General features: G+C 38.8%; 3 protein-coding genes across 6 annotated transcripts; 1 reads left to right on the forward strand and 2 right to left on the reverse strand.

The window, feature by feature from the left end:
• Positions 1–30,733: 30,733 nt before the first annotated feature.
• On the forward strand, positions 30,734–64,019 carry ylpm1 (YLP motif containing 1). Of its 3 annotated transcripts, none has more exons than XM_057823497.1 (22): positions 30,734–31,511; positions 38,730–38,936; positions 39,037–39,225; positions 39,319–39,875; positions 42,401–45,562; positions 45,640–45,760; positions 45,843–45,951; positions 46,026–46,106; positions 47,593–47,767; positions 47,857–47,880; positions 47,954–48,132; positions 48,208–48,374; positions 48,444–48,506; positions 48,585–48,704; positions 50,419–50,595; positions 50,672–50,755; positions 50,830–50,913; positions 50,976–51,050; positions 56,636–56,687; positions 59,667–59,794; positions 59,907–60,095; positions 60,301–64,019. In XM_057823497.1, exons 1-21 carry the CDS (start codon positions 31,026–31,028, stop codon positions 60,051–60,053), a joined length of 6,387 nt encoding a protein of 2,128 aa, XP_057679480.1. In that variant the 5' UTR covers positions 30,734–31,025; the 3' UTR covers positions 60,054–60,095; positions 60,301–64,019. The 3 variants fall into 3 exon arrangements, with proteins under 3 accessions (XP_057679480.1, XP_057679482.1, XP_057679483.1); XM_057823500.1 differs by lacking the exon at positions 30,734–31,511 and adding an exon at positions 34,016–34,087 and having other exon boundaries at positions 60,301–64,018; XM_057823499.1 differs by lacking the exon at positions 47,857–47,880 and having other exon boundaries at positions 60,301–64,018.
• On the reverse strand, positions 62,998–71,245 carry LOC130907945 (uncharacterized). The gene is made up of 5 exons (XM_057823501.1): positions 71,173–71,245; positions 70,058–71,003; positions 69,839–69,940; positions 69,520–69,714; positions 62,998–63,694 (listed from the first exon to the last, which is right to left on the reverse strand). Exons 2-5 carry the CDS (start codon positions 71,000–71,002, stop codon positions 63,533–63,535), a joined length of 1,404 nt encoding a protein of 467 aa, XP_057679484.1. The 5' UTR covers position 71,003; positions 71,173–71,245; the 3' UTR covers positions 62,998–63,532.
• Positions 71,246–79,123: 7,878 nt separating this feature from the next.
• LOC130907948 (jun dimerization protein 2-like) lies at positions 79,124–108,373 on the reverse strand. 2 transcript variants are annotated; one of them, XM_057823504.1, is made up of 5 exons: positions 108,167–108,372; positions 101,673–101,716; positions 81,647–81,846; positions 81,379–81,483; positions 79,124–79,458 (listed from the first exon to the last, which is right to left on the reverse strand). In XM_057823504.1, exons 3-5 carry the CDS (start codon positions 81,821–81,823, stop codon positions 79,267–79,269), a joined length of 474 nt encoding a protein of 157 aa, XP_057679487.1. In that variant the 5' UTR covers positions 81,824–81,846; positions 101,673–101,716; positions 108,167–108,372; the 3' UTR covers positions 79,124–79,266. The 2 variants fall into 2 exon arrangements, with proteins under 2 accessions (XP_057679487.1, XP_057679488.1); XM_057823505.1 differs by lacking the exon at positions 101,673–101,716 and having other exon boundaries at positions 108,167–108,373.
• Positions 108,374–112,695: the final 4,322 nt, after the last annotated feature.

Genomic DNA, 112,695 nt, shown 5'->3' on the forward strand with positions numbered 1-112,695 from the left:
TCAAGATAACACTGAAAAAAGTGACTTGTTTTGAAAATTCAGCCCCCAAAGCTGGTTTCAATTAGCAAGCTGAAATTTGGTAAGTACATCTAGCATGAGTAGACCGACAAAAAAGTCTCAAGAAGGTATGCCCAAAGACACAAAGCTTGGGATTTAAGCGGCAATTTCTGATTCATGTTGCCAATTTCAGCTCCTTCAAAGACAAATTTGTCCTCGTTTTAAAAGTCCAGCCCCGGAAGCCAGTTTCATTTAGGATTTCGGAATTTGGTAGGTCCATCCAAAATGTGTAGATGTACAGAAAAGTCAAGAACCCTTAACCCAAAAAACAAAACTTGGGTATAAAACGAATTAACATTGATGAAGGCTTGTAACATTAAGATAACACTGGGAAAAAATGTTACTTGTTTTGAAAATTCAGCCCCCGAAGCTGGTTGTCAGTTAGCAAGTTGAAATTTGGTAGGTAAGTCTAGCATGACTAGACCGACAAAAAAGTCGCAATAAGGTATGCCAGAAAACTCAATGCTTTGGATTGAAGCAGCAATTTCTGATTCCCTTTGCCTATTTCAGCTCCTTCAAAGACAAATTTGTCCTTGTTTTAAAAATTCAGCCCCTGAAGCCCGTTTCATTTAGGACTACGAAATTTGGTAGGCCCATCGGTCATGTGTAAACGTACAAAAAAGTCTCAAAAACCCATACTCCAAAACACAAAATTTAGGTATAAAACTTCATTAATATTGATTAATGTTGGTAATTTCAAGATATAACTGAAAAAGTGACTGGCGTGGTGTAACAGTTTGTAATATTGATCAATGTTGCTATTTCAAGATAACACTGAAATAAGTGTGTCTTGTTTTAAAAATTCAGCCCCCAAAACTGGGTTCTATTGGCAAAGTGAAATTTGGTAGGCACATCTATCATGATAAGACCCACAAAAAAGCCTCATAAAGGCTCCCCAAAAACACAAAGCTTTGAATTTAAGCAGCAATTTCTGATTCATGTAGCCAATTTTGACTCCTTCAAGGACAAATTTGGCATTGTTTTATAAATCCAGCCTCTAAAGCCTGTTTTATTTAGGATTACAAAATTTGGTAGGTCCATCCGTCATGTGTAGACTCACAAAAAAGTCTCAAGAACCTATACACAAAAACACAACAATTTGGTATAAAACAATAATATTGAGTAACGTTAATTTGCAGTTAACATTGAGAGAAACATGTCTTTTTTTTAAAAATTCAGCTCCCGAAGCTGGTTTCACTTAGAAAAATGAAATTTGGTAAGCACATCTATCATGAGAAGACCCACAAAAAAGCCTTAAAAAAGCATGACCGAAAACAAAAATCTTTGGTTTTACGCAAAAAAAATGATGATTCCTGTTACCAATATCAGCTCTTTCAAAGAAAAATTTGTCCTCCTTTTTAAAATCCAGCCCTGGAAGCCAGTTACATTTAGGATTACGAAATTTGGTAGGACGATCTGACATGTGTAGACGTACAAAAAAAAGTCTCAAGAACTGATACCCCAAAACAAAAAACGTAGGTATAAAACTACCAACATTAGTCAATATTAATTAATTTCATGATAACACTGAGAAAAACGTGACTTGTTTTGAAAATTCAGCCCCCGAAGATGGTTTCACTTAGCAAGATGAAATTTGGTAGGTAAGTCAAGTATGAGTAGACCGACAAAAAAGTCTCAACAAGGTATGCCCGAAAACTCAACGCTTTGAATTCAAGCAGCAATTTCTGATTCGTGTTGCCAATTTCAGCTCCATCAAAGACAAATTTGGCCTGGCTTTAAAATTCAGCCCCTGGAGCCCGTTTAATTTAGGACTATGAAATTTGGTACGCCCATCGGTCATGTATAGACCCACAAAAAAGTCTCAAGAACTTATACCCAAAAACACAAAACTTTGGTATAAAACTAATTAATATTGATTAATGTTTACATTTTTAAAATAACACTGAAAAAACCGTGACTTGTTTTGAAAATTCAGCCCCCGAAACTGGTTTTACGTAGCAAGTTGAAATTTGGTAAGTGCATCTATCATGAGTAGACCCACAAAAAAACCTCCAGAAGGCATGCCCGAAAACTCAATGCTTTGGACTGAAGCAGCAATTTCTGATTCACTTTGCCTATTTCAGCTCCTTCAAATACAAGTGTGTCCACGTTTTAAAAATCCAGCCCCTGAAGCACATTTTATTTAGGACTACAAAATTTGGTAGGCCCATCCGACATGCATGGACGCACAAAAAAGGCTCAGAAGCCATACGCAAAAACACAAAACTTTAGTATAAAAGTGAATAACATTGATTAATGTTGGTAATTTCAAGATAACATTGAAAAAAAAACGTGACTTGTTTTGAAAATTCAGCCCCCGAAGCTTGTTTAACTTAGCAAGTTGAAATTTGGTAGGTAAGTCAAGCATGAGTAGACCAACAAAAAAGTCTCTATATGGTATGCCCGAAAACTCAACGCTTTGGATTTAAGCAGCAATTTCTGATTCAAGCTGCCAATTTCAGCTCCTTCAAAGACAAATTTATCCTCGTTTTAAAAATCCAGCCCTTGAATCCCGTTTAATTTAGGACTACGAAATTCGGTAGGTCTATCCGAGATGTGTAGATGTACAAAAAAGTCTCAGGAACCCATATCCCAAAACACAAAACTCTGGTACAAAACTAATTAACATTGATTAATGTTGGTCATTTCAAAATAAGACTGAAAAAAACGTGACTTGCCTTTAAAATTCAGCCCCCGAAGCTGGTTTAATATAGCAAGTTGCAATTTGGTAGGTATGTCTAGCATGACTAGACCAACAAAAAAGTCTCAATAAGGTATGCCCGAAAACTCAATGCTTTGGATTGAAGCAGCAATTTCTGATTCACTTTGCCTATTTCAGCTCCTTCAAAGACAATTTTTTCCTTATTTTAAAAATTCAGCCCCTGAAGCCGGTTTCATTTAGGACTACGAAATTTGGTAGGCCCATCGGTCATGTGTGAACGTACAAAAAAGTGTCAAAAACCCATACCCAAAAACGCAAAACTTTGGTATAAAACTAATTAATATTGATTAATGTTTGCAATTTCAAGATAACACTGGAAAAAAACGTGACTTGTTTTGAAAATTCTGCCCCCGAAGCTGGTTTAACTCAGCAAGTTGAAATTTGGTAGGTAAGTCAAGCATGAGTAGACCAACAAAAAAGTCTCTATGAGGTATGCCCGAAAACTCAACTCTTTGAATTCAAGCAGGAATTTCTGATTCAAGCTGCCAATTTCAGCTCCTTCAAAGACAAATTTATCCTGGTTTTAAAAATCCAGCCCCTGAAGCCCGTTTCATTTAGGACTACGAAATTTGGTAGGCCCATCCGTCTTGTGTAGACGCACAAAAAAGTCTCAGAACCTATACCCAAAAACACATAGGCAGTGGACCATTACAGTTTAAAACAGGAACTTCAGGCTCAATCCGGCCATTCGCAAACTATTGAAAAGCCAGACATATCAATAGAAGGCCAAGTACAGCAGAGGTGGCCTCACGTATCCCCAGCGATCATTCACTTCCGAACTATTCAAGACACCCGTGAAATTGCTTTTTCTGTGGTTTTAGACAAAGCCTTAAAACGTCGCCCCGCCGTCCCCGAGGTGGAGCCCGAGCCGACTTTAATTGCTCTATTTCTACCGAGGATTTCAGCGCGGGCGACAATTAGAATTAATTGGATGTAGAAGAAGAAGAAGCGTGTTTTTATTTGCGTTATCTGGCACGAGGGGTCGCTTTGCCTTGTTTATTAGCGGAATAAAATCTCTTGCCAACATTGTGGGGGAAAGAACCGCTTTTAAAAAGGGGGATGTTACACGAGAAAACAGAATTAACAAGAAAATGGTCTCGTAAAGACAATTCGGTGCCTGGATTGATATTTTTAAAAATGACAAAGGGAGGTGTGCGTCTGGGGGGCGGGGCTTTGGAAGCGGGCCACGGGGGTCCCCTTGGGAACGGCTGGCACAGAAATAAAGTGACATCATGGGGGCTGCTGTTAAAAAAAAAAAAAAGTACATGAACTGAGTGGTACATTTTCTCACAGGGGAGAAAGCCGCGTGTTCCATTTGTGGCGTTTTCTTCCGCATTGATTTGCATAAAACATGGGGGAGGAACCACCTCAGTTAAAGGAGGTGGAACGGAATTTTTATGTTTTATTTTTTTGTTTTGTTTTTTAACTCACTCGTCCGCTCCATTTTGACTGAGAGTCCCAGTCAAAATGGAGTGGACGTCTATAACCGCCAATGGCAGGAAATGATAAATATTGACAGCCACCTATCCTAGTTGAAACCTTAGACTTCATTATTGTATTGACATGTCACTTCCCACGGACCCTGCGCAACGCCTTCCCATAAGGGGCTGGACTAAACTCCGCTTCCTTTAGTAGTAGTCAGACAGCACATGCAGCGATCTAACGCCGGATTTAGGTTGAAAAAGTCGGAAAGCTGTACCGCATACAAACAGGAAATATTGTCTCAGGAGTGATTTGTTAAGAGGATTCAAGGTAATTAGAGGTGTGCATCGGCACTGCCCTCACGATTCGATTCGATTATGATTCGGAGGGCCACGATTCGATTCAGAGGGTCACGATTCGGTTCGATTCGGCAATGCATCGCGATGCATTAAAGCCTGGGATGCATTAAAATTCTAAAGCAAAGCATATTTTTCGTGAATCATGAGGCAACACAAGCGGTCAGACATTAAACAACTTTTTATTGGCTCTTGTGTCACTCCTGGTTGAAGTCAAATGAAAATACTTTCAGATATATATATTTTAAAAAAAAAAGATCACAGCATTCAATTAGTGCTTTGAATGAGACCAGGGCTTTATCTTTTTTTTTTTTTTTTTTTTTTTAACACACAGCAGCCTTTCACAGAGTGCAACATCTGAACTCTGTGCAAAATCAGTAATAACAGTCACTGTATTTTAGTCACGACGACCCATCAATAAAAATATTCAAGTAAATATTAAAGAAAACAACAAAGAAAATACTGTAGTGCAGCAACGTCTTTATCGCAATATCAATCCAGGGATCAGTTCAGTTGCAAACACAACATCAGCTAAATTGCAATGTAGAACAAAAGTAAAATGTAGGCCTAGCCCACTATATATGTGCAATAGAGGTTAGATCGGGCCTAAAAAAATCCAGCCCGACCCGACACGGCCCGCTGGTATTGAAGCCTGACCCGGCCCGAGTCTGATCAATTAACTAGATTTGCAGGCCCAGCCCGAAAACCCGAATTTTTTAAATTTTTATATTTGTTGGAGTGACACGAGAAAAAAAGAAACAGCAGCAGCAAAAGTTTTCTTACTGTTAAACAGTCTACATATTTTTATGATCATTATAAAAGCATTTACACAACGAAATAACGCCGGGAAAGTTTAATATTAAAAAAAAAAAAAAAACATGCGGTTTTGCAGACACACAGAGGAGAAGATTCAAAAGATCACATTTGTGTTGCCTTTGTGTGCATAAATAAAACTGTCTTTCGTAACAAATTGTCAGTTGGCAGAAAAAAAAACGCAAGTTTTCTTAATGTTTAAATAGTCTACATATTTTTATGATCATAATAAAAGCATTTACACAACGAAATAACGCTGGGAAAGTTTAATATAAAAAAAAAAAAAACATGCGATTTTGCAGACACAGGAGAAGATTCAAAAGGATCACATTTGTGTTGCCTTTGTGTGCAGAAAAAAAACGCAAGTTTTCTTAATGTTAAATAGTCTGCATATTTTTATGATCATTGTAAAAGCATTTACACAAAGAAATAATGCCGGGAAAGTTTAATATAAAAAAAAAAAAAAATGCGGTTTTGCAGACACACAGAGGAGAAGATTCAAAAGATCACATTTGTGTTGCCTTTGTGTGCATAAAAAAAAAGTGTCTTTCGTAACGAATTGTCAGTTGGCAGAAAAAAAAACGCAAGTTTTCTTAATGTTTAAATAGTCTACATATTTTTATGATCATAATAAAAGCATTTACACAATGAAATAACTCTGGGAAAGTTTAATATAAAAAAAAAAAAAAACATGCGATTTTGCAGACACACACAGGAGAAGATTCAAAAGGATCACATTTGTGTTGCCTTTGTGTGCAGAAAAAAACGCAAGTTTTCTTAATGTTAAATAGTCTGCATATTTTTATGATCATTATAAAAGCATTTACACAAAGAAATAATGCCGGGAAAGTTTAATATAAAAAAAAAAAAAATGCGGTTTTGCAGACACACAGAGGAGAAGATTCAAAAGGATCACATTTGTGTTGCCTTTGTGTGCATAAATAAAAGTGTCTTTCGTAACGAATCGCAAGCACCACAGCGGGAGGAGGAGAAGAAAAAGCGGGCGGCGCCACCGCATTCATGTGCATGCACAAGCAAATGCACAATAGAGAGAGCCTGCTCTCAGATATATCCCATTTTTTAAAAATAATTTATTACTCCGGCGCGGCAGCCCGACCCGACCCGAACGTGAATGCTTAACATTATGGGCCCGACCCGACCCATTTGGGTTTGGGCACAAGATCTAATCTCTAAGAGATAGGACATAACATAACAATAGCTGAAGCGGAGAAAGAGGGAGCGAGAAAGATTATTGATGCACCTAAGACATTGAAAGCAGACATCTGGAGACATTTTGGCTTCTACGAGGTTGGTGGGAAACTTGACCAGAGTTATGCGGTGTGTAAAAATATGAAACATGAGAATAATAATGCAAATGTGGAAACCAAATCCGTTGCATCACCGGAATTGCAGGGAAGATTTTTGAACGTACAGTACTTATATATTTTAAAATCCGCTGAATCGATTCGGCTTGTTGCCCGCATCGAATCGAATCGTCCATGCCCCGCATCGGGATGCATCGCCGCATCGATTATTGTTGACACCACTAAAGGTAATTACTATATTTTTCGTACCATGCATGCATTTTTGAAACGTTGTGAAAAAAATCAATGGGGGAAATTAGCCGCGACATCATTGGCTTCCTACTTCGCAATATTTACGTAAAGTAAATGCTAACTGCTCGGTTTTTTGCTTTTAACCAAGAATCGAAACTGTTTTACGTCCATATCTATAAAGAATTCAGGGATTTAAGCACTTATTCACAAGAATTTTCATCGGAAAAGCTCTGTTTACATCAGGCGGCCGCTCGCTGCATTCACTAACAGACTAGCATCAATACGACATATTTACGTAAAATAAATGCTAACTGCACGGATTTTTGCTTTCAACCAAGAATCGAGACTGTTTTACGTCCATATCGATAAAGAATTCAGGGATTTAAGCATTTATTCATGAGAATTCTCATCGTAAAAAATTTGTTGTGATAAGGCGGCGCCACATTGGCTAAAAGACCAGCATCACATTTGACATATTTACGTGAAATACATGCTAACTGCCCGTTTTTTTTTGGTTTTTTTTTCAACCAAGAATTGAGAATGTTTTACATCCATATCTATAAGGAATTCGGGGATTTAATCATTTATTCACAAGTATTTAGCATCTTGAAAAGTTCTTAGTGGTGATAAGGCGGTGCCACATTGGCTAAAAGACCAGCATTACATTCGACATATTTACGTAAAATAAATGCTAACTACCCGTTTTTTGTTTTTTTTTTAAAAATTTTATTTTAACCAAGAATTGAGAATGTTTTACATCCATATCTATAAAGAATTCAGGGATTTAAGCATTTATTCACAAGTATTTTCATCGTGAAAAGCTCTTAGTGGTGATAAGGCGGTGCCACATTGAATAAAAGACTCGCATCAATTTGACATATTTATGTCAAATAAATGCTAACGGCCAGATTTTTTTGCTTTCCACCAAGAATTGAAACTGTTTTATGTCTATATAAAGAACTCAGGGATTTAAGCATTTATTTAGAAGAATTTTCATAGTTAAAAGCTCTTTGTTGTGATAAGGCGGCGCCACATTGGCTAAAAGACTAGCATCACAATCGACATGTTTACGTAAAATAGATGCTAACTGCCCTTTTTTTAATAATAATTCAATAATTTTCAACAGGAAAAGCTCTTTGTTTACATATGGCGGCCGCTACTTTCCTTATTGACTAGCCTCATAGTTCGGAATAATTACGTATAATAAATTCTACCTGCACGTTTTTTTTTTTTTTTTTTTGCTTTTATCCAAGAATCGAGACTGTTTTACGTCCATATCTGCAAATAAATCAGGGATTTAAGCATTTATTCACAAGAATTTTTATCATAAAAAAATCTTTGTGTATCCACTCGGTTAGTTTTGACGGAGATAGGCCCCCTATGAATCGGCCCTGCGCCCCGTGTCCCGTAAATACATTATGACGTCTGTGACTATGCCCAGAATTTCACAAAAAGTCCGCCATTTTAGTTTGAAGTAGCCATTTGACCTTTGGTCCTGATAATCCAGCCAGCAATTCAACTCGCCATCATGAAATTTGGTTGAAATGTAAGTAGACTCACAAAGATTAAAACAGAAACTAACTCCAAAGGATGCAGAATTTTTATGTGCGATGTCACTGAAAGTTGAATGAAAGGCAGTGTTTTAGTTGTCCGTACATTGACCCACTCAAAAAAAAAAATCCATGATCACACAACAACCTTGCGCTGTCAAGAGGGAGTCGAGCCGGGCTGTCGCGCACTCCCCCCTTTTGTCCGCGGCGGACATTATTCAGCGGCCCCATCCGAGACTCCGTTGGGACCGGGTTGTAAAGTGTCAGTCACGCTTACCCAGAGTGGCGTTGTCGCCCACAATGCGACCAGGTGGACGTGAGCGGAGGAGATAGGTAACCATCAATATGCCTCCAGTGGAAATTGAAGGAGCTCATGATTTATAGCTTCTGCATTCACACTACATACATGCTGATTCTACTCTTTTTTTTGCTTTCCAGGCTCAAGGGCAGGTAAGGGTGGCTTTTCCCTGACGTGTGATGGACAGATGGTGGTGCCAACGTTTTTATCCAAGGAAGGGAGCGCCCTCTGTAGGTGATGAGAGGGAGTGGCGGCGCAAGTGAGCGCAGGAATGAGAAGAAATACCTTTTGAAATTGGTAAATGTTAACCTAAATGAGTATATGAGCTGTGGTGTTCCCCAGGGGTCAATCTTGGCACTCCTACTGTTGCCCAAATCAAAAGAATTGTTATTATTTGAATGTTTAATGGACTTTAATGGACTGGATTTCTTTTTAACTGCTTTTGATTGAGAAATTCATTCACTGGCAATGAACAGTTGGAATATTTTTTTCGTTTTATTTAGAGTAGGCCACGCCCCACAAATGTCCCCAAATGACCTGATATGACCAGGCCACAACCCCCAAATTTTCCCAAATGACCTGATATGACCAGGCCACGCCCACTAAATGTCCCCAAATGACCTTATATGACCAGGCCACGCCCCCTAATGTCCTGAAATGGCCTGTTATGACCAGGCCACACCCTCCATATGTCCCCAGATTACCTGATATGAACAGGCCACGCCCCCCATATGCCCCCAAATGACCTGATAGGACCAGGCCACGCCCACCAAATGTCCCCAAATCAAAAGGAAGTGACGTGATATTGTGAAATGTCCCCAGACCAACTTGGTATAGAGGATAAAGGTAGGGTGAAAATAAAATGACAAAAAAATAATAATAATAAATGAGTAAATATTAAGCTTTAAAGCAACACTAGGTAACTTTTCAGCCTTTATCAAATATTTTCATAACATTTGTGATATGTCAACTAACAGTTGAATGACACCTTTTATATCTTGAGGGGGTCTGTATCGCTTTCACCGCACTAATTAATTTTGAGGAGGGTGGCAGGAACCCTGTCACACCCAAAAAAAAAAAAAAAAACTACAAATGTGCTGACTTCTGTACAGCATACATCACTTTTCCCTTTCCCCATTATTATAGAGACGGAGGTGGATGCTAACGCTTTTGCGTGAATTCTGTAAAGATGGCAGAGCAAAAGAAGAGACAAAAAGTTTTGTCCGAGGAGGGGAAAAAAGGGAGGCTGCCAGTATAGACCCTAACCACGTGACGTCACAACTCCTTCCTCCTGACTGGTGCCGCCCAATTGTCCGTCAACACATCATGTTTCCCTGTTACGGCTACGTACATTCCTCCTATTTACGACGTGTTTTTCTGCTCGTTAACATTAATAATCAAAATGGTGAAGGCGTGTGTGGCGGTCGGTTGCAATAACAGAGAAGACGGAGAGACTTGAAGTTCTACCGGATTCCAAGAGACCCGGAGAGAAGAGAGCGAGATGGGCTGCTGCAATTCGACGAGAAAACTGGGCTCCAAACGATTACCACAGATTATGTAGTAGTCATTTTATATCTGGTAAGATGCATTTAATATATATTTAGAGGGTTTTGGGCTGACAACCACAATTAAGATCATTGCTAGGCTAATCGCCGACAACATACACGTATGTTTGTAGTGAGAGTGCTATCGCTAAACCATATAAACATTAAAAGCCCTAACTCCATTGACAAACGACATGAAATACATTAGACTTGACAGTGGATGTTAGCAATAACAAAAGATTTTGAATTGAAAATTTCGTAACTCACCTTTCCAAGCACAAGATAGATTCCTGCCGAATTTTCGTGGACGAGGACCTGTTTCACCCAACCAGCAACGAAGTATTTATAAGCCTCCAAGCTCTTAAAGTTTTTCAAACTTTCGTGAGAATAGGCTGATTTTGTGTGGACAAGATAGTTGTACAGTTCAGGGTAGCTAGCAGATGTCAGGCAAATACGGCGGAGACAGCGGGTCGAAAAACATCGATTTAGGCATCAAATATGGATCTGGCGAATGGATAAACTGAAGCTTTTCCACATAACGCCTTTTATGCAACGCATCAAGTGAGTTTACGGCATCCGAAAGCACCGGGTCTTCCATGAAATGCATTATAAATTGCTCGATCAATTGAGACCATTGATAATACAGACACAAAATGACGGACAAGTGGGCGGAACCATACAGCGAGCACGTGATTTTGTGACGTCGGTGGGTAGGGTCTATATACAGAATTAGGGTTAGGGTTAGCCACACTAAGCCACACGGTTGCTAATCATATGCTATTGTTTGCCACAGCTGGATTCATTACCTTATTCCCATTCATCTTTCACAGAGCCGCTGGAGACAAAAATGTTGTTTATCTGTAGGCGACCCGGAGATTGATTTCTTATTGACTGATGATTTTACGACACTGTTCGGGTGTGCACTGGTCCTCATAGGAAACGCAGTCTTCCTTAAGGCAAAGCACTACCGCTTTTGTCCTCCAGCGTCACTAAAATCGACCAGAACTAAAAAGTTACCAAGTGTTGCTTTAATATTAAACATTAAAAAAAAATTGTTACAATAAAAAAGATGAAGATAAATTAAAAAATCGAACGGTCACTGCCAACCGTCCCAGTCAAATTGGATTTGATCGGCCCTTTTAATTTTCATCTTCGTCTAGTTTTAGTCAACGTTTACTAATAATGTTTTTGTCTGTAAATTGTTGTTTAAATGACTCCAAAAATAAATAAAGGTTTCAATGACAGACGAGCACATATTGTAACGTGTACGAGGACAGCACCAACTTGGTGATAATACACAATCAGAAGGAAAACAGTACATTGTTTTCAACGAATTATACCCACCTGCTTGCCACAAACAGTATGTATAACGTTGTCCGACAGTTTCAGAGGACATTTGCCGTTAGCATTAGCCTAATGCTAACATGAATTCTATGTTAATGCTTTGAGTTACATTTAGTGTGTGATGGTCACCCAGCACAGAAGGCTAGTCTCTCTGGCCAAGATAAGAAAACAAATATTTCCATGTGTGCAAGCTTGGAGACTGGAGAATGCACACGTGTGAGCTAACTACATATAAAACGTCACACATTGTGAACATGTGACGGAAACTATTATGCATTTTCATCTCGTTCTCCTCTCGTTAAACGAAAACTAGCATTTGTATCAATATGTTTTAGTCTCCCAAAAAAACTTTTTTAGCTTGTTAGTATCTCGTCATCATCATGAACAAAGTGTTTGTTCATGAAATATTTTCGTTATGGTTGTCCTTGACGAAAACAACACTAGCTGCCGTGATTTGCATTGTAATACACGGGCGCTTTTATTTCCAATACAAAAACCCTTAACACACACTGTAGTTGAAATAGAATGCTGTCTTTGTAGTAGCCTAGTAGTAGTAGTACGTACACTATCCAGTATGCGTAATGTACTGCCATTTGGACTGGAACAGCTGTTTTTGGATAGGAAAAACTAAACATCCTCAGCACCCCCTGCTATGAGTGACTTCCAGCGCCCCCTGCCCATACTTTGGATTTTTGTTATCGAACAACTCATGAGGTAATTGTACATTTACTTTTGTTATTTAGCACAGCTGCGGCATTTGTGGACGCCGTACAAACAGCTACAAAACCCTCGTAAGTAACGTCCCTTCACGAACTGAATAATTCGGCAAATTAGCTAACACATGGATTCCTCGCAACAAGCAGATTGAAGTCTTGTCTTGTGCGTTTCTGATTTATTTGGATGATTTATGACGTCTGTCCGCCCAATTTAGTTACTTTAGGCTCCAGACATAACAACCGCAGCCTTCATTAGCATTTGACCTCCACGCCGTGCTTTGTTTACCTAATTGTGTCTCACTTTACAGGGAAATCGGCTAAAACCGGAGCGTGACACGGATTTGAAGACTGAACAGGGGGGAAAAAGGTGAGTGTCATATTTGCGGTGGAGGGTTTGGAAATCGTGGAGATTGGGGGTGGGGTTACCACGAGGGATGGGGGCTGGGTCCTCGGGGATAAAGCTCGTCTCGGCTCAGATCTGGAGTCCAGACAGCTGCTTAAAGCCCAGGAGACGATGGAAACCAGGAATATTTTGGGGTGTTAAGGCAGACATGAAGATACAAAAATATGTCAGGCGTGGATAAAAGAATAAAAAATGAGCGCATTTGTAGTGGTAGAATTGTTGATGCAGATCTTATATTGTGGGTCCAAACTATGGCCCACTGCCCAGTTTTTATTGGGCCGTAGCAAATTATGACAATATCATTGAACATGGCCGTCACAAGAAGCTAAAGTTCAACCTACATTCTGTTGCACTTTTCAGATTCAAAACTAGATAGAGCTAGTTTTTCTCAATTTGAGGGTCAAGGGTCAAAATCTGATGTTAAATAGTGTTGCACTGACACAATTTTTTTCGCCTCCCGATACCGATTGCGATACCTGGCTGTGTCTTATTGTACTGATACTAGGTGTTGTTGTTTTTTTTATTAATATATATATATATATATATATATATATATATATATTTATTGGTAGTCGCCATGTTACCGCTTACCCGACTTAAGTGATTTCGACTTTAGGACACTAGAGTCTCTAGTCTTTTTTTTTTTAATTTATTTTTAAACGATACTGATTTTGCCATGTGGCATTTTTTTGGTATGTTGCAAAATGTATTTTGACATGTGGCATTTTTTTGGTATGTTGCAAAAAGTATTTTGATATGTGGCATTTTTTTGGTACGTGGCAAAATGGATTTTGGTTTGTGGCATTTTTGGGGGTAGAAAATCACAGCCATTTAATATGAATGGAAAATTTGGACACGCATAGCTGTCAATGGCATGGACGTGCATGGCCTGCAAAACGGCCATACACTCCAAAAAAATGCCACATACCAAAAAAAAAAAAAAAAAATGCCACAGACCAAAATCTCATTTTACCACATACCAAAAAATAAAGGACACTTGGCAAAATCAACAATGCCACATGCCCAAAAAATGCCACGTGGCAAAATCCATTTTGCCATTTGGCAAAGAACAAAAATGCCACATGGCAAAATCCATTTTTCCACATGGCAAAAAAAATGCCACAAGGCAAAATCCATTTTGCCACATGGCAAAAAAAATGCCACATGGCAAAATCCATTTTGACACATGGCAATCTCCATTTTGTCACGTGGCAAAATCAATATTGCCACTGGGCAAAAAAATGCCACATGGCAAAATCCATTTTGCCACTGGGCAAAAAAATGCCACATGGCAAAATCCATTTTTCCACATGGCAAAAAAAATGCCACAAGGCAAAATCCATTTTGCCACACGGCAAAAACAATGCCACATGGCAAAAAAAATGCCACGTGGCAAAATCCATTTTGCCACATGACAAAAAAAATGCCACAAGGCAAAATCCATTTTGCCACGTGGCAAAAAAATGCCACATGGCAAAAAAAATGCCACATGGCAAAATCAATATTGCCACTTGTCAAAAAAATGCCAAATGGCAACATCCATTGCCACACGGCAAAAAAAATGCCACATGGCAAAATCCATTTTGCCACGTGGCAAAAAAAATGACACATGGCAAAATCCATTTTGCCACTTGGCAAATACCAATTTTCGTTCTCGCTGTCTCTGAAAAATTGACCACCACAGACGTCCAATTCGTTTAAAGTGGGGAGGATGGCAGCTTTCATAAACCCAAAATCAACAGGAAGTGATCCGTAAATGACCCAAAATCAACAGGAAGTGACCCGTAAATGACCCAAAATCAACAGGAAGTGACCCAGAAAAACCCCTAAAATAAACAGGAAGTGACTGAAAATCAACAGCGAATGACCTGAAACGCCCCAAAATTAAACTTATCGGTTGCCAGTGACCGCCATAGATGTCCAACCCGTTTGAAGTGGGAGTGATGGCAGCGAATGAACTTCTCACTGCCACCCTCCCGGCTCAAATGGATTGGACGTCTACTAGTGATAAACTCCTTTCAAATTACGCCAGAAGGTTGAAAAGACTTTTTAAGACCCTACCGACACGTCCTCAGGGCGGCCATGTTGGTTGGGGCGACATTCTCATCCATGTTAATGGCATTGATATTAAAATTATAATCATAACAATCTTATTTTGAAAAGATTATTTCATCAATGTCAAAGCATCTGCTATTTACTAAGTAGCTGCCATTGACAGCGCGAGATGTCCAATCCGTTTGCAGTTTATACATATGTTTAGGGTATCGGGGTTAAGTGTTCGCAATGGTGTAAACGGTGCAGTCCTTGTTAAACCACCATTGAAAAATGTACAGTAGCTGCAGGAAGAAAGGCAATTTTATGCATTCCCACGTTTCACGGGCGAACGGGTCAGCCCTAATAAAAAAAAGCCGGCAAGTGATAACAAACAAACAAACGTGCATGGGAAGGAAGCTGGCGTGCACTTAATTGCACCGGTGCAAACGGCCCCCTAATTTATTTCCCGCCTGCCCATACAAGGGGGATCATGGAAAGCCATTCATTTCGGCAGCGCACAATTTTCATATTTAATGAGCATGACTCCCATACAATTACTGTAATTAGTCAAAGCTCACTCACGGAGCCGGCCGCCATTATTAGGAGCTCTTATTAATGATGTTGCACATGTGGAGCCGCAGGGGTAATTGGGGGCATGTGTGGGTGTGGGAACAGCCTGGGGGGTGCATACATATTTTTATACAATGCCAACAATGCAGTCATAATACTAGGTTCTGCTTTTATGAATAGTATGAACTCAAATGATTGTTTTAATAGTCACCGATTATTTTTTGGGATTAGTGGACTGATTCGCTGATGCAAAATTAAGTGTTATTTATTGTTTTATTACTATCGGATTTGCATTTTAGCTGTAAATGCAAAACTGTGCTGAGAACGATGAGAATTTGTACCAATGTAACTCAATCATTATTTTTTTGTCAAATAAATATAATATTTTTTGATTAATGACTTTAAATGCTTTATAAGTAAGGAGAACAGAAATCACAGTTTGTTTGTTTTTTACCCTTTTTTTAAATAAATAAATAAAATTGGGAAAAATAAACATATTTTAGGGGTCCCCCCTTTTTTTTAAATCCAGTTTTAATAAAATTTTCAATATAAATATACATCAGAAAATATTTTTGTTTCTCCTTTTTTTGTGTGTTTTTATTTGAAAATAATTGTTTCAAAGAAATGTAAAATAATGTAACTGATTTCGTTTCTTCAAACCCAAAAGCAGATATTGAAAACATTTTTTAAATTAATTACAAAGATGATCAACACAACAGAAACCAGAATATTTACATATCTTCCCCCTTTTTGAAATAAAAAAATAAAAATATTTTTTTTCTTTTTGTTTTCTATTTTAAAAATACATTTATAGAGAAATAAAATTGTAAAAGTAAATAACTAAGAAAATATCTAGTTTTTTTCCTATTTCGTGTTTTGTAAAATAACAACACAAAAACTTTTCCTTATTGATTTAGTCATATTTTTATGTATTTGTATATTTATTATATTGCTAATTAATTTATTATTTATTATTTATAAAAATTAAAAACATTGAGAATTTATTTGTTTTTGAGAATCTTCATTGTTTTTCAATAAAGTATCGAATAAATCAGTGTTTTTTTTTTAAAATCCAAATTGGGTTTTTTTGCAAAAAACATACATTTGAAAATACTACTACTAATAATAATATTAATACATTTAAAAATAAAAAATTGATAAACTAATAGAATATTTACGATTGAGAAGCTCAAAGTAGGATTAAAAAACATAGCATAGCATAACAAAACATAGCATAGCATAGCATAGTATAACACAACGACAGCATGGAGCAAAACGTTGCAAAACGAATGCCCAACCTCACCCTATCCAACAAAACAAAGCAAAAAGTAGCATAGCGTAACAAAACAAAACGTAGCGTAGGATAGTGTAGCGTAGCACAGCAAAACAAAACGGAACTGAACAAAATGTAGCGTAACAAGACAAGACAAAACAAAACGTTGTATAGCGTACCATGACAAAACAAAATGTAGCGTAGCGTAACAAACACAACAGAGCGTAGCGTAACAAAACAAAGTGTAGCATAGCATATCATGGTATGTATGCATATAAAACCAAACAAAACAAAACACGGTGTAGCAAAAACAAAACAAAACAAAACGCGGCGTAACAAAACATAGCCTAGCTTAACAAAACAAAACGTAGTGTGACGTAACAAAACATAGCATAGCCTAACAAAACAAAATGTAGCGTGGCGTAGCCTAGCGTAACAAAACAAAACATAGCGTAGCCTAACAAAACAAAATGTAGCGTAGCGTAGCAAAACAAAAAATGTAGCGTAGGATAGTGTAGCGTAGCATAGCAAAACAAAACAGAACGTAGCGTAACAAGACAAGACAAAACAAAACAAAACGTTGTATAGCGTACCATGACAAAACAAAATGTAGTGTAGCAAAACAAACACAACAGAGGGTAGCGTAACAAAACAAAGCGTAGCGTAGCATATCATGGCAAAACAAAACCAAACAAAACACAGTGTAGCAAAACAAAACGCGGCGTAACAAAACAAAACATAACGTAGCTTAACAAAACAAAACGTAGTGTGACGTAACAAAACATAACAAAATATAGCATAGCCTAACAAAACAAAATGTTGCGTAGCGTAACAAAACAAAACGTAGCATAACAAAACAAAACGTAGCGTAGGATAGTGTAGTGTAGCATAGCAAAACAAAACAAAACGAAGCGTAACAAGACAAAACAAAACATAGCATACAATAACAAAACGTAGCGTAGCGTAACAAACACAACAGAGCGTAACGTAACAAAACAAAGTGTAGCAAAGCATATCATGGCAAAACAAAACCAAACAAAACAAAACGCGGCGTAACAAAACATAGCTTAGTGTAACAAAACAAAAGGTAGTGTAATGTAACAAAATACAACAAAACATAGCGTAGCCTAACAAAACAAAATATAGCGTAGATTAACAAAACAAAACATAGCGTAGCCTAACAAAACAAGTGTAGCGTAGCCTAACAAAACAAAACGTAGTGTAACAAGACAAAAGGTAGTGTAGCAAAACGTACAATACAAAACGTAGCATAGCAAAATAAAACAAAACATAGCGTATCAAAGCGTACTGTAGCAAAAGAAAACGCAGCGTAGCAAAGCGTATTATAGCAAAGCGTAGCAAACCATAGCATAGCATAACATAAAAATCAAAAAATAAAATTGTATGAAAATTAATTAATGTCATTTAACAATCAATTTTTTTGTAATCATGGTAGCCCTAATCAACTCATTAGCTGCCTTTGACAACAATAGATGTCCATTCCATTTTGACTGGCCTCCCAGATGAGCGTCTGTCACCGTCAAAGATGCCAGCACATAATCATTCCCTCCCAATATCTCAACTTTCTTCTCCGCAGCCACAAAACAAATGCCAATTTCGTTGCGGAACATCCCGTCTGGCGTTGAACGATGACGCCGCAGCGCTTGACATTTGCGCGATTCTTCCGATCCTTATTAAAAGCCGCTCTTAAAGAGCAACGCGTAAAAGTGGCAAAGAGTTGAAAAGAAAGCAACAAATGTGACCTCAAATCTTTGATCCAATTAGTAGCGGAGACGACGGCTAAGAGTTAATGAGTTGAAAACGTATTAGCAGCAGCTAATTAGCGGAACTGAGCGCAATTACGGCGCAAAGCGCTTTTATTAAAGACGCGGAAAAGACAACAATTGCCGGAGCTTTGTCTTTCGGGGGGGGGCTCTTGAGAGACGACGAACTTTGGAGTTTGGAAGGATGAGCTGAAAGTAACGCAAGGTCACGACGGATCGGGTCGCGTTTAGGAGGCTCGAGAGACACGTGACTAATTTTAGCAGCTTGAAAACAATGAGAAAAGTAAGAAAGTGTTTACAATTACTAGAGTTGGGAATCTCTGCATGGGTACATCACGATACGATTTGCTCATGATGACGATGGCAACACAACACTCATCGTTACACGGGTCTGAAATGAATCTACGATATTCTACGATGCAACTAATAATCACGAAAAATGTTTATCCTTTTGCCTTGAGTTTCAGATTATCACTAGTACATGTCCAATCTGTTTGAACTGGGTGGGTGGCAGCGAATGAACGGATTGGACATCGATGGCCGTCAATGGCAGCAAATGAGTAAATTTGGGGTCATTTCTACTTGGGTTTTGGTCACATCCTTTGAATTTTGGGGTGTTTAAGAGTCATTTCCTGATCATTTTAGGTCACTTCCTATTGATTTTAGCTTACTGAAAAGGACCTTTATGTGAGCATTGCAGCTCAATAAATGACAACGAATGCCCAGTATGCCTCAGAGTGCCACATTTTGGGCAAAAAAAGCCAAAATTGCCTAACAAGAAATTTTTACATCCAAACATGCTCGAAAACAACCATATTGGGTCATGCCAAGTGACCATGTGGCAACTACACGCTCCTCCAAGGTCGGCCGGTTTGTCCGGCGGTACTCTCCATCTGCTTTCCCGCCAAGCTCTTCTGTCCGTAACGGGGGAACGAGCTGTAACTTGCTCGCCGCCGGGCATGGTTGCCAATCGGCGAAAACAATCGACAATCCCGCCGCCGTGTGACATGGTCCGGGCTAGTTTTGTGTGATTTTTCGCTTCGAAAAGCGAAAATAAGACTTTGAAACGTCACTCTGTTTGGGTTAGCATGTCGGCTAGCTGTCACGCCTCTTGGTTTGTTTACATTCTCCGAAGCCGGGGCAGGAAAATGACAAACGCGTGACTAACTACAGTGGCATAAAATATCGTTCGGGAGGTGCGTAATAGTCCGCTGAAAGTTGCTCGCCGCAGAAGGCTGGCCGATCGGTGATGGTGATCTCTCCCGCCACCGTATATGACATCAGTCGGGGTAGTTATGTGTGATTTTTCATGTTCGAAAGGCAAGGAAGAGACTCGGAAGAGCCATTCGGTTCGGGTTAGCATGTAGCCTAGGTCCCACGCCTCCTGTTTTGTTTACAGCGGAAAACACTCAGGTGACTTGAAGTTCCGCTCTGAGAGTCCCAATTTCAGAATTGTCCAATATGCATGTGTGATACATCATTGGAAAGCTTAAAATCTCCATTTTCTGGGGGAAGAAAAATTTTGAACAGGATGGCATTTTTTTAAAAAAAATGTAAACAGCAAAACCCTAACTGGAGGCGAGAGCAAGCGAGAGCAAAATTAAAGACGCCATGACTTTAACGAGATATTATCGCGTACTTACCTTGTTTCGATCCAAAAACTCCGTGTAGCATGTATCACCGAGTGTCAAGATACAGCTGTGAATGGCCACAGCTGCATTTGGGGGGATTTTATGGTTGAAACATGGTAAGATAACAAGGGTCGCGATGCAGACATCGCAGACATTTTTTTTTTTTTTCATAAATTTGCCCTCTTAAACGTTTTTTTTTCTTTCTGTTTGGGTCGATTATTTATCATCTAGCATACCGGAGAAAATGTGACAGTAACAAAAAAAAAAAATACAATTAAGCGATCGTTATGAGGTAGATATCTGTGACTTTTTTACAGACACCATTTTTTTCATTGTGACATGATTTGTTTAAAAGTTTAAAATATGTGAGTGAATAATTTTTTTAAGTCTTTTTTTTTTTTTTAACGAAAAATGAGACATCAATGATTCTAAGCTAACAACGACAGACTTTTTGAATAATAAATATAATTGATTACCTTTGTTTTATGACTGGGTTGAAACAAAAGCAGTTGCGCGACGTCTGTAAACGGGGGTTTTCAGGGTAAAAGGGACAAATTAAAAATAGTTTGGGGGCTTCATGCGCCATGAATCTGCTATTGCAGCATATAGACATACTGTTCTATCAAACACAACAGTTGTTTTGGCTTAAAATACAGCAGTTTCTTTTAAAGAGGAGTGCAAGAGCAGAAACTGCTTTTTTAGTCTTGTCTGTGTTTTCCGCCTTACGCTCTTTCCTCTGTCGCTGGCAGTGAAATGACAAGAGCTGGAATATCTCCGGTGGCATACAATACAGTTTGGGAGGTTTAAGAAGTCGACAGCTTTACCAATTTTGCAGTAATTTAGCCCTGTCGTACTGAATAAACTTCTTCTGGATCGACAATATCGTTGGAAAACATCCACACTTGAACCAGGATAGCTAAAAAAACGCTTCCTCCTCCATTGGGCTCAATGCTAAATCCGCTGAAATCGCTCATTGTCTGATGTCAATGTCATTACCAAGATGGAGGCGCCAGAGTGCTATGATGACATGAGGAGCTAAACGGCAGATTTAAAGACGCATTTCCTGTCATGTGCGCTTTGCTAAATTGTTGTATATAGTTGAATCATCTCAAAATATGATTTCAATTCCAATAATAATGCTATTTAAGAATGGAGTTAGTTATTTGTTTTGTTATTTGTATTTATTTGTTTCAGGGCTCTGGAGTGGCTAAGCTAGCATGAGTCAATGGTGCCTGCTCTCAAGGTACCACTGTAAATTATAGTATTTGTTAAGAAAAAAAAATCCAGAGTTCCGCCCATTTCCCCAATGCCATCCTCTCATTCGCCTTTGAAAAACTCCAATTGTACGAGTCGACGGGGCCCGATTGATTAATCATACTAATTTGTACTTATTAGCTTGACGCTGACAATTAGATTAATGAAATGAGTCCGACTGCAAAAACTCGGAGAAAAAAGAAGAATGCATTGAAAGGGAGCGCGTTATGACAAAACTGGCAATCAAGATTTGGCTGCTAATTGAATGTCTGCTTTTATTAATGACGAGCTTTGTAAAAAAAAAAAAGACCTTGAGCGAGGAGGGACAGAGAGGAATATTAATTGATTAATCAAAGCGCTCCAAATTAAAAAGGGGAGCCCCCGACGCCACGCGGAGGTCTCCGCTTTCAAATTGTTAGTCTTGTGATGAGCGACAGAACTTTCTTTTGAGGCTTTTTTATGATGTCGAAATGGAATTACCTGTTTTGTATTGAGCGCCTTGATGCCTGACTTGATTGTTCGTAAATATTCATCAAAAAGCATTGGGGGAATAAATAGGTACATGAAAATAATCATATCTTAAATATTTTTTTAAAACCAAATAAAGAAGTGGTTGTTTTTAATCACTTTTTTTCAAATTTTATATTTGTGGTGAAATGTTTAGTTTTTCTTTTTCTAATTTTTATGTATTTTTTTATTTCGGATTTTCATATTTTTAGTTGTATTTTTCCATATCATTTTTTATTTTCATTTTTTTTTAAATATAATTATTTTCATGTGCTTATGTATTCACCCAATACATCGCAAAATTTTAATTGAAAGCACAGCTGAAAATTGGAAAATTCGAAATAAACAAAATAAAAACAAAAATTAATTACAAATACAAAATTTAAAATTTATATTTTAAAAACTAAAATTATTAAAAGATATATTAAAGAGGAATTTATTCATTCATTTCTCCTTTTTTAAAATATGATTTTTTAATTGAATTTTTCTTTAAATTAATTTTCCATTTTTCCATTTTTTTTCCTTTTACGATTTTTTTTAAGATTAGGATTCTCACTTTTTTAGCTGTTTTTTTATTTATTTATTTATTAAATTTTCTCAATATATTTGGGAATACATAAATACATGATAACAATCATATTTTATGTATATATTTTAATCTGAATACAGAACATGGGATTGAAAAATGCAACTAAAAATTGGAAAAATCCTAAATTAAAATATCGATCATAAATAAAGAAAATTCCAAATTAATTGCAAATACAACATTTTAAATAAGGTAATTTTTTTTTAATTCCCCCCCCAAAAAAAAAAAAATAAAAAAGAAGGAATTTATTTTTTAATTTTTTGTTTATAGTTTTTATTTTATTATATTACTTATTATTAAGTTTAGTATTTTCTATTATTCATTAGTTTTGTATACAAGTATTTCTTGAATAATTTTAAAATATTTTTATGTTTTTTTTTTTTTTAATCTCTTTATGATTTTTTTAATTTTCAGATTTTACATTTTTAGCTATATTTTTCGATTAAATTCTCCCCCAGAAATATTTTCATCGATATTATTTTTTTATTACATACAGTATGTATTCATCCACTATTTTATGTCCATTTGTTAACACTTTGTTAACACTCCATTGGCGGTGCGACATGTCCAATCAATTTAAAGTGGGAGAGGTGGCATTTCGCTTATTTGCTTCAAATGGATTGGACGTCTACTCGTGATAAACTCCCAGCATAAGGATTATTGGACGCCAAGTGATTGGACGTCTAGCATCATCAGTGGCGCTGAAAGACCTCAATGTAAATTCAGGCCTCATTCATAGAAGTCGGACAATAATAAAATGATTTCTAAAAAGGGATATTTTTAAAACAAAAATAGTGACATAGAAACAACAGTTGTATTCGTCATTCGTTACAGAGGATAAAGAATATACTATTGTTATATCAATTAATGTGAACACAACAAGGTGCAACTTCACACTAGGAGTCCCCAATCGAGCATCCGGACAATCTCTGACCGTGACTCCGAATCCCGAGTTGACCCCAAAAGCGGCGCCCGGGTGGCGGAACGTCCTGACAGCTTTCAAGTTGCTGACGCACCCCCGACGTATCTTGATCAAATGGTGTTGCCGATCGAGAGATGGTCATTGGTGGGATCTATCGGCTCTATTTACACACGACGTCCGCTTTAAACCGAGCTATTGATCTTGGCCTAGGTCACGGAGGTTTGGCTTTGAGCTAAGGGAGGATGGCGGAGGAGTCAGGATGAGGGAGGACGTTAAGGACAACAACATTTGTTTGTCACTAGTTTACAGAGGTGGTTAGTGGGAAGATGCTTGCTGCTGGATTGGACGTTTAGCGGCTTTAATGGCAGCCAGTGAGCTCAAAAGTAAAATTTGTACTTGATCGGCAGGCACGTTATTTCTTAGTATTCCCTGATGTCATTTTAGTGCCTTATCAGTACCAACACTAACTGGTATCGGTGCAACACTAGCATTAAAGTGCCTGTGACAGCATAAAAAACTCTTAAATAGCATTATTTTGTGAATTAGAATCATATTTTGAGACGATTCAACTATATACAATAATTTGGCAAAGCGCAGATGATCAGAAATTAGTCTTTTAACCTGACTGTCATTATAACGCTCTAGCGTCCCCAGCTGGAGTATGACGTCGGCAGGGTCATGATTTCATCTGATTTAGAATTCAGCCCATTGAGGGGGAAGATTGAGAAATGCGACAGAAAGCAGCAAAATGTCTTCACTGTTTCAATCTTTCTACTCCAATATTTTTGCAGGATGTTCTATTTATCTTAGTATTTTTCCCCAATTGCTAGAAAAATGGTATGGTCATGACAAATAACTGTCTTATGCTAAATGGAACATGAAATATTAAAAATGCATTTATTCAGTACGACAGGGCAAAATTACTGCACAATGGTCAAAAGTGCCAACTTTTTCCCCTCCCGACGGTATTTTATGCCACCGGAGTTAGTCCGGCTTTTGTCATTTCCCTGCCGGACTCGGTGACGAGCGTAAACAAGACAGGAGGCGTGAGAGCTAAGCTACATGCTAACCTGAACTGAACGGCTTTTCCAAGTCTATTCCTTGCTTTTCAAACACAAAACTACCCCGACGATGTCACACATGGCGGTGCGAGGGATTGCCTTCACCGATCGGCCATCTCCCAGTGGCGAGCAAGTTTCAGCTTGTCGTTCCCCTGCTGCAGCCCAGGCAGGCAGGCAATGCTCATTGCCGGGGACGCAGCAAGGTAATGAATAGTGCTGCAACGATTAATTGATTAACTCGAGTATTTGATTAAAAAAAAAAAAATTCAAATTAAATTTTATTGCTTCAAGTATTAGTTTAATTAAAGTGCCGTTGTAATGGTTTATTTTGAAAGTGTTTGCATTTAGTTGTATTGATTAGGGTGGATACACTGCCCTCTGGTCTGCCTCAGTTCACATGGCTGAATCCAACTGCTCCCTGTTAAGACCAACGTAAGTTTTTGTTTGAGCTAATGTTTTTTATGCATTCATAATTTGTTTATAGGCATATTTAGATGTTTTTTGTGGGAATATGTGTCCGAACCATTTGTTAAGAGTATTGTTAAAAAAAAGTTAGCATTTTATAGCATTTAAGCTAGCTGACTTTTGCAATATACTATGTTAGCCAACTGTTCTTTTGTTTTACATAGATCTTCATTTTTTTGTTTTTTTTTTATGCTGTTTGATGCTCAGCTCAGGTATTTTGATTTTTCATGCTCCTGATCCGATGATTCGATTATTATACTAACTAGTTCATCGATTAACCGACTACTAAAATAATCAATAGCTGCAGCCCTAGTAATGAAGACCGAAAATGGCACATTCTCGTTAAACAAAACTGACGACATTAGAGCACGTGGCTCCCTCAAAGAAATCAAAGAAAACTTTTTCAATGAAAAATTAAGTGTCCATATGAAAATTTTTCAATCTCAAAAATTTTTTCGCATTCAAAAACTTGTTTCTATGATTGAAATTTTTCTTTTTTTTTTTTTTTTTTATGCAATTTATTTTTTGATTGAATAATAAAGAGAAAAATGTCCAAGCCAAAATGTGGCCCAAACACAAATCAACATTGGTTCAATGGAAAAGTTGCTTCAATCAAAAAAAAAACAAAAAAAATCAAAGAAAAATAGCTTTCACATGCATTTTTTTGTGTTTAAAGTTTCAAATTTATTTTTGCATTTAAACACTTTTTTTTAATTGAAGCGACTTTTTTTGGTTGAAAATATATTTTGATTGAAGCAAGTTTTTTTTTTTTTTGATTGAATAATAAAGACACAAATCTACCTCCATATGGCTCCGCCCAGGGGATACAATTTTTGACAGAGGTAACTACATTGGCACGAAACCGGCGGGCGTACCAAATTCAAAGGATGACGATCTTGGCGAAAAGTATTGCCAAAACAGCTTGATTTAGAATTCCCCTCAAGAATGATGGAAAACAAAAAACGCTCATTGTCAACTTACTATTTTAAATATTCTTGTAAGTTAAGTTTAGTGCGTTTTGGAGTCATCAACATGTTGTGCCCCCCCCCACCCCAAAAGTCAAACTCTGCCTATGTCAAATGTCCGTGTGATTTGTGTATTCGCCAGCGCGCTAACGTGCTAGCGCAGCACTTTTCCGCGGTGCCCTTTAATGCACTCTATCTTATCAGGCCGGCATCACCTCTGTTCCAAACAAAGTCCGATTTAGCGCCCTGATTCCGTTTCTGGTCTTTAACTGGCAGCGCTTGATAGCGGCTTTTTTTTCTTTTTAATACAACGCGGACAATTAAGGCTGTTTTGCGCGGACGCACGCGTCGACCGCCAAGAAGAGGCTTTCAAATGTCACGCCAATTAATCCATCTGGCCATCAAACAATATTGTGGAACCAAAGTCAAGGGAAGCGGGGCGGAGGGGGGGCGAGGTGCCGATCAATCCGCATCACTTTTCTCCTCGCCGGGTTATGGGAAAATTGATTTGCCAAACAAAGCATTTTGGAAGCGGCGCATGGACTTGTTGGGGATCCATTAGCTTCCATTGAGCATTTTGTTTAACAACGGATTTTCATCACAGAGAAAATGCAGTGTCCTCAATACTGTGAGCCGGGGCTTTACGATTTCCTCATTTCTTTGTTCTTGCTTGGAAAGCTTGGCCAAAAGTGCTGAGCAACGTTACGGGGGAAACGGTTACTTTTAATCCTGTGGTAAATATGTTTAAAAGAATTTAGTCACAAGTCGTTGTTCGCTACACTCAAACGCTGCACTCCGGGAGTCATGAGGGTTGAACGACCGTATCTTTCGGAGTATAAGTCGCACTTTTCTCAAAGTTTTGCTGGGCGGATTTGTGTTTTTTTTTTTTTCCTCCCCAGGCTGGCTGGGTGGGGGCCGTGGCCCTGGTTTGGCGCCCACGTGGCGTCTCCGCTCGTTTGCGTGGCTGTCGCGCGCTTGGTGGGGTTGCGTGCGACTGGATGTGCTAGGGCGCGCTCGGGTAAGGGGGTCCCGGTGCCGGGATTGGCGATGGGGCGTTGTAGGGTCGGTCGCCAAGGGGCTTACACTCACAAGGGATTCACACAATTACTGGGTTCTAGATCACAGAGCTGATTTGTGTACACTCTACCCCTTTCAATAATTTAGCTTATAGACTCCACCACCCCCGTCCCCCTCTTTCCCTGGTCAACAGACCCCCCACATGCTGTCAACCGGAAAATACATCTAGCTGACGATAGCACCAACATATTAGTAGTTAGTGTAGAGGTTCAATGTATTTCTTGTTGTTGTTTGTGTTTCTTTTCTTTCTTGTGTTTCTTTTCTTTTTTTCTGTTCCCCCATAACCCCTTCCTGTCCGCTGCTTTGTCATAATAAACGAAGTATGTTGAATGATCACAATGGGAGTATGTCATATTCTCAATGTGAAACATTAATACTGGGCACTCAGACTTCCATTCCCCGTGTCAAACAGCTGAACAGGACAGGTTTAAAAAAAAAATTTTTTAAATAAATTAATTAATTTAAAAAATCAAATGAATTGGTTCTGGAAGTAGTTTCTTAACTTAAAAATTCTGTAAGTAGAGACGCATTTTCCAGCACAAATGAAGCTCAAACAATTGACACCATTTTTATATAAGTTTGTATCTGATGGGTGGCCAACTTCACGGAGGTCGATTCCACCTCTCACTATCATAGTCCTCGCAATGCTGGTCTCTTCCCAGCCTCCGGCTGCATCACGAGCGCCGCCGCGTATTGTTCTTAAGCACAACTGTATCACATTCTGCCCGTCATGCTGTTTTAGAGCGGATCCCGCTTCCTCTATGGGATTTCCTCCACACTCGCTGATAATGTATCATCTCTTCCCCCAAGGCCGGGCCTCCGTGACCTTGTCTTCTTCGGCGAGGGCGTCTTAAACCAAAGAAGCCCCATCCTGAATAGGCCGCCCCTTTAATGTCATCGGTGAAATATGAAGTCATTAGGCGATATTAAAACACTGCTGACAAACTAATTAACGGGGGACATTAAACAGGGCGGCCTTGATTAATCCGCTTTAACGATTTCTTTTTTAAAGTGGCGACGCTCAAAAATTAATACACATTTACCGGTGATCTTAAGTTAGAAAAATAGACTCCGGTGTGTATCGGGCCTCAAGGGCGCGCTAAAGTCGCCGTTGCTCTTTTACCTTCCAAATGTTCTCCCGCGGGTTCTTTTTTTGCACTTGAGCAAAAGTCAAACGCTTGATGTACGATGTTTTGACAACTGCTTTCAATGTTTTCCATTACGCGACGCAGCATTATATATACGTGACTTTCAAAGTCATCATTAGTGTTGCTATCATCAGTACCGTTACAGCTCTAAGATATGTTATCGGTATTAGGGAGTGGGAAGAAATAGTGTACCGGTGTTGTGCGGTACCTTCTTTTCGAGATCTAGTTTTGGGTCTGTTTGCCCTACGAAAGATGACTGGCAGCTACGCACAACGCCATTTAAAAAAAAAAATTGTCGCCCTTTCCTAGATAATGATAGATGTCCGATCTTGTGGCGTCAAATTATCTTTTTGCTGTGAATTTCGGTGAGTTTATCACTGGTAGACGTCCAATCAAAGGCTTAGGTTTGCATAACACTAGGGGCATAACACTAGCAACTTTTCAGGATGCTCATGCATGACATAATGAGTTCAGTATAAGGGTCATATATATTGTCTTCCCATACGTTGTAAGGATAGAATGAAGCCTACCATTATGAAGTGAATTATTTTCATTATGTTCAAACTTACATTTACCCCTTTTCCCTTGCTGAATTCGCCGGTCCATATTTTTCCCCTCAAACGAACGTTCAATTGGCTGATGACTTGACCCACCCCCGGCACACACACACGCACGCTCACACACAGCCCCAACAAAAATAAATGTTGACTACATGCTATTCCTTCGCCCCCTTTGAAGAAAGGGATATTAAGTATTTTTTGGCCAGCAGCAGCCACTGTAAGTCATGTAAAAAGATGTCAGTGTTGTGGAGGTGGGGAACACATCTTTTGCTCCTGAAAGTCTGACCTGCATCAGAGTTAGCATAACATTAAAATGTGTGAACTTGCTAACCTGCAAAGCTCGTGTAGGTTGCTGCTTGGAGAGAAGTGTCCTTCTGTTTGTGTTTTCTACTGTAAACGTTAATTAAACTGTGAGAAATGTAGCGAACTCTGCTGGAAACTAAAGAACTAGAATAACGTGAGCAAGAAGCTGCTTAGAGAGGGAGAGGGGTGCTGCATAACCTCATGTGGTGTTAACATACACACAACATAATCATCATTAACTATGTATTATCGTGATCGACGTAATGAGCACCCCTGATTTAGCGTATCAAATAATTAGGTTCATATTAGTGAGAAATGTAGCCCTGACCCCTGTTCATCCCAATCTGTTTGGTGTTATTAATGTCCTATCCCGAGCAAAAAGTGTACATGCAGGTTATGCTTTTATATCGTCCCTACCAATGTTGAGATCAAACCTACGCCCTTGCTACAATTAGTAAGTGAATTATTTTCATTATGTTCAGACTCCCTTTTCACTTGCTGAATGTGCCGGTCCAATTTCCCCCCCTCAAACGCACGTTTGACTGGCGGATTACGTGAACCCCCCGCGACACACAAGCACACTCACACAGCCCTGACAGATTCATATCGACAACATGCCACCCCCTTCGTGAAGAGGGATATTAGACTTTTTTTTTTTTTTTCGGCCAGCAGCAGCCACTGTAAGTCATGTAAAAAGATATCAATATTGTGGAGGTCAGCAAAACACCGCTAATTTTGACAGTGAAAATCCCACCTGCATCACTGTTAGCATAACATTAAACTATGTGCACTTGCTAATCTGCAAAACTACGGTGGTCAGATCATGCTCCAAAAGGAACAACCAAGTCAAGCTCGCCGTCCCTCATTTGGATCTTTTTTGCATTATGTGCATTATGGTAATCCAATGCAGTGGCTTCAGAGTGCTAGTCCCTTTATCTAAAAAAAAAAAAAAAAAAAAAAAAAAACGGGGAGCTATCCAAAAATGGGTCAATTTCAGGGGTATACTGACATGAAAAATAATCTGTGAAATGAAATCCCACATCAAAATTTGGTGCTTTGGTTCAAGGATTGAGGTAGTCTTGTCATTAATTTTGTCCCAAATCACTTTTAGATTTCAATACTTTAGTTTGAGTCAAGGGGTGCTTCAGTGTCCCCCAGAAGTGAACCCATTCATGGATAGCTCTCCGTTTTTTTTAAATAAAAGGACGTGCACTTCAAAATGTTTAGTAGTTTTTTTAAACAAAGGTTTAAAACGTTGTATCACTTGAACCGATACAGATTTATTCTGCGTTGATTATTTAGCCTATCAATTAATTCGGTTCATATTCGTGAGAAATGTAGCCCTGACCCACATTCAATAAACTGTTTGGACTTATTAATGTCCTGTCCCCAGCAAAAAGTGTACATGCAGGTTATATTGTCCCTATCAATATTGAGACCAAAACTGCGATCTTGGCTGAAAGTCCCTCACATTTAAAATTGGACGTCTCGCACCGTCAATGGCAGCCAAATAATAATTAGAGACGTGATTCCGAAATAAAACTGAGTACTCGTGACTTTTTGAGTAGACATATTCGCGTAAATGGCGCCCTCAAGTGGTGAAAAATGTCAACGATTTGAAGACAAACCACTGCTATCACGAGTTTATTTTTTTGTCCCTCGGTTGTTTGTTTGCTTTTTGTTCATCCTTTGCGTGGACCATGTGATAATTTACTAAATAATTAAACAAAAAATGCAAATATACACACCAATATGTTATTATTATGGACAAAGCCCCAAAAAATCTTACAGGAAGTCGTCACCCAAAATACGTGACGCCATTTCCTGGACGGACAGGACAACCGCTGCATTCACACTAAAGCAACAACGACGGATGTAAATATAAAACAAACATAAAAGTACACATTTAATGTTTTAAGTTGTACTTCAACACGATATGTTATCGGCTAATAAGTATTTAATGGGACGTTTTTCGTTTGTGTAGTACAATGTAATGGCTCACGTTTGCATGCGAGCGTGCTAGCGAGGGTTAGCATCGATAGCATCGAGTCTCGGGCTGAATGTGAGCACAAAGGCGGTGACCCGCTCGTCTCAATTCGGAGTCATGTATCCTTCGTGGGGGAACTATGGTGCGCCCCCGCCTCAAAACTTCCCGGGGCCCGGCCAGCGGAAGATGCCGGGGGGAGGCCACGCCGGGCCGCCGTCGAGTTTCGGCTGCATGCAGGCCCCGTCGAGCGGCTCCATGTTCTCCAACCTGCAAGAGCAGCATCTCCAGCAGATGCAGCAGCTTCAAATGCTGCACCAGAAGCAGCTTCAGAACGTTCTCCATCACGGTAGCGGTATGGGACCCCCCAGTGGATACTCGGCGCCGGCGTGGCAGTCGGCGGAAACGGCCCCGATGGATCGCGGGGCCGGGATGCAGGCTCACATTCAAGGAGACACTATCGCGAACAAACCGGACCATTCGCAGCCTCCGGTTCCCACGCAGCAGCACAAGATTGAACCCCAACCGGCGCCTCCTCCCCCGGATCCAGCTAAAGATGCAATGGGGATGGAAGCAGTCGGTAAAGACGAAAACTCCAGTTTGCCGGTAATTCCAACAAATGTATGTTAATTGTCAGTCAAAAAAATGATAAAAGAGGAGGCAAGAGTTGTATTGTGTAATTGAGTTATTGACGGCGATAGACGTCCAATCGAGAGGCATCAGCCAGCCTCAGTTCCAATGGACTGGACCAGGGGTCTGCAAGTCCGGTCCTCGAGAGCAGCTATCCAGCTTTGTTTTCCACTTGCAGACCCCTGGACTAGACTGATGAACGAATGTTTAGACTTTACTATCAGTTGACGGGGCTCGGGGCCTGTCTGTAGGGGGCCTATTTTCAAAAACTTCAAATATTTTCAAAATCAAAGCCGCTAGCGACCTAAAACCAAAACAGGCACCCCTCAGGAATATAAGCGTCTCCATAAGCAGTGACATAAAAAAATCAAAGACGTTCTCTAATAAAATTCCGATACCCTAATTTTCGGATTGTAAGCCGCTACTTTTTTCCTTCATTTTGAATCCAGCAGTTTATAGTCCAGTGCTGCTTATTTGTTAGTTTATTTGGGTTAATCGGTAAAACTATTTGATAGCGGTGTCATAATTATGTCATGACACTATCATAGGCATTACTGAACACTTATGACTGGCGTTGGGCATCGATGGGAACCGGTTCTAACACTCCGATGCTTCCGGAATCGTTCGAATTTTAAAATTTCAATTCCTTGTTTCGATGCCCCGACAACCGAGTGGAAAAAACTGCTCGAGTTAAAAGACGAATATTTATATACAAGTTAAAATTAGTCCTGTGAGAAGTTCATTTAATTAAAAAAATCGTCGAGAAGTTAAGACTTTAATATAAACAATGCATTTTTTTTTTACCCTGCATTTTTTTATACCCTGCCTCTTAAAAGAATCTGAATCGAGAATTGTTTGGAACTGGAACCCAAACATGGAATTGGAGCTGGTATCGTTCAATGTCAAACGATGCCCATCCCTACTTATGACCGATGTCATTATGTTTCATCTGGCAAATGACCTCATTAATTCCATTTATGTCCATCTTGGATCTTACTTTTGAATGCAAAAGTAAGGTCATTTGCCGGATAACACTAATTGACATCTGTTATACGTATTCACTAATGCTCTTGACGGTGTCATGTCATATTTATGATTGTCTAATGTCAGTCTTATGATCTTACCAAGTACCATAACTATCTTTTAATGAAACAACTGGAACAGTAACTGAAGAAATAATTAGCACAGAACATGAATTTTGATTATTTACATCTGAAGCGCTGCAATGCATGCTACGAGGGAAAAAAAACCGTGTCGACAACAGGTGGCAGCAGAGGTTGGCTGTCTCCCCTAAGGAAGCAGTGATTGCCAAATGAAGCTTCTTTGAACCAATTGGCTACAATGCTTCATGGTGGCTCATTTGGTCTTATAACACTCGTATGATGCAGCTGTCAAAATGTTACGGGTTAATCTCTTTTGGTGTAAACATCCCATAATACATTGAGGACAGCTGCGGCTTGTTGTCCAATGCGGTTCATCGATGAACAAAGGCCGTTTTTGTGCCACATTTGGTGAGTGGCGGATTATAGTCAGGTGCGCCTTATAGTGGGAAAATTACGGTAATGAAACAATTGGAGCAGTAACTGAAGAAATAATTTGCAGAGAACACGAATTTTGATTTTTACATCCGTAGCGCTGCAATGCATGCTACAAGGCATGTTGGACGACATCAGTGTTAGCGGCAGATGTTGATTGTCCCCCCCAAGGGAGCAGTGATGGCCAAATGAAGCTTTTTGAAGCAATGAAGCTTTGCAGCCAATTGGTTCAAAGCTTCATGGTGGTTCATTTGACAGTCGTATAGGGCTGGGCGATATGGCCTTAAGTACGTATCACGATAAATTGAGCAGATTTACCTCGATAACGATAAATGACGATAAATTCGCCCAAGCAAACTGTTATATAATTTGAAAATTTGAATCAATGCATGGAATACAAATTAACAGTTTCTCGTTAAATTTATTTACCAGCTTTCAATTTAACAATTGCACATGCAGTCTAAACATTAAGTATTAAAAAAATCTTGTAAACAATAAGAATTCTTGTGTGAACATTTATAACAGCTTGTATGACTTGAAAAATATCATCTCTTGAATTTCATTAAATTCATTCCGCATTGTTATACACTAGATAGTGGCATACGTTTAGATATTTAGAATAGATACAAATACGACACATCCACCCGCCCCCCAGAAATTATACTTAATTAAAAAATAAAATGTTTCACAAACCTTTCCTTTCTTTTATTCAGCTCAATTATTTACATCTTATGATTTTGGAAATCCTTACAGTATGCAATAAATAATATTCCTGTTCCCAAGCACTGTGCTTACTGTACTGTAATTTTTACAAAAAATAAACAATACAGTTACTCCCTGTCATCTAGGACGAGCCACTTACAAGACTAGCATTGTCGTGTATTACAAATACTGCTTTGAACACATCTTCACAGACAAAAGCAATGACACAGGCTTAAAGAGGTCAACTTTAATTGTGTGAATCACACTTAATGACGACACGATCTCCTGGTTGAAATAGACGACATCCACTTACCGGTAATTCTATTGAAGATATGTAATGCTGAGGCAATTTGTCAACTTTACTTTTAAAAAGAAACGTGCACTGTTTATCCAGTAGATGGGGCTCTTGCAGTGTGTCAAACCGTGATTCAATTTAGGGCAATTGTCTTAAAAGTGGTTCATTGTTTCAGAAAGCCTCGGTTTTTCCATCCCTATCTGGAACCTGTCAAGAGTTTACTTAATGTCGGGTGAAAGTTTGGCGAAGCTAACTTAAGCCCGACTTCATCCCGTTTACTTGTAGCGTTAGCAGCTAGCGTTAGCAGCTAGCGTTAGCCTACCGGGCTTCTGTTTGATTGGCTTCCTGAAAACCATGTGACTCCCAATGTAAGCACACTGTCTGGTTTCTTAAAGGGGAATGAACATAGCCGAACAACACAGAGTCAAAGCGGGATGAAAAGACTGTATTTTCTTCTTTTATTAAATTACCGAATTTACTGACATGGTCAAAATTACGTCGGTCATCGAGAAGAATTTCGGTAACGGTAAATTTTCGGTTTACCGCCCTGCTCTACAGTCGTATAATGCCGCTGTCAAATAATGTGTTTCCGGTTATTATCTTTTTGTGTAAATATCATAGCATAGTGAGGAAAGCTCTGTGTTACAGTCCGGTACGGCTTATCAATGAACAAATGCCGTTTTCGTTTCAAATTTGGTGGGTGGCGGGTTACAGCCAGGTGCGCCTCTTATAGTGTAAAAATTATATAAGTTTAACAAACAAGGGCTACAAAATTCTCAAAGTTTACGCTAGATTTACAAAAATCGCCAAATGCAGAATTAATCACCTATATTTTCAGGATCTATAGCAATATTTAACATATCACATAAGGCTTTGCCCAAAATAGCAACTTTAAACTTTTTGATTTAGTACAACTTTTCAACAGCTAATAAATCCCTCACTTTTCACATCAGAAACTTAATACTTGAGGAAATCATGCAGAATCATCTTAATTTTACTCAACAAAAGCAAAATTTGCATTTTTCTATTTACAATCACAACTTATTTAGGTTGAATTCTGGTGTTACTATTGCCTCAGCACATCTTGCCGGCTATCTGGCCATAGTCATTTTTTTAATTGAAATGTTACATGAATAAAACACGTAAAAGGCGATATTTTTTTTTTTGTATGGATTAGAGCAGGGCGGTAAACCGAAAATTTACCGTCACCGAAATTCTTCACGATGACCGACGTAATTTTGATCATGTCGGTAAATTCGGTAATTTAATAAAACAAGAAAATATAGTCTTTTTATCCCGCTTTGATGCTGTGTTGTTCGGCTATGTTCATTCCCCTTTAAGAAAGCAGAGGGTGTGCTGACATATGGAGTCACGTGGTTTTCAGGAAGCCAATCAAACAGAAGGCCGGTAGGCTAATGCTAATGCTAACGCTAAAAGTAAACGGGATTGAGTCGGGCTTAAGTTAGCTAAATTAGCTTCGCCAAACTTTCACCCGGCATTAAGTAAACTCTTGGCGGGTTCCAGACGGGCTTTCACCCGCTGTCCTCCCTGGTTCTCACGATATTAGGAGAGGATGCTTTCAGTGCGTTCTTCTGGTAGCCAAGCCACATGCTAACGCTAGCAGCTAACAACGGCTACAAATGAACGTGAAAGAGTCGGACAGCGGCTCTAACCTTGTCGAAACGGCTGAAATTAATGAGTGGACTGGGCACGGACTTCATGTAGAAATCATCATGTCGCGTTATTTGGCATCTCTGTGTGAAGCGTTCATGATGGTAAAGCACTCAGCATAAAGTAGCCTAATCCAACAGTGAAGCCTATATATAATATGACAGTTTAATGGCCACAGCTATTTTTCTGTATGTGTTTGCTTTATTCTGCCATCATAAAACCTTAAATGTTTCATTGGCATCAGAGCAATACAGCTTTAATCTGGTTGTGTATGTGTGGGGGGTGCATGTATTAAAAATGTTTCGTGGAAAACAAAAAAAAACTGAAACCTTGACGTAAACACTTGTGTTGAACAATTATGTCACAGCAGCCATGACCAATAAATTGTCTGAAGTGTACTGTTAAAGCTGCAAGTCATCTGTGTTAGAATGACATGTTTGCACAGTCATCATATTGATTTTTATAATGTTGTACATTTTCCAAGTCATACAAGCTGTTATAAATGTTCACACTAGAATTCTTATTGTTTACAAGATTTTTTTTAATACTTAATGTTTAGACTGCATGTGCAATTGTTAGATTGAAAGCTGGTTAAATAAATTTAATGAGAAATGGTTAATTTGTATTCCATGCATTGATTAAAATATTCAAATTTTATAACAGTCTGCTTGGGCGAATTTATCGTCATTTATCGTTATCGAGGTAAATCTGCTCAATTTATCGTGATACTTACTTAAGGCCATATCGCCCAGCCCTAGTATGGATACAGAAATGTCAAAATTACTACTTTTTTTTTTTTTTTTTTTTTCAAAAATACAGGCAGTTGGCAAAAAATTACCTGATTATTTGACTGTAAAGTTACGCTACTGTGTATAGATAAAACATGGCGACCATCACAAAACAAATCGCTTTTTAAGTTGAAAATCCTTGTAAATAAAGACGTACATCCTGGAATTTCTGTAGATATGAACATGGAACAGTCTAGATTCTAGGTTAAAAAATAAAAAAACTGGCAGTTATTCATTTTATGCAAATATTTAAAGCTAAATTACAATGTTGTTTAATCTAATGTGGCGGCCATCACAAAACAAAGAGCTTTTTAAGTTGAAAATTCTTGTAAACAAATGCGTACGTCCCGGAATTTCTATAGATATGAATGTAAAACACAATAGACTCTTGGTGAAAAGCAAAAAAAAAAAAACGGGCAGGAATTCTATAGATATGAATGTAAAACACTCTAGACCAGTGGTCTCAAACCGGTCCTCAAAGGGCCGCAGGGGGTACTGGATTTCATTCCAACCAAACGAGACAAATACCTTTTCACCAATCTGGTTTCTTACAAGTGTAATCAGTTGATTGCAATCAGGTGCTGCTTATGTTAGTAGAAACCTCATTGGTTGAACTGTTTGTGCTGGATCTGTTGGAACAAAAACCAGGACCCACTGCGGCCCTTTGTGGAGTCGGTTTGAGACCGCTGCTCTAGACTCTTGGTTAAAAGCAAAAAAAAACAAAAAACGGGCAGATATCATTCATTTTACATAAATATTTCAAGCTAAAGTGCATGCATGAAGATATGTTATACAATAATTACCTTGAATCCTCGACTAAATCACTCTTGAGACACTCCTGCCTGCTTTTATTTGTCATGCGTCCTTTTTCCACCTAAATCCGGCGCTTGAACTCAGCTTGTGTTTGAGTTTATCACAGTGAAAGCCAAACGCTCTGCCAGGGTCGGCCCCCAACGGGCAGGTGTGGTGCAGCGTTTATGGGAGCTGTTTTGTCTACTGATGGTGACGGCTATGGTTTAGTCGCTCCTCAGTCAAAATGGATTGGACGTCTATGTGACGCCTTAGACGAAGCACGGCCTTGGGTGCCATTTAAAGCGTAATACAGAAATCATAAAAATACAGAGATGGTAAGCCTGAATGATATATCGTATAAACATCGCCATCGCGATGTGCGCATGCGCGATAGTCCCATCGCAAGGACGTGCGATAGTTTTTTTGTTTTTTTTTTCCAATCCACAAACCTTTGATCTGCTTCATTCGCTCGCACAGCCTCTCTCACCCCCTTTCCCAGCTCTCAGTCACTACGGCACTTGCTTATTAAAGTTAACGGTGGCTTTGATCTGGTCAAAGAAGTCTGGCAGCAATCTGTCAATCAGTTTCTGCAAAGGAGCGTGGGCTGGAATGAATGTGTGTGTCTGTGGGGGGAGAATGTGGTGACGTTCGAGACATAAACGCCAGAAGTGATTATGAGGCGTTTGTAATTTCTAATTGTCACTCCAAGAGTCACAGCCATGTTAGGTTATCAGAAGCATTTAATAAAGCCAAGCATTTTTCTACTACAGTACTTTATTCTTGTTTAAAAATGATTCAGTGGGACAGTTATGTGTAAAACTGATCATAATTATTCCATTTGAAGTGCTTAAAAAGCATTTATTAAAAAAAAAAAATATATATATATATGCACATTTTTAAAATCATACTTTGGGGGGGGGGGGAAGTGAGGAAAAAACATGTCTTATATGTATCTCTTTCCAGTGCTAGATCTGAATAAATACATTGAGCACACACACAAAAAAATGGGGGGTATGCGCTACTTCGCGGTTTTTCACTTATCGCGGCGGGTTCTGGTCCAAATTAACCGCGAAAAACGATGGAATACTGTACACTGTGGTCACGATGAGTCATCCAAAGTCTTTCCAAAGAGCTATTCAAGTCATTTAGTAAAAATGTCTTTTTTAAAAATATATATATATATATATATGTTGTATATATTTTTTAATATCGCAGTATATCGCAAACCTCCAAAAAATGGCAGCAATAGTTTTTTCCAATATCGTTCAGGCCTAATAGATGGCCAAGAAATGTAAGTTGAAGAATTAGGTAATATGTAAAGCTACCATGTGTACACCATTTAATAAACATGGCAAGCTCTACGTGTCTGTTTTAAAGTCCTCAAATGAAGAACCTTTCCATTTTTACACAGGATCAACAGCAACTTTGGTACCAACAGCATTTACAGAATCTGCAAAAGTTGAAGCAAGAAAGGGCCAAGCAGAACCAAAAGGAAGGCGAGCCCCCCAACAGCCAAGGAGCCCAACCTCCTCCTCCGCCCCCGTCAGAGCCACCCGCAGGTGCGCCACCTCCGCCTCCTCCAAAAGAGGACCAGCCTGCACCACCTCCGCCTCCAGAGGTGAGCTTTACCTCAATGCCTTATAGTCCCAGGTCCGCTCTACAAAATTTCCCTTTGGAACAACGATATACTTAGCAATTGTTGTGTTTCTGTGTTTAAGCCTGACTCTAAACAAGACCCGGAGGAGGCGGACCGTCTCCAGAAGCTACAGGCTGCAGCGGCTCAGTGGCAGCAGGTGCAGCAGCAGAGAGTCAGCTTACATTATCAGGCGCTTATGCAGCAGCATGAAAAACTTCAGCAGATACTCGAAAAGTATCAGCCGCTCATTCAGCAACCTCCAAACCTACAGGTAGGTGGAAAAAGCCTGTGGTGCCATTTTTTAAGACCCGTCGCCGCACAATTCAGGATCTTGATAAATCCGGCCCTAAATATCTTTTTTCAGGCAATGACGCCCGAGATGCAGCTCCGGCATTACCAAAGGCAGAAGCAGCAGTTCATCCCCCTGTTACAGGAATGGGAAGTGACCTTCAAAATGTGGTTTGAGCAGTTCCAAACATATCCGCACAAAGATCAGCTACATGATTACGAGAACCAATGGAAGCAATGGCAGACTCAGATGAATGCCACCAATGACCACCTTCAGGAGACGATCTCCGCTCTCACCGCAATTGTACCGTATGCTTCGATGCAGTATAACAATCCAGGTATGGGGCAATATGGCAGTTATCCCGTCCAAGATATGTCAGTGCCACCGCCACCAATCGCTCAACCACCAGTGACTCAGTCACAAATGGCCCAGCTACCCCCACCACTACCTGTGGTTGCTGGTGGTCCTACATCCCAAGGTCCACCACCTGGTCCCCAAACCGGTCCACCGCCGGGTAAGCCTCACACTCCAGCTTCTGTACCTCCACCCACTGGAGGCCCCCCGACAGAAATTGGACCTACGTGCCCAATGAATGTTCCGCCACCAAACTTCAACAGCATGGGGGGTCCAAGGTCAGTACTGGTATTTGTGACCATTTGTGATCAGCAGTGTTGGGCACGTTACTTTAAAAAGGTAATTAGTTATACTTACTCACTACTTCTTCCAAAAAGTAATTGAGTTAGCAACTGAATTACTTTATAGTAAAAGTAACTAGTTACCAGGGAAAGTGCTATTTCCGTTACTTTAAGAGAAGTTGTTGTATGTCAAAGAATTTGAAATTTTCTGAGCAGTATTCGAGTCAGTTGAATAGAGAAGAACAGACAGGTAGTTGTGTTATAGAACCTTGTAATATTTATTGCACCTCACCAGCAACAGATTTATCCTACACTTGAAGTGCAACAAAAATAAACATTATAATAAATCAGCAGTAAACAATATAAAGTGAGTTCAATAAATTAAATCTCACTCTCACGACCTGAGACAACTGGTCAAGTTTACATAGCCTATTGTCCTTCAAGTATTTTGTTAACAAAAGCCAATAATAAAAACATATAAAGTGAGTTGCTTACCACAGATGTCGACAAAAGCTTTGCCTCAGGACATAAATTACACTTTACATGCACGTTCTTTCCTTTAATTTCGACCAACTTGAAATAGTGTTTATATCTCCACCTCGTAAAGGACAAATTTTCCTCTGAATGCTCTACCATCATATCCCTCTGCATCTGTTTTGCGTGTGTGTGTTTGCCGCACACGCTGTTCCGGTTTGTTTGTGAAAACACCGGCTCTGATTGGCTTACCGTGACACATGACTCTAACCCTCATCCAATCACAATCGCTTCCATCGTATCTATCCAGGGGGTGCATTCAGGTAGCCTCGTCCCCCTACTCCTCTTGTCACCCTCAAAGTGTCTGCCATCCTCAAGATGGAAGCAGCATTCTTGCTGGCTGACAGTGGGGTATGGGAACGAGGCTAGCATTCAGGTGTAGCAAACACAGAAACATTAGCACGCTTTGGAAAGCATTCTCTAATGGCGCACCGCACGCAGGCCATTTTTAGACCGTGACGTCGCATCGTAAAGTGGAAGTAAAGCCGAAGTGGGACATTATAGACCCGCCCTCACATAGACCCAACGTACAAAGTGCTACTTTTCTCCGGTAATCTTTCAAAAACGAACATGCCGATCACGCATTGCTTTTTTGGAACTTTTAGAAACAACTCTAGACATTACGACACATGAAGGAGGTTTTCTTCATACGTTTCCGGAAACCAAAAACTCGAGAGGAAAAAATGTGAAGACCGAATCAACTTGCGCAGATTTTAACACCAGCTCGGCGAATCCATTCACGTTTCATATGCAGTAAACATTATGTTGGGTTGGCATGGTCTTTCAGAGGACAAAGAGGTAAGCCATTTTTATATTTTTAACTTATGTTTTTTAGCGTAACGTTGTGCCATACTGCTTGTCTGACAATGAATGACCTGAAAAGAATTAACAATGGTATCTGACTGCCACTGTTACCGTTTCTGTTATATATTTAAAAAAACAACTTTAGTAAGGGGGAGGTGTAAATAAATTATAGGATTAAGATGTGTTATCAATGAAAAAATTAAAAGTGTTCGTTGGCTGTCACTGAGTAGCATTTGCGATCGCAACACAAAGCTAACTAAATTACCCCCAAGAAAGGTAAGAGACGTAGGACAACCTGAGGATATATAAGAAAGACAGGGCTGATGGTAAAGGATAGCTTGTTGAAACAGGAGAATGTCATTGTCAGTCGCGTCGATAAAAAAGCTAAAGCTATGCTTAGGTCGGCGCGCTTTTTTCGCCTTTTTCAGCCTTCGACACTAAAGCGATCTCTTCAACTGAACATTTTTATGTTCTTCCACATCTTTGCCAGTGAATTTGGCACCAGGCACATCATTTTAGGAGAGAATTGGTAGGTTTAACTCTGTAAACGTCTCCTTCGTACACGATTTCCATTCATTTCCTATTAGGGACAAACGGTGGCTTGTCCTTACTTAGCAACAGTAGCTAATGTCATGAATATTAATGAGCGGAAGTGATGTGTTGCTTGCGGTACGCCATTGAACGAGCAGGGACAAACAGCCTGGAGTCATTAGAAGTACGTGCGCTATTCTCGAACCTGAACGCACCCCAAGTCTTGGATGACAAATAAACAGCAGAGTAGACTCGCTACGGCTGGTAGTTTCTTCAATTTATTCAGAGTAAGTAGCGCACCGCTTTTGACCGTCAGTAACGGTAACGGCGTTATAACGGCAGAAAAATAATTAGTTTGATTACCCCGTTACTGGAAAAATAACGGCATTATTCCCAACACTGGTGATCAGGTATAGATTTTAAAGATAACTTGAACAATAAATGTTTATGATGTCTAAATTCCTGTGGTTTTGCCATTTTGCCTTTTTCTTTTCTCTCTTAATGTCATTGTATAATACTTTCCTGCTATTTATTTACTATGAGCCATGTTTGTCTTTGTTGTAAAGCACTTTGGGGACCTTTCTGGTTTTGTAAAGGGCTATATAAATAAATTTGATTGATTGATTGAAATATATTTCTATTACTCTTGGCAGAGGAAACAACCCCAGATTCAACCAGCCAATGCGCTTTGATGGACCTCCAAGATTTGATCATCGCTTTGAGGCTCCCCCTCAGTTCCAGCCACCTCAACATGGCTTCAACGGCTCTCCTCAGTTTAACCAACCTGGGTCGCGTTTTAACGGTCCTCCTAGGTTTGATCAACCCCCCCAGCGATTTGGCGAACCGCCACCTTTTAACCAACCTGGTTCACGCTTTGACGGGCCTCCCAGGTTTGACCAGCCTCACCAGCGCTTTGATGGCCCGTCCAAATTTGAACAACAAGCACCCAAACCCGGGCGTCAGTCTCGATTTGACCAGCCCCCTAAACAGACTGGTCCACAGCCTCCCACGGAAGGTTCCCCAGTGCCTCCGCCAAAACAACAGGGCCCTCAGCCTCAAGTCAAACAAGATCCCAAGCAACCTACCAGTGTGGATTCTTCATTAAAATCAGTTGAGTTGCCACAATCTGATCAAGTAAAGAGTCAAACTCCAACTAGTAAGACAATTTCTGAAAAAGAAAAACTCGCTGACTCGCTTAAAAATGCTCAATCCACAAACGATGATGATACAATGGATATCTGCAACTCGCCCCAATCTGCTGACAGTAAGCCTGCCCAGCCTGCAGCTACTCCTGTTGAATCCAATGAAAAAGACAAATCACAAAATTATCCCAAACCAAATGGGCCGTCAAAAAACAACAATAATCTTTCCTCGACACAACAGGAGGAGCACCCACCTACACAATTCCAGTCAAGACCAGAACCTGTGGGGCCTCCCTATGGTAGAGGACGAGGTCATCCCTTAGGCTTTATGCCAGGTAGAGGACGAGGACACGGGCAATTCGGACACGGAGAATTCAGTGGCCATAACACCGGTCCATCTGGGGGGGAGACAGAGGAAATGTCTAATGAATTTATGCCTCCTGAGGAAGAATTATATGAGCAACAAGATGAGGCATATTACTGGCAAGATCCATCATATGAGGAGTTTGGTGCTGAGGGTTATGAGGAGCCAAATGAAGAAATTTGGATGCCAGAAGACAATCACTACGAAGTAGGGGAAGAATATTATGAAGATTCGGTTGAAGAACCTCCTGTGGGTATGGGTGAGGAAATGATTAGAGGACATCCTATGTCCCGAGGAGGACCACCCATGGGAAGAGGTGGACCGCCAATGGGAAGAGGTGGACCGCCCATGGGACGAGGTGGTCCGCCCATGGGCCGAGGTGGACCACCCATGGGACGAGGTGGTCCGCCCATGGGACGAGGTGGTCCGCCCATGGGACGAGGTGGTCCGCCCATGGGACGAGGTGGACCGCCAATGGGACGAGGTGGTCCGCCCATGGGACGAGGGGGACCGCCCATGGGGAGAGGGGGACCGCCCATGGGGAGAGGGGGACCGCCCATGGGCAGAGGGGGACCACCCATGGGGAGAGGAGGACCGCCCATGGGGAGAGGAGGACCGCCCATGGGGAGAGGTGGACCGCCCATGGAAGGTGATGGGCCACTCATGGAAGGTGATGGGCCACTCATGGAAGGAGATGGGCCGCCCATGGAAGAAGATGGGCCACCAATGGAGGAAGATGGGCCACCGATGGGCAGAGGTGGACACCATTTGGGTAGAGGTGGACCCCATTTGGGCAGAGGTGGACCCCATTTAGGCAGAGGTGGACCCCATTTAGGCAGAGGTGGCCCGCATATGGGTAGACCAGAACCAGATATTGATTCAGAAAATCCAGATATTGATGCAGGAGGTCCCCCCATGGGTCCAGGAGGTCCCCCCATGGGTCGAGGATATCCGCCCGTCGGTCAAGGAGGTCCGCCCATGGGTCGAGGAGGTCCGCCCATGGGTCGAGGAGGTCCGCCCATGGGTCGAGGAGGTCCGCCCATGGATCGAGGAGGTCCGCCCATGGATCGAGGAGGTCCGCCCATGGATCGAGGAGGTCCACCCATGGGTCGAGGAGGTCCGCCCATGGGTCGAGGAGGTCCCCCCATGGGTCGAGGCGGCCCGCACATGGGGAGAGGGGGCCCGCACATGGGGAGAGGTGGCCCACCCATGGGTATAAGAGAACCCATGGATGGCCAATGGGAAGAAACAGGGCCACCTGAGTACTACGAAGAAGAGGAACCTTACTGGGGAGAGGACGGCCCTCCAATGAGAGGGATGAGACCCCCATTTCCATCCGGCCGTGGTCGTCCTCCACGTGGCCATCCTGGTTTTATGCGGGGTCGTGGAATCCCTCCGCACCTAAGGCATGGGCCAATGGAAGAAGAGGCATTTGCCTACGGTATGGACCATGGTAATATGGACATGGAGGAAGATGATAATTACATGTACCAGGGTGACGATCCTCATAACTTCATGCACCCGGGTGCAGGAAGGGGAAGGCGGCCACCCCCACCACCTCATGAAATAATGGATCTTGATGCCGATCAGTTTTACCACAAAGAGATGGAGCGTGAACATGACTGGGAGCCACCCTATGGCAGACGTCCTCCAATGCCACATGAGTTCATTGAAAGGGGTGACGAAATGAGAAGCGGGCCAATGGGTCGTGGAATGGCACGAGGTGCGATGCATCCAGGTATGCCTCATGAACAGGAGGAAGGGTACAGGTATCGTTTCGTTGAGGACTATGGCCACGGAGAAAATGCTTATGGACACAAGGAAGACGACTACGAGCGAAGGCCACCACATCCGAATGACCCTCGGCGCGAGGACAGATTCTTTGACCCTGAATGGGACAGAGGGCGATCTCCACCGGATAGGGAATATCCACCACCCCCAGAACATTACCGAGATGAGCGCTGGGCTGAGGAAAGAGAGCGAGGTCCTCCACATCCAATTGATGAGTATGACCGCAGAAGAGGCGAAATCAGAGAACGAGATTACGAGCCGCCGCCCCGACAGGAAGATCTGGCACGCCCTCCAAATTGGGATCACCCTTCGAGATTTGACTCGCCAACAGAGAGAATGTATCCCCCCTATCAGGACCGCAGAGACGAGCCTCCTTTGGATAGACCTCCACTCCAAAATGAACCTAGCAGTAACCAGTCAGAGAATTCAGCTGAACAACAGGGAGGGAATGTCCTCTCTCTTTCCCAGCGGCAACATGAAATCATTTTGAAGGCTGCCCAAGAATTAAAACGGATGAGGTAGGCACACTCGATGTAGCTCCAGTGCCGAATACTCTGGCAGTCATTTTTAACCTCTACTTTGTTTCTTTTCATAGAGAACAACAGGAGGTGAAGCCTGGATCTGCATCTCAGCATGCAGCAGGTGACACCTTACCCGAGCTTCCTGCTAGTCTTCTTGGTTTGGAGATACCGATAGAAGTCAGAAATGCTCTGAAGGTAGCGGTTGCATTTATTTACCGTGAATGTCTTGTGTCATGCGTTGAGCCTGTTTCTCATAAGATACTTAAATGTGTTGCAGGGTATGGCTGCATCTGCTCAGACACCTAAAACACCGTCTTGGGATACAAATCCTGCCGCGCCTGTTACTCCAGTGATTCCAAAGACTGTGGATTACGCCCACGGACATGGTATGCGTTAGCAAACCGGTGCGCTGTTAATTTGAAGCGTTATCCAGATCGTGACAATGACTCTCTTGCTTTAGAACCTGGTACTACTGTCGAGCGGATCGCTTATGGTGAGAGGATTGTGTTGAGACCTGATCCAGACAGAGGCTATGAAAAAGGTGGGTTTAACTTCCAAATGCAGTGGGGCAAATAAGTATTTAGTCAACCACTAATTGTGCAAGTTCTCCCACTTGAAAATAGTAGAGAGGCCTGTAATTGTCAACATGGGTAAACCTCAACAATGAGACAGAATGTTAAAAAAAACAGAAAATCACATTGTTTGATTTTTAAATAATTCATTTGCAAATCATGGTGGAAAATAAGTATTTGGTCAATACTAAAAGTTCATCTCAATACTTTGTTATGTACCCTTTGTTGGCAATACCGGAGGCCAAACGTTTACTGTAACTCTTCACAAGCTTTTCACAGACTGTTGCTGGTATTTTGGCCCATTCCTTCATGCAGATCTCCTCTAAAGCAGTGATGTTTTGGGGCTGTCATTGGGGAACACGGACTTTCAACTCCCTCCACAGATTTTCTATGGGGTTGAGATCTGAAGACTGGCTAGGCCACTCCAGGACCTTGAAATAATTCTTACGAAGCCACTCCTTTGTTGCCCTAACTGTGTGTTGGGGATCATTGTCATGCTGAAAGACCCAGCCACGTCTCATCTTCAATGCCCTTGGTGATGGAAGGAGATTTTCACTCAAAATCTCTCGATACATGGCCCCATTCATTCTTTCCTTTACACAGATCAGTCGTCCTGGTCCCTTTGCAGAGAAGCATGATGTTTCAGTCCCCAGGTTTCACAGTGGGTATGATGTTCTTCGGATGCAATTCAGTCTTCTTTCTCCTCCAAACACAAGAACCTGTGTTTCTACCAAAAAGTTCTATTTTGGTTTCATCTGACCATAACACATTCTCCCATTCCTCTTCTGGATCATCCAAATGCTCTCTAGCGAACCGTAGACGGGCCTGGACGTGTACTGGCTTCAGCAAGGGGACACGTCTGGCAGTGCAGGATTTGAGTCCCTGGGGGCGCATTGTGTTACTGATAGTAGCCTTTGTTACTGTGGTCCCAGCTCTCTGTAAGGCATTCACTAGGTCCTCACGTGTGGTTCTGGGATTTTTGCTCACCGTTCTTGTTATCATTTTGACGCCACGGGGTGAGATCTTGCATGGAGCCCCAGATCGAGGGAGATAATCAGTGGTCTTGTATGCCATTTTCTAATAATTGCTCCCACAGTTGATTTCTTTACACCAAGCAGAGTGATACAGAAAACGTTTGGCCTCCGTTATTGCCAACAAAAGGTAAAGGCAAAGTATTGAGATGAACTTTTGGTATTGACCAAATACTTATTTACCACCATGATTTGCAATTATATTCTTTAAAAATCAAACAATGTGATTTTCTGTTTTTTTTTTTTTCCACATTCGGTCTCTCACAGTTGAGGTTTACCCATGTTGACAATTACAGGCCTCTCTAATCTTTTCAAGTAGGAGAACTTGCACAATTGGTGGTTGACTAAATACTTATTTGCCCCACTGTAAATCCGATTCTTGGTGGGTTGATTTAGTATTGACTGAAAGTTGTTCTGCTTCTAGAACCTCTCCGAGAGCCCTACAGCAGGGATCCCTTTTACGATAGACGGCCAGACCCTTATATGGACCGTCGGGAGTACAGTCGAGAAAGAGAATTCTACCGGGAAAAACCTCCACAAGATTTCGAGCGGGACCGATACGGAAGGGAACGATACGCTCCAAGAGAACGCGACGATAGGTAGCGTCTCAACTCCAATTATCCAAGCGTCTTCTAAATTTTAAGCTTATACAGCTGTGTAATATCCTTTTGTTTGTCTTAAATCCAAGCTCGCTAATGATGGTTGAAGAAAGGTACTACACCTTGGTTATGTTTTTAGAAGAAAAATGACTGCGTGAAACATATTCGCGCTTTCTTTCCATGTAGGCACGCACTTCGTCCAGGTTTCCGGGAAAGAGAACGCGAATTCCGAGAGAGGGATCGCAGCAACAGCCGCGAACGAGAGGATCCTTTCGGTAGGCCGGGATACGACAGGCCTCACTATGAGCGCCCTGGAATGGAACGTGGCGGGCCCGATCGCTATGGCCCTACCGTGCCACCGTTTGGTAAATTGCTAACCGTGACTCATATTTCGTACAACTGTAAAACAGTTATACACCTCACGATTTATTGTCGTGTAGACCGAAGAGGTTACCCAGAAGACCGAGGAGGACCGCCCACCGGACCCCCACTCGCAACGCCCCCGCAGCCGCTCCCGCAGCCACTCCCACCTGTCGAGAAGAAGCCCGAGATCAAGAATGTGGACGATATCCTCAAACCGCCGGGACGGATGTCACGGCCCGAGAGGGTATTTATTGTCATTTCTGTCTGGATCGCTTTGTTCTTAGAACTCATTTAAAGACCTTTTTCTCGACAGATCGTCGTCATCATGAGAGGGCTACCTGGGAGTGGAAAGAGCCACGTTGCAAAGCTCATACGAGTAGGTAGAATTACACGTTTGGGTTTGGGTTTTGGCTAAGGAGCAATTAAACTTGGATTGTTTGATTGTAATCTTCAGGATAAAGAGGTTGATTGCGGCGGCGCCCCACCAAGAGTTCTGGTTTTAGACGACTATTTCATGACTGAGGTTGAAAAGGTGGAGAAAGACCCTGACACGGGAAGGAGGGTCAAAAGGAAGGTGAGAACTCGGGATCAGTTTTGTGAAACGTGCTTACATAATACAAGACTCAAATGATAACATATTGACCTTTAGAGGTGTGTAGTAACGTGTGACATTTACTGCGGTACTTCTTAGTCGTTTTACCACACCATACATTTTACTTATACTTTATGTGTGAAGAAAAAAAATTCTACTCTTACTCTGCTTCGTTGGGCTACAGTAGTTACTACTCTAGTTTGGCCTACATAAGGCTGTAAGTTGTTTCCGCTAACATATGTTTGTGTATACATTTGTAATTAAATTTAGAGCTTACTGTTTGTGCAGTTACGTGTGAGCGATTTGCAATGAGATTTGGAAATACGTTAGCATTCGTAGCATTTAAGATAGCGGACTGTTTTTAGGAAAATTAGGCTAATTTAATTTACTAACTTTACATATTGATCAGCTAGATGGACGTTTGAACAATTGTTTTGTGTCAAGTGTTGTTAAAATGTGTGTCGTTTTGAGCATAAGTGTACATGTGTGTTAGTTTTACAAATTGTCAAAACTAGTGATGGAAGTGAAAAGCTTCTAAAAGCACAATTGCCTTGTTTGCTGTCTGTAAAGCTGAACAACTTCCCATTTAGTGAGGACACAACAGTGATCCCCAACCTTTTTTGTACTACGGTCGGGTGTAATGTGGCCCTGTTTTTTTCACGAACCGGCAATGTGTGGCAGTAAACGACAGTAAATATAAAATAACACATCGAGGCTAAAAACGAATTATGAGTGCAGGGAAAATGTCACTAGTCCTCACACACTGAATCAACCTTTTTTTAACAGCAGCCTCTCCTTGTGACCTCGTAGTTGCTTCCTCATGCTGTGACATAATTATTCAACGCAAGTGTTTACTGCAAGATTTCAGGTTTTTTTACCAAAGCATTTTTTAAATAAATGCACCCCTCACACAGACACACACATATTTAAACTATATTGCTCTTGTGCCAGTGAAACATTTAAGATTTTATGATGGCAGTAATGACACACAATTAAGCAAGCACATACAAAAAAATGGCTGTGGCCATTAAACGGTCATTGTTGGATTATAATTTATGCAGAATGCTTTAACATCATAAAAGATGTCAAAGAAATCACACACACACAGATAAAAAAAAAAATGCGACACACTAATTGCTAGATGCTGTCCGTGCACAATCCACTCATTAAGTTCAGCCGTTTCGACAAGGTTAGAGCCGCTAGCCGACTCATCACGTTCATTTGTAGCCGCTGTTAGCAGCTAGCGTTAGCCTGTGGCCTTGCTACCAGTAGAAAGCACTGAAAACACACGCACCTGAAATCGTGAGAACCAGTGAGGAAAGCAGGTGAAAGCCCGTCTGGAGGTCGCCAAGAGTCTACTGAATGTCGGGTAAAAGTTTGGCGAAGCTCCCTTAAGCCATACTCTATCACATTTGCTTGTAGCGTTAGCCGCCAGCGTTAGCCTACCAGGCTTCTGTTTGTTTGACTTCCTGAGTCATAACCACGTGACTTTATACGTAAGCACACTGACTGCTTTCTTAAAAGGGAATGAACAGAGCCGAACAACACAAAGTCAATGCTGGATGAAAAGACGTGTATGTTTTCTTGTTTTATTAAATTACCAAATTTACCGACATGGTCAAAATTACGTCGGTCATTGTGAAAACAAAATTTTCGGTGTACCGCCCGGCTCTATACCCTCTTCTGTTGGCCTTAGGTACTTGAATACGAGTTCGAGCCGGAACTGGAAGGCACATATCGCAACAGCATGCTGAAGACCTTCAAGAAAACTCTGGACGATGGCTTTTTCCCTTTCATTATATTGGACACTATCAACGACAGAGTCAGCCATTTTGAGCAGTTCTGGAGCGCTGCTAAAACGAAAGGTTTTGAGGTACGGCAATTCATCAAAGAGACTAAAAAAAGTCATTTTCCAATCCTAATATTGACAATGCTTCTGTTCTACCAAGGTCTATATTGCTGAAATTACTGCTGACACCCACACTTGCGCAAAGAGAAACAGCCACGCGCGCACACTTAAGGATATAATGAAGGTCTGAAATGCAGAAATATTTTCAAAAGTACTGCTTTCGAGGACAAGTCTTGACGAATTGTCCCAAAAATGCAGATGTCCAACAATTGGGAGTCCACGCCTCGTCACATGGTCCGCTTAGACGTGCGAGCCCTGCTGCAGGACGCCGCGATCGAAGAGGTGAGTTGTGTATGTTGTGCCATATATTATTGGACGCTTGACTGAAACGCCTCTGTTACTAGGTGGAAATGGAAGACTTCAATCCAGAGGAGGAGCCTAAAGAAGCTAAAAGAGAGGAGGAAGAAGAGGGTGATCTGGTAGGACATGACACACATTTACGTTCTTGTAGTTAAAACATAATTGATAAGTTGTTGGCAGCGCTCTGTTAATGAAAAACTACTAAAGTGGTTACTGAAATTACCGTAATTTTCAGACTAAAAGCTAGTATACGCCACACTGGACTACTAAGACTCAGGTGTCCACTTTGTGTTATGAGCATGCAGACATGCAGCTCACTAGCTTGTAAAAATCCATGTAAAATTCGCACTGGACAACAAGTCGAAGCGTTCAAAGTGGGAAAAAAAGTGGGCTTATAGTCTGAGAATTACAGTATTTGTGGTAAAAACAAAAATGAACACTGAAAACATGGAGGCTCGATTATGTTAAGACCTTCATTAGTTGTTTTTAATGTTTCTGTTGAACCGCAATTTGAAAGCAATGTCTTTTATTTAACAATTTTCCTTGATTAATACTGTTAGTTTTGAGTCATTTCAATCACCATTGGTTGATTTTTCTTTCATTGACAGAGGGGTCCCAAAATATGTCTTTGTTTAAAGTAGGTCTGTTTGACATTCATTTGATGTTCTTTTATTGGCTTGTATACTTGTTTGCAGGTGACATTTTTTTACAGTAATCAAGCTAGAAAAAGCAATTTAAGCTTTTTTTCAGCACTGATCACTCGAAACTGATTTGCAACACAACTATTAGACCAGGGGTCACCAATGTAGTGCTCTGTTCTAAAAAAAACTAGCTTACCAGAGATGGGATGTGATTTTCTGGGAATGTAGCAGTTGTAGTCATTAAATTAAGCAGTTTTAGTCATTTCAAAACATTGTTGTTTTGGTCAAAGATGACGATAATGAAAATATTCCAGAAGGGGGGGGGCACGAAGAGGCACGACGACCAAGATGCATGATGCTGCGTTTAACAGACTAGTAAAATACGAAATGTTTAGTGTAATTTCCCCACTATAAGGCCCACCCGTGTATAACGCGCACCCCAAATTTACTTGTAAAATCTAGGAAAAATTATGGTACCGTGTATAACGCGCACCCTAATTTTAGCACCAATAAATACAAGAATACTAGAAAACAGAGCTCATGTACAGATACATAAATGTCATTATACTGACTGGTGAAACACAGCACAAGCATAGTACTTTGGTAGTTCAAAACATTACCGTAAACTGACAATATGTACGGTAATAATATGATCTGATAACTTCTTGAACTTACCAGAATCCAGGAGAAAACAAAACAGATGTGACTTTTCTTTTAAAGGCTGCTGTATAACTTGTTCGTGCGTTATTTTCGGGAAATTACGGTAATTATGACTAGTCGCGCACATCCCTGCCTCAAACCAGGCTGCGCTCCAAGCTTGCTTGTTTTGAAACACATGGTGTTTTCTGAGCTTTGCAAGAGAGATGCAATGTTACGTTAGACAGTAAAGGTTTGTGCTGAGTGATCATGACACACAAAATAAAACTCTTTCTGTTAGCATAGCATTGGCATTAGCTTGATTTTTCCGACTTGTTGGAAACTTTTTTTTGGGGGGAGGGGTTGGGGGGGACTAAAACCTTTGAATTTTTAAAGACGAAAACTTTTTATGTGACTAAAATATGATTAAGACAAATAGATATTTTTGTCCAAAAGATTTAAGGCAAAAAGAAAAATGAAATGTGACAATAAATCAATATGGTGAGATATCGCGATACTTGGGATGTTTCTGCCAAGAATATAAATATCATTTTAAAAAGGTGCTACCAAAATTACCACAAGAATTCTGATCCAGTCCTCCCAGTTTAAATGAATGGAATCTTTCGTTGTCAGTGACAAGCAGTGAGTACCTCGGAGGTAACTTTAATATTAAAAAAAAGGTTGGTGACCCCTGATTTGACTATATACCAGTGTATTTTTTTTTGTTGCATTTAATCTACTTGTTTGTTGTAGTTTTTCAGGTGCAAAGTATTTCATGTTTAAGTAACAAGTTCTGTATGAAAACTTTCTGTAGTACCACTGAGTATAACAGACATTATTAGGCATGTGCCGGTATGAGACAGTATGATGGTACCTTAAGCAAAAATATTATGGTTGTTTCACGGTATCACGGTATTGAAATTACTGCTCGAAAATGTGTTACTGTGAGGTATCCTGGTTTAAAAAAAACAAACTTTTTCGATTGAACAGAATTTTTATTTTTCAAAACATATTAGCAAGTTGGAACATAATTATAATGACAAGTTAAAATGAATTTTAAAAATAGCAAATATTCTAAATTACATTATTATCATCAGAACAAAAATAATTTCATTACTTTCTATAAAAAGCACATGCATATGACTCGTATCATGTTCACATTATATACACACTCTTTTTCTCAAGACAGACAGTTGCCAGAGAGAAAAAAAAACACGTTTTACCACCGCTAAACACACTAAACACACTTGAGTTAACTCTCGTAGCTGGTGGTAAACGTTCATAACAGTGTTTACCAACCTTTAATTTTGTATAACTGTGAAATCATATTGGAGGTATTGCCTCCTCAGCAGCCACCCTCTGCAAACATGTTTTACATGTCAATTGGCCCTTCTCCTCTAAGCCACGGCCGTCTGTAACTTTTCTGTAGCCAAAGTATTCCCATACCAGCGATTACGTTGTCTTCGATGGGGGGGAAAAGTTCAGGAGTATCACCTCCAGCCATCGTGTAGCACAGCTGACTCGCTGACACTGAGCAACAACCAGTGGAAGAGAGTTGAGCCTTGCAGCTGCAAGCGAGGGATTTCTCCCTGCATTTATGCCGCATAACAAATAGCTAATACCTTAGGGACGGTATGGCGGAAAATTATTGCGGTTTTGAAACTGTGAGGTTTTCATACCTCGGTATACCTTGAAACTGGGTATCGGCACATGCCTATATGTGATAGTGACGTAAATGTCAGATTCTCATAAAAGCACACACATGGTTTCTTGTTCGTATATTTTGCGTAAAAAATGTGGTGAACACAGGAACAGGAGGTGGTGAATTTCTTATCAGCATTAGACTGGAAATATTTATGCATACTTATTTTTTCAAAGAAGTATTTTTTTAGTGTTGAATGACTTGTCATTCATCTCGAAAGTCAATGCCTTCAAAGTTGTGTCCAGCCTTTTTTAGTGACAATGTCAGGTATTCATTCAAATCTGAACGGAATGTGGACTGTTCATGGAAAGCTCAAAAGATAAATGGAATATTTTTGCCAATTTCTTAACTGTCAAATACTGTAAATGTTTTCTTAGAATGAGTAATGCGTTGTGTTTGTTTTGGATGTCATTAGCATTTTCGCTTTTATTTTATTATAATCAGAAATTTCATTAATTAAGAAAAAAATAACTGTTGTATCTGACCACATTTTGCTATACATCTACATTACTGTAGACTTATAACAGTTTCAAACTGTTTCTAATTATATTTAGCAACTGACTATGACAAAGAATATTTAAAGGTTTTCATTTTAGAACAAATTTTATTCATGTCATAGATTTTGCATTTAAATAGGAAGACATATATAACAGAAATGCAAAGTAGTAAAATGCACGTCTTGTCTCCGAAACGGAAATGTTTTTTTTTTGCTCTACTTTTCCCTGGTGGAATAATGAAGTGGTCCTATTTATTTGGGGTGTGCCATCTTAGGCACCCCACGATTCGATTCGATTACGATTCAGGGTGCCACGATTCGATTATTGAACTATGATCATGCTACTGACGATTATCACGATTATCAATGCATCATACGTTACTAATTAATAAAGTAGCCAAACACATTTATGTCCATTATTTATTTAAAATATCCTATTGATTCAACAAGAACGATGGAAACATGCCCATACAACAAAAAGCTGCCCTTAAGCTGTTTTTTTTTTTTTTTTTTTTTTTTTTTTTAACATGAAAGTGCAAAGACATTAACCATTTTAAAGGCAGGACTTATTACTCAACATGCCAATACAACACACAGCTGACCTTCAGATGCTCTTTTTCACAAGAAGATGCAAAACATTAGCTGATTCAAAGGCAGTACTTATTTCTCTTAACATTACAATAAAATTTACACTGGTGCAATGAATTCCACATTTTCTGGAAACAAACAAAGTGTCTTTAGAAATAAGACTTCTTTTAACCAATATACTTTGTTTTCACAGATTTCTGTACTACTTTGCATGTTTGTAGTGTTACCTCTGTACTTGATCCTGATTTTAAAAGTTCTTCATCTGGAGTAACTTTTGTACACCACCAAACAACGCTCAAATTGACATGGAAATACATGTTAGCGAAGTCATTAACTAGCATAGTGCTCGGCGCTAACTAGTAACATCTCTAAAACAACAACATTAAAGCTAAACAGTACAAGAGAGTTTGTGTACTCACCTCTGATAGACGGACACGGGACTTAGCAAAACACTAGGGACTTTTTCCAATTAACACGACTTGAACCTACTGCTGGACAACTGAAAGACAAGGAGCTGAGAACTATCTCTCTTCCCCTCTCGGTCTAAAAAATAACTTGCGCACAGAAGACGACCCAAAGCACGACCGCTGGGTCCCTGCCTGTCTCATACACCAATTTATTTTTGAGACTTTTGAACAGGAATAAATCTCTCGCTCAGTAACTTCAGCAACATCCATCATATCGTTGTGCGTGCGTCCGTTAAAGGTTTAAGCTGCTGCTTGCGGCTGTCATAAAGTTATTAGGGAATATCATCGTTTTTTAACATTTATGAATCGTAATCGAATCGTCATGTGTCGAATCTCGATACATATAATAATCGATTTTTTGGCACACTGCTATTTATATGAGCCTTTCTTTGCATCTTAAAAGCTTCATTTGTATTACATTTGTATTGTTTCGTACTCAACAAAAGCATACTCTTGTCAACTCTGAATGCAAATATTTTGTGTCAATAACATGTCATTTAAAGTTCATATTGTATAACCCTTCAATAATCATATTCATTTAAAGCATCTTATTTTGGTTCCCAATATGAAATTTGCAGGTTTATTGTTGTAGTTACAAAAACATTTGTTGGGTGAGGGTGGGGGTCACATTGTTTTGATTTCTTAACAAAAAAAATCTCTGAAAACTTCACGAGTGAACTGAACTGTGCTAGGGTATCAATTTTGTTGATTTAGCGTAAATCCCTAATAGAAACATTTTTTAACCAGCCCTCTATGGGGTTCTAATCAGTGTAAACTTTGATAGAAACCAAAGCAGTTGACGTACATGTTTACAACAGCTGCTTCATTTAAATAATAAATCCCACGTGATTTGTATGTTGAAGTTAAAAAACCTCATTAGTGAATGACTTCAAACCAGTCAAGATACCAAAACAAAACATTAATACAGAATATATGTACAAACTATGGTATTTGACATTAGCATGGACTGGTCTGCACTTGTGTCAATACTCATTGTAAATATTGTATTTGCATGCTATTTGCTTTGTTAGCTCATTTTCTAGTTTTTAGTCCTTCCATTCTGACTTGACCTCATGAACCATTTTTTTGCAGCTAATTCTTTTTGTATCTCTTTCCTGTCTGCGTCGTAATGCCAAGATGTTTAACTTCTGGAGTGTCTCTTTACATAATCTAGGGCTACATTCCAAAAAGCAAATGGGAGATGGATACGTCGGAAGCAAAACTCGGTAGGTGTAACCTCTTATGACTTCATCTTTACATTTGACGCTTGACGGCATTTGCAGTTTTTAATCAGCATTCCTTTGCCATTGACATTTCTCAACTTTGCTATCGACTTTGATTCTGCGTCATGGTAATTTTTTTTTAAACTGCATCAGTTCTTGACATAGCTTAAAGTTTTAACCCTGCTTCTGTAACAAACTCTCGAGAAGGTGGGTTAATAGTTCTGGCATAATTTTGCGAGAACAAATCTTGTTCTGAGAAACTATGGTTAGTGTAAATCTGGGGTCTGCAACCTGTGGTTCTTTTGTCCTTTTGCTGTGGCTCGTCATGATGACGGCAATGAACTTTTTCAGTGCCATTGACAATGTCAGATGCCCAATCATCCTTCCGCTGTGAATTTCAATGAGTTTATCAGTGGTTGTTGTCCAGTCTATTTGGGAAATAAATTATAACATGTGGCGTTCCCCAGGGGTCAATCTCAGCACCCCTACTGTTCATTCTGCATAAAAAACATTGATTAAAAAAAAAAAGAAAATCAAATAAATTGGATGTCTAATGTCATCAATGGCAGGCACTGAGTAAATCGCAGATGCTTTGACGTCGATAAAATATTTGGTTCGGAATTAAGCTACTTCATTTTAACGTCAGGGCATTGACTTTGATACGAATGTCGCCCCCACCAACATGGCCACCCTGAGGCCGTGGTGGTAGTGGCGGTCTTCTCATGCTTCTGCCATGAATTGAGATTAGTTAATCACTAGTAGACATCCAATGGATTGGACATCGAGCACCGTCAAAGGCAACCGATCATGAAACGAGCGTTTGATTTGATTGTAAATTAGTTTTCAAACCTAATTCTGAATTTGAAGATGATGGTGCTGTTCTAAGAGGGAAAATATAATAAACTATTTAGCTCCCAACGGGCAATCTGTAGATTACCCAAAAAATGTGTTTTTTGTTGCACTTCATCCAATGTTTTGTGGCTCCTGGTATTTTAATTTTGGCGGGAAACGTTCAAAAGGCTCTTTGAAGTATCTAAGGTTGCTGACCCCTTGTGTAAATTATACTTGGCTTTGTAACCGCGTGACGACCCTAAATAAGAATTTTAAAACTGGTGCTTAATGGGGAAAAATTTCATTGGGAAAGGAATGAATGATATGTTTACAAAAACCGCAAAACCAAAACTGTCAATTGTTGGACTAAGATGTGTGTGAATGATACCTTTACCAAAAAAGAACATGTATAGTGACATGTCACATACCCTACTTCTACATGGTATGTAGTTTTGTACCCTTGCAGAAGCTTTTAACATATTTCAAATGAATCATTTTATTAACACTGTATTAATGTAGTTGAACAAAATCAATGTGTGACTGTCTGTGTGTGAGCTGTGGCCGTCAGCAGCCACTGTCCTGGTCTGTGTTTTGTGTGTTAGGACTGTACAATAAGTTAAAAAAAACATAAACGTAATTATTTATTCTAATATTATTATAATTAATGTTTTTGTTACATTTTTTTAGTTCAGGGTTTTCTCTAGTGCATTATAAGCCTATCAGGCCGCTAAGCTAAACTATGAAGGAAAGTATTAAAAGTACAGGTAGTCCCTGGGACTTCATATGCTAGCGATGTAATCCCAATTTCCGCTTAAATCGAAATTAACCCTTTAAGTACCCCTAAATACCTGCTAAATCTCAAAATAACTAGGCAAAAACATGTATTATAAGTCATTGTACTGTCTTCACCAAGACATACGAGCTACGTCCTAGCTTGACAGCAAGCTAAGCTATAATCTTTCCCCTCTCACTCGGCTGCGCATCTTCTTCGTGTGCGCAAATACGTCCTTCTTCGTGTGTACTCGCGGGCGGAAGTATCTCTTGCTCTAAGCTTCTTGCGCCAAAATAAAAGTATCACAAAATTAAAGTCAGCATTATAATCAAATCAAATACACATTTCGCCAAAGGTCAGAACAGTCATATTAATAAAATAAATATTGAATAAAATAAAATGAATAGATAAAATACAGAAAATTGAGATTTTTAAATACGTTAGCATTCGTAGCATTTAAGCTAGCAGACTTTTTTTAGGCAAATTAGGCTAATTTAAACCACTAAATATACATATTGAGTAGACTACATGGACGTTTGAACACCAATCGTTTTGGTTCAAGTGTTTTATTGGTAAAATGTGTGTCCTTTTTAACATAAGTGTCCAACAAATTGCCAAAAGTGAGGAGAGTAAAAAGCTTCAAAAAGCACAATTGCCTTGTTTGCTGTCTGTAAAGCTGAACAACTTCACGTTTAGTAAGGACAGAACACGTCATATTAATAAAGTAAAGTAAAAAATAAGATACTTTGAGGTACAATAAGGTACTATTTACGTGAAAAAAAAGATTGGAGACAAAATGGCGGACGAGACTCGGGCATCGTAAAGTCGAAATCACGTCAGTCGGGTATGTCGTAACTCGGGGACTGCCTGTATACATATTTTAACATTTCAGCCACATTTTAGCCAGGTGTAGTGATACTGTTGAAAGCACAATGGCGACATCTTATGGTCAATATGTGAACAATCATGTCCTAGCTCTCTGCCATTTCTCTGAATTGCTTTTTTTTTTTTTTTTCAAGTATATTTCAAGGTGTCCCAATTTTTTTTGACTCTACAGTCAAAGCATTTTTAATAACTGATAATAACGTAGAAGTCATAATTTTAAAATTCCTTTCAATATTTTATTTTTAAAAAACATGGTGGGCTACAGGTGAGGTCCTCGACCACAAGCTTAGCAAGTTTTCAGGGGGGAAACCCTGTATAGTATTTGTTGATGGAATATGCTAAGAATCTGAGCTAGCGTCTCACAATCAAATTAATTATATTTTAATGATAAAGTGTAGTATTTAAAATCAGAGACTGTGCTTCTAGTTTTTCAGCAATAAATGCCAGGAATATTTTTCAGTAGTAACCTGAATAGCGACACTACGTTTCTCCAGACAAGCTGGACGGTTTGGGGAGCGGCAGCAAGAGGAAGCGTGACGGCGACCACATGGCAGGTTTGGAGGACTACCTTCAGCTGCCAGATGACTACGCCACCCGCAAGTCTCAGCCGGGAAAGAAGAGGGTAAAAACACCCAGAAATTATTTTTTTTTTTACATTTCTTACTGCATTCCTTTAATAGAAACTCCATCGATTTTCTGCTTATAAAACATACACTTTTTCCAACCTTGTTAAGGTGCGATGGGCCGATCTGGAAGAGCAAAAGGACGCCGATCGCAAGCGAGCTATCGGCTTCGTGGTGGGCCAAACAGACTGGGAAAAAATCACGGATGATAGCGGCCTACTTGCACAGAAAGCGCTCAACCGGACAAAATATTTCTAAAAGATCATCTTAACCCCCTACTTTTTTTGGTTTGCATTCGAGGTATGTCACTTTTCTTACTAATTTCATGTAAGTAGTCTTGACAAAGAATTTTATGCTAATTGGAGACTCCTAGTTGGTCATGAAGAATTTATTGCATATTGAGAGGAATTGAAGTAATAATTGCTAATATTAGTAAAAAAAAAGTCACGTTTTTTTTTTTTGTATGTGTGTGCCAAAATCACAACTATTTTGGTTTCTTCTGCAGGTGTCAAGATTGTGAACAAGACTCTTCTATCAATTGTCTATTTTTCCTAGATAAGGATAGCTTATCATTTTTTTTTTTTTAAGGTTTAGGGCAGCGTTCTAGTAGTCGTTGTGCATTCATGGTCAAGATTTGATGTTTTATATCTGTACCTATGTTTCTTCAATTGTGTTGACTGTATGAAAACAATAAAGAAACCTACACAGTTTAAATGACCAATGTGCAGTTGTTTCAAATTGTTTCCATTGAATGTAAAAAATAGTTTCAGAATTTAAGTTATATTTTTTACTCTCTGGACCCTTTTCCCAAGCTCATTTGGTGGCCATTTTTCCTTGATTTTACTCTGTAGGTAATGTCTGATTATTGTAAGATTTAGTTAGTCTAATATGTGTTCGGGTTCATTATTTGAACACATGACTGCTGTCAAACGTTTAATCCATTTTAACTGGGAAGGCTGCTAAGCCAGATGGTCATGAGCTGTGGCGTTCCCCAGGGGTCAATCTCGGCACCCCTGCTGTTCATTCTGCCTCACAAAACATTGATAAAATAAAAGAAAATGCTTATTTTTATGTTGTACGGAAGGGTTTTATTTTTTTGTCACACTGTAAAGCACTTTAAATTGTGTGTAGTATTTTTTTGTACACTCAAACAGGTCTTGGTTCAGAACACATTTTGATTTTGACTTTGTTTCAGTGACGTTTTGGTCCAGTACCGCTTGTGATCTTGAGCACAATCTACGAGTAGCTTGTTTCAGACATGATAAACAGGCATTAGATGATTCTTCAAATTGTTTCCATTGAATATAAAATGTAGTTTTACAACTTGACTTTAGTCATATTGTTACTCTCTGGACTCTTTTTTTTTTTTTTTTTCCCCCAAGCTCATTTCGTGCCCAACTTTTCCTTGATTTTATTCTGTAGGTAATGTCTGATTATTGTAAGATTACTTAGTCTAATATGCGTCTCGGTTCATTATTTGAACATAATATGATTCATGTCATTAAAAATCTAATCCATTTTAACTGGGAAGGCTGTTTATGAGCTGTGGCGTTCTTCAGGGGTCAATCTAGGCACCCCTGTTTGTTCTGCATCCAAAAACATTGATAAAGCAAAGAAAATTCCTATTTTCATGTTATTAGGAAGGATTTTATTTCCTTTTTGTCACACTGTAAATCACTTTGAATAGCTGTGAGTGTGGAGGGTTTTTTTTGTACACTCAAAGAGGTCTTGGTTCAGAACACATTTTGATTTTTACTTGGTTTCACTGACTTTTTGATCCAGTACCGCTTGTGATCTTGAGCAAACAGGTATTAGATGTTGGTTCAAATTGTGTCCATTGAATGTAAAAAGTAGTTTTGGAACTTTAAATCGTATTTTTACTCTGGACCCTTTTTCCCAAACTCATTTGTTGCTCATCTTTTGCTTGATTTTACTCTGTAGGTAATGTCTGATGATTGTAAGATTGACTTAGTCTAATGTGCGTCTGGGTTCATGACAAAATGTGAGTGCTGTGTCACGTCTAATCCATTTTAACTGGGAAGGCTGAGCTGTGGCGTTCCCCAGGGGTCAATCTCTGCACCCCTACTGTTCATTTTGCATCAAAAAAAAAACATGATGAAATCAAAATTAATCCTTGTTTTTATGCTCTCTTTTTTTTACATTTAGGTAAATGTAAGCATTTTGAATGGCCTTGAGTGTGAATTTTTTGTATACTCAAAATAGTTCTTGTTTCAGAACATATTCTCATTTTGGCTTTGTTTCATTGATTCTTTGGTCCAGTCTTGGTTGTGATCTTGAGTACAATACCAATGAAGTCCAGCTAGTTTCAGATGGGATAAAAAGGCATTTTATTTTAACCCATTGGCTACCATTGACGCCTATAGACGTCCAATCCAGCGGCACTGTAACAAAATCTTTCACTGCTTGCTGTCCCAGTTCAAATGGATTGGATCTCAGCTCTTCGGCATCTTCAATTCTGATGGGAACTCTTAAAAATGTGTACCGTACTTATTTTTCCTTCGGCCTTTATTACATGAGGTTATGATACAGGTGACTTTAATATAGCGTGTTATTCAAGGGCACGCCAGTCTTCTTCATGCTTGAACATTGAAGTTTGGATTTGAAATCTGAAGCCAGCAAGACTCACTTTTTACGAGGAAAATATTTCCGTCCTGGAAACCAGGAGGAACGACCTGGAATTTTCCGTCTTATCAGTTTCTTATTGGAACTGTTCGTGGAAGTCAAACCCGGGATTATCTGTGAAATTCCTGAAGACTGAAGAAATTGGTGGTGTTGAAAAACGGTGGTGAGTATGAAGACGAAAATGAGAGCTCTGATGTTTTTTCGATTTCGCTTTTGTAACAATGAGTTTTAATAAATTTCATACTGTTGGAAAGCCTCTGTAAAATTGCGAGCTTTTTATTTCACTACCAGACAGGTCGATGTTTTAAAGAAACACAACGACGACAGATTTTCGGGCATTGTGAGCTACAAGAACAACTTCAGGACTCGACATAATTTTGATCATTTTGAAAAGGCGACGTCGACCAACAGAATTTTGAGCATTTGATTGTCACTACGATGCAGAAATTTGAAAACGTGGACCAACGAAGAAGCACCAAGACGACTAGAAATGTGTTTTATTTCAACTGCTATTAAATATTTACAAAGCACTGACTTGTGTCTTTATTTTTTAAGGCAAATCAATGTCATTGTGTCATGGATTGAAAACAAATCTCCAAAGTTCTATTAAAAACAAACCCAATTTGTCAAGGTAAAGCAATTAAAAGGTTGTCTTTTGCAATGCTAACCTGCTAGCAAACTGAAGTGCAGCGATTAATCGAAATGTAATCGATCAACATTCATGGCGATTATTATGTTGTGATGTTTTGTATTGCTTACTTTGCCATAATGTGATGGAAACGTTACAAAAATCTTAACGCAATTCATCGATTAAAACATTTGACAGATTTATTACATCTCGGACAAAAAAATCTGACATCAGCCAAAATTGTTGAATCTGTAAATGTGCCTTGCTACAACAGTATATTGCTAATGTTAGGTTCATAAGCTATCCAGGAAAATTTGTGTTTTCTTCAGATCTATTGAAAGTTTTAGCAATTCATCCGGATGTATCATGTTTTTCACTATTTTCTTAACGAACATTATTGCTCACAAATGGAAAAAAAACTCTTGGTTCTGTTGTGGTCATGTACATGTACGTTATACTCAAATTTTCATCCATAAATCTTGAATTGAGCTGGAACGTCCGCATCCAGCTTAGAGATGATCTTGTAGATAGCCTTCTTCCAGGACGGATCTCGGTCCTTGGCGGCGGAAATGGCAGTGTAGAATTCCCGCAGTGTAATCTCGGCCACTTCCAGGAAACGATTGGGGACCTGTTTTAAAGTCAGATTAATTACTAAACGGCTTCTGAACAAGAGATTTTTTTAGTAGAGTTGTCCGATAATGACATTTTAACCGATATCCTGATATTGTCCAACTTCAGAAATCTGATATATTCGATCGTGGACTTAACATATTATGGCTACCGTACTTTGCGGACTAAAAGCCGCTAGTTTTTTCCCTCATTTTGAATCCTGCGGCTTAAATGTCCAATGCGGCTTAGTTGTCCATTTATTGGGTTAATAGGTAACACTTTATTTGACAGCGGCATCATAACACCGTCATAATTATGACATGACTATCATGGGCATTAATGAATGCTTATGACCGATGTGTAATCCGGCAAATTATGTCACTAACTCTATTTATGTCCAGCTCGGATCTTTTACATCCATTCAAAAGTGTGATAATTTGCCGAATGATGCAAAATGACATCTGCCATTAGCATTCATTCATGCTCATGGCAGTGTCATGTCATAATTATAATGGTCTTATGACAGTCTTATGGCACCACTGTCAAAGTGTTACCAAATACCCTAACTAGTAATTAGTGGAACAACTGGAACACTACCTGAAGAAATAATTAGCACAGAATATGAGTTTTACTTATTTACATTTGTGTCGCTGCAATGCATGCCAGGTGGCATGTTGGACTACAACAGTGTTTACATCAGGTTGCAGCAGAGGTTGACTGTCTCCTCCAAGGGAGCAGTGATGACCAAATGAACATCCATGAAGCTTTGAACCAATTGGCACCAAAGCTTCAAGAACCTTCATTTGGTCTTATGACAGTCTTTTGGCGCCCCTATAACATGTGTTTGAATTATAAAATAAAGGTGTTACCAAATACCATGAGTGGCAATTAGTGAAACAACTAGAACAGTAACTGAAGAAATAATTCATAGAACATTAATTTTAATTGTTATGTACATCGATTTCGCTGCAATGCATACTAGGAGGGATGTTGGACGACAACAGTGTTTACTTCAGGTTGCAGCAGAGGTTGACTTCTCCAAGGGAGCAGTGATTGCCAAATGAAGCCTCTTGAAGCAATGAAGCTTTGCAGCCAATTAGTTAAAGCTTCATGGTAGTTCATTTGGTCTTATGATAGTCTTATGATGCCGTTGTCAAATAAAGTGTTATCTTTTGGTGTAAAAATCCCATAATACAGTGAGGACCGCTGTGACTTATAGTCCAGTGCGGCTTAGCTATGAACAAATGCCATTCACGTTTCAAATTTGGTGAGTGGCAGCTTGTACTCTGGTGCGCCTTATAGTCCGAAAATGACGGTAATTGTATTGTGATGCCCGGCTGGATGCTTTAATAATGATAAATGTAACAACTTCAAGGTTTTCCAATTAAACATTTTGTGAAAAATAAGAGTGCAACTTCAACTGAAGTTATGGAAAATGTGCCTATTATATTTCTGGTATCTGAAAGTGAGTATAGTAATTGAGGTGAATGAGTTTCACAAGAATCAATACGGAAATTAATCGGGTATCGATCGAGTATCGATACTCAAGTTGTTTTCGCCAGAGCAAAATTATCGATTCTCAAGTTTTCGCCAGAAATTTGTAACCATGAGGTAAATTTGATTTTGCACCGCTCTTTCTTTATAAATTTCCTTGTTAACTCAGCTGCCATTGACGTCGCTACACGAACCCATCATTCGTTCATTTGCCCTTCCCCACCCAAATGGATGGGACGTCTATTGTTGTCAATGGCACTGAAAAACTGGTTATGAATGCAGGGTTTTAACTCATTGGCTGCCATTGACATTCGCCGTGAAACAACGAGTAGTAATTTTATAGCTTCATTTTTATTGCATTTTATCAATGTAAAGTAAATATTCATAAGTTATTTCACCCCTGGAGTTCCGACAACTTAACATGAGTGTATTAACTTGGATTCTTTATTCTCGTGTTTTGCACAACATGATGCACAACACTGATTTTATGCTTATTTTGGGGGTCTTGGAACGGATTAGGGCATTTACCATAATTTTCGCACTATAAGGCGCAGCTGACTATAACCCACCAAATTTGACACGAAAACGGCTTTGTTCATAGATAAACCGCACTGGACTATAAACCGCAGCTGTCCTTACTGTATTATGGGATATTTACACCAAAAGATATTAACCGGCAACACTTTATTTGACAGCGGCATCATAAGACTGTCATAAGACCAACTGAACCACCACAAAGCTTTAAACCAATTGGCTGCAAAGTTTCATTGCTTCAAGAAGCTTCATTTGGTCATCACTGTTTTCTTGGGAGAGACAGACAACCTCTCCTGTTACCTGCTGTCAAGTGTTTTCATCAAACATGCCTCCTAGCATGCATGTTCTGTGCTAATTATTTCTTCAGTTACTGTTCTAGTTGTTTCAGAAGACCATTATAATTATGATATTACACTCCAATGAGCATGGATGAATGCTTATGACAAATGTCATTTTGTGGCATCCGGCAGTTTATCTCTCTTTTGAATGGATGTAAAAGATCCGAGCTGGACATGAATGGAGTTAGTGACATAATTTGCCGGATGACACCTAATTACATCTGTCAGAAGCATTCATTAATGCTCATGATAGTGTCATAATTATGACAGTCTTATGGCAGTTTTATGACGCCACTGTAAAAGTGTTAGCTATTAACCCAATTAAATCAACAAATAATCCACACTGGACTGTAAGCCGCTTGATTTAAAATGAGGGAGAAAAAGTAGCTCCTTATAGTCTGAAAATTACGGTACATGGAAACCATGTCGCTACGTAACAGAATTTTCAGGTTACGAAACGACTTCCAGAACCAATTGATTTCGTAAGTAAAGCTACCACTCGTGGCAAAAGGCCAACAGCGTCATTGTAGGAATTGCTGACATTAACTGAGATGTGCCAAGGCGGTTTAATTAAAAAACTACCAGGCTTATACTAAAATGCAAAATAAATGTCAGGAAGTGCTTACAAGACACACAAAGCACTTAAAATGGTGACAGGAATTTGGATGACTCATTTCATGAGATTAAAACTGACAAAATGTCAGCGGGTGTGTACACTTTTGCACCCTCTCCAGCTTTTTTGAAAAAATTATAACTCGATGCAATTTTATGCATTATAAAATATTTATGTCTGAATTTTAGGGGGGCTTGGAACGGATTAGGGCATTTACATGGAAAACCCGTCTCTACTTGACAGGATATTCAAGTTACAAAAGTACTTCTAGAACCAATTTTGCAAGTAAAGGTACCACTGTATCATTATTAAAGCATCCAGTAGGGCATCACAATACAATTATCTATAATAAGTCCATGACCGCATGTATCGGTATCAGATTTTTGGTTTTGCACAATATCAGTTATCGGCTAAAAAGACATTATCGGACAACTACATTTTATGGTCTCTAAACCATCTCTGAGACATTTTAGGATTAAAAATGTGCCGAGTGTGTTTTGGTACTACTTGTTCTCGCTTAGTTTACTACTCTTGCATCGATACCTTAAACATACGAACTCGTCAACTTGTGAGTTACGAAGTTTTTATTTTGTGAAGTAAGCTCAGTTATTATTTCATAGGCGTCACCATTCCGTGTCTCACCTATGGGCTCAATAAATTCAACTTGTGAGTCTTATTTCGCACATCCCCTTGAATCGGGGGGTCTCGAACACAATTGCCAGATAACGAGTTTGACCAAGTCTGGGCCACATTATGGATAGCCCCTAAAAAAAGTGTTTTAGGTACTTGGAAAAGAACTGACCTGCTAGAACAGGGGTGGGAAAACTATTCCACAAAGGGCCACAGTGGGTGCGGTTTTATGTTGCAACCCAACAAAAAGACACCTTTTCACCAATCTGGTGTCTTACAAGCAAGGGGCATAGGTTTGGTCTCATTATTGGTCGGGATGCTAAATGATCAATACAAAATAAAGCTCAACTTTCATGTGTAGTGGTTCAGGTGATGGACCATTCAATTCAAACCTTTGTTTTCAAAAACTAGAATAAATGTCTTGATTTTATTAGAAAATTTAAATGGCAATATTTGAACATAAATTATATAATTATACACAATACATACAAATTTGTTAACAATTTCTTAACTATCCAGGAATGCAAAAAATAAACATTTGTCTTAAGACCACTCAACAATGTCTAAATAAAGAAATTAAATATAACTGAAAAAACCTCTTTGTCAATGAATATCAAAAATAGATAAAAATGAAGCATCTTTGGGCTGCTTTAAGACCAAATAAAAACGAAAATTGGGGAGAAGGTGCTAAACTTAGGTTTACTACATTTCTCACACTTTAATTAAAGTTAACAGTAGAAAACACATTCAGGAGGACAATTCTCTCTAAGCAGCTTCCCACCTGAGTTTTGCAGGTTAGCAAGTTCCCACAGTTTAATGTTATGCTAAATCTGATGCAGGTCAGACTTTCAGTAGCAAAATGAATGGTGTGTTCCCCACCTCTACAACATTGAAGTCTTTTTACATTACTTAATAGTGGCTACTGCTGGCCGAAAAAAAAACTTCTAATATCCCTCTTCGAAGGAGGAGGCATGTTGTCGACATGTTGTCTGTGTCGGGGTTGTGTGGGTGAAGTCATAAGCCAATTGAACGTGCGTTTAAGGGGGAAAAAATGGACCGGCACATTCAGCAAGTGAAACAGGGTAAATGGTAGGGTCAATTCTATTTCTACAACATATGGGAAGACAATCTCAATTACCTACAGTGCCCTCCATAATTATTGGCACCCCTGAAAAAGATGTGTTTTTTAGCTTCTAATATATTTTTTTTTAATTCAAATAATATGGGACCTTAATGGAAAAAAAGAAAAATCCACCCTTCAATACAAGGGCATTCATTCAGTGGAGAAAAAAATCCCAAATAAAGAAAAAATATTTGACATCAAATAATGTGTGTCACAATTATTAGCACCCCTGGTGTTAATACTTTGTACAACCCCCTTTAGCCAGCAAAACAAGGTGAAACAAGCTGAAGATGGGTCGTCACTTGGTCTTTCAGCAAGACAATGACCCTAAACATATGGCCAAATCTACACAGAAATGGTTCACCAGACACAAAATCAAGCTCCTCCCATGGCCATCTTAGTCCCCAGACCTTGTTTTGTTGGCAAAAGGGGGTTGTAGCATAGTAGTATTAACACCAGGGGTGCTAATAATTGTGACACACATTATTTGATGTCAAATAATTTTTTCTTTATGTGGGATTTTTTCCCCACTGAATGAATGCACTTGTATTGAAGGTTGGATTTTTCTCTTTTTTTCCATTAAGGTCCCATATTATTTGAATAAATAAAAATTATTAGAAGCTGAAAAACACATCTTTTTCAGGGGTGCCAATGATTATGGAGGGCACTGTATATAATTGAAGTCATTATATAATTAATGCAAATAAGATTGCCTAAAAGTTGTTAGGGACAATTTGAGCATCCTGAAAAGTTGCTAGTTTTATGCCCTTACCGTTCCTATGCAAACTTACGCCCTTGCTTACAAGTGCTATCAGTTTATTGCAGTCAGGTGCTGCTTGGTACCCTGGACCCTTCATTGGTTAAACTGCCTGTGTTGGATCAATTGTAACAAAGACCCACTGCAGCCCTCAAGGACCGGTTTGCCCACCCCTGTACTAGAGCTACCTTCCACTTCTAAACTCTGCTAACCCTCTAATTTCAATGCTTCGAACATCTCTCGCCAGCAATGGCATATCCATTCATGTCTATGGTAAAATATGATTTGAGGTGTTTATCTTAACACGCTACAGTACTGTATGTCAAATCTTACCAACATGTTTCGGGAACCTCACCTGGAAGTCGCCGCCTTTGTTGTAGTGCCCGTTTAGGGCTCTGAAAAGTTCCGACTCTCTCCCCACAGAGAGCGCCCTTGTGTGGGCCGTCCCCTCCGCGACGGCGTGGCGGGCAAACTTCTCCATCTGGATGTAGTAGAACTCCCGGAAGTTACTGAACCACTTGATGAGCTGCGAGGCGATGCAGCGCGTCAACTGCGAGGACGGTTGAATGAAAAGGTAAGTAAGTCAGATGAACATACCAAAGTGAATTTCCTGTAAATTTTTAATAAAATGAGAAAGAACAAGAATGGCGTCGCCTGTTTGTTTTGCATCTCACCCGCACGTCACGGAAACACGTCTTCAGAACCAGAGAGCTTGGGTAGCGGGTGTAGAAGAACATCAGCTTGGCTTTTTTCAGATGGTTGGTGGTCAGACCCTCCTAAGTGGAACACAGGTAAGGACCATACACTACAGTACAGTGAACAGACGATTTTTAACCGATTTGTTTGGAGTAGAGTTGCGCCTTTTCGGTTTAGTACCTTGTATTAAAGGATACGTTTAGGATGTAAAGATGACTCTTGAGAAAGCCGCTAGATTCGATTTTGACGCGCGGAAAGTGTATACCTTCCAAAACTGTCGGATCCACGGTGGTTACGTGGCTGGACGTTGCCCTCAAAGATCTGGAATTGACCTCAGATCTGACTTTGACACAGTTCCTTAGTGCGTCCAACTTGGTTTGCGCCAATTCGGTATTAGGAGTCTTGTCAGATTCCCAGTCTCGGTACGGAGTCGAATCACGAGATAGTCTATGAACTTTAGTTCTGAAATGGTCTACTAAAGGTCTATGGACCACCAGAGAGAGAGCTTCAGTTTGAACATTTAGTACGTTATTAGAACCCAATGATTGCGTCGGGCTATTTAGAGAAGACTCCATCTGATCTTTATGCGATGTCTGTAAAAGCGGAATATTTTTAAAAATGGAGTCGACGCTCTTACTCACAGCTCTGGATAATTCATACTTCAAAACATCTGCCATAGGTTCGAGTGAAAGACCCGTCAACTTTGTCTTCTTGCATCCAGGGTATCTGTCACTTGCCATGTTTTCAAACTCCCGGTAAGAGTCCTGATCCCTTGGCGTCAAGTCGGAAGAACCATTCCACATCGGGTCATCTGGAAGAGTTTCGGAGAAATACGGCTGCTGGTTTACCTCGGGTATTCGGACCAGGTGTTCTTTCATCTCCCAACCAGGCGAGCCGGTCATGCAGCTGATGATGTTCTCCACTCGGGCTCGCTTCGCTTGATGGCCTCTCCGTTTGACAGCAGATGGTTGCAATTCACCGCTATTATTGTAATGACTCCCAAGTAGCGTTCTATTCATCTCGCTACCCTTATTCAAGAAGGATTCTTGTGATTTGCGCTCAAAAGGAAGAAGATGCTCAGGGGTGTGTTCATCCACGGAGGTGCTGGGATACATGTCTTTGCACCACATACTCAAATTCATGCTGGTTTAGAAAAGTACAGTTAATTTTTTTTTTTTTTTTACAAAGTGCCATTTAAAATACACATTTTCAGGAAATAACAAATGTAGTGGGCGTTTTAACATTTATTGTATGTAAAGTACACATTAATATGCAGTTTTAAATTGAAATTTTATTTAAAAGTAACTCTTACCTGATTTCCACCTGCTGTATTTAGGAAGAACCCTTTGAAGGATGGAGGATAGAAGCTCCTTTAAAAACTGAAGGGGTGGGCCCAAGTAGTTTGGCCCACCCCTTATTAAAACTCCTAACCAACCAACAGACAACTGCAGAATTCGTATATTTGTGTTTAATTGTCAGGTAGGTGTCATGCTTTCCTCTCTTTAATAAAAAAGTTTTGTTGTGTATTAGTTTATCTGCAAAAACTTAATCACCCCTCCTTTCGCAGTCTCAGTGGTTCATTCCGCTCCTTCAGTTAAGGCAAATGTTGATTTGCAGTGAAAACTACAGTGTTTTAACCAGGTAAGTCGCTTAAAACAATCACACTTTTTTTCTCCCTAAAATATAAGTTCGTTTTTAGGTAGGCAATAGCAAAACCCGCCGGTAGCTGGTGTTGCACCTGATGTTAGCACGTTGTTTTAATAAAAACAACTAAACTGATGTTAGCACGGAAAAAGAAGCTGCCGATTGACTGGCTTTAAAGTTTTCGTGAACAATTTCAAGCTAATAAGACGATAGACAGATAAAAACATGACAAGCATATTTTGGGGATAGTTTTTCTAAATGCTTAGCCAAAATAGGTCATGTTTATAGAGTCAGGCCAGTTGGAATGAGTGTCAAAATACCATGATGAACCTGAACTTCACCTTGACGGCAGCGATTAATATCTTTTGGGAAGCAAAAGGATGAGAAAATAAATTCTTAAAATGTATACATTTGCTATTTTTATGTTTTTAATTCTAGTATTTGTGTGCTTAACGCTAGTGTTTTATAGCCTGCTTTACTAAAACGTTATGTAGACACACAATCTGATCAGTATTTTTATAATTTGTTTAACATGGACGAAATAATACAGAAACACGATTGTAGCCATTTTCCTCTATATATACGTATATATTTTTTAAAATATTTTTTGTGTCATTTTTGTGAGAAAACCTGTTCACCTTTTGTGTATAACTATATTCTTTTAGCATGATTTTAAAAAAAATTAAATGTATGAATAAACTTCATTGAAAATCAAATTATAAATATTAGGGCTGTCAAAATTATCGCGATAACGGGCGGTAATTTTTTTAATTAATCACGTTAAAATTAGGGCTGTCAAAATTATCACGTTAACGGGCGGTAATTTTTAAAATTAGTCACGTTAAAATATTTGACGCAATTAACGCACATGTCCCGCTCAGACAGATTTAAATGTCAGTAGAGTGAAATGCCCACTTGTTAATTGTGTTTTATGGAGTTTTGCTGCCCTCTGCTGGCGCTTGGGTGTGACTGATTTTATAGGCTTCAGCACCCATGAGCATTGTGTAAGTAATTATTGATATCAACAATGGCGGACTACTAGTTTATTTTTTGATTGAAAATTTTACAAACTTTATTAAAACGAAAACATTAAGAGGGGTTTTAATATAAGATTTCTCTAACTTATAATACAGTCCTTATGTACCGTATGTTGAATGTATATATCCATCTTGTCTTATCTTTCCATTCCAACAATTTATTTTACAGAATATATATAATTTCAGAAAAATATGGCATATTTTATAGATGGTTTGAATTGCGATTAATTACGATTAATTTTTAAGCTGTAATTAACTCGATTAAACATTTTGATCGTTTGACAGCCCTAGTTAAAATATTTGACGCAATTAACGCATATGCCCCGCTTAAACAGATTAAAATTGAGAGTACAGTGTCATGTGCACTTGTTACTTGTGTTTTTGTTTTGTCGCCTTCTGCTGGCGCTTGGGTGCGACTGATTTTATGGTTTTCAGCACCATGAGAATTGGTGGTGCTTAACAATGGTGAGCTACTAGTTCATTTATTGTTTGAAATTTTTACAAATTTTATTTAAATGAAAACATTGAGGGGTTTTAATATAAAATTTCTATAACTTGTACTAACATTTATCTTTTAAGAACTACAAGTCTTTCTATCATGGATCGCTTTAACAGAATGTTTATAATGTTAATGCCATCTTGTTGATTTATTGTTATTATAAACGAATACAGTACTTATGTACAGTATGTTGAATGTATATATCCGTCTTGTGTCTTTCCATTCCAACAATAATTTACAGAAAAATATGGGATATTTTATCGATGGTCTGAATTGCAATTGCGATTAATTACGATTAATTTTTAAGCTGTGATTAACTCGATTAAAAATTTGAATCGTTTGACAAACATTCTGGGTAGCCCCCAATAACCTAAAGTTATTCAATTTTGTCATACTATTTAACCCATTGCCTTCCATTGAAAACAATAGACATTCAATTCATATAAACTGTGAAAACTGACTGCTCACGTTGCAGTGTTCATTCGCCCCTCCCAGTCAAATTGGATTGGATGTAGAGGTAGGAACCTCTGGGTAGCTAAGATGCATCTAAACATGAAACCTGAGTTGTGCGTAATGTAAAAAACCGAGAATAGTGAAGAATAAAAGTTCATATACTCTTGTAAAGCTGTCGGAACTCGAGCGAATGAAAAGGACGCTGGGATACACACATAAACATGGATGCCTTTAATGCTAGGCAATAGCCAATGGCAGAGCAGCTGTAAGTATGCTACATACAGTAAACTTGGAGTACCAGCTAGGCCTGTCGCGATAACAAATTTTTGTGTGCGCTAATTTATCTCATAAATTATTGCCATATGCGATGTTATTGCGCCCCCCCCCCCATTTTTTTATTTTAAAAACCAATTTACAATAAAACTGAGAATACAGTATATATTAATAGATCAAGTACACCCATTTAAACGTGATAATTGTTTACTCTTAAATTCAAAAATACTTTTTAAGAAATCAAATCAACTAAAAACAATAGACCATGCATCTTTTAAGTAAAAGACAACAATATTAATACCGCACAGAAACAGAATAAATAAAATGTCTTTTTCAAGAAAAAAAAATAAAATTACACTTAATAACTTAAGCATTTAGGCAAATGAAAACTTTTCCCCTCATAGCTTCTGCTATGGCGTTCCCTGTGTAATATTCTGATTGGATGTTTTCCGAGGTACCCTGAAGCGCACGCAACGGTGTTGTTGTTTTGTTCATGTGGCGCGTCAGTGAGAGACACAGCCTGCCGAGAGACTCCGGTTGAGGAAGTGTTGTTAGCACCGTGTGTTAATAAAAACAAAGTTGTCAGCACGTCGTGTGTTTGATATAATTGCCAGAAAAACACATAATAGGTAACCATACAGCTTCCTTTTTCATGTTGTCCTTATAATGTTGATCTGCTGCATCATAAAGGACTTTGTGACTAGTTTCCACCTCCATGATGGAGCGTTCTTCGTCCATGCTCGCTGGTTAAACCGTGAATAAGCAACTGGGCTGTTGACTCCAGGCACGGCTCCACCCATATTGACGGATGGGCCTTTGGCAAAAATAGAAAATAGCCTAAACCACCCGGCGGGCTCCGGCACGCCGGAGATGGTCCGCAGTCAATCTGGAGCACTGATGCGCCGGTATACGTGGAACAATAGGATATATTGGGAACGGATTGAAGATGCATTTTGCGTAGTTGCCAACAAGGAAGCCAAACTTTTAACAGCACGTCGCGAGAGGCGATAAATCGCAGCGGAAAAATTACCGCCTTCATTTTGATTTACCGTGCGATAAATGGAATGATTGCATATTGCGACAGGCTTTGTACCAGCTATACTGTATTTTTGCCTTTCGGATCCTGAAATTTCTTCCGTAAGAACAGGCAATATTTTCACGTTGAAGCATGTCTTAACTTGAAAATTCTTCATGTAGAGACGTTCGTACGTAGAGGTATCACTGTACATCAAACCCGTGCTGTTTTGCAGGTTCCCGCCTCATCATGGACAATTTTACTCAACCTCCCAAACGGCCTGGACGTCCATCCCCGTCAGTGGCATCCGTTGAGGTAAATCCCCCACCCTTTTTCATCAACCGTGACGGTAACACGAGCATTTCATCTCCTGCCAAATTCCGCCCTGAGCGAACGCATCCGTCGTCTTCAAAGCAAATATTAGCGGCCTCGCTCTTGACAATCCCCAAATAACGTTTTATTTTTCCCCTGACAAAGTCTTAAGGGTTGCTTGGTCCTTTCTCGCCCGAACGCGGGCTTCGAGTGCATGCAGCTGCGCATGAACGCCCCTCCAGTGTTTGTTTACTTTAATAATCACAGACATGTGATCGGACGGGGAGGACAATAAGCCCCTAATATAAGTCTTTGTTTCCGTGCCAGCATCTCCACAAATGTCCGAAGGAAGCAAAAACACAGAATTCATTAAGGCCGACGCACAAAATATATGAGATTAGCATGAGAATATGGTAAAACAACGGCCGCCGGGCTCGCTTTTAATTCAATTATTTACTTTGAGTCCGGTTCAAGATTCCATTAGCGTTGTGGAGATGATGCTAATTGGTAGCGCGCGCCAGTGGGAGCATAGAAATCTGAAGGGTTCTTTTAAAATGTGGCCAAAATCTGTGAATTTGCAATAAGACGTCTTTTGTGTTCGTCGACATGAAAAGGCAGGCCTTTTATAAACTTGTTTGTTTTGATTAAAGCCACATCAGAGGCATCATTTACCTAAATTATTCATTTTTTGTTTTAAATAAGATCATTATTTCAATGTTAGTCTAAGCAAGGACTGATTAATCGAGTTAATCAGGAGTAGACGTCCAAGCCAGGGTTTGTTCATTCGCTGCCAACCATTCCACACATTTGTACAGTTAAAATCTAAATAGTTGTCGAATAATTGAAAAAATGATTTTAAAAAAATATTTTTTTTTAAAGTTTTTTTTCACTTTTATTTTAAATGAAAAAATAAGTGCAAATGAATATATTCTATAAAGGTGCATATTTTATTAAATTAAAAGACAATAAAATAAAAGAAACGAGCAAATAAGAAAACTTTTGAAAATTTTGATTTTGAAGTTTGTTTTTTCGTCTAAGTTTTTCCCCCTTTTTTCTCCCTGAAGTAAAATAAATACCAATTTAATTCAATAATAATACAAATTAAATACAAATAAATACTTATGGTTTTGTGTCCTTTTTTTTATAAAGAAAAAAAGAAAAATATTTACTTAATTGGCTCATAAAGATTTTTGGGGGAAAAAAACAGTTGTCAATTTTTTTTCCCCTTAAAATACGTTTTTGCGGTTTTGTATTTTTTTTTTTTTTTATAAAAATAAGAAAAATATTTACTTAAGAGAATCATAAGATTATTTGAAAAAACAGTTGTCGACTTTTTAAATTTGTTAAAATTTCAAATTTGTAGTTTTTTTTCCCCCTTGAAATAAATTTTAAATTAAAAGTACAAATTAAATAGAAATGAATTTATTCAGTTTTGTATTATTTTTTTGAAATAAAAAAATTAAGAGGCTCATAAAATATGATTTGAAAAAAAAATAGTTGTCAATTTTTTTTTTAAATTATGAGTAATTTTGTAGTTTTTTTCTTTTTTGTCACCATTAAATTTTCCCCCTTTTTTCTCCTTGAAACAAAAGTTTAATTCAGTAAAATTACAAATGAATATTCACACTTTTATATCTTCTTTTTCTCTTTAAAAAAAAAAAAATAAAATGTTTTTTTCCATAACTGGCTCATAAAAGATTATTTGAAGAAAAAAAATCAGTTGTCGATTTTTTTGAATTTATTTTTTTTTAAGTATAAATAATTTTGTTGTTTTTTTTTCTTTTTTCTTTTTTGGCTCCGTTAATGTTTTTTTTTCTCCTTGAAATAAAATAATTTTTTTAATTCAGTAAAGGTACAAATTACATTTTTTTATCCTTTTTTTAAATATATATATTAAAAAAAGAAAAAATAGGAAAAATATTGACTTAAGAGGCTCATAAAATTATTTGAAAAAAAAGTTGTCGATTTTTTTATTTATTTTTTCAATTATGACGGGTGGGGTGGTAGGTGTTTTTTTTTTCCTTTTTTTATCTGAATGCTTTTTCCCTTTTTTCTCCTTGAAATAAAGTAAAAACTTAATTCAATAAAAATACCAATTAAATCGAAATATATTTACGGTTTTGTGTCCTTTTTTATTAAATGTTAAAAGAAATTAACAAATGATAATTTGAAAATTAATATATAACATTACAGAGGACCTAAAGGGACATTGACAGAAATAAAATAAATTTAAAGAATCTGTTGCGCACTCGAAACAAACTGGTAAACATTAGCATTGTATAGCATTTTCGCTAGCAGACTTTTGCTATGCAAGTCAATTGATTGTTGTAAACTTTAGCATGATATATCATTGAAGCTAAATTGGCTAACTTGCATAGCAAGAGTCCGCTAACTTAAATGCAATATAATGCTAATGTTTAGCCAATAATTTCTTGCGCACGCAGTTTGCTTGAATTAATTTTTTTCTGCCGATGTCCCTTTAGGGGCTCAGTATAAAATTGACAAGTTTTAAATTAAAAAAAAATTAAATTGTGATTCATTATGTTTTTCTATATTTGTCTCCTTAATTTGAAATTTAAAAAACATTTCCTTTCAAATGATAATAATAAAAATAATATCAATGTAAGCAGCTGTCAAGTAATATTCGGGCTACAGCTATCGATTATTTTAGTAGTCGATTAATCAATGAACTAGTTAGTTCAAATAATCGAGTAATCTGATAAGGAACATAAAAAATTAAAATACCTGACCTCAGCCTCAAATGGTATAAAAATAAATAAACATATGAGGATACTGTATATGTACAACAAAAGAACAATTGGCTAACTTACATTGCAAAAGTCCGCTAGTTAAAATGCTATAAAATGCCAACTTTTTTTTACAATGCTCTTAACAAATAGTTCAAACACATATTCCCACAAAAATGGCTAAATATAAAATTACGAATTTAATAACGAATGCATTAAAAAAACATTAGCTCAAACAAAAACTTAGCTTATGTTGGTCTTAACAGGGAGCAGCTTGATTCAGCTATGTGAAATGAGACTAGAGGGCAGTGTATCCACCCATATCAATAAAACTAAAGGCAAACACTTGCAAAACAAACCATTACAACACTGCTTTAATTAAACGAATGTTCGAAGCAGCAAAATTTAATTCGAAAAATGTTTTTCTAATCGAATACTCGAGTTAATCAATTAATCATTGCAGCCCTAATTAATAATACAATTGGTTATTTCTCGGTTTGTCGATACATTTCGGTAGCACAACACTTACCCTTGTGATTTTTTTTTTTTTTGCATCAATTTAAGAAAGCTTAGCTAATTTTTTTTGCCTTCTTTACAAACACGTTAATTTTTAGGACGAGAGGTCAAGAGGTCAGATATTTGCCCCATACGTTATTACAAAGACACTTTTTCGAATTCAGACTAAATTGTTGCTGCCTGAAGTGTCCAGCAGATGGCGCAATTTACCACAATTACAAATCAATGCGGCTGAATCCTCATAAAAGTACATCATGTTCAGTTCCAGTAATTTTCACCAAAACTTGCAATGAAGCAAAACATTAGCTCGTATCGTTAGAAAATAGACTTTAATCTACTCGGGGTAACATAAATGGCAGATACATGTCCAGACATTGAAATACTGCTCAGCTGAAAAAGAAAAGAAAAAAAGCCTGTTTTCACAGCTGTTTGACAGCGCAACATGATAGGAAACAAAACTGTATTTTTTAATTTTTTTTAATAATCACATCAAGTGATCGACGGGCATTTCATTTCAAACGCGTGACAAAGCGATATAAAACAAGTACAATAAATGGACAAACGCGTAATGTGTAAACATTTTTTTTTTTTTTGCGTTATGTGCTATTTTCATGACGCCAGCGTCACCACCAATCGGATCAACCGGTATACTTTTTTAATTTAAAAAAAAAATGGTGTACTTGCACTTGAGTATAGTATGCTAAAAGTCTACACCATTCCTTGATGTCTTTTTGCACTCGTGGTCCCCCCCCCCCCCCCCCCCCCCCGAATGACGAGCTGGTGCAAGGCACGGCGGGCGTCGGAATCCGGCGGCGTTTCCGGTTTCTGTCCGTTTCCCGGAAAAAAAAATGTCCACCTCGGAGCTCAAGTGCTTGCGTAGAAGTGTGAGGGATTTGGAGAACCTTTGTTTTTACTTGGAGTCGTCGGATAACTGCTCCAGCAGGGGGTTGGCTTCGCCTTCGGGGGTTTTCACGCTGTCGGTCCTCACGATGCAGGTGGGCCGGTGGAGGTTGAGCATCACCATTAACTGCTGCCTCTCCAAGCGGAGCTCCTCAATTTGAGCTTTTAGGTCCGAGTTGACCATCTCCAGGCGTTCCGATTCCTAAAACGTGAAGTGACGGTCGAGTTAGCCTTTTGTACAAGGGACTCTTTTTCCATAACTTAAAAAACAAATAATATGACACCACAAAGACATTTTCGGTCACGTCGGGGGTGTCAAATAGAGGTGTGACAATTAGGGTTGTTCCGATCATGTTTTTGCCCCCGATCGTTTTAGTTTGAGTATCTGCCGATCCCGATATTTCCCGATCCGATTGCTTTTTTTTTTTTTTTTTGCTCCCGATTCAATTCCAATCATTCCCGATAATTTTTCCCGATCATGTACATTTTGGCAATGCATTAAGAAAAAAATGAATAAAACTCGGACGAATATATACGTTCAACATACAGTACATAAGTACTGTATTTGTTTATTATGACAATAAATCCTCAAGATGGCATTTACATTATTAACATTCTTTCTGTGAGAGGGATCCACGGATAGAAAGACTTGTAATTCTTAAAGGATAAATGTGACTTTGTATATTGTGACTAAATATTGCCATCTAGTGTTTTTGTTGAGCTTTCAGTAAATGATACTGTAGCCATTTAACTGTTCTGCCCAAATGCATGATAGGAAGTGCAACCATGACTGTGAGTAGTGGTACCAATTGATATATCTTCTTTGTGTTGGGAAATAAAATAGGGTGTTAAGAAAAAGATCAACTACTACCTTTCTTCCCCACAATGCTTCCCACGATATTTCTGATCGTTGAGGGATGGATTGTAAGGCTTTAGCCAATTAAAAAAAGGCTTCAAAGGCTGCCAAAATTCTCTCTACTCATTTTACGTTGCCTTTTAGTTCTATGTATACGTAATACGGTGCCATTATGGATCAAACGCGACAATGCATGAGTGGGTACTGCAGCGCATGCGTTAATTGCGTAAAATATTTTAATGTTATTACCACCGTTCATGAGATAAATTTGACAGCCCCACTTTAAGCCAAAACTAAAGACTCTGGATGAGGTTAAGACATTTTGTCTGTAACGTTAAATACAATTAGAAAACGATTTAATAAAAAAAAAAATATATATATATATATATATATATTTATATATTAAAAAAGGCATGTCCGATATTTTTTGCCGATTCCGATACTTTGAAAATGACGTGCACGGACCCGATCGTTTGGGATGCCGATCGATCGGGACATCTCTATACAGTACTAATATTTTGTTTACCGGTAATTTAAATATTTAAAACTGATCTTACAGTCGTAAATCCATTACTGTAATGCGTCTATGAAAACATGTTTTCACGTCAAAAAATCGTTATAAATAAGCGCTCCCGTCAGGGGAGACATTTCACGCGGGGCAGCTATTTTTCGGCACACACCGGCCCGTTGTCGATCAAGTTTCATTTTACGATCGTGACAACGGTGACGCTCAGCTGACCAAATGTCGGTTTATATCTGGGCCGGTGCCGATTTTGGGTACCCGACTCCTCATCGTGACATAAACTGGAGTATGATTGGAAATTTTGTGGTCTCAGGACGAGCTCTGACGCACGGGACCGGACGGGAGGAAACATCGGTTTGGCCATCAAATATGGATCTGGCGACCGGATTGACCGAAGCTTTTCCAAATAATTTGCAAGTTAATCCACCGTTAGAAACTACGGTCAATGACAATAAGGACACAAAATGACGGACAATATGGCGGCACAATACAACGATCACGTGATTGTGTGACGTTGGTGATTGGGGTCTATAGAAGCGTTGCACTGCTACAGTTTGCGGCCCCGGCAATACCTCTCGCGGCTAGACGTTCGTTCATTCGCCCCTCCGGGTCAAAATTGATTGCATGTCTACCACTGTCAATGGTAGCCATTGAGTTCAATGAGTGCCCTCTAAAAGGTTAACTACGGTCGTGTGAGTTTCGGGAGTTTCTCATCAGTTCGCAGCGCTGCGTCATGAACTCACCCTCTGAAGGAAGTCCGTTCGTTCCTTCTTCTTGTTTCGGCATCGCGCCGCCGCTACTTTGTTTTTCTCTCGCCTTCGTTTTCGCCTCTCTTCGTCTTCGTCCATCTGCCAATGCAGGAGTTTCAGATTTACACATGTTCTCATCTTCATTTCATTTTTTTTTTTTTTTAACCAATCATCGCAATCGCTTGTAGCTTTTTTTGCTAGCGCAAGCCCCTTTTCTGCTTATTAAATAGCACTTGCTTCCCCTTTTTGTCTTCCCCCTCACCTCCGTCTTGATGGCAAGCGGCCTCTTTCCCAGCCGCCCCAGGAAATGCAGCGGGGAGAACATGGCGGCCAATTTCAGCTGGTCGGTAAGCGTGGTGGCAGAGATGCCCGCCAGCGGGCCCAAGCAGGGCAGGGAGCCCGGCGCTAGCGAAGGGTCCGGTATCTGTCCCGGCATCATGTCCGACCCGGCTTCCGCCGCCGCTGTTGGGAAGACAGAGCAAAGTTTTTAATATTACGTGTCGAGTTCTTTAATCGTATTGAAGCCACCTTAAAAGTCCGGTTCGGCAGGTTCTTGTTTTTTTTTCTTCTATTAGATAACGTCAGTTCTGACGTCTCGTAACATCCAAACCAAACTTCTTATATTTTGAAATTGTACGAGCACTACTCAAAAAACTTTTTCCTGTTAATGTTACGGACATTTTACATGTTCATCGTCATTATCGCCAGACCTTTTTCTGCAGTTCACATTTCGGCCAACATATGGCGCAAACTGGGCGCCATCTGCGAGCTATCGATTGTATCTATCAATTAGTTAGTACGAGTAATCGGAAAGAAATATTTAATGCGTTGCAGAATAAATTTAAGGAGATGAAAAACAAGGGCTTGAAAAGATAGCACTTTCAAAAAGAGCATTAAATGCGAATTCAAAATAATATTCATGAGTGTTTTTTCAAACTATGCAGAATTGATATAAATGATACAAATGCCTCAATCCAAACACGAATGCGTAAATATGAGTACGAATCTTTTCAATACCAACATGAATGTGTATCTTTTTGATGGCTATCTTACTCCATAGATCCAGTCATGTTACGGTAATTTCCACTCTATAAGGCGCACCAGAGTATAAGCCGCCACCCACCAAATGTGAAACGAAAACGGCATTTGTTCATAGATAAGCCGCACCGGACTATAAGCCGCACCTGTCCTCACTGTATTATGGGATATTTACACCAAAAGATAACTTTTTTTTGACTGTGGCATCATAAGACTGTCATAAGACCAAATGAACCACCATGAAGCTTTGCTTGAATAAACTTCATTTGGCTATCACTGCTCCCTTGGAAGAGATAACCACTGCTGCCACCTGATGTACACACTGTTGTCATCCAACATGCCTCCTAGCATGCAGTGCAGCACTCCAGATGTAAATGACAATCAAAATCCATGTTCTATGCTAAGTATTTCTTCAGTTACTGTCCCAGTTGTTTCATTAATTGCTAGTTATGGTTATGGTATTTTGTAACACTTTATTTGACAGTGGCGCCATAAAACTGTCGTAAGAACATCATAATTACGACATGACAATGCCATGAGCATTAATGAATGCTTATAACAGATGTTATTTCTATTGAATCAATGACTTTTGAATGATATGTGAAAAAAAAAAAACTGATAATAACTGGACTGTAACACAAACATGCTTGACTGTGCGTCCCGGGCTGTTGGGGGACGGGTATCGATAAGCATTTGCTTTTTCCCGTCTTTCCTTTGTCTGTCATCGTCTTTCTTTCGGGCAAATTCCACACTCTGAAACTGTCAATGATTATGATGATGATGACAATGACAATAAATTCATTCATTCATTATTTAGTGTTATTTGGCAAACTATCTCACTTTTGAATGGATGTAAAAAGATCCAAACTGGACATAAATGGAGTTAGTAACATAATTTGCCATATGACACTTAATGACATCTGTCATAAGCATTCAGAAATGCCCATTATAGTCTCATGTCATGAATATGACGTCTTATGACGCCACTGTCAAATAAAGTGTCACTAAATACAAGAGGCGTGCAAAATTTCCGATTCTTAGATTACTCGCGATTCGGCCGTGGAAGATTCGAGAACGATTCACAAATATCCAAATTCCGATTATTGAATTATACCAGGTAAAGCGAAAGTAAAACACAGTCAGCGCGGTCTTTGGGACGCAATGAGGAACGGACCGAGAGTAAATATCATGTTCAACTCATGCCGCTAGATAAAAAATAAAATAAAATCATACCTGACTGCGGCTGACAGCCGCTACAAAGAACGCCCAGTTGCTAGTAGCTACAAACATACGGCTACAGTAGATATCATACATATGTAGAACTAGATGCAAAATGACAGATGACGTCAGTGTTAGACCATGTATTACTTAACAGAGATGCGAAATGACAGACTTTCCGTCGTAAGTAAATAGCCGCCATCTTAAAGCAATAGACCGCTCTAGAAGCCTCTGTTGTAGCGAACCTAATTAACTTTTTATCTAAAATACTCCTAAATCGGCAGAATCTTGTCTTGAATCTATCTTTAAATGATGAAATAGTGTTAAAACTTTGACAAAAGTAGACAGAAGGGAAATTATGGAATAACGGGAGCAATTTTAACAACTGTAACAGTTGATTCACAACATTAAATTCATTGAATGTAGTTTAAAGCTGCTGATACAGAATGGGGACTGGAGTTTTTTATTTACTGTTATTTTTGTATATTTGTTTACTGTTATATGTTAACTTGATACTGAAATAGTAGTTTGGTTTAGCCTGAGAGGATTTTTGAACAATTTTGCAACTAATGTATAAAACAAAAACAAACAAAAAAAAGGAGGGGGGTGCATCAATAATCGTTTTATAATCGAACCGGAGCCTCTGAATCGTAATCGAATCGTTAGGTGCCTTAAGATTCCCAGCTCTACTAAATACCATAACAAGCAATTAATGAAACAACTGGAACAGTAACTGAATAAATAAATAGCACAGAACACGAATTGTGTTATTTACATCTGTAGCACTGCAATGCATGCTAGGAGGCATGTGTTGCCTTTTAACCCAAATTAATCAACAGATAAGCCGCACTGGACTATAAGCCGCAGGATTCAAAATGACGCTTATAGTCCAAAAATTACGGTTTCTTTAATATACGAACACAAATGTGTAAATACGCAAACAAATGTTTTTAACTGCTATCTTACACCATAAATCCAGCCATGTTAGATAAGTGATGCCATATTCACTATTGCCGCTAGAGGGCAGTGTATGCACCCAAATGAATAAAACTAAATGCAAACACTTTCAAAACAAACCATTAAAACGACACTCAAACGAATCCTCGAAGCATGAAAATTTGACTCCAAACTTTTTTCTCATCGAATTAATCGTTGCAACAATAAGAAACATTTGAACTATTTCCAGACATTACAAACTATATTCCCGATTGTCCCCCTCTTCATCGTTTTTGGCAGGGGGTACCCAGGCCGGACAGGTTGGACGCGAGCCGAACAAAGCCCCTCTCAGATGGGAAGGAACAAAGAGCGCTATTGTGCTAAGGCTCTCAAACAGCTGACTGCGCTGCAGGCCGACGAGCTGACAGCCGAGGATGGATGGTATGTTATACCGATTTTTTTTTCCCCTGCTCGATCCATTACAACAGCTATTGAGGAAAGTTATGTAACTTAATTCAAAAGTACTCCACCCTTGCATATGGGCTGCTTAAAGTGTTTTTACAGTTGGACGAGAGAGAAGCGGAGAAATTGATTCAGACTCGCGTGAAAAACGGAGTTTATGTGGTTGTCTTTAAGTCATTTCAACCATGTATGTATGGTTTGCAGCGGTGGTTTTTTATGGGTTTACAGTAAAAGGTTTGTTTTATAAGCCTGGCGGGTAGCCAGGCTTTTCTTGCTGCCCGTCAGGCTAAAACAGTGCTCCAAAAAAAATTATAAAGAATATATTTTCACCACGTTTGGTGATACAGTTGAAAATGTAATGGCGACATCTTATGGTGGAGTTGTGAACAATCTTGTCCCAGCTGTCAGCCATTGCACTGAATTGCATTGTCTTTTTGCTTGTTAACACTGGAACAGTCATTATTTCAAAACGACTGTCAACATTTGTATTTTTATTATTATTCGGGATTTATTTTCAAAAAAACGTGATGGGCTGCAGGTGGGTTTCTCTACCACCAGACTTTGCGAGTTTTCTTTTTATCAGACGTCTGCAACCTTTACTACCAAAATAAATAACATTAAAATAGTATTACTGCAAAGCCATAAAATATGAGTACCGTATTTTTCGGACTATAAGTCGCACCAGCCATAAAATGCTCAACGAAGAGGAAAAAAAACATATATAAGTCGCACCGGAGTATAAGTCGCATTTTGGGGGGAAATTTACTTGATAAAATCCAACACATGGAACAGATATGTCATCTTGAAAGGCAATTTAAAATAAAAATACAATAGAGAACAACATGCTGAATAAGTGTACAGTACGATAATGTTACATGATGCATGAACAACAAAATGCAAACGTGGCCGGTATGTTAACGTAACATCGCTATTAAGAGTTATTAAGTCGCTCCAGAGTATGAGTCGCACCCCCAGCCAAACTATGGAGAGAAAAAAAAAAAAAACTGCGACTTATAGTCTGAAAAATACGGTAATACAAATGATAAATAAATCAGTGGTTCTTAACCTGGGTTTTATCGAACTCCAGGGGTTCGGTGAGTAATTTTAGGGGTTCAGCGAAGGTTAAGACGCACAGAGTCCTATTTTCAAATGCTGGCTAAAGGCAAATTGTCGGATTGGACTGGTTTGCTTCGAATTTACAGGCTTTATTTCGTTTCTTTCCATTGCTAGCCCTCCATCTAATTGGAGGATAAACTGCTTTGCTCAGTGGAAGGTTGACTCGCACTTGTAGAGGAAGTAGACGTAATGTTTGCATCACATTTTACACTATTAAAATAGTATGTGAATTCACTTAGATATTAGCTTGCTAGCTTAGCTATATCAGTTTTGAATCAGGGAAAACAATGTTTTATTATTAAATTCTACAGTTGAAACAAATACTTGAGTAACTCGAGTTTAAAAATTGGTCCGAGTAATTTTATCCGCCTCGAGGAATCGTTTAATTTTGCCAGCTCTAAGCATCACGATTTACCCGGACTACTTTTAATGCGGGACAACGCGTTGACGTCACATGCGTAGAGGAAGAAGCAATAAAAACTGACTGCAGCCAACAGCCGCTACAAACTATGCCCCCATGATGCTACGGTGGTAGCTTCTCATAGATATCACATGTATGTGGAACTAGATGCGAAATTACAGACTCAGCAGTGTTAGCACATGTATATGGAACTAGATGCGAAATGACTCGCCGGCCTTAGTAAATTGCAGCCATCTTAAAGCTGTAGACTTCTCAGCGCTAATAAATAAGATTAACTTTGCCGTACCTTGCTAATGTAACATTAGCCCTGCAGAGGGCTAGGTTTCTATCAATTATGACTACTGTCAATGCATGGCTAACGTGTCTTACATACAGGCTGTATTTAATCTTTAAAAACAGGGCGCTGTAGAGTGATAAGGGTGTAAAATAAAAACATAATAAAGCTAACTGTCAATTTTAGCTCAGTAGTCATTGCTGGATAAAACACCAAGTAGCATTGGTGCCTAATGTGCTCCAATACAGCAGGTGTCATACATTTATTTATACAAATGGAAATTCAATTGAAACCTGTGGGGAAAAACGCCTAACTTTTAAGTGATGTGTGTTGTAAAACATTTTTTATAAGATGTAGAAGTTTTTTTGAGTGAAGGCCATGAATTTTTTTTTTTCCTAGTCACATCTGAGATTGTTGGCTCTTTTCAACAATGTACATCGAAAATAAAGACACTGATTGTATGAAAATGGTTCAATATTAGGTCAAATGTCTTGTTTTCTCATGTATATTTATCATTGCTCTTTACCTAAAATAAATGTTTTATCCGATTACTCGATTAATCGATAGAATTTTCAGACGAATAGTCGATTACTAAAATTTTCGATAGCTGCAGCCATATTGAAGTCCAAAGGGTTCGGTGAATGCACATGTGAAACGTGTGGGGTTCAGTATCTTTAGCAAAGTTATGAAACAAGAAAATTAATTTGACCAAGAAAAATGAATGATTATTATTAAATTTCATCTAGTGGTTTAATCCAACTTTTAACACTCAAAGAGCCATTTCGACCATGTTTCGACAGAAAAGACAACACTGGGAGCCGCACGCAGGTATTGACACTTGATTGCGTCAGCTTAACTGTGTATATACGTTAGTGCTGCAACGATTACTCGAGTAATTTGATTAGAGAAAAGCGTCAAACCAAATTTGGCTGCTTCAAGTATTAGTTTAATTAGAGTGGCGTTATAATGGTTTGTTTTGAAATTGTTTGCATTTAGTTTTATCAATTTGGGTGGATACAATGCCCTCTACTGGCAACAGAGAATATGCTATAACTCGAGGTGCAACAATTAATCGACAAGTAATCGATTAGCAAATTAATCGACAACTATTTTAAGAATCGATTAATCGTTTAGGACCTTCTTTACCTCAGTCTTGTCTAAATTCTTGAAATCATAACAGATATATGACTTTTCAGTTTTAAATATGATCAGGTTTCTTCATTATATTTTTCAACAAAGAACAAAAATCTGCTTTTACTTTGGAAAGCAACAATTTACATTTTTGCCAACAGTGAATATGACATAACTCATTTAACATGGCAGAATCCAGCTGCCCCCTGTAAAGGCCAATATAAGGTAATTTTTTTTCATGCATTTTTAATTTAGTTTATTGGTAAATTTAGCTGTTTTTTGAGGGAACATGTGTTTTAACAATTTAAAAGCGCTGTAAAAAAAAAAAAAAAGTTAGCATTTTATAGCATTTAAGCTAGTGGAGATTTGCTAGGCAAGTTGCTCTTTTTTTTTTAAATACTATTTGAGGCTAAGCTTTCTATTCACAGAACACTGTCACAGGTCATGAATTCACCAACTATGTAAAGTCACGGTTGCAACTCGGAAGGCGTACTAAGTCTTTTCGCCTGTGAATGACATGAGCTGTGTGAGTGTTCTGTTTGCAAACACACAACAAGGTGAGCCTGACTTGCTCTACCTACTAAAGGTGATGATATCATATATTCAGGGGTGGACATAATTTTTTTGCCCAGGTTCTCAGAGGAGGACCTGGAGATGTGACTTGGTCCTCATTGAGCTTGAGAGTCGACTCACCTGATGCGATAAATTTATGACAAGCTTCACTTAGAGCCAATTAACTTTAATTAATTATATTAACAATTAATGCTTGATTAACATCAACTGACACAACAAAATTGCCATTACTTTGAAATGAAATGTAAAGAAATAAACATAAAAGCACCAATTCAAAATAAAGGGCATTATGCGGCTCCCACATTAACTTCAAGCCTTTTTAAAAGTGGGATGTCCTCCTCATAAGACCTCATTGAACGTGCATGTTTAGCTTTGTAAAATGCGAGCAAAAACATGTTTGTCAGTGCATGTCGCTGTTCATTACCTTTATTCCGCCCTATTCCGCCACTTGTCTGACATCGATAGTTTGCTTAATTGCCACATGCTCTGTTTTTTTCGTGCTTTTGAAAGTTTGGATGGCTGAAATTCTTTGACCCTACATAAAATGCGCTGCTCTTATCGGCGACAGTGTGATTCTCACGGCACATTTTGTAATGCGTTTCCGTGCGAGCATCATTTGCTTCTAGCCATGGTACCTCCTGTAGCCACTTTTCAGCAAGTCCTTTTTTTCGGTAGCTCCGGTGACGTCTCTGTCGTCTGTCTGTCTTTTGACGGGGGTGGGGGAACACAGAAGTAATTACTCAGTGTGGCCTGCCTCTTCGACATTTTGAGAAGTTATTTTCTCGTGTCCGCCGCAAATACAGTGGTCAGCCATCGGTACGCAAAAGCATATGGAAACCGTTGAGGGCCAGCGCGTTTGTCTACGTCCAGTACGCATGCGCGCATGCGGACCACTTATGTGCACCACTGCATATATTAATTTATTTAATATAAAACTGAGCCGCAGCAGAGGGTTCAAAGAGCCGCATGTGGCTCCCGTGCCACAGGTTGCTGACCCCTGATCTAACCCCTCAACCCCATCAGGCAAGGAAAAACCTGAGAACACAGATACGGGGCGGTGCTTGGGGGGTGTGGCAGCACCTGGGTCCGGCCCTCTAGGGGGCCCGGTTGGATGAGGGGAGAGTCAAACAGAAAGATGATGCACGGAACTCCAATATATTGTTGTGTAGTGTTAAAGGGCCCGCTAATAATTTTCTACTAAGACCCTCCCACCTGACGAAAGTTCACCTCGGGTGGGGACCCGTTTATACTAAACGCACCCGGCCCCTATTCACATTTGTTCCGCCACTGCACAGATGGGATGAAGTATTCAACTGAATTGGATGTCATTCGCCGTCATGAGCAACCATTGAGTTAAATGTAGCGAAACACATTTTTTCACTTGAATTTGAACTTCCTGCGTTACTAGGAGAAACACTTAACAGTCCACTTGAGACGGCGAGCTCGTTTTTCGCGACCTCTTCTTTTAGCGCCTCGGGGCCGCGTGATTTATTCGCTCCAAGGACAAGTCGGAGTGTGGAGCCAGTGTCAAATGAGGCATTTCATTATTTCATTCCTCCCTCTTTTTGGAGGGGGATTTCTTCCTCCCGCCCTCTCGCCCACTTCATGTATAACTCCTATTTACATGGCACTTGGCAGCCGCCTGTTGTTTTTGCTGGAGAGGAAAAGAACAAGACAGCTCTGGTCAAGATCTTTCTTAGACAAAATTGCCTCTCTGTCGGGAGGGACGGTGGGTGCCAAGGACTTTTCGTTTTGCACACAGTCAGAGCCATATGCTAGCGAGCGCTACTAAAAGGCCGGTTGGATGAATGAATCCGTGTAAGTTCATTACAACTTTAAACATTGCTAGCGCAACAATGAGGCACTCTGAAGCGGAAAGTGGAAAAGCATTTATAATTGAAATTTCAGACCTCTACCTATTTTCGAACTTGCAAATACACTGCTGGCCAAAAGTATTGGCACCCCTGCAATTCTGTCAGATAATGCTACATTTCTTCCCAGAAAATGATTGCAAGTACAAATGCTTTGGTACTAAGATCTCGCTTGCAATGGAAAAACACAAAAGAGAATGGGGAAAAAATATGTCATTATCATTTTACACAAAACTCCAAAAATAGAGAGAAATATTGGCACTACAGATGCGATCGGGTCCGATCACGTCATTTTCAAAGTATCGGAATCGGCAAAAAAATATCGGCCATGCCTTTTTTGAATATATATATATTTTTTTTTAATTAAATCGTTTTCTAATTGTACTTAACGTTACAGACATAATATGTTACACTCATCCAGAGTCTTTAGTTTCGGCCTAAAATTAGTTTAGGCTTAAGGTAGGGTTATCAAATTTATTCCAATAACGGTAGTAATTATTTTTTTTTAAAAATGTATCATGTTAAAATATTTAAAGCAATTAATTGTCGCGGTCAATCTGTAATGGCGCCGTTTTACCTATATAGAGAGATAAAAGGCAGTGTAAAATGAGTAGAGTGAATTTTAGCAGCCTTTGGAGCCTTTTTTTTAATTGGTTAAAGCCTAACTATCCCTCTTCGTTTAATTAGAAATATCATGGGAAGCAATGTGGGGAAGCAAGGTAGCAATTGATCTTTTTCTTAACACCTTATGTTATTTCCCAACGCAGAGAAGATATATGAATTGGTAGCACTAAGCACAGTCATGGTTTCACTTCCCATCATGCATTTGGGCATGGCCACAGTATCATTTACTGCAAGCTCAACAAATACACTTCAACAAATACACTAGATGGTAATATTTAGTCACAATATACAAAGTCACAAGTCTTTCTATCCATGGATCGCTTTAACAGTATGTTAATAATGTAAATGCCATCTTGAGGATTTATTGTCATAATAAACAAATACGGTACTTATGTACTATATGTTGAATGTATATATTCGTCCGAATTTTTTTCATTTTTTTCTTAATGCATTGCCAAAATGTATATGATCGGGAAAAATGATCGGGAGTAAAAAAAAGCAATCGGATCGGGAAATATCGGGATCGGCAGATATTCAAACTAAAACGATCGGGATCGGATCGGGAGCAAAAAAACATGATCGGAACAACCCTAATTGGCACCCTTTGAAAAATCGTGATGCTTCTCTAATTTGTGTAATTAACAGCACCTGTTACTTACCTGTGGCACATAACAGGTGTTGGCAGTAACAAAATGACACTTGCAACCAGTTAAAATGGATTAAAGTTGATTCAACCTGTGTCCTTGTGTGTACCACATTGAGCATGGAGAAAAGAAAGAAGATTAAAGAACTGTCTGTGGACTTGAGAAGAAAAAATGTGAGGAAACATTGGCAATCTCAAGGCTACAAGTCCATCTACAAAGACCTGAATGTTCCTGTGTCTACCGTGCGCAGTGTCATCAATAAGTGTAAAGCCCACGGCACTGTGGCTAACAGCCCTAGATGTGGACGAAAAAGAAAAATTGAGAGATTTCAACGAAAGATTGTGCGGAAGGTGGATAAAGAACCTCGACTAACATCCAAACAAGTTCAAGCTGTCCTACAGTTCGAGGGTACAACAGTGTAAACCTGTACTAACTGTCGGCGTCTGAATGAAAAGGAACTCTATGGTAGGATACCCAGGAAGACCCCAAATACCAAATATACCAAATACCAAAAAATGTTTTGGAAGAATGTTCTCTGCTAAGATGAGACAAAAATAGAGCTTTTCGGTAAAAGGAATCAACATTTGTTTACAGGGAAAAAAAACAAGGCCTTCAAGAAAAGAACACGGTCCCAACATTCAAACATGGCGGAGGTTCCCTGATGTTTTGGGGTTGCTTTGCTGCCTCTGGCACTGGACTGCTTAACGGTGTGGATGGCATTATGAAGTCTGAAGACTACCAACAAATTTTGCAGCATAATGTAGGGCCCAGTGTGAGAAAGCTGGGTCTTCCTCAAAGGTCATGGGTCTTCCAGCAGCACAATGTCTTCAAATCTCAGAGACCTGGAGCAGTTGGCCAAAGAAGAATGGTCTAAAATTCCAGCAAAGCATTTTAAGAAATTCATTGAGTTTCATTAAAGCAGCATCACATGATTTTTGAAAGGGTGCCAATACCTTTGTCCGGCCCATTTTTTGGAGTTTAGTGTAAAATGATAATGATTTTTTTCCCATTCTCTTTTGTGTTTTTTCATTGCAAGCAAAATAAATGAAGATATTACTACCGAAGCATTTGTTTGGATGTTAGTCGAGGTTCTTTATCCACCTTCCGCACAATCTTTCGTTGAAATCTCTCGTCAATTTTTCTTTTTCGTCCACATCTAGGGAGGTTAGCCACAATGCCGTGGGATTTACACTTATTGATGACACTGCGCACGGTAGACACAGGAACATTCAGGTCTTTGTAGATGTTTTGTAGCCTTGACATTGCCCATGTTTCCTCACAATTTTTCTTCTCAAGTCCACAGACAGTTCTTTGGTCTTCTTCCTTTTCTCCATGCTCAATTTACTACACACAAGGACACAGGTTGAATCAACTTTAATCCATTTTAACTGTCTGCAAGTGTCATTTAGTTCTTGCCAACACCTGTTATGTGCCACAGGTGAGTAACAGGTGCTGTTAATTACACAAATTAGAGAAGCATCACTTGATTTTTCAAAGGGTGCTAATACTTTTGTCCGATCCATTTTTGGAGTTTTGTGTAAAATGATCATGATTTTTGTTTTTTTTTCCATTCTCTTTTGTGTTTTTTCATTGCAAGCAAAATAAATGAAGATATTACTAGCAAAGCATTTGTAATTGAAATCATTTTCTGGGGGGAATTAAGCATTATCTGACAGAATTGCAGGGGTGCCAATACTTTTGGCCAGCAGTTTATTTCTGCTCCTCACTGTAGTTAGCCAATGTAAATTAGTCCGTTTTTTGGCGGAATCCTCAATGCATCCCACACTGCCAGCCTTTTGCTGTCAAAATATGTTTGCTATCTATTACCGACAATGGCACCCAGTGAAATATGTTCATCAAAAATTAGCTTCTAAATTAGAACAAACAACCGGTTCCAGCACACAAGGAAGTATTACGTCGAACAGTAGAAGTTCCACTGTCTTTTGGAAAATATTACCAGAACACGGTATGACATAATTGTCATCTTATTTTGGTGCTCATATGGAAATAGAATACATGCATGGGACTATTATCTCATGTGGAAAGACTGACGTTTTTCCACCTACATAAAGCCTGAAGATGATTAGATTACGTCTGCGCCGAGCAAGTTCAAACATATAGAAATTGACGTTGTTTACAAACTCCGCATCAGATTGTCTTTTCCACGAAACGAGTTATAATCCATTCCGCGAGAGTTACGATCATGTCATAAAAGTTGGCACGTCATGACGAAGGATGTAACATTCTCACGTTTCATCTGTTCCGCTTTCGACCTGCCACATGAATTCCCCTTCTCATACCCAAACCGCTCGTTATAGGATTGAACCTGAAAGATGGGTATTTTTCTCTCCCGGCGAGCGGGGATTAGCGGTCGGCGTTTGATGATGCAACGGCGTTACTGTGCTTTCGCAGCCGAGCAGAAAAAAAGCCCGCGTCGTGCCTTTCGGGCGCACGCTAGCGCTCCCGACAAAGACGCCTACACAAGCTGGCGCAGGCCGGGGCGAGAAACGTCAAGTATTAGCCGTGAAATATATGTCATTTCTGGCTAGCGCCCAAAAGCAATCTGGCTTCGAGCGCTCGTGACAGTGCGTCCTGTATGTGTCTTAAATCCGCTGGCCGACGCTCTGCTCGCTCCGTTTCCTGAGTCATTCCTGAGAACAATTAGCAGCGCTGTGGAATTCCAGCCCAATAGGACGGCTGGCGGCCCCTTATTATGCGCATCCCCTATAGCCACGCTGAAAGAGGGGCACTTTCAAAGGACTTTTATATACATTTTTGGGGGGTGCTCTAGTGAGGGCTTAATGCGGGGGTTGACAACCTGCAACTCTAGAGCTGCATACGGCTCTTTAGCGCTGCCCTAGTGGCTCCTTAGAGCTTTTTCAAACATGTTTGAAAATGCAAAAAGATGGGCGGGGCAGATATATATATATTAGGGCTGTCAAAGGATTAAAATTTTTAATCAAGTTAATCACAGCTTAAAAATTAATTAATCGTAATTAGAGCAGGGCGGTAACCCGAAAATTTACCAGTACCGAAATTCTTCACGATGACCGACGTAATTTTTACCATGTCGGTAAATTCGGTAATTTAATAAAACAAGAAAATATAGTCGTTGTTCGGCTATGTTCATTCCCCTTTAAGAAAGCAGTCAGTGTGCTTACGTTTGGAGTCACGTGGTTATCAGGAAGCCAAACAAACAGAAGCCCGGTAGGCTAACGCTAGCGGCTAACGCTACAAGCAAACGTGATGGAGTGTGGCTTAAGGAAGTTTCGCCAAACTTTCACCCGACATTAAGTAGAATCTTGGCGGCATTCAGACGGGCTTTCACCCGCTGTCCTCCCTTGTTCTCACGATTTCCGGAGAGGGTGCTTTCTAGAGCTGGCCCGAATAGTCGACATAGTCGACGTCATCGATGACGTAAATCCGTCGACGAGCAAAACATCCCGTCAACGGTTAATGAAGGGTTAAAAAAATATATGTGTGGAAAGTTCAGAATGTTGGATGCTCTGTATGCAAGCGGGGAAAGCGGCACAAAGCCAAAAAAAGCACACCAGAGTGTCCAAAACATTGACTTATTTCAAAGAAACAAAGGAGGGTACACTCTTCTATCCTGTCTCTTCAATGCCAAGCTTGGCTGCACGTCGGCCGTGAAAGAAACACCAAGCGCCGTCACCCAGTTTGTACATTTTTTTTGTTTCATTTTTTGTACACCAGAGGGTGCTGTCGCCTTACTAAATAATGAAAACCTCCATTTACAGACGTCGCGCAACCGCATTTGTTTCAACCTAGCCATAAAACAAAGGTAATTAAATATATTTATTATTCAAAATGTCTTTTTTTTTATAGCTTAGAATCATTCACTGATGTCTCATATTTCGTTTAAAAAAACAACTTTAAAAAATCATTCACTCACAAATTTTAAACTTTTAAACAAATGACGTCACAATGAAAAAAATGGCGTCCTTAAAAAAGTCACGGATATCTACCTCATAACTATTGCTTATTTGTTTTTTTTTGTTACTGTCGCATTTTCCCTGATTTGTTACATGATAAATAATCGATCCAAAAAAAGAAAAATTGAAGAAAAAAAAAAACGTTTAAAAGGGTAAATATATGAAAAAGAAAATCTCGACCACTCCTTGATGTCTGCGATTTCTGCATCGCCACCGTTGTTATATTACCATGTTTCATCCATAAAATCCCTCAAAAATCCAGCTGTGGCCATTCACAGCTGTGTCTTGACACTCGGTGATACATGCTACATGGAGTTTTTGGATCGAAACAAGGTAAGTACGCGATAATATCTCGTTAAGGTCATGGCGTCTGTAATTCTGCTCTCACGTGCTCTCACCTCCAGATAGGGTTTTGTTTATTGTTTTATTTTTTTTTAAATGCACTCCTGTCCAAAAATGTCCTTCCCCCAGAATAATGAGATTTTGAGCTTTCCAATGATGTATCACATGTGCATATCGGACAATTTTGAAAGTTGGCCAAATTGGGGGTCTCAGAGCGGAACTTCAAGTCACCTGAGTGTTTTCCGCCATATATATATACTGTGTGTGTGTATATATATATATATATATATATATATATATATATATATATATATATATATATAAAACGATTTTAACAATTGATCGATTAACTCGAGTAATGCTGCCACGATTAATCAATTAAATTGAGTAATCAGATTAGAAAAAAGCTTCAAATCAAAGGTTGTTGCTTCGAGGATTCGTTCAATTAGAATTACGTTGTAATGGTTTGTTATGAAAGTGTTTGCATTAAGTTTCATTTATTTGGGTGGATACACTGCCGTCAAGTGGCAACAGTGAATATGACACATGTAATTGAACATGGCTGAATCCAGCTTCTCCCCGTTCAGACCAACATAAGGTATGCTCTTGTTTGAATTAATGTTTTTTTTTGCATATGTAATTTACTTAAAATTTTATATTTAAATGAAAGTGCAATTTTGCAGTTAGAACTTTTTTTTACTTTGTATTCGCATTTAATGCTTTTTGAAACTGCAATTTTAGCTAGCCTTTTTTTTTTTTTTTTTTTTTTTTTTTTTTTTTTGCAACTCCTAAATTTTTTTCCGCAATGCATTAGATTTTCCTAATCAGATTATTCAATTATTCGAACAAAGTAGTCGATAGATTAATCGATTACAACAAAAAAACGATGGCTGCAGCCCTTCAATTCGAAAAATGTTTCTAATCAAATTTTGCTGCTTTGGGGAGCCATTTAATCAGAGTGGCGTTTTAATGGTGTGTTTTGAAAATGTTTGCAGTTAGTTTTATTGATTTGGGTGGATGCACTGCCCTCTAGTGGCAACGGTGAATATGCCATAGCTAGTTTAACATGGCTGAATCCAACTGCTCCCTGTTAAGAACAACATAAGATAAGTTTTTGTTTGAGCAAATATGTTTATTTGTGCATTTGAAGTATATGTCGCCGTTTTTTGTGGGAATATGTGTTTGAACGATTTAAGACCTTTATATATATATATGTATATATATATATATATATATATATATATATATATATATATAAACATTAGCGGACTTTTACTATATGGAAGTTAGCCAATTGTTCTTTTGTTGTACTTGGATTAGGGCTTCAACTAAACTGTTATTTTCATAACCGATTAATCGGCCGATTAATTAAACGATAAATCAGTTAATCAGGTAAATGTAACTTTTTTCAGTTACCTTCACAATTTACCTTTAAGTCGTTTTCGGCATATTGTGAGTCACAATGAAGACAAAATGGATGTCTATTTCCTTCCAAAAATAGTATTTTACAGCTTCCTGACCTAACTGCAGTCTAAAACTGTATCGATTATCAAATTTGTTGGCAACTACTTCATCAATCGATTTAATCGATTAGTTGTTGCAGCCTTATTAACAAGCTAGTTTGGACAGTAAGATGTCTGAAAATTGGAAAAAGTGTGAGTTGTTGTTTTCCAAAGATTTTTTTTTTTTTTTCAAAAATACAATGAAGAAATATGATATTTACAACTAAGAAGTTACTTGTATGTTATAATTACAAGGGTTTAGTCAAGTTTAAGGTGAAGAAGGTCCGAAATGATTACCAGTAATTGGTTATTAAAATGGTTGTCGATTAATTTGTCAGGAAGTGAAAAGCGGCAAGGATATTTAGTATAGTCCCAAGCACCGTTTATTTTTCATTGTTGAACATAAAAAATGCGACTTTTCCTATTTCAAGGAGTAAGGGGGCATTATAATAGCCATGTAAAGAGTTTTACTAGTTTCAGTGAGAAAGTGAAAAGTTTTTTTTTGTTGTTGTTGTTGTTGTTGTTCTTGAACTTCATTTCCACACAAAGGTTGAGGTGCTATTTAGGTTAGCAAGGAGAGGTATGAAAGTCATTTTTCCAAGTGTCCTGGAGCTCGCGAAACTTTAAAAAAAGCGCGTTCATCGAGGTTTCGTCGGCCATATTTGCGTGTATCCACCCTCCGAAACAGCCTGATAGCACAGATATAGGTGCGTCTGCCCCTCTACATTGGATGCGCTGCTGACGTCAGAACTGTTAGATTAGAACAAGTCCTATTTTGGGCCCCGCGAAAATTCACTCAAGACTTTCTGCTCTGTCCAAAACAACCGCTGCCACTCACTCTCGCCGAGAAGTCCTCTCCCACATTCACAATGAATCGGTTGCCGGCAAAACCCTTTACACTAGGCTACCGTGAGTTTGAAACTGTCTCAAATGCCCCAAAGGGAAAGGAAGCATCCAAAAATCAACAGGAAATGACGTGAAATGCCACAAAATTAACCCTTGGCTGCCACTGATGGCCATAGATGTCCAATCCATTTGAAGTGGGAGGAGTCGAAATAAATTGGATGTCTATTGCTGTCAATGTCACTCACTAAATATCACCATTTAAAAACCGCATTTAGTTTACGAAGCGAACAACTGTACCGCTGTCAAAGGCACTTAAAACATCTTGTTGTAAAAGCACCCGATTTACGGGAACGTCATCGACACTTTCCAAGACGAAACAGCCGATTCCAGCTAGCGTATGATTAAAAAAAGGAAAAAAAATTGAAGTAGTCGGACCTCGCGAAGGCCACACACCAACATGCCGCCTGGATGAAATGTTCCGCTAAAGGGGCGAACAGTAAGCGGCGGGGCCGGGGGCCAAGGCACGCTCGCTCCCAATCTCCGGCCAAGGTCTCAGCCATCATCATTACCATCTGCGCTAGCTAAATCGGCCCGCGTGTTGACTTACAGCCTTTCGCAATCCTCCGAGGAAAGCGGGGAATTCGTCTGGAGGACAGGAAGAGTCCAAATATACAGGAACACATACCTATTTTCAGTTTGACGTTACCTCATTGGCTGCCGTCGACGACTATTTTGACTTGACTTTTAAGGGGTTCGGCATTTTGACCTGGGAACTTCTGGGTAACTTACAAGACGGTTCTCGATAACGATGATCTCACGATATGGTGATTCAACAATAATCGATACATGGGTCAGGAAATCGTTCTACTATATTCTACAATAAAGAGGAAAACAAGCTCTTTTCATCCTTCTGCTGTGATTTTGAATAAGTTTATCATTAGTAGACGTCCAATCCATTTATAATGCAAAAAAAAAAGTTGAATTTTCATTGTTTTTTTGTATTTACATTTTTAAATTGATGAAAAATAAATTGCTTTTTGACCAAAGTTAAAAAAAAAAAAAGGAATTATTTTTTTTAACTATGAATAAATAATAAATACATTAAAATAAACCAAATTAAAATAAATTAAAACCAGTTGTAATAAGTTGAAAATAAGAATAAGACAAATTTTGAATAAAATAAAAGCTTAATTTTTTTTTTTACTAAATAATAATTAATGAATTAAAAATTAAACCAAATTAAAAGAAATTAAAACCATTGGTAATAAATTGGGAAAAAAATAAGACATAAATTCTAAAAATATATATATAATTTAAATTTTAAAAAACTAAATAATAATAATAAATACATTTAAAATAAATTCAAAAGTTGTAATAAATTGAAAAAAAAAAGACAAATTCTAAAAAAAAAAAAATGAAATAAAAAGCTTAAAAAAAAAACTAAATAAATAATAATGGTAAATACATTAAAATTAAAATAAACCAAATTAAAATAAATTTAAACCATTGGTAATAAATTGAAAAAAAGAATAAGACAAATTCTCAACAGCAAAAAAATAATTAAAATTTAAAAATAAATAAATAAATAATAAAAAATACATTTTAAATAAACCAAATTTAAAAAAATTAAAACCAACTGTAATAAACTGAAAAAAATGACATAAATTCTCAAAAAAATTAAATAGTTTTTAAAATAACATAAATATTAATAAATTAAGTAATCAAAATTAAAATTAACCAAATTAAATCAAAATGATTGGTAATAAATTGAAAAAAGACGTAAAGTCTATAAAATAATTGAAATAAAAAAAAAACATATAATAATGAATAAATTCAAAATAAACCAAATTAAAACTAGTTGTAATAAGTTGAAAAAAAGACATAAATTCTATAAAAATAAAATAATTGAAATGAGAAAAAAAGAAACACATAATAATAAATACATTTAAAATAAACCAAATTAAAATGAATGAAAAGCAGTTGCAATAAATTAAAAAAATAATAAGAACAAGACATTAATTCTAAAAGTAATAATAATAATTTTTAAAAAATTAAACTAACTAAATAATAAATTAAAATAAACCAAATTAAATTAAATTAAACCCATTGATAATAAATTGGTAAACAAATTGTCTTCAGGTCCAAAATTCTTAAAAAAATAAAATAATATTAAAGAAATCAATAAAACTTCAAACAAATTAAAACCAGTTGTAATAAATTAGAAAAAAAAGACATAAATTCAGGTAACATACATTTTATTAATTTGAATTTAATTTTATTCTGTATTTTTTTTATTATTATTTGGTATTCAAATTTAAAATTGATGAAAAAAAAGGTTTTGTAATTTACTTAATATATATTTACGCCTTCTTTAAAAAAAAATTCATTTCATTCATGAAACCCAAAATAATTATTTGTTGAATTTTTTATATACTTACTAATAACTTTAATAATTTTTTGTAAAAAACGACGTGGGTAATTATTGTAACTTAATAAACTCTCTGGCTGCCGTTGACAGCAATAGATGTTTAGATTGCTTCCAGCCCGCTCCAGGTTGAAATGGATTGCACGTCTAATACCGTCAATAGCCCTTTTCAATATTAATTTCCTTCCTTCACTAACTACCACAACACAGACATCCACAATAGTGACAACTGCTCTAGCTGTCAAATAATCGTGGCAGCCCTAATCTTTCCAGAACATGTGGAAAGCTTTACTGGGCCAACAATGCCCCGCTGATAATGTGACACCGTCAGCAACGAATATCAGGCGGGGTGGCCCGCTCTCTCTCTCTCTCTCTTCCCCTCTTTCAACAGCGCCGTTAGCATCCGCGCGCTCGCTGTTGCATAGTTGGCTCGCCTCGCCTGCAATGCGTCTGCAGTCTGTGCACTGCGGTGCAGCCCGGCAATTCCATCTCCCCACAGACCCGCTGGAAGGCATTTCTACTTAAAATAAACCGCGCGCGCCCACGTCCAGCCTCTCAGCACCATCGTTCAGTGACGCGTTCTTTTCATGCCAAAAAATTATAAGAACGGACGGGACAAAGGGGAGTACGAACGTCACGCGCGAGTCGCAAATTTGGAAAACGTTGAACCTTTGAACCGGCGGGTCACATGCCTGCCGTGAACGTCGTCGTTCCCCTTCCACAGTTGGCCTTGACTAATCACGCTACTAGCCTCAGTAGAGTCGTTTGGCTAGCGAACTCATTCCAGAAACAACATTCTTACTTCCTTTAGACTTGAGGTAACCTACAGAGTTCAGTCAGTACTCGGTTTTAGTCATACGCGTTGCAATCGATTGCTTAAAAGCAAAACTTTGGGAAACGCATAATACTTACTCAGAGAGAATGTCTTCTGTCAATGGTGCAACTGTATCCGCACACTGTGAAGAAATAGCATGATTAATTGGCGTTTAAGTTCAACGTCGATGTCAGAAAAAGGTCAAACGTCAGCTTATTTTGTTCTAGGATCGAGATATTCGGATTTAAAATGTCTTTTCGTTTATTTTAGAACTTCCATTTTAACGTAAAAGTGTGCTCGAGTAGTTAGCGCCTTTAAATCAAGGCTAAAAATGCTATTGTTTACTAGTGTATTCTAGTAGCGGGAATTTCTGGGTAGCTCACGATACGATTTGCGATACAACGCTCACGAAAATGATGATCCATAGACGACATCACTATTGACGTGTCACTTGGTCATTCGTTGCGCGACCCTTTATCAGAGGGGGCCGAGCTTCATTTAGTAATAGCCTAAGACGGCACACGCTCATGTCGGATTTAAGCTAGGATTTACTTACGATTGGATTTAACTGCAAAAGTTGTATAGGAAGGATTGTCTCAGGAGGGATTTGTTCACGGATTCAAGGTCAATATTATATTTTTCGTACGATGCATGCGCGATCGAAGCATTTATTCGCAGGAATTTTCTTTGTTTACACATAGAGGCGGCTCATTTTCGTAACTGTCTAGCTTCATAGTTCACTTTTAACCAAGAATCGAGACTGTTTTACGTCCATATCTATAAAAGAATTCAGAGTTTTAAGCATTTATTCACAAGAATTTGCGCCAAAAAAGCTCTGTTTACGCCAGGCGGCCGCTAACCTCATTCGCTAATATAGTAGCATTGTACTTTGCAGTTAGCGTTTATTTTACGTATATTGCCAGAGTTTCTTTGCTTTTTACCAAGAATCGAGACTCTTTTACGTCCATATCTATGAAGAATTCGGGGATTTAAGCATCTGTTCACAAGAATTTTCGCCAAAAAAGCTCCTTTTACGCCAGGCGGCCCCTAGCCTCATTCGCTAACAGTATATAGTGGTATAAATAATAATAAAAGGCTATTCTATTCTATAATAAGTTGTGATTGTATATAGAATTTATTAATAATCTATTTACATATTATTTATAATTGATTCTGCGTGTTTTCCTCAAGTATTAAGTTTCTGATGTTAAATTGAGTGATTTATTAGCTGTTGAAAACTTACAGTAAACAAAAAAAAATTAAGTTGCTATTTTGGTCAAAAACTTTTATGTTAAATATTGGTATTGATGCTGAAAATATAGGCGATTACCTCTGCATTTGGTGATTTTTGTGCTTCTAGTGTAAAATCTGAGACTTTTATAGCCATTTTAAGTTGTGTTATACAGAAAATAATTCATCGGGATTTTATAAGGGAACAAATTTTTTTATGCCGCTGCTCATGGACACTCATATATGGCTAAAGTAGGTGCCTGTTTTGGTTTTAGGTCGGCCTACAAATCTGCCCCGTTTTCCGTGTCGTGTCAATAGGTTATGAAGTCTATGGATGATCTCACGATATGGGGATACAACAATTATCATGGGTCAGGAAATCATTCTACGAATCAACTAGGGCTGCAGCTATCGATTTATATAATCGATTAATCTGTAATTAGTTCAAAAAATAGAGTCATTGGATAAGGAACATTTAATGCGTTGCGGAATGAATTTTAAGAGATGTAAAACAAAGGCTACCTAAGATTTCACTTTGAAAAGAGCATTAAATACAAAATAAAATTCCCGAGTGTAAGGGTTAGAGTAATAAAAGCATTTTAAGTTAAATTAAAATACCTGAGCTTCGCCTCAAACAATATAAAAAAAAAAAGTACGTAATGATAGAACTACAACAAAAACACTTGGCTAACTTGCAGAGCAACAGTCTGCTAGCTTAAATGCTATAAAATCTGAACAAATCTTTCAAACACATATTCCAACAAAAAAAACGCTAAACTAAATTACGAATGCATAAACAATCGTATCAGCTCAAACAAAAACTTACAACCTAATGTTGCTCTTAACAAGGAGCAGCCGGATCCAGCCATGTTAGATGAGTTATGTCATATTCGCAGTTGCCACAAGAGGGCAGTGTATCCACCAAAATCAATAAAACTAAATCTAGCACTTTCAAAACGAACCGTTACAACGTCACTCTAATTAAGCGAATCCTTGAAGCAGCAAAATTTGATTTGAAGCTTTTTTCTAATCAAATTACTCGAGTAAATCGGTTAATTGTTGCATCACTACAAACGACTAATAACCAGAAAAACAAGCTCTTTTCATCCTTCTGCTGTAAATTGAAATGAGTTTATCACTTGTACACGTCCAATCCATTTAAACAGTGAAACCGTTTTCAAACGATACATCCGATTCTTGGTGGGAGCATATCAATAACCTTTTGGGCTATTAAGACCCGCGATATTTCACCTTTTCAATATTTTTTAACACTACACTCCTAGTTTAAAATGGGATGGCAAAATGAGAAGAAATCTCATCAGGAATTTGCAAACAGTTGATATTAGCGTTTTAGTGTAGCTACATTGTTTTTGAATTCAAAATGAACTGCTACATTATCTATCCAAAGCCAGGCAGTGAGTTCAGTTAATTTAACGATTAATCGAGTCATCGGATAAATGTCACTTTTTCCAATTACCTTCACAATTCACCTTGAAGTTTTTAGGCATGTTTTAAGAACAATGAAGACAGAATGGATGACTATTTCCTTAAAAAAAATATATTTTTTTTTATTACAGCTTCCTGACTTAACTGTAGTTTACAACTGTATCGATTATCAAATTCGTTGGCAACTAAAATCTATAATATTTGACCTACGGAGGGCGCCATGTTTTGCGTGCACAATGCACACTGGGGGGGGGGATGACGCGGTTAGCCTGGACTGGGAGGAAAGTTGTGCTAGCTAGCAAGCGATGCTAGTATGACGACTGGCATGATTTTGTCACATCCTGCTGCTGGTCAGATTGTTTTTTTAAAGAACTGTTGGATGGGTTCCCAACATCGTACCTGCATCCAATTCCAGCTCATCAGCAGTGTCATTAAACCGATCCTAGGCGGCTTGCCTAGAATTGACTTGCTGTTAATTCACAGTTTGTATATGCCGTTGTTGCTAGTTGCATCATTGCCTTTTTTTTTTTTTCGTTTATCTGCCTTTCATCGTTGTTTTCCCTCCTTTTTTTTTTTTTTTTTTTTTTAAATTGATCACATCCTACTGTCCCGGACCCATTTAGCATGCCCCTTTTTGCAATCGCATGTTCTTTTGTGTGTTCGATAAACCCTTTTACGTAATCCCTATGTTATTGTCATCTGCTTGCTATCTAAAATGAGTCGCGTTTTCTAACTACGTGGTCAAGCCAGCCGCACTTTCTTTTCAGTTGCGTTTCCCTTTCAGGTTTTACCGCACAGACAGACAACGCATGTGGGTTGCGATTGCTTGATAACAAAAACTATGACTCTAACGTCACGCGGAATTATAGTCCTGTGGTCTACAAGCTCGTCTGTCACACGGGAAACGCGGGTTTGAATCCAGCTGGAGACTAGTGCTGCAACGATTAATCAATTAGTTCAAGTATTCGATTAGAAAAAAATATTCCAATTAAATTTTATTGCTTCGAGTATTCGTCTAATTAAAGTGGCGTTGTAATGGTTTATTTTGAAAGTGTTTCCATTTAGTTTTATTGATTACCGTGGATACACTGCCCTCTGGTCTGCCTCATTTCGCATGGCTGAATCCAACTGCTCCCTGTTAAGACCAACGTAAGCTAACTTTTTGTTTGAGCATGTTTTTATGCATTCATAGTTTAGTTTATAGGCATATTTAGCCGTTTTTTGTGGGAATATGTGCATTGTAAAAAAAAGTTTGCATTTTTGAGCATTTAAGCTAGCGGACTTTTGCTATGTATGTTAGCCAACTTTTCTTTTGTTGTGCATAGATCCTCATTTTTTTTATTTTTTTATACTGTTTGAGGCTCAGCTCAGGTATTTTATTTTCATGTTCCTTATCCGATTACTCGATTATTCGAACTATCTAGTTCATCGATTAATCGACTACTAAAATAATCGATAGCTGCAGCCCTACTGGATACCTTCATTTCAGAGGCGTAGCAAGAGTCCCCGAGCGTGTGCAAGTAAGGGGAATAGTTAAACTTGGAGCAATAAAAAAAAGAGTAGCACCTAGAGCTGTCAAAATTATCGCGTTAACGGGCGTTAATTTTTTAAATGAATCACGTTAAAATATTTGACGCAATTAACGCAGATGCCCCGCTCAGACAGATTTAAATGACAGTACAGTGAAACGCTCACTTGTTATGTTTTATGGAGTTTTGCTGCCCTCTGCTGGCACTTGGGTGCGACTGATTTTATAGGCTTCAGCACCCATGAGCATTGTGTAAGTAATTATTGACGTCAACAATGGCGGGCTACTAGTTTATTTTTTGATTGAAAATTTTATTAGAACGAAAACATTAAGAGGGGTTTTAATATAAAATTTCTATAACTTGTACTAACATTTTTCTTTTAAGAACTACAAGTCTTTCTATCCATGGATCGCTTCAACAGAATGTTAATAATGTTAATGCCATCTTGTTTATTTATTGTTATAATAAACAAATACAGTCCTTATGTACCGTATGTTGAATGTATATATCCATCTTGTGTCTTTATCTTTCCATTCCAACAATAATTTACAGAAAAATATGGCATATTTTATAGATGGTTTGAATTGCGATTAATTACGATTAATTAATTTTTAAGCTGTAATGAACTCGATTAAAAATTTTAATCGGTTGACAGCCCTAGTAGCAACACAAAAATACCCCCATCAGATGCTTGTTGTGAAATCAGTAATCAGATTGGCCCTACGACCCACCAAATTCTAATTATTCCGTAAAAACCACTGATTGGCGGACTACTGACCGAAATGAGTATTAAATTTGCAAATAAAATTGTTTAGGGTTGTTTTAGATGCATAAATGTTATATTTTTCTTATAAAGTATTGTCCGAGGAATACGATAGACCCATTAATAGACTTTTTTGGAAAAATCACCATTTCTTTAGTCACATGAATAAAGAGGTGGCCTGTGAAAATCAACATAAAACAACTCTGCAAGGACTTTCCAGAGAGTACTTGCTAAGTCACTCTTTAAACAATCATGTTGTATTAATAACTGATTGGACTTTCTAAAACATGTATAATCTACGTGACATGGTTTGTGCTGATTGGGATTGATGACAGAATCGTTAGATAATCTGCCAAATGATTCCATGGTATTGAAACACTCCCTACACTTGGCGCTGCGACAGTGCAGTAAAGCTGCATGTGCTAAATCTGTTGGCCCTCTGGGGGCCCTAGGCAATTGCCTGGTTTGCCTAATGGGACGCGACACCTCTGCTTCATTTGATTTGGTTTTGCTGCTCGTTTTGTGAAATATCGACAGTGCTCTCCTGCTCATCACTTTTCCGCCCTGGTTCAAGTTGAAAGGTCAGAACCAAGGATATGTTTATTAGCTAACGAGTGACACTGTGGAAGTACGATAACAGCTCTGCCCAGTGCCGTCACCACGCAGAGTACATTGCGTCGTCAACAACAATGGCGACCTACTAGTTAAACTAATTTTTCAAATGTTATAAAAATGAAAACATTATGAGGGTTTTGAATATCGAATTATTATAACTCATGCTAACATTTATCTTTTAAGAACTACAAGTCTTTCTGTCCGTGGTTCCCTTTAATTGTCTTGCTGATTTACATGTGTGTCACTTTGAATCAGGGTTAGCTACATTGTGCTATACAAATAAATTAGCATTCAGGTTTGTTTTTAAAATACACGTGTTTTACTTGGTCTTTGATCACATAAAAAAAGCTTGAGCTTTTAAGAGCAACTGTATAAACATTTAAGATGCGAAACTAAAAGACTGACTTAGCATCAATGCGATTCTCTCCAACACAATTCGTCCATAAACCATCATAACAACAATAAGTAGAATAGGCAACCCAGCCGAATGAGAGAAAACACCTCTCTGTACAGCTAAGACGCTAAAATATTGTATTATTTTATTAAAATAATCGCTTTTATCGATTTGACCTAAAAACGCGTGTAAAGTGAACAGAGTCCGGTCTAGCGTGGAAGGAAGTTCGCTCGTCGTCATCCTGCGACGTGTTGAGGTTACATAACTGTTTCGCGAGCGGGATAATTGACACACAAACAGTCATGTTTACAACATTTTTCAAACAAAATAAAACAAGTTTGCTTGTCATTACGAATAAACTGTTTATAACGGATGGAAGAAGCGCGCTAGGCAAGCGTCGTTGTAACGACGTCGTAACACACGAGGGACGAAGGAAAGTTTACAAGTCGTAAAATATTTGCGGTATCGATATAATCGAGAGCACATGGTCGACAAGCGGCCATTGTGGTGATGAAAAGACGCATTTTTCTCCGGAAAAATATGTTCATGCTGTGACTAGGCTACACTACAATACGAGCAGACATGGCGATAAAAAGAAAAAGAGTCGGGGCTTACCTGTTGTGCGCCCTTTAACAAACAAAATTCAATTGTGGAAAAAAATAATAATAACAGGAAGAAATCCGGAAGGCACAAGCGAAACTAAAGGTTGTGTTTGTTTTTTAGTACTCGGCGACGGGTTCGGGGACTAGCGCGAGTCGTTGCATCAGCCCGTTTAAGTAGTGGAGGGCCAGGTCTGGGAGCGCTTCGGAATGCGGAAGTGGCCGAGCCAGACGTAAGCGTGCTTGAGAATAATGCCAGAGGACGGGAGGGGCGTGGCCGAGGGCAACAGACTCCGCCCCTTAGCAACGCAAAACATACACAAAGCCGCCAGGGGAAAAGTTCCGACGCGAGTGCGCGTGCGCGACCGCATGTTACTGCTATTGAGAATAGAAGGTACATAGAAACAAAATGGAAGTTTAGTAAGAAATCATGTTTTCACAAGATGAATTGTCCTGTAACCAGGGTTTCCTATTTTGCTGTTTATTAACTAATTGGCTGCCATTGACGGTGATAGACTACCAATCCATTTGAAATGGGAGGGATTGCAGATTGGTTCATTGGCTGCCATTCATTGCAGTTCAAATGGATTGGACGTGACGTCTAATGGTGATGAACTGCGCAATCCATTACTACAATGTTGAATGTAGTATTTTGTGGCTGCAGCTATTGATTATGTTAGTAGTCAAGTAATCGTTTCACTAGTTAGTTCGACTAATCGAGTAATCAGATGAGGAGCATAAAAAATTAAAATACCTGAGCTGAACCTCAAACGGGATAAAACATAAATAAATAAAATGTGGATCCAAGTACAACAAAAGAACAATTGGCTAACTTGCATAGCAAATGTCCACTAGCTTAAATGCTATAATAAAATGCTAAACTTTTGTTTTTTACAATGCTCTTAACAAATGGTTCAAACACATATTGCCACAAAAAAATGGCTAAATATACCTATAAACTAAATTGCATTAAATGACCGAATGCATTATAAAAACATTTGCTCAAACAAAAACTTACCTTGTTGGTCTTAACAAGGAGCAGCTGGATTCAGCCATGAAAAATGAGTAATGTCATATTCACTGTTGCCACTAGAGGGCAGTTTATCCAGCCAAATCAATAAAACTAAATGCAAACATTTACAACACTAAACGAATACTTGAAGCAGCAACATTTCATTTGAATCTTTTTTTTCTAGTCAAATTACTTTAGTTGATCGATTAATCGTTGCAGCACTATAGTTTTTGATAGTCGATTAATCAAAGATTATTTGTCTGATTAGTCGAATGATCAGCAAATGTTTATTTATTTATTTATTAAATTTACTGGAAAAATTGGACTATGAAATAAGAATATTTTTGACTGTCATTTTGCTTATCGAGTAATCTTCTTTCATCAAGGACTTCAGAAATCAGAGGATATTCTTTTTTGTTTTATTTTAAAATTAATAATTTTTAAAACACTTACTATACCTTTTAATATAAAATATATATAATTACACTCTTAAAATATTTGTCCAAGCATTTTTTTTTCAAAAGGGATTCAAATTCTTAGTAAATATCAGTCAACAAATATTTGGGGGGTGTGCTTCTAGTCTAAAGAAAAAAATGATGTTGATGTGTCGATAGCCACTTTGAAATTATTTTTTAAAAATTAATTTTTGAAAAAATTTTAAGAAATTTTTTTTGGTGCTCAAAAAATAATGATTTGGACAATTTTGTTGTTCAACATTGCCTCTAAACGTTTAGCAAGTAGCAAAAAAAAGTTAATGAGACTGTTAATTATTTTAATATAATTGATTAGTTGATGGGAGCTTTGTTGTGGTAGTCAATGGCATCAACATACATGGCCGTCAATGTCATGGATGTACATTGCTGTCAATGGAATCCAAGTACATTGACATCAAAAGAATCAAGATTCATGGCTGTCAATGGCATCGACATACATATGTGTCAATGGCAAGGACGTGCATGACTTCCAGTGGCACAGACGTACATGGCTGTCAATGGCATCGACGTGCATATGCGTCAATGGCAAGGACATACATTCTTGTCAATGGAATCCAAGTACATTGGCATTAATAGAATTGACATATATGGCCGTCAATGGCAAGGACATATATGGCTGTCAATGGCATGTATGTACATGGCTGCCAGTTGAGTCCAAGTAAATTGGGATCAATAGAATCGAGATACAGGGCTGTTAATGGCACCGACATACATGGCCGTCAATGGCAAGGATGTACATGGCTGTCAATGTAATCCAAGTACATTGGCATCGATAGAATCGACATATATGGCCATCAATGGCATGGATGTACATGGCCGTCAATGCCAAGGACGTACATGGCTGTCAACGGCATGGATGCACATAGCTGTCAATGGAATCCAAGTACATTGGCATCAATAGAATTGAGATACATGGCTGTCAATTGCATCGACATACATATGTGTCAATGGCAAGGATATACGTGGTTGTCAATGGCATGGACATACAGTACATGGCTGTCAATGGCATGGACGTACATGGCCGTCAATGGCAAGGACATACATGTCTGTCAATGGCATGATTCAATGGCTCAGAAGAGCTGTCTGAAGACCTGCGATCAAGGATTGTTGATTTGTATACAGCGGGGAAGGGATACAAAACCACCTCTAAAAGTCTGGATGTTCATCCATCGACAGTGTAGCGCAGAATACTCAGAGAGGTAAAAAAGAACCCTAGAATGTCTGCTAAAGACGTGCAGAAATCACTGGCACAGTCCAATATCTCTGTGCTCACATCAACTATATGTAAAACTATGGCCAAGAATGGTTTTCACGGGAGGACTCCACGGAGGAAGCTACTACTGTCTAATAAAAACATTGTTGCTCGTTTAATGTTCGCAAAAAGGCACTTGGATACGCCACAGAAGTTTGTACATTGATGGATGGATGCTGCAACAAGACAATAATCCAAAACACAGAAGTAAATCAACTTCAGAATGGTTTCAGAAGAATAAAATACACGTTCTTGAGTGGCCAAGTCAAAGTCCAGACTTGAACCCCATTGAGATGCTGCGGCATGACCCAAAGACAGCGATTTATGGCAGACATACCAGGAATCTGACTGATGTACAGCAGTTTTGTAGGGAAGAATGGGCCTGATCGATGTGCCAGACTGATCTGCAGCTACAGGAAGCATCTGGTTGAAGTTATTGCTGCCAAAGGGGGTGCCACAAAGTATCAAATGTGATGGTTCACTTATTTATTTTTCCCCCTTCTGTCATTGTTTGCATACTATCCTCATTAAAATATGAAAACCATTAAATATTTGGGTTGTTTTAGTGAAAACGGACTGTTTTTACATCTGTGTGATTTTGACAAAGATCAGATCACATTTTATAGTGATTTTATGCAGAAATGTGAGAAATTCCAAGAGGTTCATATACCTTTTTCATACCACTGTACATGGCTGTCAATGGCTTGGATGTACAGTACATGGCTGTCTGCTGTCATTGGAATCCAAGTACATTGGCATCAATGCGATCAAGATACATGGCTTTCAATGGCCTCGACACACATGGCTGTCATTGGCACGCTAACATTGACTAGACATTAATAATGAGATTAGTTAGATGGATTCATTCCCAGCTCATAATTGTTAGCGCTCAGAGTCCGAATCAATTGAACGTCCATCACCGTCAACGTAGGTCGCATTTAGCAGGTTACACAAGTTCTTTTATTGGCTTTTTTAACCTTGCTTTGCTCCTTCTTTTTTGCGCCTTTCATTGACTGGTACAGCCGACCTCACACGTAGCTCCGAATGATGTTATTCCAGCTGGCTCGCCAACTCCGGCGCCGTAAATCTCGCACTCGAGGTGAAACCGCCATCTTTATTTGTCTTGAAACGCTCCTTAAGTGCTTTTCACTTGACTCACAATTTAGTGTTGTTTGAGGAAACCATAAGTACTGTACATTACATCTCACTTTCGGGCCTCTCTGCTTTCCTCTAGTGTTGAAAGATGGTAACGACATGCTTTGATTCATCACCAAAAAAGATGGAATTGACGTTTCTTACAGAGCAGGTGATGTTTAAACATCCATTTCTTGTAGTTTAGCATGTAAAACAGTTGAATGAATTGTCACTCAATTGTTCCACCCAAAGTATGCTACTGGGGTTATTCCAGGCCTCCCTCCTGAGGAAAAATACTGCGCTCTGTTCCCCTTTTTTTAAGCTTCTAATTTGGTTCCGCTGTGATTTATGTCTGGCATCTGGGGGGGTCGCTCGTGTGCGTGCGTCACAGTCACTCCAAACATAGACGTGGAACACATTTCAGAGGTGGCGAGCGAGGTTAATAAAGCAGAAGTGATCATAAAACAGGCTGCATAGGGAGGGCAAGACACGGACAGGTATGACTTTTGGGGGGTTATTCAGTATGGGTTTGACAATATATCAAAAAGGTGAAATACTTTGTAGCCCCAAAGGCAGGGGTTAATTTATGCCGAATCCTGCCGGAACAAGATCCAGCACCTCTTGATTTTGGCCTCCCCTGTGTTCCGGGACTT

Source organism: Corythoichthys intestinalis, chromosome 19, assembly GCF_030265065.1.
Source record: "Corythoichthys intestinalis isolate RoL2023-P3 chromosome 19, ASM3026506v1, whole genome shotgun sequence".
NCBI lineage: Eukaryota > Metazoa > Chordata > Actinopteri > Syngnathiformes > Syngnathidae > Corythoichthys > Corythoichthys intestinalis.

Bases quoted from the DNA above. Each gene is read 5' to 3' on its own strand.
- ylpm1 (XM_057823497.1), top strand. From the start codon at position 31,026: ATGTATCCTTCGTGGGGGAACTATGGTGCGCCCCCGCCTCAAAACTTC. The intron at 45,952-46,025 runs GTATGCGTTAGC...CTCTTGCTTTAG, and splicing joins GGATTACGCCCACGGACATG to AACCTGGTACTACTGTCGAG. The intron at 47,768-47,856 runs GTAGCGTCTCAA...CTTAAATCCAAG, and splicing joins CCAAGAGAACGCGACGATAG to CTCGCTAATGATGGTTGAAG.
- LOC130907945 (XM_057823501.1), bottom strand. From the start codon at position 71,002: ATGAATTTGAGTATGTGGTGCAAAGACATGTATCCCAGCACCTCCGTG. The intron at 69,941-70,057 runs GTATCCTTTAAT...TGTTCCACTTAG, and splicing joins GTCATCTTTACATCCTAAAC to GAGGGTCTGACCACCAACCA. The intron at 63,695-69,519 runs GTGAGGTTCCCG...ACTTTAAAACAG, and splicing joins ACAAAGGCGGCGACTTCCAG to GTCCCCAATCGTTTCCTGGA.
- LOC130907948 (XM_057823505.1), bottom strand. From the start codon at position 81,823: ATGATGCCGGGACAGATACCGGACCCTTCGCTAGCGCCGGGCTCCCTG. The intron at 81,484-81,646 runs GTGAGGGGGAAG...CTGCATTGGCAG, and splicing joins CGCTTGCCATCAAGACGGAG to ATGGACGAAGACGAAGAGAG. The intron at 79,459-81,378 runs GTGAGTTCATGA...TTCACGTTTTAG, and splicing joins GAACGGACTTCCTTCAGAGG to GAATCGGAACGCCTGGAGAT.